This window comes from Indicator indicator, chromosome 7 (assembly GCF_027791375.1).
Source record: "Indicator indicator isolate 239-I01 chromosome 7, UM_Iind_1.1, whole genome shotgun sequence".
NCBI lineage: Eukaryota > Metazoa > Chordata > Aves > Piciformes > Indicatoridae > Indicator > Indicator indicator.
This window is the reverse complement of record NC_072016.1, coordinates 12,416,727-12,530,815: the sequence shown is the minus strand read 5'-3', so window position 1 is coordinate 12,530,815 and position 114,089 is coordinate 12,416,727. Positions and strand designations below refer to the sequence as shown.

The window sequence follows — 114,089 nt, the reverse complement described above, 5'->3', positions numbered from 1 at the left end:
ACTTGTCATATTTTTCCCTTTTATTCTTTTCCTGTATGTGTAGCATGAAGCTGCAAACTGAGCGGTAATTCTTGTGACTTGCAAAATACAGTCAAGGGCTGTGCATCCAGCCTGGTTCACAGTGGTGCTGTACCCTTCTCTGCTGAATGGTATCTATCCTTATGAAGTCTCATGTGCTTATCTGGGGGCACTGAGTGGTGTCTGTGTTGAGGCAGAGCATTGCTCTAGAAGGAGGTACAAAGAGATGGTGCCATCTGGGCAGAGAGCGACTAAAATGCTGGGCCTAGTAAAGAATGATCTGTACAGCTGCTACTTGCAAAACTCTTTAGATAAGGCATTTTAAATGTGGCCTGGATCAGTGCAAATGATTGAATTTGTTGTATGCTGACAGTTGTCCTTAAGATGCAATCCCCCAGCTCTTTATCCCCCTGGAAGTGACTGTTAAAGCCTGAAGTTTTACTCCAATGCTCCCTGTCACTCACAGGTAGTACTAGCAAACAGATCTCTTTCTTTGCAGGTCTGTCACCACACATAGCACAAAGTTTGCTTTTATTTTTTAATTTTTTTACAAAAAGTATGCTCCACTACTGTGCTTTCCCCCCTGTATTTTCTTTCATCTGAAGAGAAGCACAAGTTGGCTAGTAAAGCTTGCATACTGTGTGTGTGATCTTAGAGTGTGCTGACTTAAAGACTGGAAATGAAAGCTGGTTGTCTTAACCTCCTTACCAAATGTTACTAAACACGACAAAAGATGATTTGTGTGGCTCTGTTTGTGGTTCTCTCTAACCTCTGCCTGGCTTTTCATAGCTGAGAATGATGTTTGCATTGTGCCTGAGTGTTCAATTTCAAAAGGGAAACATCTGTCTGTTTAATGAATGCATTTAATGTTTGATTCAAGCAGTGCCTAAATGCTTTGCTAGGCACTTAGTGTCCATGTCAGCCATTTGATATGGCAGGAATGGAATGAGTGGAAAGGAAAAAGCCATGGGCCTGGAAAGCATGATGTGCTGGAGAAAGGCATAAAGGCATCTTGCTAAAATGGTTTGATAGAGTGTCACTGCAGAAGTGGACATCAAGACCTCACACTGTGAACAGGTGATGAGAGGAGACACTCACTGAACTGACATCTGTGCTCTACTGCTAATGGGAAAATGGTCACTGTAAACATGACTTAATGGCAAAAAGTCAAAGTAACTTGCTGAGGATCATGCAGAAGAAATGGCTGATTTCCGAGTTAAAGCCAAGTCTGAACACATGGCTACTTGTCTCTGAAGACAGCCTGGAGCAGGGATCAGTCTTATTCAAATATTCCCTTTTCCATAGCCCTCACTAAAAATCTTTGAGACCTAGCCTTGTGTTTAACCTTATACTCAGTTCAAGCCCTGTCAGGTATGCATCCAGACCCAAACTCAAGGCTGTGTTTCATTTATGGTATTTTTGTATACTTGCACATAACACCCTGTCCTGTGCTCGTTCCAGGCCTGGGATGGGCTTGGACAACAGGATCCTTGTTCTGCTACAGTTCAGTTTATTGTCTTTTTCTTTTTTTTTCTTTTTTCTTTTTTTTCTTTTTTTTTTGCATGAAGGGGAAGCATTGCTTGCCCACATAGTCCACAGCACCATCTGGCTCTCCTTGCAAGCCTGGTCATTGCCTTGTTGCTGTGCACACATTTACAAGCATATGAAAATGTCACAGGGTGTTGTTAATGTTCCTTTAAAAGTACGTGGGCACTCCATTCAGTCTGAAAGTGAAACACTGAGTGCTGGACACTGCTGGGAAATCAAATTCCTTGTCCTAAAGGTCAGCAGTCTTCAGTGTATGATTTACTAAATGGCATGAACAGATGGGCAGGAGACAGCGCAGAATGAAAATGTTGGCTAATATCTAATGGTTGCACTGAAGTCAAGTTCCTCTTGGAAATATGTCCCCCTCTGCACTAGGTTAGGCTGCTGCTCACAGCTGAGGCCTTGTATTTTCCACACACTTCAGAGTCAGCTCTTTCTGCGGGATCTCATTTTCCCTTGCTCTTTATCTGGAGGCAAGAAGAGGGATCAGAGGTCCTTTTCCTTGGCCTATACGCTGCTGAGTTCTGACATGGACCTGCTGTGCTGCTTTTTTTCCAGAGTTATACCAAACCTTCACTGTGATCTTGGGGACTGACGTGGGTTCCTGTGTTCCTAAGTCACAGAGGTCTTAGAGCCAGCATGAGTAGAGAAATGGGAGGAGCTATGACCCTGTGGTATGATAAATTTGGCTGACTTTTTGTTTCAGGACTTCACAGGTCTGGTGTGCTCCTGGCCTACCATCTCAGAAATGCCTTACGCTTACTGTGTCTGATGAGAGCACTGGGTGCTTTTCTTCAAGGTGCAACACCCTCACTCCCTGGCTCTTGGCCTTTCTCACCTCCACGCTAGGCAATTGCAATTAAGCTATCTAGAGTTTCCTCATAAATTTTTTTCAGAAACTGTAGATGGCAGGCAATGTGATAAGCTGGTTAAATAATTGCCTGCCAGATGCCTTATGAAAACTTTTAATGTGTTTGCTTTTGGCCTTTGAAACTAATAACTTGGAATATGGCCAAAGCATCCTTTCTTCTTGAGCGGTAATGTGGCAGCTCTGATTTTCTGAGGCAGGAAGCTCTCAAGGGAGCCAGCATTAGTTTCCCTTTCTGTTTTTCTGCAGCTCAGGCACAAGGTTGAAACATAGTTTTACAGTTTGGGAGTTCCTCCTGGGCATTCTCATAGCCCTACTTGCAAGCTGTCATATAGCAAGAGACAAGTGTGCTGTGGCTGTCTGCGCCTTGGAGAGCAGGAAGCCTTTTAGGGAGCATCCATCACCAGCTCTCCTCTCACGCACGTGGCACTTCGCATCCTCCTGAGTGGCCCCTAGAGCAGCACATAAACATATCACTGCTCCCTGGGCTCTGCAGAGAAACCAGGTGAATCCAGACAGAGATGACCTGCCAGATGGGACAAGAAGGGAGAGACAGTTTATGTTGCATGAAGTGACGGTATGGGTTATTGTTATATGAATTCTGATATCGCTGTACAATATTCCATCTTCTGACATCACAGCCTGCCTAAATTCCCTTCTAAAGCACCAGTTCCCTATTCTGCTCAGTTTGGTGAGTTAATTGGGCTGCTTTGTGCATCTCCATCTTTCCAGCACCACATGCTGTGCTGCTCTGTGACTGGCCCAGCCTGTTTATCTGTGTGCCTCCACAGCCCTGACCAGATGTCACCAGCTTATTTAAATGCTGGCATGCATCCAGGTGTACCTCATTGCAATTCCAGCTTGTGAGAGTTTACACATTTGGAACATGGGATGTGGCCTCTGACATACTTGGTGGAGTCTGCAGAGGATTGCTGTTGAGGTTTGATGTGCTCTGGTGCTTTGAATACACCACGATGACACAAAATAAAGACACAAGCATGTAGCTTACCCATTGCACCTTCAGAGCAAAGGAACGGCAGGAAATTACAAAAGTACAATGAACAAAAATCAAGAGCTGCAGCTTCCCCAGTACCTTCATTCTCTCTTATTTGCCACCGCCCAGCAGTACTGTTGTGAGCTGGCTGTTGGTCCTGAACCAGGTCTTGGTGACCATCTCCAGAAGGAGGTACATGCCTGTCTGGTCTGTTCTGGGTGCTGGGAAAAAGGGGTGCAGGATCTCCTCAGACTGTGACACTCCTACCCTGCTGCAAGTGTCCAGATGCAGCCATACAGTGCCCTGCAATGCTGCTGGGCTCCTGTGGCTGCCTGGTGCCACCGGCCTGTTGTCTCAGCCTCACCTACAGCTCCCGACCAGCACCTGGAGCTCAGTTTGTGCCTCTTCATCCCCACATCCCAGCTGTCTCTGCCTGATAGCTTTCAAAGCAGCTTCTTTGTGCTCAGTCCCATGTCGCCCCTCACACAGAAGCTGTATTTCTTCTGAATGTCTGCAGTGTGACCTGATTATTTTTCCTGTCCTTCCTTGCCCTCCTTTTTAATAGTGTCTGCAGAAAAGCTGGCAGAGTTCAGTTATATCAGTCATGCTGACTGATAGTGCTTTCTCTTCTCTTGGGATTCCTCCTCTTTTCTGTCCCCCCAGCATTCATTTCAGATTTAGCTATCAGCCCTCTAAAGACAGAGTATTGCCTTTGTTCTGTATGTGTACAGCACGGAGCACAGTGGAGTCCCCAGCTGTGACTGAGGTTCCCAATGCCACAGTGATAAAAGTGAATAGATCAGTAACGAGAAGAGACAGCTGCTGCCATCTAAAAAGATTCAGTTTTGGTGCAGGTTTCAGTGAAATCGGGATTGACTCTAAGGATCCTTTTCTACTGCTTGCTCCCAGTAGGGGATTATATTAAAATAAAGACACAAACTTTAGCCTGCATTGAAAGTCAGGACAATCAGAGCAGCATTGCAGTTTAGTGCCTCTGGACTCTGTTTTTCTGATGTTAGGACAGACATACAAGCTTGCTGATCTCTAATGTAAAACTAGTGCGTTTGTGGCAGTAGCTGTCTGGGTAGAGACTTGGGTAGGAGGCCAAGCCATCTCACAGCATGGGATCATCCTAAGCTGTGGTGCTGGTGCTGGGAAGGAGACCTGGGGAGGGAGCACCAGGGTGAACGTGCAGTTCCTCTCTAAGCCACCTCTTATTCTTTTTGTCCTCCTAGTGTCCTAGAAGGCATCTGGATACTCTGATGTTTTGGTGATAGCTCTAAAATATTCCAATGGCTATTACTGGAGATATTACAAAAGAATTCACTGAGGTCAAACTTTTCGTGCTGCAATGTAAATTTCTTGATGTTTCACATACATCTTGTGAATATATGTATTGCTGCTGCAGTTTTCTTTGACACTGGTAGTATATTGTATTTTCATTTTCTTTCAAAGCATATCCCCATATACATCTCTCCTGCTTTCCAACTGTTCTATCTTCCTAGATAGATTTGTTTCCATTTCACATCACAGATGTGTAGCTGAAGTCTGTTTTGAATCCTTTACTGAGAGAGAATTTGAATTCATAGGTTACAGCAGTGACTTGGATATCCAATTTGCCCAGTGTCCAAAAGATGGCCACGTATTACATTAGTTCCAGGTTGTCCAGCACAGGCTGCCATCACATAATAGCAGCTTTCTTTCCCAGATGCTTGCTGTTTAAATTGTGTGTTATTATCTGGTTCCCATAGGCAAAAGGCTGAATCACTCCATGTTAGCTGTTTAAATGTGAAGAAGAAAGCAAAGCAAAAATAAGCAGTGTTCTCTAGTACAGCTCACCTCCAAGTCTAGAGAGAGTGAGCAAGGATCGGTATGCACTGTGCTATGCACTGGGTACTCATCACAAAAGGACTCTGCACCTAAAGACCTTATGAGTATAAGCCCAGGCAAAAAATTGCTGCCTGTTTTTCTTGACGTTTTTCAGAGGCAAATCAGTCATCCTATGAAAAGTTGCTGCGCTAAGTCTGAGGCCTGCATGCGGTGATGTTTGTTACACTATCTAACAAGAATGTCCAATCCTCAAAGCAAACTTAACTGTGAAGTCATTTCTAGTATCTCTGCAGTCCATTCCCATTAGACTTATTTTATTTTTTTTTGCTTGTTGTGGTGGTGGTGTTTTTTTTTTTTTAATCTGGGAAATAAATTGTCTTCTTGTCCTTTTGTGCTTAAAATGATTCTACATAATTCCACTACAGTTCTTTCATCTCTTTGCAAAATCCAGGATGACTTCTATCTGGCTGTGGAAATACTGTCTTCAGACATCCTCATTAATTGATTCCTTACTCTGGCATAACATAGGGAATGATGCTACTCCTCTCTCCCTGGGGAAATATGAGCCTGTGCGCATCTGTCCCGTCTCCCTTTGTGCTTAGCCAGGCAAAGAATTGCTCATGTTTTCTGTTCTTTAGCACTGCCTGCTTATCACCCTGCTCTCAGTATTTGGTAGCAGGCTGACTCTTTCTCATAGTCTAAAGATTTTGTTATTATGGAGGGAGATTTTCTTCCATTATCTGCCTTAGTTTCAAAAGCCCTTTAATCCTTTTACTCCTGTATGGTAAAACCTGTGGTGTCTGAAGTGTTAGCTCCTCAGTGATAATGTACCAAGTCTGCAAAATGGCATTGGAGAAGGATTTTCCCACCAAATTAGGTACATCATGTACTTCTGAGATCTACAGCTTCCAGTTCTTCCACTTTCCTATCCAGACAAACATGGCTAATGCTTTGCCCCAAAGGTACCTCGTCCTTTTCTTCCTTGGCTTGTGTTATCCTTATCCTCTATTTCATGTTGCTTGAACCTGTTTCTGCCTTCACATGGTTAGCATTAGAACAATATAAAATCTGTAAAAGCTACTAAAACAGTTAGGTCTCACCTATCTGAATGCAAGCTTGCTGCCACGTGTGCTAATCTGCCTGCTTGCACAGCTCTTGCACCACAGGTTCAATATCCAGGTTTAGCCAGTTAAAGTCTCATTTTTGTCCTAGTTTCCAAGGCATTTCCCTGGCCTGGATCTAGTTACCTTAGGGATTAATTGATCCATCATGATTTTGACCTCCTGCACCATCCACTCCCCATGAAATGATGGGGCTGTCATGCCTGAAGCAAGAATGTTGTGTGTGACAGACAGCTTTCTTTGTGACTTGGCTGGGATCACAGGCTCCACTTCTAAAAGATACTAGAATGGCAAGAATCTCAGCACAATATAGGGCCCATTTTTTTAAGCTGCTCTCTTAATCACAACACTATTAGTAGAAGGTTTTATTATTCATTAGGATTTGATTTTATTCATGGGACAGGAAAGGAAGCTATTTATTCCTTTTTTTTTTTTGTCGTCTTTTGACGTGTTGTAAAAGCAGTCTGAGATCACAGCAGCATGTAGAAAATAGAACTCTGCAATTGCAAGCAAAGCAAAAACCAAAAACAATCCAACCCTGCAAATCAATAAACTCTCTGAATACATATTTGTCTCTCCTTTGCTGCTGTTATATCAACTGTGAGTGTAGGTAGAGTACATCCATCTTCCTTTTTTAACATGAAGGCAGCAGATGGGGCACATGGCTTTTTCTGAAGGTTATAGTGTGTACAGCAGTGAGAGTTTGGCAGGGTTATTGTGTGTAAAGCCAGTGGGGGCTTTATCTTTGCTCAGAAATAGGTTTGCTTCACATTTCCATTTTGATTAGCAATAACCATACAAAGGCAAATTTTCTGTGCGAGGAAGAGCTGCTAATAAAGTGACCTTTCAAAATTAAGTAGCTCATTGAAGTGCCACACCACAATAAGAGTATACAAGGCTGGTCTCAGCTGTGGCAGGCAGGGAAACTGGATGGGAATCCAGGAACTGGAACGGGAAGCCTGAAGTGGATGAATGGCACATGACGGCACAGGAATGGTAGCAAAGAGCAATGTCCAGGTGCTCCTTCCAGCTCTGGAGGGGATGATCTACATGCTTTGTCTTTTAAAGGATCTAAAAGTGTGAAAGGCCAGGGGCAGAGAGTGCTTCTAGCAAGGTTTAGCGGCAGAGGGTTGTGCCGTTAAGGGACTCTGCCATTGTCCTGCTAGTGCCATCAAGTGCCATAACATCAGTTGTGCCTGGCTGCTGTTGGGAATGTGTTAGCTTGGCTTTACTCATGGTAAGCACAGGGTAGATTTGGGGCTATTTTGTGAATTCCTCTTGGATACAGGTGGAGAGCACTTAAAACCACACTGGTCCTGATTCAAACCCTGGTTTCTATGTAGGAATTATTTGCTGTTAAACTCCAGCTACGCAGCCTTTGGCAAGAGACATGAATCAATTTGTCCAGCTTTTCTTTTCTGTTTTGTCTCTGTGTGAAGGCTGATGCCCAGTGTGTGCCAAGGGGGCCTTTCAGACCCAATAATGCGCCCTTGTGTCTCGTAGCATGCGTGGAATTTGCATAGGCTGTGCTGGGACAGGCAGGTTTCTTTTGTTGCTGGAAACAAGGAGCAAGTTCTTTTCCCTGTCTCTGCTTCCTAATGCCTCTCCAAAAGCTCTCAGCACTCATGTAAGAAATTTACTTTTTTTCTATTTCTTCTTGCATTAAATGTTGTTAAACTGTGTGTCTTGTAACACTGGCTGTGCAGAGAAGTCATGTCAGTCAGTTATAGTTGACAAAATTGTTTAATTTTCTTTCTCTGAATCTAGATATCTAATTGTCAGAAGGAACAGATAATCTGTGATGCTTGATGTAACTGCTGCAAAGTATTTGCATATCTTCTCTGTGGGGAAACAAAACTGCTAGTGAGTGAATAACAGTGCACGGATCATTGCAGGCAGGGTCACTGGGCCTATACACTTGCTATTAACCCTTCTCAGGATCTGTATTGCCACAGAAAGAGTTGTCATGGGTTTCAGGCAAAGGGCTTGCTCCACATTATGGGCAGAGCTGGCACTTGTTTGTGCATTGTAGCCCTGTGCAATGAAATGTGAATATGATCAGATCGATTGGCAGTTGCTTTCTGGCAGTTGATACTGGGTTATTGCAATGGTCTTGATTTATTGCAGATAACAAACTGCTGAAAAACAGGCTGGGAGGTGCTCAGAAAAATACAGCCCCCATTTGGAGTCGGCAGCATGCTTGTTAGGCCACTCTGAGCCATGCAGCTGGGAGCCTTTAACAGCTTTCTAAAATTTTAGATGACCTGGCAGATTGCCTTGCAGTCTGCCCTGCAGACCTGCCTCATCTCCATCCTCTTGACGAAGTCTTTGGCATCCGTGGAGAGCAGTGGCAAGGGGATTGCATTTCATACGGATTCTCACGATGCAGGTGCTGCTGAGAGTCTGGTTTCATCAGATTTCAGCAAGTATCTTTCTCCTTGTGGAGCCTGAGTCCCAGCTTTTATTCTTTTATTCTGATCATGCATACTAGAAATCATGCCAGGATGGTCTTTCAGGTCAAAGATGTATGGTAGTCACTCAAACAGCTGTTGGGTTCACAGATACTGTGTGTGGGCAGACGAGTTCAGATGACTTGCTGGTATGTGGTTTGATGTCCTCCCCTTTATTAGCCACTGTTAATTACATCAGGACTGTAAGTTGCTGAGATCTCTAAGAATCGAAGTGCTCTGTTGCTTGAACCAATGGATGTAAGGTCCGGTGGGTTGCAAACGCTTTTGGTGGCAGGCATGCCAAGCATAGATGCCCAGCCTGTCCAAACACAGTGAGCTGGCTTCTACGCCTTGGCAAAGAGGAGAGGAGGCTCAGGGTGCTCCAGTCTTCCGTGGGAATGTCTGCTTTGGAGGGAAAAGCCTTTGGTGGCTTCGGGGCTGATTGGTAGAGCACATGCTTGCTCTGGGTGCCACACCACACCTGAGAGATTGACCTGATCCCTGGAGCCACCAGCACAGCATTCCTATTACCTGTGTTGGAAAATGGTGTTAGGTGAGAGCTTACAGCTTGAGGCAGGATGTTGAAGCGGTGAAAAGGAAATAATATGAGAACCCAAGCATGATTAAAGGATTGGGGAATGTCATGCAGTGAAAGCAGGCAGTGTGTGCAAGCAGGGTGTGTAGGCAGCCTCCACCCAGAGCCCTGGAAGAACTGGCACCCCAACTCGCAGAGCCAGACCAGGACTTTATGGCAGTGTATGACATCATGGCAGTAGCAGCTTGTGACTGCAGATCAATGACACTAATTCTCACATTTCAGTAAGACAGGGACAGGAGCAGCAAGCTAGGTAACTAGTCTGTGGGCTTGACTTCAGAAGCATGCAAGTGTTTGAAACAGCAGTGGGAAGATGGTAATGGAAGACCTAGAGGTAGATGGGAATTGGGATGAGCTTTCAGTGTGAGCATTAAGAGTGCTGATTAACCCCAGATCTCTTTGACAACTCTTTAATTTGAATTTAGACACGGTAAATGTAGCTTACCTAACCCCTGGTAGGGCTAAGTATCTGTTATGGCTAACCCTTAGCAGAGCAGTGTCTAAGATGCATCCCTTTTCCTTTTCCCATGCCACGTGAGAAACTATGAAATTGAGAAAGCGGGCATCGATATTGAATAGGGAAGTAAGATAAAGGACATCCTGAAGAAGCAGCAAGAACTGGACGACCCAAAAAGATATGTTCTAGGAGAAAGATTACTCTAGGGGTTCCTCATGCTTATGCTAATACTGATGAGTTTGTGTTCACTCCAGACTCAGAGTACGTAGCTGGGCACTCATCGTAGCTGGCAAAGATCAGTAACCAGAGAGTTGTAGGTTGTACCCCAGGAACATTTGACCACATCCCTAGCAGAACTGTGAACCAGTGTTATGGCATGTTTGTGATCCTAAAAGAAAAATCTCAGGGCATGGGAGCTGTCTGTTTGTTGCTAGGAAGGTAGAGGTAATGGGACAGCAATGGGAACTGATGAGTATAAGCAGGCCATGAAAAAACTTAGATTGAGATTTAGACTTTCAAGCGACTGGGAGTGAATTTTTGGATAGAAAGAAAGAGAGAACCAAACTTAGGACTGAGAGTGGTAAGTTAATGTAAAATATTGGATGTCATCTCTGCCTGATCTAATAGGATATAGGTGAAGGGAAAGTTCTGGTTGGTATGTGTTGCATGGCTTACCATCACACTATGGAGCACTGGTCTTGGGCTATGTTGTGCAAACAGGCCAGAGATGTTTTAACTCCAAAGTGAAACGTGACTGCAGAACACTCACCAAAACCAGACAGTGCTGTTGGTGTAGACTCAGAGCTCCTGTGTCATCAGATGACTCCTTCAGGGCAGACCATTTGTGTGTGAAACAAACCAAAGCACTGAAGAATTACCATTTGCTTTTCTTTCTCCTTTTTTTCCAGTGATGCCATCTGCAATTTTGTCATTTGCAATGACTCCTCCCTCCGTAGCCAGCCAATCATCTTCAATCCTGACTTCTTTGTGGAAAAGCTGCGCCATGAAAAACCAGAGGTGTTCACAGAGCTGGTTGTCAGCAACATTACCAGGCTCATTGACTTGCCTGGGGCAGAGCTGGCCCAGCTGATGGGAGAGGAGGACCCAAAGCTGCCTGGGACAAACAACACAGCCTCTGGATTTTTTCGTTCTCTGATGTCTCTGAAGCGCAAGGGTGAGTATGGTGTGATGTCTGGTGCCCACCTTTAGGGTGGTGCCAACTTTCATCTTCTGTGACACATAGTTTACAAAACTTACGGTATGGGAATGTTATTGTTTTGAGCTTGTGTTGACTGCTTCATTCTATGGGTTTGTAATCCCTGGGGATGCCAGCTCTAGAAAAGAGCAAAACAGAAACCAGGAGGTTAATCCTGGAGATTCCCTGCCACTTCTAGAGAACCCCTCTTCAGGGGATTATTGCTGTGGTTTATGTCAAGTTGGCCTCAATGTGTCAGCTGCTTGCTGTACTCAGTGCAGCACACCAGAGAGAGATAGAGCTCTGGTCTCTCAGTGTTTCTGGTCTGACTGTGGATAGCACTGATTCCAAGAGGGCTACCTGAATAAGCTGCAGGTTCTTCCAATACACACCAAGGTGTCCTTATCCTCCTGCTTGTTTGTGTCCATGGTAGTCCATGCTTTGTTTTCCTTAGCCTGTTAGCTTTCTTCATGAGTGGTGGAATATCAGTAAAGGCTGAGAGCCTCAGGTTCATGAAGAACAATAATGCGTGGGTTTTCAAGGCCACTGACTTCCCTCAGGGCCTACTGTCTCCTTCAGTTGCTGTTCCAGCTCTCTGGAAGGTCTTGTCTGTGCAACTCGGAAATCTGTAAATATCTCTCATCTAAATGCCAGTGCCCTTCTGGTCCACACCCCAGTCCACTGAGTCATTGACAAAGCTCTACAGACTGACTCTGCTCAGGCCCAGATTCAAACCTGGGAGATGACAGATTCCTCTTTCTCTCTGAGACACTCATTCAGCAGGAGTTTTCTTCTGGTAAACTGACTATTCTTATATTCTCTTTCAAGTTCAGCTCTCTTGGTTATGAAACATTAGCCCCAGGCCCCTTCTCAGAAGTCTGAAATTTGCTTCTGAGTGCAGTTCTGTTCAGATCCTCTCATCTTCACTGGCTTCACCATTTACCACCCTGTTTTGTTGCAACTAAAAGGGTGTTCTAGGTGTGCATGTGTGCCTTCTCCTACCTTTGCCCACACTCAGGGGAAGTTTGGTTCTTCTGATAAATTTGATTAAGTGTTCTCTGGCATCTGGACAGAAACTGCTTCCATCTGGGCACCTCTTGCAGCCCTGTCAGCTCTGGTTTCCTAGCTAGACTTGTTGTCTGCTGGCAGAGAAGCTGTGGGTACCTGTCTTCAGATGTTTGCAGTCTGAGGTTGAATGCTTCTGCTATTACGAAGCAGCAAGGTAGCTTATGGCAATATTGAATAATTCTCACCTAAGGATGATAAAATAAACCATTTGCAGTGCTTGATTTTCCCCTGCAATGCTGTCTAGCCCAGAGTGAGTGTCTACCAGGGTTCCTATCTGGGTGAGCCAGGAGCAGGGGGCTGAAACCAGCTCCAGAAAATTCAGCCTGAGCAGTAGGGCCATAGAGGTTGTCCTTTTAAAACACAATGGAGGAATGGGATTAGTAGAATCAGAAACATTTAGAGAAACTATATAAAGGTTGAAGTCATAGTGATGGCTCCCTTATCAGAGTTACTCACAATAGCAGAATTCACAGATTCATAGATGGATTGGGTTGGAAGGGACCCTCAAAGGTCATCTTCCCCAACTTCCCTGCAGTGAGCAGGGACACCTCCAGCAAGATCAGGTTGCCCAGGGCCACAATGAGTCTGATCTTGAATGTCTCCAGGGATGGGGCCTCAACCACATCCCTGGGCAACCTGTTGCAGTATTTTACCACTCTCACTGTAAAGAACTTCATCCTCATGTCCAACCTAAATCTACCCTGCTCCAATTTAAAACCACTGCCTCTTCTCCTTTTGCTACAAGCCCTTTTAAACAGTCCTTCCCTGGCCTTCCTGTAGGTCCCCTTCAGATATTGAAATGTAACTATAAGGTCTTCCTAGAGCCTTCTCCTCTCCAGGCTGAACAGGCCCAGCTCTTCCAGCCTGTCTTTATAGCAGAGGTGCTCCAGCCCTCTGATCATCTTTGATTTTTCCTCTGGACCTGCTCGATCAGGTCCATGTCTCTCTTGTGTTGGGGACCTCAGAGCTGGACACACACAGAGGTCTCACCAGAGCAGAGCAGAGTGGCAGAATCACCTCTCTCAACCTGCTGGCCTTGCTTCTTTTGATGTAGCCCAGGATGCAATTTGTCTTTTGGGCTGCAAGTGCACATTGTTGGGTCATGTCCAGCTGCTCGTCCACCAGCACCCTCAAGTCCTTTTCTGCAGTTCTCAATTTCATTATCCCCCAACCTGAATTGATATTGAGGATTGCCCTGACCTAGGTGCAGGACCTTGCACTTTGCCTTATTGAACTTCATGAGATTCTCCTCAGCTCACCTCTCCAGCCTGCCCAGGTCCCTCTGGATGGCATCCTGTCCTTCAGTCTTGTCAACCACACCACTCACTTTGGTATCATCTGCAAATCTGCTGAGCATGCACTCAATCTCACTGTCTATATCATTGATGAAGCTGCTGAACAGCACTGGTCCCAGTACAGACACTTGGGGACACCACCTGTCATCAGTCTCCATCTGGACTTTGAGCTGTTGACCGCTACCCTTTGTGTGTGATCATCCAAACAATTCCTTATCCAAATTGTTCATAGGAAGACTGCTTAGGTCTTCATGCTGTCCCAGCCTGCAGTTAGACTGTGCTCTTCCCTGTTATTGCTCCTGCCTCTGTTCCTGCAAAGTAGCAGAACACTTAAATTCAGACACTTGACAGAGGAGTGAGTGAGTAACCAAGATGAAAGTGCTTTTTCTAGTGTATTCTTGTCAAAAGCTTCTAGCAGGGGCTTGTGAGCCTTCTCTGACTCATTTTGGTAAATTAAGTGTACTCTGCTGGGGCACTGCTCTTACCAGACCTGACATCTCCAGCTAGCTGTCTTCCCCAAGAGCTCCGCCTTCCCCCACTCAGACATCTCCATGGCCATGTGTCTCACTACAGCCACAGCTAGCAGATGTTTCCAAGTCTGCTGGCTGCACTCCCAGGCTGCAATGGCAGTGTCTCCCTGCATTGACAGGCACTGTCTGTGAACTTCTTGGCCAAACTCTGAGAAAAAGAAGTTTGTGCCTACAGAGAAAATCAGTTTCATGTATTGTGTGTTTCATCTTGGAGCCATAATTTGTTTTTCTTCATGTTATAGATCAGCTAAAACAAACAGGTTTTATTTCTTCAAAGCCAGAGGCCAAGGACTGTAGAGCTCAGAGCTGATCAAACTGCAAATACTTGAAACTTCTTTGAACATCAGGAAACTCAACCTCACGCTGCTTCTTAGTTTCAGAAGCAATCATACAATAACATCTAAGCCCTTGTAACTCAGCATCCATTCTCCAAACGTGTCTTTCAGGTTTCTTTGAGAATCGAATTCTCATTCAGATATCAACTCCTGACTTCAAAAGTAAATTGAATTTGTCAGGCCCTGCATGTCTCAAGAAGATGTATTTTCCTCATCTCTTCCTGGCCACTATTGATTCTATCTGTTGAATATCTAATGAGTTTAGTTTTCTTCAAGGACAAGAATGTTGTGCCAACTGTTCTCTGCCTTTGTACTCGAGACTTTCAGATCTTACATGTGGAGCGAGAGGTCACATCACCCTCATTTCTCCTGCAAGACTAAGTATGCACTTTATCAGAAGCAGGTCAGAAAGTTCTTGATTGAACAGGAGGCTGGAGTTCCTGATGGCTTACTGTGTATTTCAGAAGTCCTGGAAGAAAGCAGAACATTCTTCAGGTGGAATAAATCTAGCTGCATGGGAAGACTGCTGAAGTAGTGCATAGGGTTAACCAGGTCTTTCCCACATGCTGCGATCATCAACGACACAAAAAAGATCTGTAGTGCAACAGGCCAAGTGCTAGTAAAATCAAAATGTGCTACGAGAAGGAAGGAAAAAACAGGCAAGAGAAAGCTTGTGGAAGAGACAACTTTTATCAGACCAGCCAATGCACTGTTTGGACTGATGGGCTATCAGGAGGGAAATCTTCAGCCATATAAAGCTGGGGTGCAATTGCCCAGCTTGCCATCAGAAGTGGCCCATGCTCCTGGCAGTCTGGTTATGGAGAAGGGAGGAATACTCTTTTCTTCAATTTGCTGACTCTTTGAAATGTAAGTGCAAGGGCAGGAAAAACCAGTTCTGTACCTGGTTGCAGTTCTGAGTCCCAGTCAGCATGTTATAGTATGATCTACCATACTAGTCTCTAGCTAATCAAAGCAATCCTCATTATCAGTATGGGCTGGGGGATGGCGCCCAACAAGATGAAAGCATACTCCAGGAGCGCGAGGAGCTGTCAGTGGTTCATGTGGAGAAAGGCCCAGCTCATTGCTCTGCTGCTTTCCTTTTTTTTTATAGTTCTGCCTTGTTCAGCCTTCGTACTTTACTGTACTTGAGCCAAGGCAGCTGACTTGAAACAGATTCAGTGGAATCAGGGAATTCCAGGGATTACCTGTCCCTGAAAAGGAGCCCAGTGTGAGCCAGTCGGATCACGTCTGCTCTCTCCAGCTGTGTTTGTTCGTCTCTCCAATACTCTCGTAGCTGCACCTTTGCTTTTTGCTCCATTCCATGTCAAGCCACAGTGAGGATTATCTGGACTTTCCTTCCCAGATGTGGAGTATTCTAAGGTGGCAGGTACCTGGATGGTCCAGACTATCACATCATGCCCTTCCAACATGTTTCTATAAGTCCAGGCTTGCAGATGATGTGCCCTTTAAAACTGGAGCATCTGTTCTGGTGTTTTCACAAGCTTTAGCTGATAGAAACTAATTCAACTGAGTCAAGAAGCAGAGTGGTGAAGCCTTTGTAAGTACAGCATGGTGACTTATTTGGGAGTGCTTGTGTTACCTCCTAGTGACCTTCACCCTTGGTGTTTTGGGGCACTGATATTTCCATGATGACCTCCCTTTCTTTGTGGACCACTTGTCTCTGTGGCAGTTGGCTTCTGAGCTGCCTCAACATGTTACCTTCTGTTCTGCAGAGAAAGGGGTGGTGTTTGGCTCGCCACTGACAGAAGAAGGCATTGCACAGGTTTCCCAGCTAATCGAGTATCTGCACAAAAGTAAGTGATTCTGTCTCACTGTCCTAAGGGGTATCAGCCTAAACTACATCAGGGGTGCAGGCAGTGTGAGAAGCTCTGAACTCCCAAGCAGAAGGAGTTGGGGCTGCACTAGGTGACTAGTGTTCCACAGAACTGCCTAGCAGATACATTCATCTCTTTCCCTCTACACAAACTTTTTTTAGTGATAGGAGCCAGCTTGGAGTCACATCTCTGAGTGCAGTTCACTGAGGTTTGCTGTTAAGCTCTGGAAAGGGGAGGGAACTGCTTTAGTAAGAAGGTGGAACTCAGCCTTTGTTTAACCAGTGGCCTTTTTACTCCTCTCTGCCAAGCAGATCTAAGAGCAGAAGGCTTGTTTCGGGTGCCAGGCAACAGCATCAGGCAACAGATCCTAAAGGATGCTCTGAACAGTGGTACAGATATTGACCTGGATTCTGGGGATTTTCATTCTAATGATGTGGCCACCCTGCTGAAGATGTTCCTGGGTGAATTACCAGAACCGCTGCTGACACACAAGCATTTCCATGCCCACCTCAAAATTGCAGGTGAGTGAGCAGCAAGGGACAGCGATGAGCAGAGGGAACAGAACTAGCCTCCTAGAAAGCTGCTGATGCTGCAGAGCTGCACACTAGGCTGCAGAAGTGTAATCCTTAAAGGCAGAATAAGATGGAATTGTCCTGCCTAATGGTAGAAAGATGAGCTGAAAGTCCTAAGGAATCAAACCGAGTCTATCTAGCCAGTCTTCTCTCCAGCAATAAATGGATACCCGCAGGAGTAGAACCCAGAATGGTAACCTGGATCTCCAGCTGTTTTAAGTCTGGGGGCCTCCTGCGTGAAGTGTGGTTTCTGTGTTCTTAATAACCGTTACTGAACTACCTTATGTGAACTTCCTCCATCTCGCCTTCAACCCAGGATAACTCTTAGCAACTGTGTTGTCCTGTGGGAGGAGTACCATAGGCTAACACATGAGGTGGGGAGCTTGAGAGATGATGAGAGAGAGGGGGCCAAGAACTGTGTGTGCAGGAGATCTGCATGTGAAGCAGGAAAGGTAACTGATTGCAATGGGCCTGCTGTTATGAATAGTAATGTATGTCCTTGTTCTGCCTTGGCAGACTTGACACTCTTTGATGAGAAGGGGAATAAGACCAGCACTCCAGACAAAGAGCGCCAGATTGAAGCCCTCCAGCTGCTGTTTTTGATCCTTCCTGCACCCAACCGCAGTTTGCTCAAACTGCTGCTGGACTTGCTCTACCAGACCGCCAAAAAGCAGGACAAGAACAAGATGTCTGCCCACAATCTTGCCCTCATGTTTGCACCCCACATCCTGTGGCCCAGAAATGTGAGCGATGCCTCAGTATGTGCGGGTGGGATATTGCAAAGGCAGAAAGCAGAGGCTTGGCAATGCCTACAGGCAAAGAACAAAGATGGGAAGATTAGGTGAGGGTTGGAGACCGGGATGGTGGGGTGGAGCTCCTGGCAGGACTTAGTCCTAGCGTTCAGTCCAGACCTGCTGTAGGTCTCGTTTGCAACTGATGCTTCATCTTTGTCGGTAGAATTGGTAGCACAGCATGGTCCTGCTTCTTTTAAGAATCACAGCTCCAGACAAACCTTGCAGGTCTCTCTGCAAGGTTTCTTGTGCTGCCAGTAAGTGTTTGGCCCTGGAGCTGTCTAGTTCTCCTCTCAGAGCAATTTTGGCTCTGTGAGATGTTCTTGTTGGTGTGCTGTGAGCCCTGCCTGCCTTTTCCCTCAGAGTAGGTCTCCTGCTGAGGCACTGTTTGTGTCTTATGTCCTGAAGACAGCGAGGGCAGCAGAGACCCCTCCTGCTCCCCTTCTAACTGCTGTGCCTTTGGCTGTGCCCTCTTGCCAGGTGACAGCAAATGACCTTCAGGAGAATATCACAAAGCTTAACAATGGAGTGACTTTCATGATCAAACACTCTCAGAAACTCTTCAAGGTAAGTGCACTTTGGGATCTTGCTCTCCTTGGCCCTTCAGCAGAAGACTGAAAGCCTCTTGTCCAGACAGATCCCATGTGTCAAGTATATATTCCAAGTGTTGTCTTCTGCAGGAGGAGGAGGAGGATTTCTACAAGAAAGTGTTCCTTTAGTGGCATGGGAGGAGATCTTTGCTGGGCAGGCAGCCCAGGAGGAGGAGGACAGGCCCAGTTGGAGGTGGCTTTATGCCTGGGCAGGTCAGAAGCTCGGTGCAGTGTAACACCACCCTCTGCTGGACATCAGCACCCTTTGCCCGGCAGGGAAATCTGCTTCCTGGGAGCAGGTAGTGACCAGGCTTCTCTCAGCTTCTGGCAGGATAAGGAAATGGAAGGGGCTTCTCCTGGTTGAGTGGTGCTGAATCTAACATGGCAGGCCATTTTGTTGTGAATGTCTCTGCAAGGGGCAGTCAGACCACTGCTGTTCCAGGCACAGCCTGCAGTCCTGAGCAGGGTGCAGGGTAGGGCAGCCAGGAGCAGGGAGCTTTCTGCTGATTCCTCCAACGAGGTGTTTGTGCAACATAGAGTCTCTTGACTTCTCAGGACCTACCTGGTCACTGCAGGCATCTGCTTTCTTAAAAGTGTTCTTCCCCTTCTTCCTTCTTTGTCAGAACCTAGCTAAGAGCTGGGGGAATTGCTTGGAAAAAGTTTCTGTGGAACTCTGCTCTTACTCTGTTCCACTTGTGCTTGTTGCCTGCATCAAAAGGAAACTGAACAGATACTGCAGTGGGGATATGAAATCCTACTGCTTTGTTCTAAATGACTGAGTCTTGATGGAAGAGGCTTGTGTGGCACTTGCTGAAGCCACTCTTGACCCAGGGCCATACACATACATTTGGCCTTTTCTCTACTAATTGTTACAGGCCCCAGCATACATCCGAGAGTGTGCCAGGCTGCACTATCTGGGATCCAGAGCCCATGCATCAAAGGTAAGGCCAGCAAATGCAGCACCTGCCTTCCACGAAAGAGCAGAGGTTGTGATCCTGTGTAGGGATCCTTGTGAGTGAAAGAAGCTGAAAACAAACAAAATTGTGGAAAGGGATCTGTCAGAGAGCAGGAGTGAGGGAACCATATGGTGTGGTAGTAGGGGCAGCTGCATTAGGGAAATTGGGCAGAGTTGAAGCATCTGTTAATCAAAAGCACAGGGAAAGCTACCAGCCCCTGTTTAGCAGCAAATGTGCTCCCTGTGCCCAGAACATGCAGCACCTGCTCCTTCATGAGGTTGTGCCTTCCAAACAGACAGACGCTCCTGCTGTGTGGCCAGGCTGCTTGGAAGAGGGGCTAGGATAAAGGCTACTTGCTGCCACTGGGACAAGATTTGTTTGTTTGGCCAGCAAATGCTTCCCTGCCTCACAGAGCTGCAGAAGAGGGAAGAGGCATTGCAAGGAGGTGCACTGACCCTTGTCTAGCCTGGAAGGGCTTCTGCAGCTGGTATCCAGGAGGGAAGAAGCAATGGGGTCACCTTTGTAGTACTGTCACCTCTTCCTGGCACAGGGCCTGCTGGTGCAGTGCTGCTGCAGAGGGGTAGGGAATACACAGCCCTGTGCTTTCACTGGGGCTGAGGCAGCTCAGGAGATTCTTCCCAGGCTGGCTCAGATGGGTGGCTCGTTTGGATTAAAGCACAGCAGTCGACTGCTCTCTCCACTTTCCCAGGATGATCTGGATTTGCTGACGTCTCCTGGCTCCAAGGAACTGCAGCCCCTCAAGTCTCAGAAGCGAAGCCGTCTGGACTCTTGCCATCAGGAGGAGACCCAGCAGCGCACAGAGGAGGCACTGAAGGAGCTCTTCCGCCATGTCCACAATATGCCTGACTCTGCAAAGAAGAAGAAACTTCTCCGGCAGGTAGTGTGGGGATGAAAGATATCTTTGGGATATGCTTGTCAGCACATCCTGGGTGCAGGGCTGAAGGCAGGGCCTTCCTGAAAGCTGCTCCTAATCCTGGGGAGGATGGGCTTTGGGCTGTGTAAGTGGAAGAGGTGTAAGAAGGCATGGGAGGAGACCACCTATCCTAGTGCTCTAAGCCAGGGACTGCCAGTAGTTCCCCTGTCCTGATCATGGCCTTGTTGAGCTTTCTCCCTCAGAAAGGGAAGTCTTGTTCCCTCTTGCCTGTGTGGGACAAACTGGTCTCATCTCAGTCTGGTGAGCATTCCCAGAGAATCTGGTGCTCCAAAGAGACTGATTGATATGGTCAGCACCAGTCCTAGTTGCCAGCTTCCAGCAGCTGCCCCAACCCCCTTTCTATTCCAACACTTGCTGCTTTTGGCTAATCTGGTAAGCCATCACAAAGCAGCCTCACACCCAGGCTCCCTGTTCATTCTGCATGGGAGGTGTGGCCTTCCTGCGCTTGCCTCTTCCCGCAGCTCTGAGCTGCTCCTCTATTTTGGAGTGCAGAAGAGACAAGCTTAGAGCAGCAGGTAGAACAGCACCCAGGAGCAAGTGCCTGGTGTAACTGGCAATAACTGAGCTAACACTGCACTCCTGTTTCCTCCTAGTTTAATAAGCATTCCACAGCTCTCACTCCTGGCTCTGACGTACTCGCGTCCCCGGCACCACGGCGCGCCCGCTCCCGCTCCTTCAGCGGCCTCATTAAGGTAAAGGCAGCCTCTGACCCCTGCTCTCTGCTCTGAGTTTCTGGTGTTGCTTTCTGCTTCTGCCTTTCTCTGCCTTGAATGAGGCCCTCAAAGTGTAGGGATTGTTCAAAAGTATTGGTGGCCAAAGAGCACAGATGCACTGGGGACAGAAAAGGCAGCACAGTGGCAATAAGCCTTGTTAGTGTAAAGTGTAATTAGCTATGAAACACATGGCTGTAGGGCCTAGGCAGTCTTCTGAAGGATGGTTGCGTCCTGAGATGAGGTGAGGACTGACAGGGTGCTGTTTATGTAGTCTAGCCTCTTAGCACAGGTGTTAGCATGCTGTAGGCTGTTACACAGCAGCATGTACCTGCTTCTGACAGCCTGGGCTCCTGGCCAAGCCCCAGGTCAGCTCCCAGGCCCTTTACAGTCAGGCAGGCTCAGCCTTGTGGTATGGTATTTCAGCTGCTTCTGCTTTGCAATCTTTGTCCCAGCTTGGCTTCCTTTTTATTTTTCCCAGCATGCAACTGCTTACCAGCAATGTATCCTGCTCCTTCCCTTTCTTTTTCCACTTTGCACTCTAAGAACTAGCCAACAGCCCTTTCTTCTTACGGCAGCGGAAGGTTTTGGGAACCCCAGTTATCCTGGAGAGGAAGAGCAGGGATGCAACACCAGAGCCTGAGCGAGTCAGCAAAGAGAACATTCACCTGGTAAGAGCTGCTCCCAGCACTGCTGGAGCAGTGGGACATCTGTGAGGGGAGTTTGGGTGCAACTTTTGAGTACTCATTTTGGCAGTTTTTGGGGGGGCTGCTTAACTTTCTTTGCCAAAGAGAAAGTTCCAAGTTACTTGGGGGGTGGGGAGTTGGGGGTGCCTGAGGACTGGAAGAGTGCCAATGCCACTCCAGTCTTCCAAAAGGACAAGAACGAAGACCCAGGCAACTCCAGACCAGTCAGCCTCACCTCCATCCCTGGAAAGGTGATGGAGCAGCTCGTTCTGGAGGCCATATCTAACCACATGGCAAAAGAAAAGGGTTATCAAGAGTAGCCAACATGGATTGACTAAGGGGAAATCTTGCTTAACTAATCTGATAGCCTTGTATGAAGGCATGACCAAATGGAGAGATGAAGGGAGAGCAGTGGACATTGTCTATCTTGACTTCAGCAAGGCTTTTGATACTGTCTCCCATAACACCCTCATAGGTAAGCTCAGGAAGAGTGGGTTAGATGATTGGACCATGAGGTGCATTGGTAATTGGCTCAACAACAATTCAGAGAGTTGTGATCAGTGGTGCAGAGTCCAATTGGAAGCCTGTGGCCAGTGGTGGTCCCTAGGGATCAGTACGGGGTCCAGTTTTGTTCAATATTTTCATCAGTGACATAAATGAGGAGAGTGTACCCTCAGCAAGTTTGCTGATGATACAAAACTGGGGGGCAGTGGCTGACACCCCATCAGGCTGTGCTGCCATCCAGTGACATCTGGACAGGCTGCAGAGCTGGGTGAAGGTGAACCTCATGAAGTTCAGTAAGGACAAGTGCAGAGTCCTGCATGTGGAGAGGAACAACACCAGGCACCAGTACAGGCTAGAGGTCATCCCACTGGAAAGCAGCTCCATGGAGAAAGACCTTGGAGTCCTAGTGGACAGCAAGTTATCCATGGGACAGAAATGTGCCCTTATGGCCAAGAGAGCCAATGGCATCCGGGGCGCATGAAGAAAAGTGTGTCCAGCAGGTCTAGGGAGGTTCTCTTCCCTCTCTACTCTGCCCTGGTGAGACCATGTCTGGAATACTGTGTCCAGTTTTGGGCTTGCCAGTTGAAGAGAGACAGGGATCTGCTGGAGAGAGTTCAGTGGAGAGTTACAAGGATGATTGTGAGACTTGGACATCTCTTCTATGAAGAAATACTGAGAGACCTGGGGCTGTTTAGTCTGGAGAAGGCTGAAAAGGGGATCTCATCAACATCTATAAATATCTGAGGGGGGTGGGTGTGAAGATGAAGCTGATGATCTTTTCAGTGGTGCCCAGTGCTAGGACAAGGAACAATGGCTAGAAGCTAGAACACAGGAGGTTCCACCAACATGAGGAGACATCTTTACAGTGGGGCTGACAGAGCACTGGTTCAGGCTATCTAGAGGTGGTGGAGTCTATTTCTCCTGACCTTCAAAACCGGTCTGGATATATTCCTGTGTGGGTTGCCCTAGGTCATCCTGCTTTGTCAGGGCAGCTAGATTCAGTCTCTGGAGGTCCCTTCCAACTCCTGATTCCGTGATTCTTCTGTATTATCAAATTCGCCCTTGGGAAGCTGCTGTGAAGAGGGCAGAGCAGATGGTAAGAGCAGCACTGGGACTGAGGTGGCAGCACTGGGCCTCCATTCCAGTCTTGTCCCACTGTCTCTGTTTCTGCCCTGATGCATTGGCTTGTGCCCCCTTCACTCTCCCCCATCCTCCTCTACAAGTTGTACACTGCCTGCTGCCTGTGGGTAGTAGGCCTACCCCATGGCTCAGACAAAAGAAGAGCAGACTTGGGTGATAGCTGCTCTCTGGTGGCACAAGCAGCTCCTAGGGAAGGCTGTGGATGCCAGTTCATTCCCCATCTCTCCTACTCCCCTCTCTTGTCCAGTTACAGAAATGTGGATCTCCAGCTCATATGTCCCAAGCAAAGCTGAAATCTTTGGAGGGCCAGAAGGAGGTAAGACAGCCCCACCCCCACTCCATTCTCCTCCCTGTGGGGAACCTGACCTGCTGGGCCCTGAGATCTGCAGGGGTGATGGCATGTGCACAAGGCTCTGACTGCTACAGTCCCCTGACTTACAGCAGCCTGCTCCATACTGAGCTGCAGGCAGCTGGCATGCTGGAAGCTGGTCCTTGAAGGGTTTCACCTGAGCAGGTGTGTACTGCCCTTCTACCCACGAGCTGGCAGGCTGGCTGTCACAGAAAGCAGAGGGAAGCTGGCAGCACAGGGTGGTGCTAACAGCCAGTCAAGGAGGCAGTGGGAGGAGAGGCTGTTGCAGCCTACAACCAGCTGCTGTGTTTGTCCCTGTCTGCCTCTAATGCTCTTGTTTGGTAAAAGGTTTGGGAGGCAAACTCCAGGGAAGAGTCCTTGGCAGGGGGAGGACAGCACATCAACCTTTTCTTGCAAGGTATTCTGTGTCTCAAGCATTCAATTGCTCTGATTCTCTGCTCCAGGAACCCTGCAGACGCATCCGAGGCCACCTGCTTTCCAAGGATTCATCATCCCTCTGAGTCCACTCACACCAACTCCTGGGTGGGGATTGCCCAGCCTCACAAGCTGTGAATAATGTGCTGCATGGAGAGGGGAGAGCTGCAGGCTCACAGCCACCCTCACCGACACGGCAGCGCTCTTGAAACTGGACCTCTGCAAAGACTGCAGGGACTTGTTTCTTTCTGTATATAAATTATCTTTCACTCTACTATGGGGTAAACCACTATCTAACCAAAACTTGTGCAGCATGTCTGACCTTCTGGCTCTGGGAAGACCTGGAGTGCTTGCTTACAAGGAAAGCCCTGTGCATTGCAGGGCCCTATGTGCACTCCCAGCTTTCTCTGCAATGTTGCTAGGCTGGCTGTATTTTTTTACCTTTTTTTTTTTTTTTTTTTGCTTTTCTGCTCTGAGTTTTTAACATGTTGGCTTGGTTTTGCTCCCTCCCCTATATTAGCAGTGAGAATAATGGGCTTCAGCCTTCACCTGCATCCTACCAGCTAATCCTACCTCCAGGCCTCCTCTGGAGCCTTGCCCTCCGGCTTCCTCCGGGCTCTGTTTTGCCTTTCTGACCCTGAAGGGCTGGAGTGCACAAATGGTACAGAGCACAGGATGGGCCTGGAAGCAGAGGAGAGGCTCTGCATGCCATCATTTCAAATGGGGACAGGGGAAAAAGCTTCTTAACTCATCCCTCTGTTTCAACTTGAGCTGGAGGCAGTCTTTGCTCACTGCCTTTCTGTTTCCATGGCACATCACTGCTGCTGACCTCTGCCTGGTGAGCAAGGAGTGTCTCCGCTTTGTGCTCGCTCTAAGAAGCTAAGCAGAGCAGGGCAGGGGATTGGCAAAGACTGTCTGAGGCAGGACAGCTCAGCTTTTGGAAGTGTCTGGGATGGGCAGAGCCTGATGGATGTTTGCACATCATAGGAGCAGCATGAGAGGCGAGAAGGGACTCCAGCTGTTTGTGAGGTACTGCAAATGTTGCCAATGGCTTTGGCTTGCTATCTAGATGGCTGTTGAAGCCTGGCTGGTGATTAGTCATTAAACAGAAGGATAGGGCTGGAGCTGGCTTCAGCATTTTGGCCTGAGCTGCAGAAATGAGATGAAACCATCTAGATGTGGGATAAACACCCATCACAGCTGGCCAGCATCAGCTGTCTTGTTAAGCTAAAGTGCTGCACTAAGCTAATCTTGCCAAGTACCTGTCTGCAACTGCTCTGGGCTAGGAAACACACAGGGTGACTACTTTGAAATAAAGGTTTAATCAGCTGAGGAACCATCTAAACACTTCTCAGCCCTTCTTGGTGAAGCAAATAATCTCTGGAATCCAATTATAATTGTCTTCTAATCTTTAAGAACCAGCAGCCAGCAGGAGTTAGAGCTCTGACAGCTTTCTGAGACAACTGGTGGCAGGAGGTGTGAATACTGGGATGTGAGCAGGGAGTTCAGGCCGGCTGGCTAGAGCTGTCAAAACAGGGCATCAGAACCCTGTGCAGCTTAGCTGAAAGTCACTTCTTTTGTTTTACTGTTTGGTTTGGGTGGTGTGGTTTGTTTGTTTGTTGGGGTTTTCGGGGGTGGGTGTTGTTTGTTTGTTTGGGGGGGATTGTGCGTTTTTGTTTGGTCAGTTTGTTGTTTCTTTGTTTGTTTGTTTTTAACAAACCTATGTGCCTCATCCTGCTCTTTCCAAAGGGCTGTTCCTGGTAGTTTAGCAGTTGCTTGTCCCTCGTCTGACCCCAAATTGGAGGAGCTCCCTTGAAAATGTAACAGGTAGTGGGACTGTTGATGTGTGAATTGGGAGTTGGTGGTGTTAGGAGCCTCTGTCACAGCAAAGAAAGGGCTCTAGTTCTTCAGGGACTGGGCAGGCAAGAATGCTGTGAGGAAGGACAGAGGCTGTTTGCTGTGGCAGCAGTATGTGCTTTTTGGATGTGTCTGTAATCATTTCCTCTGGAGGCTGAAGCTGTTTCTGCTCTTCTCCAAAGGGTACTGTGTGTTTTGCTGACTGCACTTCTACCCTTCCCCTGCAGTCCACTTGTTAGCAGAGACCTGGGGATCTCAGCTTTGCCTCTAAATGGAGATGAGGCACAGCTGCAGGTTGAGGCACAGTGCAGAGACCTGGGTCTGTTCCTGCTGCTTGCATTGGGGGTGGTTGCTGGGTGAAGCATTTGTTCATCCCATCCCTGCTATCCTTATTGTCCCTTGCTTATTCGGGTGCATATCTCTGGGTGTCTCTTTGGCAAGGCAATCTTCTTCCTGGAACTAAACACACTGCTCCTGCAGAGATGAGAGGAATGTAACTCATCTCTCCACTGTCCCCCTTTTACTGATAGCTTTAGCTCAGGTACTGTCTGGCTTCTGGCACAACTGAGATTTGCTTAGCTCTAAGGACAAATATCTATGGGGCATCAGCCTGGCATTTTGCATGTCTCCAATGCCTTTCCTGCCAAGGGGCTGGCTGCAGTTTCTAGACAGGGCAATCCTGGGAGGAGCTTGATGCCCTGGGTTTTAGCCCATGGGGCTGTCCTCTGTATGCAGAGGATGGTGCTGGCTAACAGATTCAGCCTCTAGGACCCTTGGCTATTGCAGACCCAATGTGTTCACACTGTCTCACAGGCACCAGGGAGTTTTAGTCATGCTTGGATGTGTCTCATTTGTCTGCCTTGTGCAATGACTCATGAGGTTGCTTCCTCCCAGAGCAGCCACTAACTGTTCCCAGAGTCTATAGTTTCCAAAGTACTTTTAATCTTTTCCCTTATTTATATATGCTCTGTATGTACTGTTTCAGACTGTTGCCTTTCTGTGTGTTCATGTGTAAACCCCACATTAAATGCTTTTATTTTTAGTGGTTTTGTTCAGTGGTGTCAGCAGTTTCATTGGGACAACAAGGACTGGGTGGTGCATCCTCCTTCAAGAAGGAAATGTCTGCTCAGAACTCCAGAGCTCCTATTCTTCATTGCAGAGGTGTTTGGTGAGGAGCTGCCTGCCTGCAGGGATGGCACTAGCCTGTCATAGCACTAGGGCTTGTTCCCTCTCTGAGTTCCTAGCGTGATGCAGGGTGCCCAGACAGGCTGTCTTTCCCTTGCAGGGATGAAGTTGGACCTCTTCTTTTCCCATCTTCCCCCCCGCTGTCATCCAGGGTGATGGGAAATCAGGTTTACAAAGAACACTTTGTATAAATAATGGATCAAATGAATACATTTCTCTGTAGAACAATTCTTCTCTTGCAGCTCTTGCCTGCCAAGGGAGGATGGTTTCTTCTTGCATTTTCTTTTCCTCCTTCTTAATAATGGCATCTCAGATTTTATGCAGATTATTGCTCTGTGAAGTTCTTCCACGTTTGAAATGCCCTGGGCTTGCCTGCCGTGGTTCAGACACTCATTAACATCCTCACTGCACAACTGAAAAACAAGCAGGAGAAGCAAGCAGCACAATGCACTTAGAATTGGCACAATGCACTTACAACTGGCACTGCCTTCCTGCAGGGGGATCTTCAAGCAGGTCCCATTCTCCTTCAGGGCTGCATTTGGGTGCCATGGGACTGGTATGTCCCATCTCCAGGGAGCTTGGAGAGCAGGAGGGGATGGGCCTCTGTGCACTTGAAAGTAGGCTCGGGAGTCTGGAGAGACATTGCTGTTCTTGGAAACGTTGAACAAAGGAATATAAAAACTCACAATAGCTGTTTTGAGTGCTGCAAACCCAAATATCCCCTCCCTGATAAGCTGTGATTCAAAGAGACAGCTTTATATGGCTTACATAATTGAAAAAATGAATAGCTTTTAGTCCCTGAAGCCACAACCAAGCTCTTAGGCTTGACTGCAAGTGAAAAGGCAGCAGTTGTTGGGACCAAACACCAGGGGAAGATACATATTTAGGGGGGGTTGGCTGTGCTTTCAGTGTGTTTGCTTTGGCCTGTTGGGATTCCTGCACAGCAGTGGTGTCACAAAGCAAACAAGCAGCACTCATACTTCGTTTTATTAAACAGTTTTTCCATCTCAGATTGCACAGCACAGACTTGCAAATAAGTTCTGCAGAGTGTTACTGCTCTCTAAATCAATTTTTGTGAGTTGTCTTGATTGTTGGGGTTTTTTTTTGGTTTTGTTTTTTTTTTTTTTACTGTTCTACCCCGGTTTGGATTTGAAAGAAGGTATTTTTTTTTCTCTCTTCAGTTACCATGTGTGGCTGGGAGCTGTCGTGCTGCTGCATCTCACTGCCTTGGGCAACTGTGTAGACAAAAAAACCATGAGTACTGCTAGCAATAGATGTTGGCACCAGCAGACCAGTTATCAGGCTTTATAGTCTCATTGGCTTGGATGATCTAATACTTTTTCATGGAGTGAATAAATTACCATGTTTAGTTTTGTTTACTCATCCCCTCAATGAGGGGTTTGTGCTGAAGCTCATAATGGTGCAGGCACCTAGATGCCAAGATCTCTGTGCTGGGTCCCACACTGACCTTCCACTTGAGCAGTGGACCAGGGTGGGATTCTCTGCTGGCAATGGCTGTCCAAACACAACCTGCTCCAGCCCAGCTTTACTCCTAGAAAGTGCCCATGCATGAGAAGTGCAGTGGGGTTGTTTCTGGGCTTCTGCATCTGGAGGCAAGGAGAAGCTGTCCCTTGCTGTACATCACAGTTTGAAATACTTCTCAGCATCTGCCTTCAAGGTGCTGATTCAGTTTGGAGCAGGGGGACAGCACTTTCCCTGCTGAGTCTTAGCTGGAGTGGGCATTACTGTGCTCCCCTCTGCAGTCCCACCTCTCCTGTGTTACACCAGCATCCCCTGTCTTGCTTCTGAGAAGGTTTTACAAACCTACCACCCTGCTCTCCCATGGGGTGCCTTACATGATTTTAAACTTGTCTCCTTTTGCACCTGAGAAGAGAACTGGGTCACACTTCGTCCTGCTTCTAGCTGCAGCTTCTGTGTTGCTATGGCAGAGAACCGGGATGAATGGAGGTGCAAACCTGCCTTGGGTATCGTGGCTGTGGGCACCTGTCAGGTGAGGTTGTTACAGGGTTTCTTCCAGCCTGAGCCTTGCTTCCCTGGAGAACAGGCTCTCAGCAACCTCCTGCACAAAATCCTTGCTAAGGCCATTCTGCAGCAGCAGGGGAAGAAGGAGCTGGCAGCAAACCCTGTAAGGCAGGACCCCTTGCCCACTGGGTGCCCACTAGCACTGGGGTCCCAGGGACAGATGTGCAGGGGGGTGAGGTTTGGAGGTGCCTGGTTTGTCCTTCCTGGCTGCATCTAGGGGATGGAGGAGGTAGGAAGCTGGACCATAATTATGGTGGACAAGTACAGAAAAAGCTGAGAGAAGAGGCTTGTGGAAGGATACAGTCTTACAAAGGGCAAAAATCAGCTCTGCAGGTAGCCCCTAGCATGATCCTCCAGCTCCAGTGAGTCCATGCCTGTATCTGGGACTGAGCAGATCTCTCACAAGGCAAGGTAAACCCTTTCCCTCTTAAGTTATTTGTGGCTACTGTCATCCTCTTGCTGTCCTTCAGTCAGACCCTGGTAGCCAGTCACTTAGGCTTGTGCCTCTGAGATTGCTTCTCCTTCCTGCAGCACCTGCACCCAGAAAGTGTCTCCTCTACATTGTGGGAGAGGCGAAGTGACAGAGGCAAAGTGAGGCTAGCACCAGCTGCCCCATCCCATGTGTGCAGAATCTGACCTTCTTCCACCTTCTAGTAGTTTGTTACTCTCTAGGTGCTCTAGGGGAGGAGGAGCTGGAGTGCAGAGACACTCACAACTCAGGGACTAGCTAGAGAGGCCACCTGTGGCTGTGGAAGCACAATAAGCCCCTGCAGGCATGCAGCTTATTGATTACCCCCCAGCGTGGGACTGGCTGCCAGCAAGCCATTCATATGGAGCACAGGCAACCTCACCTGCACTCAGGCCATCTTTGTTAACAAGATCAGAACAGAGTTGCTGCCTCCCTCATCCATCAGGCTGAGGCACTCCTTATTTCTCAGGCTAGATTGTTTCCCAGCTCAGGGACGTCAGTGCAATGAGGATTGCAATAAGTAAAAGGGATTGGTGGGGACAAGCCCTCTTCCTCTCAAAACAAAGCCAAGTGTCTCCGCTCACCCCTGGGCCGAGGTCATAGCTAAATCCTGAAAACCCACCTGCTCCTACTGGGAGGCAGGGAGGAGCTGCAGTTTATGGCACTGTAGAGAAATATGCTGGATGCACTTGGCAACAGCAAATGGAAAGTTAGTCTATTAAACAGTAAATTATTCCTCCAATGCATCTTCATTCAGGAGGGTTAATGAGCGGCTCCAGGCAAAGTGAGCGGGAAGGGAGTGTGTTTATGCACAGTGCGGATGTGAACAATTCTACATCTGGGGACCCCTGAGCCCCCACTCCCACACTGCACCAACAATAGCATTGCCATGTGTGAGGCACTTCACAAACACTCCCTCCTCGCCTGTGATTTATTCAAACCAGCTTGTGCCATGCCACAGAGCTCCCAGGGGCTCGTGTGTCCAGCTGTGCCGAAAACAGCATCTCCCCGTCTGCATCTGGGCTTTTGGGTACAAATGTTTTCCCTGTGGGCTAGAGCTGGTTGAGGGAACCCTTGGTGCAAGACTTGGTCCTTCTGCTCAGTTGTGCCACAGAGCAGGGATGTGGACTGTCCCTGTCCTGCTGCTCTGTGGTTGTTTAAGGCAGTAGGACAGGTTAGGCTCCCCTACTTGGACAGTTCTTGTTGTGTGACACTGGGAGGAAGCCTACCTGCCTGGGAGCCTAAGCATCTCCCACACTATTCTGAAGCACCCAGTAGATGCAGTTTACTTCACTTGCTTCTAATGGTGAGGTCTCCAGGCAGCAGAGCTGCTCCCCTGTCCTGCGGTCAGTGGGGTCACATTCACAGTTTGCTGGCTGTTTGAAGGGTGACGCTGGCCACATTTGCAGAGCAATGATTTTGCTCTTTGCTAGTGAGGTAGGGCTTGTCCCTGGATGCCAGAAAGAGCTCATTCCAGCAGGGCTTGTCCCTGGATGCCAGAAAGAGCTCATTCCAGCACTGCTTGCTGCTCCTGTTAACTGGGTGAGATTTACTGTGATCCAGGCAGCCCACAGCACTCCATAATAGACCCATCAAGGGCATTGTTGTGCTGCACAAGCCCAACAGGTGCCCTAACGGGTCCGACATGCTGGCCTGCTCCCACATAATGCCTCACTCTCCATAGCCAAACATGTCTGGCAGGACAAAGGCAGCCTGGCCTCCCAGCATGAGCTGGCCAGGCGTGACAGATGTGGCCCTGGCCAATGGAGAGACAGCCTTCCAGCCTGCTCTATGTGAGGTCTCTGGGGGACACTAGGCAGACAGAGGTCATGGCCACTCTGCTCCTGGCATGTCTCTAGCTGAGTCTTGCAGCTCCTAAACCAGGTATGTCCCAAACTTCTGATGTGGCTGCTGGAGGAAGGGTTTGAAGCAGAAGGAGAGCTGGATCCTGCTGTCAGCAATGCTTCTTGGTAGGGGGGTTGGAGCAGACACCACATGTGCATGTGTTCTAAATGCTTTTGCTCTGTACCAGTGCCCAGTCCTATCTTGAGAAGGGCTAGGCACTACTGTGGACTAGTGACATCCCTGCCCTGGCTTCAAAGTGCAGCCTAAGTGTCATAGCCTAGCATGGGCTAGAATATGCTGCCTTCTCCTCTATTCACTAAGGTGTGGGGTGTAGCAGTGCAGCAGATGCCTTGAAGCCCAAGGGTGCTGGAAGTTGCTGTTGGCCACCAACAGCTCCGGTGAGAATCCAGTGCCAGCCCAGACTGCAGGAGAGCTAATGGGGGACAGGCTGCAGCCCATCCTGGGGTGGGTGGAAATGCCAGGATGCTGCCTTGGGGCACTTGGCTTAAAACCAGCAGCAATTTTTGTTTGAAGCTTTGTAGCTGCTTCACATCTCTTTGCACGATAGGTCTGGTGCATACCCTGGAATCCTTCCCCAGATCCTCCCATGAAAACTCACGTTAAAAAAAAAAAGCTTCAGCTTCATTTTAACCAAACCCAGAGCCCATCAGACAATCCAGATGGTCTCTCTCTTTATCAAATAGTTTGGCCCAAATCCCAGTGGCAGACGGCAGGACCAGGCCTCCCCCAGTAAGGAAAAGTTTGGGGGTTATTTTTCTCCCTGCTCCTCATCTGTATTGAGAGGCACCCTGGGCCTTTCCTGGACAGTCGGTGCTCTCCAAGACCTTGCATGGAGTGATGCAGGCATCTGGGCAATTTGGGATCATCCAAATGCAGCACAGCCTGAGTTTTGGAAAAGGGATCTTGTTGCACAGCCTGTCCTCTAGCCCTGCTGTCCTGCTTCTCCAGGCATGCTTGGCCCTTGCTGTTGGCAGCCCCTGGAAGGGGATTGCTTTTGCAACCAGAGTAGCTGGAGAGGGGTCAGCCATGGCCAGCAGCTCAGCTCAGTGGGATGCTCTGTGGTGCCAGGACACTGGGCACTTGCTGTGGCAAGAAGCTCCCAAAGGAGACCAGGAGTCAAGATATTCATGGAAGAAAATGGAATTCTCAGCCTCCCAGCCCTGTACTCCCCATTGGAAGCAGGGCAGGTGGTGGTAGCCTCCAGACAGACTCCTACTGGCTACTCTTTTTGCCAAGACCATGGCCCCGGGTGTAAAGTGTCCAGGTGTGCTGCAGCTGGACACACAGACGGAGGGAGCCTGTTTACTATTTACTCTGCAGATCATAAGGATGTGCCTGGGGCAAGTGCCTGCAAGTGGGAGGAAATAAGATCCCTTGTCCTTCTCCTGCCTTCCCACCAGCATCAGAGGTAAAGGGCAGGTTAAGAAGACCTGACTCTGCTTCACTGGGCCAAGGGTGAGTTTCATAAGGAGGGGGATCATAAGTATCACACTGATAGCAGTCAGCTTTGGGGGATGCCAAGCTGCTAGGAAACAACCTTCCCCTTCCAAAAAATGCAGCTGAGACACCCTTTGGGTGCCACTGTCACTGGGGTCCCCCTGGAAGCCACAGGGCAGGCTGTGGGGCCACCTCTGCTGACACTGTGCCAGCAAGGGGTCAGCTCCCAGAGTCCTGGGAAGCAGCTCATCTTCCTTGCTGTCAGGGCTGCTGGGTAGCAACGAGGAACAAACCCCTTTCATCCATCTCAGGCACAGCTTCCTCCCGGGACTGAGTCCAGAGGAAGGAGATGTCACGAAAATGCAGACAGATGATGGGAGCCTGCATTCGGGATGGGAAAGGGCTTCTGATCTGGGCCAAGCTAGTGGAGCCCTGTGTGTGTGTGTGTGTGAGGTGGCCCTTGCCATGCAGACACCTCCTTCTTGCCCTAATTAAGGAGCTTGTGGAGATCCATATGCAGAAGGCATTGATTTAAGAGGCACTCCTGTCCCTGGGACCTACCACCATCCCTGCAAATATCCTGCTGGCTGGGGAAATGAGTGTGCAATGGGGTGTCAAACACCTCTCCTGCCACTGCCAGAGCAATGCAACAGGCTCCCATCTCCCCTCCTTCCACGGTTTTCCTCTCCAAGAAGGGACATTTGTAGCAATTGCTGCCAGAAGCCAGCTCTCTTAAGGACTCAGATCTTGAAGCCACGGGATTACAGGTGTTTCAGATGTCATTACTAAAACAGGTGAGCTGACTTCTTGGTTACACCCTCCTGCTTTGCATTTGCTGACCTCAGGGAAGAAAATTGAAGGTAATAAAGTGAATGCAATGCTCACATTTCTGAGATGTCAGCTATCTGGGGGTCATGTTGAAATAGGTGTATTTTGCCTCTTCATGGTGGCTTGATGACAATGACATTGGGGTGACTTTATTTCTTGAGATGTTCCCCTAGAGCGAGAAGCCAATACCACAGCTGGTACTGTAAGACTTGCAGTCTGTGTGTGGGGCAAAGACCAACACAGAGGTGCATCCCCAAGTGCCCCCTGGGTGCTGCTGTGCCTGGCCGAAGGGTTCCATGAACAGACTGAGTACCAGTGCTAGCCTGCTGTGTGGGCTGCCGGGTTCCCACGCCTCGCCTGGGCTCTGGAGGATGGAGCTCTGGGCAGCCGGCTATCAGGTCTCTGCCAGCCCCTAGAGTTCCTCTGTCCACACGCTCTCCTTGGTACATACAACCTAACATCCGTCTCACTGCGAGGAGCAGCTGCTCCGCGGGCTAAACCCGCAGTTCCGATCTCTGTGACCGAGCCTGATGCCGCTTTGCCGCACAGGCGGAGCGGTGCAGAACCCCGACGGCTGCAGGTTGCCGGTGCTCTGCCCGGCCAGGACTGCTCCTGCCCTCGCCAGGGGCGCGGGGAGGGGCGACGGCGGGGGGCCTGTCGGGGTGGGCAGGGCGTGAGGGAGGAGCCAGCGTGGAGGTTGTGTCTGGGCTGCGGGATGGGGCGGCAGTGAGGCGGGTGGGTAGGTGGGTGCGCGCCGACGGGGCTGCTGCCCCGGAGCCGAGCCGTACTCAGCCGTGTCGAGCGCAGCCTAGCTCCGTTCCCCGGTGATGCGCAGTGGCCCCGCCGCCTAACCCCGCTGCCCGCTGCCATGGCGGCCCCAACTCCCGGGAGGGGTGCGGCGGCGGGGGTCCCGGCGGGGCTGCGGGCCGCTGCCTGGCTGCTAGCGTGCGCCGCGCTGTGCCGGGGCCGCGCCGCCGCCTGCCCGCCGCTCTGCGCCTGCACCGGCACCACGGTGGACTGCCACGGCACAGCCCTCCGTGCCGTGCCCAAGAACATCCCCCGCGGCACCGAGCGCCTGTGAGTACTGGCGGGCTTTGTCCGGCCCGGCGCGGAGAGGGGAGCGGCTGCGGCGGGGGTGTGCAAGAGCCCGGCGGGGTGCTGGGGCGAATGCTCCTTCTGGGGGGGCTACGCGGTCAAAAGTGCGGGCCAGGACCAGCGGAGCTGCGAGTGCAAGGTTCTAGCGCGGGCGGTACGCCAGGAGCATGTATGGGAGCCCGTCCGGTGACGCGTGTGTAAGAGCCTGCCTGGGGTGTGCGTGAGCAATAGCCTGGCTGAGGGGGTGTGCAAACGCCCATCCGAGGGTGCGGATGTCTGTTACGGGGTGCTTGTGCAAATGTTTCGGGGGTGTGCCCGTATGCCAGAGCCTGGCGGGGTGGGCGCCTCCTCCTCTGCAGTGGGTTTGTGTAAAAGTGCGGTCCAGGGATGAGTGTGCAAATAGCCTGTTGCGTGGGTATATGGGCATCGTACCCTCCATCAGGGGGTGCAATAGCCCCTCGATGTGGGGAGCAGTGTGTGTGCAACCCTTCATCTGTGGAAGGGGTGCAGCACGTGCAGGAGCCTGCGTGTGACAGTGTGTGTGTGACATGCAGAGCAGGACTGGGATCAGAGGTGTGCCTGAGGAGACAGGTTGTTCCTGCTGGACATCTGCACTGAGGTGGCCTGGAATAGGCTGTGTGCATGGAGCTGGGTGCCCCATGGCACCCACAGGTAGATGTGTGGCTTACCCTGCTGTAGCTAGTTATGGGATATTACGGGGTACTCACACAGCCGGAGAGGTTGGCTGAAGCTCCCTGCCACTTCAAAGCCCCTACCCGTGCTGGATGCCCCTTTGTCCCCAGGAATCCGTCCTGGGAGTTCTGCACACGGTGCTAAGATTAGGCTCCATTCCCCCACGCTCCCTTTGGGGACCGCGTGGTGTGACCAACTTCCAGCCGCACACAGCTTGCCCAGCCCTGCCGGTCCCCCATATCAGCACCTCACCGCTAGTGAAAGCCCCAGCCATATTCCCGGGGGTGCTGTCCCTGTGTCTCTCTCTCTCACAACCATAGTCCAGTCGGCAGTAGGGGTCCTGTGGTTCCTGCTGACCTCCTCTGAGTGGAGTGTCCCTATGCCACTGCACCCAGTTGGGCAGGTCTCCCAGCTAGGAAGTCGTGTGGCTGGAGCAGGTCCCCGCTCCGGGAAGAGGAACGGGAGCTGAATGGGTCCAACCCGCTGCTGACTGCAGGTTCCCAATGTGCAAGTCACCCCAGGCCAAACAGGAGAGAAAGATTGCCCCCAGCCTTTCCCCTCCACTCAGGCTGCCCCGTCCCGTGGGCTATGGTGACACAACAGCCCCTCCCCAGCCCCAGCCGTGGGGCCAAGCTGCCCCAACGTCCCCGTTGCAGTGCCAGGAAGCACTGAGCTACCACCTGCTTGGGCAGCAGAGCCGCAGGACGTGTCCTGGGACGGCCACAGGCAAACAGGCACAGGGCTGCTCCGGTGCCTGCCTGCGGTTACTGGAGTGTGGGTGTGCCCTTTGCCTGCGGCTGGGGAGAGACCCCGCAGGCAGCGACTGCAGGCAGCCTGGCAGCTGCCGGGGCTGCACCCAGCATGTAGTGCTGGGAGCTCTGTGGGACGCCGTTTTAGTGGAGTTTTCCCTTCTGCCGTACTAATGGTTATTACCCAGCACAGCAACCAGGCTGCTGTGAGCTGCAGTCCCACAGAGCTGGTCTGTGAGCTCTGAGACAGGATCCCCCTTTCCTCTGAACCCGTGGCAGGGGGGAGCCTGCACTAGCCCTTACTGCCCTTTGGGGAGCTCAGTAGGTTCTGCAGCATCTGCTCTCCACGCACCCAGGTGCAGGGTGCTGGGGGTGCATGGGCAGTGAGCCTCTGCCTGCTAGGCAGGTGCTCAGCACAGCTCAGAGAAGATGATGCTGGAACAGGCAGATGGAGGGTTCACTGGGATGGGTTTCTTGCTCCTGCCCAACAAGACATCTCACTCCCTCCAGCAGCAGGTCCTGCTTGCTGCCTCTTGTTCTGCCTCCACTGACCCAGTGCTCCATGCCCATGGCTGCTTGGCAACGTTGCGTTTTCTGTATACTCCTGCAGCTGCCGATGCCGGATCTGCTGGCTGGGCTGAGCCAGACATGCTGCTCTCTCGTGGGTGTTGTCTGCTGGATAACTGCTTCCCGCTGTGCTGCACACCCTTGCAGGTGCTTGAGGGTGTCTGTGCAGTGCAGGTCTGTCTCCCAGTAGTCAGTTCCTGTTGTAACAGCTTGTAAGCAAGTTTGAGTTCCCTGTAAAGAGGCTGCAACCTCTCAGTCTCCAACTCCTCACTGCTTGATGAAGCAGGGTCAGCTAGCAACCACGGGGGAGTCTGCAGCAGGGGCTGTGCTTGGGAGTTGCTGTCTCCAGGGGACAGCTTTCCTTGAGAAGCCAGTAACCTCTTACTGGTGCCCTCTGCTGTGTGCCTCTTTTCCCAAGCCCCAGGATCCACAGTGTGAGTGATGTAGACCTTGCCATGCATCCTACAGTGCTGGTGAGCAGTGGTGTGCCTCGTTGCCTGCCTGTTGAATGCCCGCAGCTTTGTTGGGCAGACAGTGTGGTGTTTGGAGGCTCCAGGCTTTTGGCTGAGCCTCACAAGTGGTATGGGTTGAATCCCTGGACAGGACAGTACTGCTGCTGCAGATGTGCATACCAGCACTGCCAGAGTCATCCTGGGAGCTTAGACAGCAGTGTCCTGTGGTGATGTATGAACTCCATCACTTTTGACATACACCCTTTTCCTGTAAAGAAGAGGGAATTATTTGCCTTGCAGAGTCACTGCAACTTTGGAGAATCATGAAATGGGGAGAAATTGTCTTCTCTTCTGCTTGAACGTTTGCCCTGTGATGTCTCCCTGGTGCTGTGCTGTTGGTGCAGAGTCAGGGCTAGAGATCTGTCTAGAATGGAGCACGGTTGGTGGCTTCACAGAGAGGCACAGGACCCCTCTTTCCTTGCACCAGGACACAGCACATCGCTCTCAAAGTGCCTTTTTCTATCCAACATAAATGCCAAGTGGTGCCTGCACCCAACAACTCTGCCTGCATCAGGCTCCAAGCAGACAGGCTTGTGCTGCAGCAAGATGGGAAGCAGCAAAATCTGTGTGCTTTGCACAGCTGCCTGTGCTTCTGCTATGCCTCTGGCAAGCATGATGGAGATGGTCTGAAGACACTGTAAGCAGGATGGGGCAATTATCCTCCAGCGCTAGAGTGTTATCTGCTCTTGGGAGTCCCTCAGGTCTCAGCTGCCAGAGGAGAGCTGTGGGAGAAGGGCATAATTCCATTCTCTGTTCACTTGTTTTTCTTTCTTTGAAAGCATCTTTGAAGAGGAGACTGCCCTCTCAGGAAGCTGGGTTGCTCTCCCCATGCCAGCAGGATAGGTGCAAATTTGCTACTGTCAAATGGCTGGTTCCAGACCAGCTCTTTGCTTGTGGGGGAGGTATTGAACCTGATGTCACTGCACTCACTCCTGCTTTTGAAGTTTTCAGCTGAGAATTGCCCCAACTCACCATTCAGCCTACCATAGAGGAAGCTGTCAGCTGTGCAGTGCCCCTCTCCCCTCATGTGGGGGGCAGCAGAGCTAGGTTTGGTGGTCTCCATCATTGCATCCTTTTTGGCTCCCTCTTCTCTCAGCATCCCTGACCTGAGCATTGCATGGAGCTCCTATTTGCCTTGTTCCTCCTACCAAAATGATTCAGATCACAGCCAGCTCTGCCATCTCCCCCATTTGCATTGTTGGAGGGAAGGGGTGCTGAGCTCCAGCCTTTGCGTAGAGGACAGCTGCACCTGACGAATGCTTGTGCTCTGCCTAACTGTCCCATGCTGAAATTGCAGCAGTGCGCTCTTGTTCAGAGCATGTTGTTTTCCTTCATGCACCCATGTCTGGAGAAGAGAAGGCTCTGAGGAGACCTTATTGTGGCCTTCCAGTATCTTAAGAGGCCCTACAAGAAAGCCGGTGAGGGTCTTTTTAGGATGTCAGGTAATGATAGGACTAGGGGAAATGGAACAAAAATAGAAATGGGTACATTCAGATTGGACATTAGGAAGAAATTCTTCACCATGAGGCTGGTGAGACACTGGAACAGGTTGCCCAGGGAGGTGGTAGAAGCTCCATCCCTGGAGGTTTTTAAGGCCAGGCTGGATGTGGCTCTGGGCAACCTGATCTAGTGTGAGGTGTCCCTGCCCGTGGCAGGGGGGTTGGAACTAGATGATCCTTGAGGTCCCTTCCAACCCTAGCAATTCTATGATTCCATGTGTCCCTCCAGCCTGTTCAACAAAATGTCTCTCAGCAGCAAGGCTGGCATGCCACAGCTGTGCTTGTGCATTCAACAGCGGTTGTTGGCCTGTGTCCCCTTGGGAGGCTTTGGGGAACATGAATTCTTAGGAAGCGCCTTGGAGGGGGTTAACCTCTCTGTTTCATGGTGTGCCTGGGCAAGTTTTTGGTGTAGCAGCTAAGCAGGCTGGTCGTGGAGGTTCTGCAGAGCTCTGGAGCAGGATGCAGGACTGATACCCAGCCAGGGCAGTGCTCACCTAGCCCGGCAGCCCTTGGCTCTCAGGAGAGCCAGTGTTGGGTGCTGGGAGGACGCAGGCTGGCTGGGGAAGGCAGCCTGCTCAGCCTACTACGGTGGCTTCCTTGGGAGCCTTCCCGGACAGAGGAAATTTGCAATTCTATTCCAATTTCTCCCTTCAGCTACGTCCAAGGCAGATGCTGTCTATATATCACCATGGTAACGCTGCGTTCTCGCTCTCCATGGAATTGCATGCTGGAAAAATATTAGTTTAAAAAACTATGTCGTGTTTGTATTGACTAAAGCCAAGGCTGATAGCGGAGGATCTATTGTCCCCCGGTTGGGAAAAGTCACCAGTAACAGGCAATAAAGCCAGGCGGATTGGCCTCTGGTGACCACTTCTCACCCCACACAGCAATTGCTTCCCTATAAACTCTTCTCTCGCTCTGTTTTATTACATCCTTTAAAATAGATATTTTTGCCTTAAACGTGCTGCCAGTTTGCTCCTCGAGGGTGATACATTGTGCTGCCAGCAATTCCTTGCTGCTGAGGTGGGAGCAAGAAAGAGGAATTGTTCCCAGCTTTAATTGTGGGTCTCTCACATGCACCTTCAAACCCCCTTGCTGCTGCTGCTGCTGTCCCCAGAGCCTGCATCTGTGGGGTGCAGAATAACACCCTGGGTACACACACCCACAGAAACCGTCTAACTGACTTGTTACAGGACATGCATTTGCTTTGAATTTCATGCTCCTCGACTTCATTGTTTCTCACCAAACCTCTGGCCAGCAGAAGAGTGAGGCAGCTATGAAATACAAACAATGCTCAAGAGACCACCACGAGGAAAGGAGCAGGGCATGCAGCCCAGAGGAACAGAGGTGGGGAAGGCAGGGAAAGGGTGTCCTCTCTGGGGAAAAGTGTGTGAGCACATGACCCCACATTGAGAGGGGCTTCTTCCATCCTTGCTTTGCTTTGCTCTCCTGGGAGCCGGCATGAGTGGGCGAGGTGAGCAGTAGAGCAAGATGTTCTTGTGTGCATGCACAGGAGGGCAAGGTGGGCATCCAGGGAGCCTGTCTTTGTCTCATATCCGAGTCCTTCATGGGTTCTCTGCCTGCTCCAGAGGTACTTAGTGCCACAGATGCATTCTCTTTATTGCTACTGAAATAACCCTTCATAAAGCCTGAAAAAGGGAAGGGGACGTTTCTGGGTGCGTTTTCCTGAAAGGCAATCAAAGGCACTTGTGCAGTAGCAAATGGCCCCATCCCAGGGGATGTCAGACCCAGATTGCTGCTCCCCCAGCAGGCTTCCAGCGCAAGTAGCTCCAACGCCAACTCCGACACCTGTCCACTGTCCCCACTCAAGGGACGGCCACAGCAGCAGAGTGGCAAGCAGAGGTTTTCCTGCTGTGTGATGCCAGGCTGCAGTTATTAGTGTGGGCAGTGAGAAGGGATGGCCATTAGAGTCATGGTTCTGCTGGAAGCAGAAAGGCAATGAGGTGGGTGCAGGGAAACTCTCCATGGTGTTGGTGCAGGGTTGGTCCCAGGCTGTCACCTCTGGGACTATCTCAGAGCCACATACGGGCTCTGAAGCTGTGCTGAGTATCTGCTTTCCTGGCATGCATTTTGGATGCACTTGCTGCTCAAAATAGCAGAGGCAAGTGTCCTGTGGGGGAGAAAGGCTGCTAGGAGGAGGAAGATCAGAAAAAAGGAAGATTAATTTTTCAAGTGATGCAGCTGAGGAGCAGCCCTGGGCACCAAGAGTGGGAGAGATGCAAGCTCCTGGCCCTGGATATTTCTCAGTAGGAGGAAACCTAAGCTCTAAAATGGGATACTCCAAGAGACCCATCTGGTTTGGAGGTGAGTGGGCACCTGAAACAAAGCAGTTTGGGTGCACTTGTCCTCCCATCCCTGCTGTGAGCTGATTCATGAGGGATGAACAAAGGGTGTTTGCTGAGGAAGATGCAGGGTGGATTGGACCTCGATCTGCAGAGTGGCAGATGAAGCCTGAGGGCTTGGCTGCCTCCACTGCCTTGGGAAGCAGAGGAGCCATGGGGGCAATTATACCCCTTGCCAGGCTACTCAGCCCAAAAAGCCAAGTTCTGAGGTTATCCAGGCAAAACTGTTCTCTAGGCTGAGCCTCAGTTTCGCCATTTGTGAAGCAAAAACAACCTGCTGTATTTTCTCTTTCAAACTAGGGTTGTGGGAGGTCATTTATTTTCAACCTGAAGGTGACACACCACTATGCTGTGCGAGTGTAAAGCATTCTCTGACTGTGAGCAGTTAATGGCTGTGGCATGAAAACCCCAGAGAAAAGTTAAGAAGAGCAGAAAGCCTTCCAGTTCCTCACCTACTTGCACTATCGATGCTGTTTGTAGCGCTTAAAAATTTATTGTGATGCTAACCTGCTTTAGTACCTCGTCAAAGCTTGCAGAGCCTCTTGTGCTCCGTGTTGGGGGCCAATACTGTCCTTAGGGCTGAGTTCCCCTTTGGCTAAAGGTAGTTATTGTGAGATGAGCCCAAAGAGCACCTAGGGGCTCTTGGAGCTATGTCCTCTTTGGGCACATCACCCAGCAGGCATCTGGTAAGTGGGGTGCTGGCAAGGTGTTCGAGGTGTATGGCACTCTTAAAGGAACTTTGATGAACTCTGTAGGCACTCTTGCTCTTTCTTTAGGGGGTCCGGTCAGGGCAGGGAGAAGGTCTGTAGCTTTTGTAGTTGTGTCAGAGGAGGGTGTGGGTGTCCCTCCTCCTGGAGCAGAAAGCAGCAGCACCCTGTACCCACCTTGCTCCTTGGAGGGGATGGGGTTAAGTACCCAGACATGGCTCCATGGGCTGCAGGGCGCTGGTGGATGTGAGCATCCGTCCATGCTGGTACTGGAGTGGACTAGTCCTCTGGAGAATGGAAAGGGCTCTGCCCTGTCTTTTGCTTGGGCAGCTCAGCAAGCTTGTGCTGAGACTTGATTACATTCAAGCAGCCGGGTGAAATCTTGAGAAGACTTTAAAAAATGCAATAAAAGTGTAGGATGAAAGGTTGCAGCTGCTCTGCCCCCCAGTGCTGAGCGCAGAGGTCAGTCAGGGGTCTGAGCCTCGTCCATGTTTCCATTAGCAGTCTGTGTGGTGGGACACAAGCTGCTTGTGACATCTGCAGATGTCACTAGGCTGGGAGAGATGCAGGAGGGCTGGAGGACAGGCTGAGATTTCCAAGTGGGCTTGGTGAACAGGGGGGGTGCGCTGACAAAAAAGGATGCTGTTGCCTGGGGACTTGAGGAAGATGTTTGTCAGGAGTGGATCACCAATTAGGACAGATGTGGGATGGGAGCATGAACTAAGCAGTTCTATCCCTGCAAGACAGAGAGACCCCCAGGGAGGGTTGTGACCCTGGCACTGGGGGCTAGGTGAGTGGAACAGGATTGTGAGAGGAGATGTCTGTGAGCAAGGGAGCAGTCTGGGCTCTGCTCTGTGGGGGCTGAGCAGGCAGGGATGGGGTTCATCTGTAGTGAAGGGGTTCAGGTCAGAGTTTTGGGAATGGTCCTTGAGGGAAAAGCAGTGACATGTTGGAATAGGGCATGGAGGAGTGTCAATCCCTGGCCCTGAAGGAACCATGTCAGGATTGATGGAGGGCTGCAAAGATACTGCTGTGAGGTGCATGACCTTGCAGCCTTCATTTCTCAGCTCAGCTGGTTATTATCTGGTACTGCTGGCTCCAGCTGTGGTCAGGGCTCTGGGATGAGGACTTTGGAGCTGCTAGGAGGGGAGCTGTGCCCCTGAGGGCCAGTGTTCTGAGCCAAGGACAGAAATGGCAGAGTGATGGTGACCATGGAGGAAGGGAAGCATCACAGGAATGACACAACTACTAGCCTTGGTGGGCACCAGCAGCCCTCGGAGCAGGGATCACTGGAGCATGGCTGGCTGCAGGTGTTGCTGGCATGGACTTCTTCTCTGGAAGTCCCTTCAGTCACTGCCCAGATGCAGTGGGTGCCCACCCTGTGCTGACACTGACAGGCCAGAATGTGTTTCTCTGCTTGTGGGTGCAAGTGCAGGGTTTTGTCCCTCAGACTTCCCCTCTGCTGCCCTAGAAGTGGGAAGTCAGGGAGCATAGCACTGGGATTTGTGCCTGGGTGTGAGCTGGGCTGAGCACAAGGACAGGAATCACATGTGTGCCCAATAGCTGAGGCTTTGCAATGCAGTACAGAGTGGGATTGCCCTGTCTGCTCCTTCCTGCACCTGATAAATCAGTGCCCAGGGAAATACCACTCATGTTGGCTGTATTTAATAAATTACCTCTCAGCATTTGCACTCTCTGAGGTTGTTACCGAGTTAGTGTAGCTCCAAACCCTGAAAGGGAAAAGACGCATCAGACCCCCTGGGAATGGAATAAGCCATCCAAAGCTAGAAACCAAATATAAACCCAGACTATGCAAATCCAGTCTAACGAACCCTGCTGCAGCACAGACATCCCATCTGGGAGTGGGATGATCCACAAGCAACGCAGCAAAGGGACTGCTTGTTTTAATGACTTTGTTCTTCCCAGGGAGAAATGGGAGGGGGTGTTCTGAAACTTCAAGGTTGCAAATGAAAATTCACTGTCTCTCCAGTGATGGTGTGAGGTTCAGGGTGCTGGGGGAAGGAGAGGGCAGCCTGGATGAATGTGAGGATGATTTCTGTTATTAAACCCTATGGTTTGATGGGGAAAGAGCACACTCTGCATCTCTGCTTTCAGATCACAGTCCAGAAATGCAACCATTCTGCCAGGCAACTCCCCAGGCACACCAGGAGTGGAAGCTCTGCTGTGTGGGGCAGGGCAGGGTGTTTCGCTTCACTAGGAAAGGGCATGGAGGCAGCGGGTGAGCAGCTGAGCAGCTGAGCAGCGGGGATCCGGCTTTCTGGGCACAGCAGGCTGTAATTTATCTCCATGAGGAACTGAAGGGGATTTAGAGGGGAAAAAATGGCTTGAAGTTAAATAGCAGTATTGCCTCGGCATCCTTACAAATAAGCTTTACCTGCTGTTCTTTCCCATCTTGATTGCAAAAGCCATCATTTACCCGAACAAAGGCAAGGGGGGGGATGCTGAGAGGAGTTGTCAGGGTCAGTCCCCAAGAGAGCAGGGCTGTGAAGGGGCCCTGGGACACTGTCGTGCTGGAGGATAGCCACCAGCCCCAGTGCTGGAGCACCCCAAAAATGCAGGGAGTGGAGGCAGGGATGGGCTGCACAGCTGCCCACCAGGGTGGCCTGTCTTTGGGCACTGCCCCAGGGCAGCACATCCTGTCTGTGCCTGCCTCTTTTTGCTGAAGTCTTTGGGTTCAGGCTGCTCTGTCCCAAAAGGTTCCTGGGGGAGAGGACCCGGTTTTAGCATGTGGAGGGGCTAGCCATGTTCAGTGCATGGCTCTTTGGTGTTTCTCCATGTCTCTACACTGCCTTGCCTTTGCTCTGCCTCTGGCTAAAGCTCTGGAGTGCTGGTGTGCTGAGGACCTCAGAGGTGTCCAAACCCACCTTGGGCTTTGCAGGCTGAGGTATATGTCTTGGCTTTCAGATTGAGCAGTTCTGAAATCGAACCTCTCTGCTCTGTCTGCAGTATCAGAGATTCCATAACTTCCACTTAGACGTTGCACCTAATGTTTAAAAGAAGGCGACATGGAAGCCCTGCAGGGGACCTTCCTTCACCAGGAGTTTGAACAGTCACTATTACCTCCAGTTTGGCCTCCAGCATGGTTCTGGGGAGCTTCCAGGCCATCTGCTTTGGCAAGGACCCTTTAGGACATGTGGAGAAAACCCCTGAAGCCAGAGTTTCTCTCTGCCCTTAGCTGACCCCAAGGCTGTGGTCCATCGGGAGGTGGACACACATCTGCACATACCGAGCCACCCCTCCTGCAGTGACAGATGTCCCTAAAACGTGTGACTCGCCCCAGTGCCTCGAGCCTGAGGCTTACAGCCTGGATGTGGGGTTTGCTGCCCGGGAGAAAGGCAGGACTGAGCCCCACAGGGTGCAGTCTTGTGAGTTGGGAGCCTCATCCCTAGGAGCCAGATGCGCAGGCTGTGGCTATATGGGGAGCTGGGTGAGCCGAGGGGCGGCAGAGCCCAAGAGTGGGTTTCAGTTTAATCGCTGGGGCTGGGGAACCTCTATTCATTCCCCACTTGCATTCATCTGTGTCCTAGTAACAGTGCTTTCCCCACCTCCTTCCCAGCACAGGCACACACGGCTGGATAATGGCAGGAGCCCGACAATCTCGGGCGCTGAATAGCGGTGTAATTAGGAGCCTATAATGGCGAGCTGGAACTCATTAGCCATTATCAGCCGTTTCAGCAGGACAATGGCACACCCCGGGGTGTGTGGCTGTGCTGGCTGGACCCGATGGCCGTACATGCTGCTCAGTGCCTCCGAGGCCAGCCCAGCGCTGACCTTGGCCCCTCGCACGGCTGCGGAGCCCGGTGGAGGGAGACTTTGTCTCTCAACGGCAATGACGGACCTTATATTCGGCCCCTCCTATGGCAGGGGCCATTCCTGCGCCCCAGTCTCGCTGCTAGCCCTGGATGCTGGGGTCCTGCCCAGGCACAGCAACCTGCCCCGGGGCGGTGCCCTCCTGTCTCGCTCACGCCGTGGCTCCAGAAGCATTCGAGCCAGGGAGGCTCAAGGGCCTCTTCCCAAGAGTCAGGGAGGTGTAGCCAGCAGTCTGGGACCACAGCCGTTGGCAATGTGTGGGTCCAGCACTCAGGCACGCCTTGCCCTGGTACTGAGCAGAACTGTGGGGTGGGTGTAGGCACCCCCGAGGCTGTCCTCTCCTAATTCCACCAGCAGGACAAGCAAGCTGGGACACTATCTTCCTTCTGGTTGCAGTACTTGTTCCTATGTGCACCTAGGGCTTTTGCATGAGAGAGTGATGTTAGGAGAAGCACCTTGTCCTGTGCAAGTGTCTCTTGGAAGGCGAAATATGAAATGTGGCTTATTCTGCAGGCAGAATGTGTCACTTGGCTGTGACACAGCCTGCAGCTGGGTGTTTGGAGGAATCTTTATTTTGAGGGGAACAGTTGTTTGCTTTCTTATTACTCCTGCCTGCTAAGCCTGTCTGTGTGTTTGGGATGACCTTACTAGGTGTTTGCTGCATTTTCAGAGCAAGGTGATGTGCATCCAGGTAGGTGGATGCTCGTGTTGCTGCTTATTTCATTGCTGAGGGCTGTGGGGTTCCTGTCCCAAGTCGGGCATCCAGTGTGGAGACAGAGAGATGGGGGAGGCAGGCAGCCCCTGCTTCTGGCTGCTTTATGGTTAGAAAGATGTCAGCTTACTCACTCCTGGGCAGCCAGACTTCTGTGTGACCAGTGCTGCTGGCCATTGAGGATGAGAGCCTTCTTTGGAGCCAGTCCCCAGCTTTTTTATTCTCAGCACACAAATGCAGCAACCACCTCTGTCCTTTGAGCCCTGTCTGCCCTCTTTGGGGAGTTACCGAGGAGCCCCAGTGCCTGGCCACTCTCTGAGTGCTTTGTTGCTGATCTCTGCCTCTTCTTTCTGCAGGGAGCTCAATGGCAACAACATCACACGGATCAACAAGAATGACTTCACTGGGCTGAAGCAGCTCCGTGTCCTGTGAGTTCCCAGACAGGGGCTGGCTGTCCTGACCTTGGCAGGCAACATGCTCGGCTTGTGGCCCCTTGTGGGGCTGGTAGAGATGAGCCCTTTGCTGGGCATGTGCCAGTGGGGCTGGAGGACATCTGTGTTGAGCTGAGCATGATGGGCTTCCAGCAATGAGGGACTGGGAAGAAAGAGGCCAGGCTGTGTTGAGGGGATGGTAGGAGTGAGGTGGCCCTGGATCCAGAGTATGACTGGGGACACTGTCAGTGAGACAAGGGCACTGGGGACTGCCTTTCCAGAAAGCTGACCCCTTCTGTCTACAGGCAGCTGATGGAGAACCAGATCAGCACAGTGGAGCGTGGGGCATTCGATGACATGAAGGAGCTGGAGCGGCTGTAAGTGCCTGGGAACTGAGGCGGGTTGGTGAGGGGCTGGGAGCATCCTCTTCTTTTTGCTTTAAACCATAATGCATCAGTGCTGCCTGGCTTCAAACAGCTGCTCTCCTGCATGGCAGCAGTCCTTTACAGCATGGGGTTCAAACCTCTTTCTGTTTCTGTAGATCTTAACGTCCTTTCTGATGCTTTTGAGGTGAGGGGTAGGTTAAATACAAATCACTCTCTCAGCTATCAGCTGTGTCCTGTGTGTTAATGAGGGAGCCGTGAGTTCCAGTCCAGTACTCAGTAAAACAGCTCAGCAGTTTAAAAATCCCGAGCTGCTGGAGCAAATGTGAGGAGCTGAGTGAGCAGCAGGTTAACAGTGCAGTTAAGCAGCAATCAGCAGTTAGCAGCCTGGAGTCCTATCTGTGTGTAATTACAATATTGTGAGTAAGTCTATTAATGCCCCATTGGTTGCCCCCACCCGGGAGTGCTGTGAGCAGGACAGGGATGTTCTCGGTGGGTGGGATGCTCTGCTCTAATGGCCCCTCTGAGTCAATCAAAGTACCCAAGCTGTTCCTGGAGCTGCTGTCTGGGTTGCAGGTGGGGGTGTTTGTTTTGCCCTCAACACCCTGACCCTTTCCTCCTTCCCTGCAGACGTCTGAACCGCAACCAGCTGCACACCCTTCCCGAGCTCCTCTTCCAGAACAACCAGGCGCTGTCACGGCTGTAAGTACTCTCCGTGCCAGTGAGGCTCCCTGCCCAGCTTCTGAGGCTGCTCAGGGCTGCCATGGGGTTTGGAGGGGCACGGATGGCCCAGGAGGGTTCTGCTTCTGGGGGTTTGTGTTAGTGGTTACTGGTGCACCCTGTTTCTGAGCGACCCAAGCATGCACCATGATGGGGAATCAGCTTTGTCTTGCAGAAGATGTGAGATCAGTGCTGTTGAAGACTGTGGTGAACATCCATGTAGTGCATGGGGATGTGGAAGGAGCTTCTGGCAGTTTGGGCTGGTGCTGGTATTGCCAAGCTGAGCTGTGACTGCACAGTGCCAGCTGCAGAGGTGCTGCAAGCACCATGGCCTCCTCTCTGGGTGCAGTTCACAGGCTCTGGAGTGGGATGCCCTTACACCCTAGACTGGCTTGTCTTGAAGGGAGGCTGAAAGAGGTTCTTGAAGGTGTTACATCCTGCCCAGGGACCTCTGCAGGGCACAGAGCCCCATGGCCCTTCTCAAGAGTTGCCTTTCTGCTGGTGTCCAGGGCAGCCTGGGGAAGGAGAGGGAAGCCTTGCCAGGGGCAGGTCCAGCCCCTTGTGCCTGCTGCTTCCTCCCTGCACAGCCCTGCCTGCCTCCATCCCTGCCTGTCTCTCTGTGCCTGCAGAAACACCTTCAGGAATCATCTCTTGGCATGCAATTCCGCAGGCTCCTCTGTTCCTCCTCCTGCTGTGCAGCAGTAGGCAGCCTAGGGAGGGCCACCGGGATTTTGACAAATATTCTTTTCAGTATTGACTTTCCCTTGCCTGGGGCTGCTTTACTCAGGCAGCAGTGCCATCGGCAGTGCCAGCATCATTCAAACTGCAAGAAATCCTCTTAACAAAGCATTTTACTGGCTCTAAGCACCACATATGTTGGGAGGGGGTTGTGAGGAGGAGAGGATGCATGCCAAACTGGGGCCGGGTGCTCAGAGAAGATGCTTACCCCATGTGGCTGAATAGTAGTGGGTAGGCAGGGTAGTTATGACCAGGACACAAGCTCTCTGCTTACTGCATCTTATATCTCTGTTTCTCAACTGCGAAACAAGGATGCCAGGTCCCTGCTGGGTCAGGGTACTAGTGGATGAAGTAACTGAATGGGCTGACACTGCTAGTACCAGGCATGGGCATGTCTGGGGCCAGGCAGCCCTGCCTGTGCAGGCAAGCTGTGGCTGAGCTGTTTTGCTCAGTGGCAATGCTGGTTTCTTCCAACAGTGCCAGGGAGGAGTCAGTGTCAGAGTCCAGCCGGAGGCGGTGTAATGAAGGGTTAAAACACTGTGTGGCTTGCCAGTGTGGGATGTGTGAAATGGTGGACCAGTGCCAAAGATGGGCCTAGGTAATAGCAGCTGATAGCACAGGCGTTCAATTAATGATCAAACAGCATTTGTTGAGCTCAGTTGTGCTGCATCCTGGCGCCAGCAAGGGCTCATCCTCCTCCAGCCGCCCATTGCATAACAAAACCGTGGTCAAGAGAACTATTTTACAAATAGGGATGTTTCCCTTTTAATCTTCTGTAAGTTTTAATGCCAGGCTCTTTCAAGAAGCAAACCCCAAACATTCATTGGGGAGGTGCAGAAGGGCAGCTGCCCAGGTGGGCTGCTTGCTGTGCCCAGCTGCAGAGCTGGGGCTGTGCCATGGAGTGTGTGTGGCTCTGCACACCCTCGCATGGGGTGCATGGGGCTCTGCATACTGCTGTGGGTGACAGGGGTGTGTGAGAGGCTCCTTGCAGCCACCTCACAGGCAGGTGTGTTTCAGCCTCTGCCTGTTGCTTCCTGCAATGTGGTGGTTGTTTCAAACCCATTTTCTCCTGCCTTGCCTTGAAGCTGCTTTCTGACCATGTCTGCTGTGAAAACCATCACCTAGACACCAGCACTCAGAGCCCTTCTTGTGCAAGGTTAGACTGTGTGAACAGACTCAGATTTTTGTAGCCCCCCCCCCAGCTGTAGGCAGTGCTCAGTCTTGGGGAGCTTCGATGCACTTTCGGAGTAGAGTTCCTGTGACAAGCTGTGGGACTGGGGGTGAGGGATGCACTGAGCTGCCTGCCATCCTTCTCTGCAGGATGTTGCTCCACATGCTGCCTGCATTAGTGAAGGCAGGAATCTACCTGGGGACCACATCAGGAGCCACTTCCCTGAAAGAGCCTTGGGTGTTGCATTTGGGCAGCAAAGTCCTGTGCACTGGAGGACCTGCTGCTCCCTCTCCTTGTGGTTGCCCATTGCTGAAGTGCCAAGGATGTTTTAAGGGGGCAGCAGGGCAAGGGGTGCCCAGGGCAGACCTTGTCTAGACACATTGTCACACTGGCTTAACAGGAGATGGGGTCTGGATCAATGCTAGTCCGACTGGTACAGAAGGTCATAAGGACATTCTTAAATTGCTGCAAACCTAGCTCAGGATATAGGGATATGAGTCATTGGGGAGCAGGTTTAAGTGAAATTGAAATCACCTCCCCTTGAACTGAAATCGGAGCCTCTCTGCCAGGCCTTGCACTTATTTAACTGCTGAAATGGATCTGGGGTGGCCCCGTGGCTCGGGGCCCCCTCCCCCAAAGGCAGGCTAGAACCTGTGCTGGTCGGGATGGGATAGGAAGAGAGGGCTCTTACTAGCATTGTGCTCTTTCAAATCTTAGTTTGCAGAACATTTTCAGCAAGTGGTGCTGTGCAAGCTTCTCTTTATCCTGCTGACTGCAGCCACCCATGGCATGCTCTTTAGAGCTCCTGGGCTGCCTGCTAGGTCCTCATGTCCTTGCACCTTGATACTAGGAGGTCTTGAATTAGCAGAAACTGGATGAACGAGTTGGGCTGAGACCTGTTTAAGTGGGAAATGAGGCTGCCCGGCCTGGCAGGTGGGTGGCAGCCGAAGCATAAAGCCAGGGTGGATGCAGGAACCAGTGGAGGACACTGGTGCTGGCCAGCATGCTCCAGCCTTTTCTAGCCATAATCTTAATGCCTATTTAGTAACACAGCAGCAGGTTAAGGCAGTTCTCTTGAATGCGGGGTGTGTGGTGCCCATAGAGCAGTTTTCCACTGTACCTTGAGTATCATGGAAATATAAAGCACAGAGAGGAGGATCTTGGGCTTGAGTTGGGATAGAGAGCTGTTTGCCTGCTTTCTGGGTCTGGATATCAAAATCTAATCCGTGTTGGTGGTGCTTTGTGGTCTCCCTGCCCAGCTCAAACTGCAATTAGTCACTCGAATCTCAGCTGTAGAGAGCATTTGTGCATGGGGATAAAGGAAGGGGTTGGAGTTAAACCTGATCTGTCAGGGCTTAAATAAACTGGGGAATGGCAGGAAAGGGCCAGCGGAAAGCAAACCTCAAACGAGGGCATGGGGGGAGGTGAAATGCCTGGAGAGGAATGCTTTCCCCTCAGTATTTCAGAATATTGAGCTAAAGCCTGCCTGGAGTCCCTCCTGGTTTGAGATGGTGGGGTGGAGGGGGTGGTGGCAGCACCTCAGCAGCAGGTCTGGGAGGCAGGAGGACTCTCCGTATGGCCTCGCATTTTATATCCACTGCAGTGAGCGGATAACTCATTAAGCAGTCCTGGTGGCTGGAAATGGTGCTGATCTGAGGTTTCACTGGAGAGTGCCTGACCCTGGTGACCCCATCTCAAACTGGGTTTAATTAAACTGTCAGCACTGGACAGAAGAACAAAGCCTTGTGGGCTTGGGGCAGGGTGGGGTGTCTGCCAGCAGCTCACTGGGGAAGAACACATCTCCTGTGAGGTGGAGAGCTGATAAAAAATGGATCATTCCTTCCATTGAGGATTACCCAGGCAAGAAGATGACCTCTGCTTTTGCGCTGCCCAATGCTAGTCCCCGGTGGCCTGGTGCAGCCCCACACCATGCCAAGAGCCAGGGGTCTGCTGACAGACATTGCTTCAGCATCTCTCCTGAAATGGCAGGAGTTGGGTTTTGTTTTGCTTTGTTTTTTTCTCCTTTGGCAGGGTGGATTCAAGCCCTTGCGTTTCTCTCTAAGCCTTTGGGAAGGGTGGTGAAGGGATGAGAAGAAGAGTTCTGTAGCCCTTTCTCCCCAGCTTCCCTTAAAACCTCTTCCTGAAGTTGTTTTTAAGCCCTTCTGAGGGTGCTGGGTGGGGGATGCGAGGAGGCTGCAGCAGCAGGGTGAGAACAGAAACAGTGCGGGCGCATCGTCAGGGAGGCAAAGACGTGGGCTGTCGAAATGTGCTAAAGACAGCGAGGAGGGCTATAAATAAATGGATTTCTCCAAGGGAAAGCCGAGCTGGTGCAAAGCAAGAGAGGAGCGGTGGGTGCTCAGCTACAGGCAGCTCTGGGGAGATGCTTTGGCAAGGGAGCAGCAACCCTGGCTGGATGTATCCCCCTGGGAGTGGCCACCCGGCGGTTTGGGTTTGTTTTTTTTTTTTTGCTGAAAGCTGCTCCACACTCAGCAGAGTGGGAGCTGAGAGAGGATGAGCAGAGAGTAGGATAAAAAGGTTCTGTCTCTAGAAGGAGGAAGATTTAGGACATGGGCCATGGTCCATTGGTTCCTGTTGGACCCATGCCAGCAAAAATGGTGGAGAAGACGGCACCCCATCTGAGCTGGCAGCCAAGTCCAGGGGGAAGGGCTGGCGGGACTGCTTTCCCGTCTACAAGGGCAGGGGCTCCCTGGAAACAGCATTAACATCTCAATCAGGACCAGTGGCTTTCTGAGACAGAGCAGGGACACAGTAGATGCTGCAGGAACTGGCAGAATTGTCAAGCTGCTACAAGACTCTCCTTCTGCAGCTGGAGACTGCAAAGCAGTAGTGATGCTCTACACCGATTTCTGTCTGGGAGCTGAGAGACCAGGGATTGATCCAGACCTCCTCTGGACCCAAGGATATTTGAAGATCTGATAATGAGGGAGTTTTGAGCTGAGCTGCAGAGAGCAGTGCAGCGAGGTATGCTGCCCAGGCTGGAGAGGTTGCATCGTGGTAAGCTCTGAGGCAGGTTCCTTGTATACCATCCCTGCTTCTGGCCAAACCCAGCCCTAATTGCCTTTAGAAGAGCAGGCAGAGAAAAATGGAGAGCTGCTAAATAACTTGAGAAAATGTAAATGACATCCTTCAAGGAGGAGAGGACCGCAACCACGCAGGAGGAAGCTGTGAGCTGAGTAGTAGCAAAACAGGGTGACAAGTGAAAAAGGAGCTGTCGGGGAAAGGAATAACAAACCAGGCCCTGCTCAGATGGGGCTGGCTGCGCGTAGGAAGTGTTGCTTGCGAGACTCTACCAGTGACCGTTCCTCTTGGTGCTGCACCAGGAAAACCTCCGGAGCAGGAAGGCAGAGATGGAAAAACGTCAGGACAAAAACACATGCTTGGTGGCCACGGAGCCATCCCGTGCCCCTGTGGCGGGTGGCTGTTCTGATGCCAGGTGGGAAGGGAGGATGCAGGGGGGGATGCTTGCAGCTCTGCTCCCCTCCCAAGCTGGGGGGGACTTGCCTGCCCAAGCTCTGGGTTTGATCTGGCGCGGGATTTTCAGTGCCTGCCTGGATGTTGGCTCCCTAGAAATCCTGCTATGGTGTGGGCTGGCTCTGGCTGCATGCCGGCTCTCCTGTGCCAGACACCCGCCCTGTCCTCCCACAGCCGCTCCTGTTGGGGCTTTGGCTGAGGTTTGCTACCTCCAGCAAGGTTTTGTGCTTGTTCTGTGGCTGGTGAGCTCGGTGTGTGCCAGGGAGCCTGCAGCCGCTGCGTGGGAAGGGGCCTGTGGGCACAACATTGTGTTTTGTCTGTGCTGGAGCACAGACGTGTCCCTGTCCTGCTGTGGTCTTTGCACAGATGTGTGGTGCTGGTGTCCCTGCACAGAGGTCTGCAGTCCAAGAGCAAAGTGCCAAGGTGGGAGCAGAGAGCAGCCGCCCCTGCAGCAATCCTCCTGGCATCCCCCTCCCCTTGCCGAGCAAGGGCCATGTGTCCTTGGTGTCACTGTGCTCACGTTTTGCCCTTGTCCCCATGACTCTGGGTGCCATACCCCTTCACGCTCTGTGACAAAGCCCCTTCTGTTGGGGACAGAGCAGGGCTGGTGGGGGCCGGGCTAAGATGTTTTCCCCCCGAATACCAATCAGGAGGGGGAGTGTGTTTACCCTAGTAGCTGGGTGGGGACTGCAGGGTCTATGTGCTGCAAGACCTCCCCACCAGCCAAGGGGACAGGGAGGGGGAAGTGAGGCCTCACTGAAGCCGCTGAGAACAAAGAGTCAGTGTGGCTGGTGACAGCTCTAAGGAAACAAATGTGCCACTAATAGGTGGGGAGGTTACCCAGGAAAAGATGCTGCCAGGCAGGCAGGCGGCCAGCCCCCTCCCTGACTGACAGGCAAGCAGTAAGGGGCTGGGGCTGGCACACCCATCTTCGGGGGGCTGTGCTGGGACCAAGATGAGGCAGGTCTGGAGGCCCTTGCACTGCTGTCGCCCTGGGACAGCATCCTTATGGACAGAATAAAGTCATCTGAGGTTTTGTGCTGAGTGTCCTTGCTGGGAAGCTTGTGCAGGGAGCTGCTGGCTGCCTGCTTGTTCTTCCCCCTTCTTCCCGTCGATAACATGCCACAGACCTCAGCTTATTACTAGGGCCCCAAAAAGACTCCCTGGGGGATCCTGAGTACAGGTGAGCCTCAGAGCTTCACGAATTAAACACTTGTTTAAGATCATTTTGTATTTAAGCGCTTCCATAAGCTCTTTGGGATCTGACCCTCAGGAGTGTCGGAGTGAGGGTTGCTGCCATACCCTGCCCTGCCACCAAGCAGCCTGCCCCTTCACTTCCCACCAGCCTGGACCTCTTCCCACCAGTGTGATGGTGCAGACCCTGCATGGGCATGCCACAGCTCTGTTCTGCACCATTATCCTGCCAGCAAGCCAGTGCTGCCAGGAGCAGGCATTGCCAGCCAGCTGCCTGGAGATAATCTGCCCCCTCCCGCCGTGCACCCTGTTGTGCTTCTGACCCGCAGCCGACTCCGACTTTCTGGGTGTTGAGCTGCTTTCAAGGTTTCCCTGGAAATGCATGGGATTGAGCCCTGCTCCTCAAGCTGCTGGGTGCACCCTTGGTCTTGCTTTGGGTGCAAGCTTGGATTTGGCTTTTATAGCATTATTAAAGCAAAAGGGGTCTGGGTCTGTAAGGAGGTGCAGCTTCCAGCCCTCTGGCCCTGTTGACATAGAGACCCCCTCCATATGGTATCATGCAGAGCATCCCTGCCCACCTCCCTGGCAATCCAGTACCAGAAGGGGGCCTACAGGAAAGCTAGGAAGGGACTTTTTACAAGGGCTTGTTGTGATAGGATGAGAGGGAATAGATTTAAGCATGAGGAGTGCAGATATAGACCAGCTATTAGAAAGAATTTTTTTACAGTAAGGATGGTGAGACATTGGAACAGGTTGCCCCTCCCCGGAGATGGTCAAGGCCAGGCTGGAGGAGGCCTTAAGCAGCCTGGTCTAGTGGAGGGTGTACCTGCCCATAGCAGGGGGTTTGGAACTAGGTAATCTTTGAGGTGCCTCACAACCCAAACCATTCTATGAATCCCTGCTGCACTGGCAAATGGGAATTTGCAAGCCGTGGTAAAAAGTGATGGAAAATGAAGTGTTCCTAATGCTGGGCAGCAGTGCTAATTACATAGCTATTAAAATACATGGGGAGTTATTTATTCCTTCCCTGCCTTGCAGTTCATTGCCTGCATTGTGCCGTGTTCACCCTTGGCCACCTTTGGTCCCTTGAAAGAGTTAAAAGAGCGCTTGGAGAAGCTGATTCCTTTGTCTATACATTTTGTGAGCAGAATAAAGGCATTTCCTTCCTCCTGTTTTCACAGCTCAGATAGTAGAAAGTTTCAAAGTAATCTTTAAGCAGAATCAGTCTGTGGCAATTTGACTTCCAAGATGTGGAAGAAAAAAATTCTTAAGCAGTGATTTTAGGGTAAGTTATAACTTGGCCAGCACACAGATGTGTTAGAGCCAAGTAAGTAACCTGCATTTGCTGGTTGATTCTCTCATGAGTAGGTGTTGGACCCTCATGTCTGTCCTGCTGGGAGTGCTACAAAAAGAAGCCATCAGGAGTTTCCAGCATGCTTCTGTGGTGCTGTGAGCTTCAGTGATGGACTATGCAGCCTGCAGCTGTGGCACCAGTAGCTCTGCTCAGTGGGCATCACCTTCTTGCCCAAACAGGCTGTCTGGGGCACTGAGATGCTTTACCCACTGCAGCAGGTGGGTAATTCTCTCTCTGCTGAAGCACTGACAAGATCAGAAGTGTGTGTGTGGCTGAAGAAGGTGCCTCCTCTCATGCCTGGGAGGTTTCCTGGTGCGACAGGACTTGTAGGCATTGCCAAGGGGAAGCTGCCCCAACCCCCAACCTCAGGGATGGGTTAGGGGCACTCTGGCTGTCTCTCCACGTGTGCTGATCAGCATCCACGTGCAAAGCAGCCCGACTGACAGTAGTTGACAGCCTGTTGGGGGGTGGGTTTGAGGAGGTGGGGATTCATTTCCCAGATTCTCATCTGTCTTAAATTAATTATCATCTCAAGCTTATCCTCACTTAACCAGTGAGACACAGACGTCTGTGGTTGGGACACCCACTGCCCTGCCAGACCCAAGCAGCATACAGATTAGGGGGTCTTATCAGCTGCCTTCCTCATTCCCTTTGTGGTTGTTTTCCCCTCTTTGCCCCCCAGGGACTTGGAGCTGTGTGTCTGTATTTCCCCTCAGGACAGGAAAAGATGGATTATTTTTTACTGCTCACAAGGGAGCTATTGGTAACCGAAGACATCTTGCTGTCTTTATTTTTTCCCTGTAAACTGGGAGGCAGGAAATGGCAGGGATGCTTTAAAATTGTTTCCTTCCAACCCCTTCTTCTCATCTGGTCCTCATTGTGCCTTGGATGGAGGATGGCATTTGGGGCAGAGATAAAGTTGCTCTGGCTTTTTCCAGGGGCTGGATGACAGAGGTTTCTGCAGGAAGTGCAAGTGGGAAGAGCTCAACCATCCTTTTGAGTGTCTGGGACATGATAATTTTGAGATCCTATGGAGGAAGAGTGAAGAGCATTTCCTCCATTGCACAGATGGAGAATTAAATGAGGAAAGTAGGGGAAAAGCTCCCAAAACATACATCTCACCCCGGAGCTGGGAAGTCCTCCATCACCAAACCCTTCCCTTGGCAAAACTGGGAAGAGAACTCAGGAGTCCTGGCACTGCACCCCTCCTGCCTTCCCAACCCCAGCAAGGCGCTCAAAGGGGCTTTTGTCTTGCTTCAAGCCCCACAGGTGGGTGGGCACTTCATCCCCCCTCCCTTACTCCTGGGCTGGGATGCTTTTTCCCAGGGGCTACTGTTGGCCCGTCGCTATGCGACGCGGGCCTGTGGGTCACCTCGGTAACGGGGGCCTGGGGATGCGGCTTGGGGGTCAAACCCATCGTGGGACCCTTTGGGGATGTTTGCCCAGGGGGCTGTTGATCCTGCTTGCCACAGACCGGGCACGTACCCAGCAAAACACTCAGCCACGTGTTTTGCTGGGTATGTGCCTGGTCCTCAGCAAGTGTGGTGGAAACAAAATCAGTGCATGCCGTGAGGGTGCACGCACGGCACAGGCTGTGGGGTCAGGGTGCAGGTGCCTGGCACTGGCGTTTCACCCCAGGGATGCACCATTGCAGCTCCTCTCTGTTGCACAGCCAGGCTATTAGTGCCCCAAAATTAGTGCCAGTGCTATTAATTACTGATCACAGGGCAGTGTAGCAGAGGAGAGGGGGATATGTGCTTGTGGGGTGAATGGGAGCAAGCAAGCCAGGAGCAATCAGGGTGGCTGGCTGCATTCCTGGGACTTGGCAGCAGTGTTTCCAGCTCCTGCTCTCCAACCAGAGGCATTTTCACCTCTCAGCGCTGCCGTCCTGCTCCAGCTCGCTCGTTCCCTTCCCCACGGGCGCAGCGTGTTGCTCATTCCTGCATCCTACGATTTCACAGCATCCCCACAGCTGGGTGTTAATGAGATTAGACCCAGGCTTTAAGATGTCTCTCTCTGTCCTTTGCCATCCAATTACACAGCCCACATGGTATCTGATTGCCTGCAAGAGGGGAGGACCGCGGCTGGCTGGGCTGGGAGGATGCAGCTGGTCTTTCTGGGTATCAGCCCTGCCGTGCCGAGTGGTTTTATTTCTTTCTTTTCTTTTCTTTCTTGCCTTTTTTCTGATTCCCACTCCCCCCCTTGGCTTTGAGCTGCTTCGTTTGGCTTTTTCATCGCTTCTCGACATGGCGGCTGGGCAGAATTTGTTTAAATTAACTGCTTGAATGGCAGCATTTGTGTGTGTTGGTGCGGGGGGAGCTCAGACAGCACCAGAATGGATGAAGGGGATTAAAGGTGCCTAATGGGTTCCAGATGGGCATCCTGGACTGGGAAACACCTCCACAACCCCAACCCCAGCTGGAGGCTGCTGACAAGGATCTTGAGGCTGGGAGCCAGGATATTACAGCAGGCAGCTGCCCAACCAGTGGCAGAGTGGCTGCTCTGAGCATGTGCTCATGGGACCAGGGGCCCAAGGCTCCTGGGTGATGGCTGCCTCTGCAGAATGCCTGAGGTGAGCAAGCAGATGGACCACAGAAAGCACCTTTCCTGGCTGGCCTGCACCATGGGGTGCAGGAGGCTTTGCTGTGCCTCAGTTCCAACTTTAGCTGACAGTGCAAATACAGCCCCACCATGGCAGCACCACTCGAGCAGGAGTTTCTGCTCAGCAGTCTTGGTTGCAATGTGAGGAATGATAATATGTAGTCTTTGATGCCCTCCCCATGGGCTCTAGGGTACCTCAGGATGCTCCCTCAGTTCAGTATCCCCACTGCTGCAGACATCAGTGTATTTTTTGCTAATTAACAAAAGGGAAACTAAGAACCAGAGACAGGAGCTAAACTGCCTATGTGGCCATGCCAGTTGCATTTCCTAGTCCTGTAGGGATTAGTGACATGGTGACAGCCCTCCCTGTTTCTCCAATGGCTGTGCCTCTCACCAATGGCCAGATTTCTCCTCCAGACCTGCTACATGGTGCCAGGGCTGCATGTTCACAGCCTGTTCCATGGCAGTGCCTAGCTTGGAAGCATGTCAGTCCCAAGTGAGGTAAAGCATGCAGGAGCAACAGGCTGCTGGGGAGTGATGTCACTGTTGGGCACTGCGTGGCTGCAAGCAGGGTCATTGCTTTTGAGTTTTATTAATGGCTAAGAGCAGGAGTGGGACATGAGATGCAAGCCAGCCAGCTGCTGGGAATATCACCCATTCTGTAAGATGGCTCATGGGTTTGCAGGGAATTTAAGCTTCTTAGGAGAGTAGGCTGTGGAAGAACCCATCAGGTTTAATGGGAGTAAGCAATGAGTGGTACCTTACCCTGCAGTGGCTTGTTATGAAGGCAGCAGTTTGCTCTGGAGTGTCCAGCTATATCCAAGCAGATGGCCAAGCCAGGGACTGAGGCAAGGCACAAGAGAGCACTCCTGTTCCAGGAAGGCTGTGGCAGAAGGTATGGGCTGAAGAGAGTCCGGGAAAGGTGGCAGTGGGGTGTGTGAGGTGGTTAGGAAGTGCTGATCAGCCTCCTTTACCTGCTGTCCCTTACAGGGGGCTCTGTCTGCCAGCACCCCCAAGCCCATCCTTGGCCTCATGTTCCCCTCCCAGCTCTCATTTCCTTCCACAAATATTGAGAGAATAAATAGCACAGTCTAAAGGGAATGCCCCTGCATCCCTCCACACCCAGCCACCTCCCTGGGGAGCCATGCAGGTGGTGACCTTGCATTCCTCAACCCAAGGGTTAACCAGAGAGAAAGCAAATACTAGCTTCCCTGGGGGCTGCCCCAGCCCATGCCTGTGGCCAGGGGCTGCCTCTTGCCTGAAGAAAAGGACTCATTGGGTGGTCAGGTCCCCATCCCTGACAGGGGTGGTTGCACAAATCTTACTCTTCACCTGGGTAGCATGAGGTCCTCACAAGGGTCTGATCCCACTCCTTGGTGCTGGAAGTGCCCTGGCACAACAGGGACAGGTGAAGCCACATGGTTAAGGAGCTGGAGGGTTAGTGTGTGCTGGGCAGCGGCTGCAGTGGGCTCTGGGCATAGCTGGTGTGCTGCCAGGGCTGCAGTTGCCCCTGGGGTGTGCCTCTGTGCCTCGGGGTATTAAAGGCACAAAGCTCTAAAGAACTCAGGGAATTGAAGGCACATAGTTGATAAGGACCTGGAAAGTGAAGGCACAAGGCTGGAAAGGATCTGGGGACACTGCAGGGAGCTTGTGTGTACAGTGCCAATGGCACAAGCCCAGCATCCCAGCTGCCACTGTCTGTCCCTCTCAGCTGGACTCCTCCTATTCTCCTTCAGCCATGTACATGGTTTTGTAGCCCAGGAGCTGCTCCATGAAAGGTGGGACCTGTGTGGATGCCAGGAGCTTTTGTAGCCTCCTGCTCCCTGGCACAAGATCTGGCTTCAGCAGAGTCTGGCAGAAGCATATCCTCCCTCTTCCCCATCCTTCTTCACTCCCTCCACCCTGGCCTTGTCTCTTAGCAACTGTCCCTGGCCAGGACCTGGGCTATGCAGGGAGGGATGTGACACTTTCTATGCATCAGTCACTTTGCCACCTCGAGTGACAGCCAGGTTGTTAACCCCTGTGGCACTGGCTGGGCTAAGGCTTGGTGAGTGATGATAGAGCATCCCTGTGACGCCTCCGCCTAGGTAGCAGCCGGCTGCTCTGCCTGCAGCTTGACACCGATCCTCACTACAATAACGACCCGGGAGGCAATCAGGGAGGAATTAAAGGATAATTAATGCCAATCCACATGGAAAATTGCTCTCGTCAAACAAACCTGATATCATTTTTTTGATGAGCTGACAAATTGGGTTGATAAGTAGCGACTGTGCTGACATGATATACTGAGACTACTGCAAGTCATTTTACTCTTGCCTGGAGGATATGGTGATGAAAACATTAATATTCTGCAAAAAATCAGTGTAGCCTTTCTGACAATGTGCTTTAACTGGGAGACTTCTTGGGGGGAATTGTAGCGGTCACTTCTTTTCTGGCAGGTGCAGCAGGGGTCTGATGATGATGAACCTGTACAGGTTCACCATCTCTGCATAGTTGTGGTGGTCTCAGGATCTTCAGCAGCAATGTTGTCTTTTGCCAACCTACCTCTCCCTGAGTCTCCTGGCCTCTCCTTCTGCCCTGTATCAGCTGAGGGTGTACACTGAGCTGGGTTGTGTATGCAGTGTATCTGGTGGCCTTCCAGTATCTTAAGGGGGCCTAAAAGGAAGCTGGTGAGGGACTTTTTAGGGTGTCAGGTAATGATAGGACTAGGGAAAATGGGACAAAAATAGAAATGGGTAGATTCAGATTGGATGTTAGGAAGAAATTCTTCACCATGAGGGTGGTGAGACACTGGAACAGGTTGCCCAGGGAGGTGGTAGAAGCTCCATCCCTGGAGGTTTTTAAGGCCAGGCTGGATGTGGCTCTGAGCAACCTGATCCAGTGTGAGGTGTCCCTGCCCGTGGCAGGGGGGTTGGAACTAGATGATCCTTGAGGTCCCTTCCAACCCTAACAATTCTATGATTCTATGATAAGAAGCCATCTCCACTGTCACAGAGTTTGGTTTGGAAGGAAACATGAAATGAATGGTGAAAGAAGCAGGGCTGGTGCTGCTAGTGGAATGCCTGTCCAGGGGAATGCTCTGCCTGAAACACCTGCACTGGAAAACATCCTCATGCAAGGTCATGCAGCAGAGGTGGAAAAAAATATAGGTCACAGCTACAAGATGGGGAGCAGTGTCTGGGGACATGGTTACATTGAAAAAGACTTAGCAGTCATTGTGGCAGTGTGCTTTGGGACGTAGGCTTCCAGCACTGCAGCTCAGGGAGAGATGGATGAGCAGAGCAGCTCTGGGTACAAAGGGCTGGGAGGGGGTGACTCTTTTGGGGGGGCAGTGTGGAGGGCTCCGCTGTGCGTTGTTCCTGCTTCAGGACTCGTGGTTTAGAGAGATGTTGTGAAATTAGAAAGTGCTCTGAGAGGAAGTGCAGGATAATTGGAGGTCTGGAAAACCTGCCTTCCAGTGAAAAGAATTAAAACACTACATCTACTTAGTGTATGCAAGAGGAGGTTAGGAGGGGATTTGATCCCCATCTCTGCCTACCTACGTGGGGATAAGCCTGATTGTAGGCTCTCATTAATTTGTAAAAAAAAAAAAAAAAAAAAAGGAATGAAAAAGAGAAAAAACATAAAATCATTCAGTTGCTGGAGGCTGAAACTGATACATTCAGGCCAGAAATAATTTTTGTTCACCACGGAGCAGTTAACCATTAAACACTCAGCTGGGAGGAGGTGGACTGAATGTCCTTTGAAGTTGTGAAGGAGATCCTACTTCTTCCCCCAGTGGGGAAAAAGGAAAGGGGCAGGGTTGGAGCAGGAATCCCGGAGACAATGCTGCATCTGAGCTGGGTGTGCAGATGCGTTCCAGTGATAGAGTGTCCCCTTCAGGGTGGTGGATGGCGCCCCATCTACTAACCCTGTCTGGGCATTGACAATATCAATTCAGCGCCTCCATCCCAGTCCAGGACCTTAATTCCTCACAAAGCCCCCAAGCAACTCCTTTTTGCAGGTCTGGCTGAGCAAAGCTGGCCTAGGGAGCTTCTTCTCCATCCCAGATGATGTGAGGCAGCCTCTGAGCAGGAACATCTTCTGGTGGGGATAGGTCTGCTGCAGCCAGGGGGACTGCTGGGGGGCCCTCCCTGGGTGCCCCTGCTGCTCTCCGCCAGGCTGGGGAGATCTGCTGGCGCTGGGCTTCCCACGCTCTCCCCTGGGGATACTCAGCTGCAGCCTTCCTGACCCCTGTGCTGCAATCCTGTCAGATCATCTTAGGCAGAGTTATGTTTTACTAGTATGGTAAAAGGGAAAGATGGCTTTGCTTTAATTTTATGAGCTACAAAGTGCATTGCCTGGTTAGGTGCTGGCTGCGCTTCGCAAGGGCTCTGGCTTGGAGTTCACAGGGCATTGGTGGAAGAAGGTGCTGTCTCTCTCCCACACTGCTCCCTTGCTGATCACAACTGCTCTTTATCCAGTGTCCCCATCTCCACAGAGATCTGTTCCTCTCCTGTTCCCATCCCTTTGCAGAGAGACTCCAGCAGTGACCATGATGGCAAGGTTAAAATGGAGCACTCCTGGATTGTCCAGCCATGGGGTTTTCCTGGATGCAGTCCCCTGAGATTGTTGCTGGGAAAGTAAGAAAGCTGGCTTTGGCTGGAGATGTGGCTCTGGGGAAGTCCCACCCTGGCTTCACATTTGGGCACAATGCATGCAGAGCTGGAGGGATGCTGTGGGGAGCTATTGGCATCCCGGTGAGCAGTGAGTGGGGCAGTGTCTGCAAATGCCCATGTGCCTGTGCCCTGATCCCCCAGTTGTAGGAATGTCTTTACATGCTCTGAGAATCTTTGTGCATTTGCAGCCTGCCACTGCCAGGCCTGGGTTTTGTGCTTCTGTTGCTTTTTTCCCCACTTTTTTTCCAGCCTCCTTCACAAAGACACCTATTCTCCCCCCGCGCCCTGGGGATTTACACAGAAAGCTCACCCTCGACATGGCAAAAGAAAAGCCCGGGCGGCCCGGGAGAGGAAGCTCACACAAAATGTGGTGTGTGGCTCTTTGTGTCTCCTTTGTAATTCCCTGCACAATGAACTGCCCTGGCCACCCACCAGCCCCGGGGTACCCCCAGGTGCTCCACACACCATGTTCTCCGTTGTGGAAGCAGGGAGATCCTGGGGATGCTCCTCGCCGGGTGGCCGAGAGCACAGCCTTTGTGCTTGGGAAAGGGGAAATTTGGGCAGCATGGAGGTCATCAGCAGCAAAAAGCTCCTTCCCATCCCCACTGGCCTCCGGGTAGAGCGCTGGGGGTCCCTTCAGCAGAGCCCTTCCATCAGCCCTGCTCTGATGGCTTTTAACATGCTAATGACCCTCTCAAGGGTAGGAGCAGCTCTGTGTAAAACCCATGTTCAGCCCTCGGTCATGGACATTTGCTTGGAGACACAGTGTTAAATATTTATCCTCCCCGCCTCCCCCTGGCTCCGCAGGCATTAACAATAGCGATCAGCGGCCCCTTCCCCCTCGCTGGAACATGTGGCTCCCGAACCATGACAGCGAACGTTATCGTTTGTACCTGTGAATTATTGATAAGGTAAAAGATAGTTCTTGGCGGTGAAAAAAATAATGAGGAGGAGAGGCTGTTTGCAGCCTGTCGGGGCGGGCACCGCTGCAAGCCCTCTTCTCCGGGGGCAAAATGGGCGGTGAGACCCCGTTCCTGCCCGGCCCCGTCAGCCAGCTGACCATGCCGGCCCTGAGCAGCGTGTGGCCGGCCGCGGGGCTGCCTTTGTAAGTGGCGGCTCTGCTCTCTGTGGGTCTGGCTGGCGCCTGTCCCCTCCTGGCTGTCCGCTGCCTTCCCCGGGGGATGTGGGCAGCTGCCTGACCTCCCCAGCCCCGTGCTGCCTACAGCCTCCTGCGAGCTAGGGGATGCTCGCTCAGGCAGCTGCCTGTGGGTCGCAGAGGTGAGTGGGGATGTCCCAGCACCGCAGGATGGCTGCCCACCCCATGGTGCTGTGACGGGGAAGGGGCAGGTATCACCCGGCCCCTCAGACACCGTGGCTCCAGTAAGCAGATGGGGTTGAGCCTGGGAGAGCCTTTCAGCTGGCAGGGCTTAGGGGCTCGGAAAGTCTTCTGGGGATAGAGAAGGGAGAGAGCAGTCCTTGGTCCTTGGCTTCATGGCCACCAATGTGCACTGTGATTGTGTCCTAATCTGTCCTTGGAAAAAGGGGAATAAAGCTGCTGAGGCCCTGGAAAGCAGATGGCAGCCCTGGAAGAGGGACTGTTCTTCAGCCTAAGGCTGTGCTTTAGCTGGGAGCTGAACTCAGTACATCCATCCCCTGAGCGACGGAGGTGAGAGCCTGTCCCAGTCCACCAGCTCTGGCAGGTCTGGGCTTTGACTTGCTCTGGGGTGCCATGCAGAAGGGTGCAGATGGCTCAGGGAGATCTTGTCATTGGTGGCATGGGCAGTCCGATTAAAATCAGGATGCCTCTTTAATCCAGTTCAACGCTCAGCTTAGACCCCCAATCCCACTGTGATTTATGGGAGAGCATTAGCAGGAGGGTCAGGGCATTATTGTGCAGCGCCTGGCCCAATCTGAATTTATACATCTACATCCCTACTCTGGGTGATAGGGCACCAAGGTGCTGCACCCACTTCCAGGACAAGTGAGGGTCTGAGGGGAGCACAGCTAGGATGAGGTATCCTCCTCCCTTGCACAGAACTTCCCCGTCCCACTCTGGCGGCACCACCTCTACCCAGGAAGGGGCTGCCTGAGCCTGCCCTGCGCCGAGATCAGGTGTTGCTTTCCCACAAGCATGTCTGGAACCAGTGCCCCAGACTCCAGGGATGCAGGATGTGCTGTTATTTCTGAAGATACAGGAGTGCCTAGAAGACAGAGTGGCCACTGCCCATCATCTGCCATAGTCTGGACCATGGCTGGGGTCCACCTTAGCAGCACTGCTCCCCACCTCCTGTTCTATTCATGGCTCCCAGTGGCAGCTATATGGTTGGGAAGATTCCCATAAGCTATCTGCCTCTATGACTCCCTCCCTCGGTCTCCTGAGGGAAGGTGGAGGCATGGGGCACTGGTGATCTCTGTAGGAGCCGGTGGATGTCTCATGCTGTTCCTGGGTGCCTCTTTCTGTTTGGCCTGAATGATCTGGATACTGATTTTAATTGTACACCACAGTAGCAGGATCACTCCCAGCCTCCAGTTTCCATCTTTCTCTTTGCATAACCTCCCTGGAGTGCTCCTTGGGTTGCGTATCTAAGGAAGATTTTCAGGCTGAGGACCATTGCGCTTCACTTTCCACCAGCCCCAAAAGATGGACTGAATTCCTGGAGGAGCCATATTCCCCTCTCTGCTGCTCCCCAGAGCACTGCTCTTCCAGGTGTGTTTGTGCAGGGGTGAGTGAAAAATGACACTGCTGGGGCAAAGGCTTGAAAGTGAGAATTAAGGAGTGATTAAGAGAGCACACACATGTGCATCATGTCTGCACACAGCTGGGTGTCTGAGAGTGATGTGTTGGGTGATGAGTTACAGTCCTTGTGCAGCCATGATAGATGGTCCCAGGCAATGTGCAGGAAGCCCCTGGTCCGAGGGCACTGCAACCCCTTGCTGCAAGCTGCAGCATGGGAACTGTAGTGAGGAAGGGGATGAGTATGGCTCCTCATTCCCACTGTGGCAGAGCATCCCTGAGTAGGCCTTTGATCCCAGCATTAAAGGCTGGGGGAGCATGAGCCCCAGACCCCTGCTCACCCTCCCGCTGCCTCACTTGCCTCCAGTCACACAGCAAATACAGGCCAGGCCACGACTTTGAAGTGTGAATTTCAAATGCTCCTTCTTGTCCTCACCCCCTCTCCGGTGTCTGATAGCAGGCACAGAGAACAGCAGGAGCACCAGGCACATGAAACAGTCCTTTGCAAAGCCCAGCGCTGCAGCTCCCACTCGCAAGCCGAGTTCAGTCTGTGGGCAATTACCTGGTGGTGTTCCCTGACTTTGCTCCTGGACTTTTCCCTTGCAAACTGCCTCTCTGCTCTGCTTTTAGGGGAAGAGCCTGGCTGTGGAGCAGCTGTGAGCTGTGTCAGGCTGGGCTTCTGCTTGCAGATCATGGTGAGGGATGCTGCAGCCCTTCTGTGCCCCATGCCATAGTCCCCATGGCTCCACCTGAGCACTGAATTCAGTTCTTATACTGAGGGTGGAGGCACAGATGCTTTCTGTGCAAGGACAAAGCAAGGTGCCGTGCTTTGGCCTTGTTCAGAAGCAACACTTGGGGCTGGGACCAAACCCAAGCCCCTTTTTTCTTGCAAGAGGGATGCAATAGGGATGGCTCATCCCACATTGGATCCTAGGTGGCTGTGGGACGCTCGTGTTCTTGGCCAGAGCTGGGGCTGTGTGAGTGCAGGAAGGATCCCGCCCCTTCCCCAAGTGAGACGGAGGCGAGACAGCCTGTGTGAACTCGACTTCACAAGACATCAAATGCGCTGCAGTCAGATGGAAATTGGCTCTCGGAGCTCCTTTCTTCTGGCTCCCCTCTCCTGCTCCCCCGCTCGGCGGCTGGATGCGCTGATAATACGAGGCAGCGCCTGCTGCCCTCCCAGCCGCGGTGCCTGGGCTCTCATCTCCAGGCTTACCAACAATTTGCATTCATGTTTGCTTAACGAACTGAGCCCTCTTGCATCCCAACTGCCTTTGCCACAGAGCTTGTGAGGACTCCTCAGGGTGGTGGGACTGGCAGAGGCGTTTCTGAGCTGCCTCCTTTGTGCTCTGGGAATCTCCAGCACTCAGGGAAAGAAAACCCTCTTTGCCAGGAGAATGGGCCCTTCTCCCGATTTACTTGAAAAGATGTCCCAGATTTCTGCCCAGCCAGGACCCCACATTGTTCCCAGGCAGGATTTTGGTGGGGGAACAAAAAAAAAAGCTCCACTATTTTACATATCTAATATGATGTCAGAAATGCTTTTAAATCCATATAATATTTAATTAGGAGGTAATTTTTGGCCTATTAGGTGGAAACAGAGCTAAGTAGTTATTGGTGATTTCATGCCCTTGTAGGTAATTAAGTTAGATGAAAGCTCGAGGCATGCTCCCATGCATGCATCCATCTATCTCTTTTTGGAGCTGCTCTGAGATGCAGCAGGGTCAGTGCCAGTTGTCTGGTCTTGGAGTGGCATGTACCCAATCCAGGCCTGCTGCTGGGCTTTCCCTGTCTGTGAGGCAAGGGGTTCCCTGCAGCAGGTACCATACCCAGCCAATGGTCCTAGCTGGAGCAGGACATTTCCCGTCATGGTTGGGTTTCTGGCCACCTCCAGCAGGACTGTGACTCCTTCTTGGACCTGTGATATGCTCATCTCCAAACCCTGGTATTTTTAAGCTCCAAATGGAGCTGGGCTCTGACAAAATATGAACCATCCAAGAATGTAAGATAGAGTCCATGGCAGACTGCGGTATATTTTTAGCCTGCATGTGTTGGAATTTAATTGTTTTCTAGAAAAAAAAAAAAAAAAGTGTTTTTCAGATCTAAGTGCCTAGCTCTGGCCACACTGGAAGCCCTGCTACCAGATCCACTTTGTGTTGGCCACCATGAAAATAAAGCTTTATGGCAATGGAGGCTGAGGGTCAGGCTGTGCTGCACAGCCCCTGCTCACCTCTTCCATCACAGATGACCTGCCCTGTGCTCACCAGTGGGAGCTCAGGAGTGCTGGCATGGGCACAAGTGTGTGACTGAGGGTTGGCTGCTCACTCTTCTGCTGGCTGTGGCTTGGGCTACCAACAACTGTAGCTGGTCACAACTGAGGCACTCCCAGGAGCAGAGGTGTATCTAGGGACATCAACACCCAAAGCTGCACCTGTAGCCCAGCCATGCTGCCATGTGCTTGCACACATGCCAGCGATGGAGGGCACATACCTCTGCCTAGGCTGCTCTAAGATGGTCCCTGCTGCATCCCATGGTGAGGTCTCAGCCTGTGATGACTCTGCTGTGAGATGGGGCTCCCTGGCCGCCCACATCTGTCTTATGATATCTGCCTGGCTGCACCAGTGTGGGCCTCTCCCCCTCTGTGGGGTTTGCAGCCAATACCTCACTGTTCACGGTATTTCATCCCCCCTTTAATCTCGACGGTTGGAAGCTGGGGAGCTGATAATGATGGAGGAGTGAAAATGTCAGCAGGAAACCAGCTTCAATCAGAACTGTTAAAAATAAACCTGCCAGGCCTGCTTTGGCAGGGGTAATCTGCCTTGGCAGCTTCTCTACCCAGGTCCTAGAGCACGAACCACAGCCACAGCGAGCAGCGCTGGGCCACCCGAGCAGCCGTGCTGAAGGCTGAATGCAACACTGGCAGATCCAGTCCCCAGCAGCAGCCTCCTTGGAGCAGGGAGAAGCAGTTCTAGACCCTGTCCCCAGACACATGCTGACTCTCCTTAGTGGGAAACCCTGCTGCAGCCCAGCTGGGCGTGAGCTAACTTCTAAGTGCAGCAAGAGGTAGCATGGGAGAGGGATGCAGAAGTAAGGTGCTTTTGCATCTGTGCTTTTGCTAGGAATCCCCATGAGCTGTTTGCTCTGGTGTGACATGGGTGAACATGGTGAGATGCTCAATCTTCATGAGAACACCCAGCCTCCCCTTCCTACCTGTGCAGGACATGTGGATGTCCAGGCAACACATCCCTGGCTACTCACACATGGCCACAGGGCAGGGTCAGCTGAGGGCTCTTGAGGTTGCAGAGCCCATGTTCCCACCTGAAGTGAGATGCACATGGAGAAGAGACCAGGTGTGCATGTTTAACCTCAAAGATAATTAACCTTCAGACAGCTTGCAAAAGGACATGGGGCTGCTGCATCACTTGAGCTTCAATATGGAGGCTGAAAGTCTGTATGAGACCCCTCCAGGGGTCTGTGGGCTTGGGGCTGGGGCTTCCCTGGTCAGTACCTTGCAGCCAGGTGCTGCTCTTGGGCTCACTGTACCTCCCAGGCTCCATGCATGCATGGATTGGAGAAGGGCAGGAGGAACACTCAGATGTGCCTCCAGCAACTCATTTCTCCCTCCCTAACACAAGGCAGTTGTCGATCCCGAGCACTGGCAGGGTCTGTGGGCAGCAGTGTTTTGTGTCTGGTGGTGTGGGGGGACTGCAGCCATACTGAATGCCTGCAGGCAGAGGCTTCCCCTGACTCATGGTATGGGGTTATGCCAGGGGCTCTTCAAGGAACTGTTCTGTGGAAGGAAGCCTCATGGCCTGGCTTGTAGCTTCCTGTCCCTGGTGGCAGGGCTGTGACTGAGTGCTACTCTCACAAACCATCTCAGGAGTGACATTACTGGGGCAAGGGCAGCCCCAGCTTGGGCCCAGCTTTGTGGCAGGGCTTTGATGCCCTGCCAGCAGTTTTTATCCTGGCTTTGATACATACCACATGGGATGGCATGTATCTTTATCTGCTTGTTGGGTTTTCCCTGCTGTATGCCCCTTTGCTCAGTTCCCATGCTCGGGTGCTCACAGCCTCCTACTTGTTCTGCCCAGTTTTCCACCCTGTTTTCCTGTTGGACTCTCCTCCTATCAGGGCTATTTCCTCCCAGCTCTGTGTAAAATTACATCTCTTTTTCCAGCTGCTGGGCTGTATTTGAGATATCCTGATGGCTCCATCCTGGCTGCCAGTAGGGTCCGATGCTTTTCACCCCACAATGCATCTCCCACCTTGCATCCTGCCACCAGCTCTGTGTTCATTCTCAGGTGCTTTCAGAAAGCCAGGCTGTGAGAAGCAGCCACTGATGGTGCAGGACCTTTGCCTGTCTTAGTGATAGAGTACTGAGCATGAGGAGCCTGAAGGACCCTTGGTCATGTCAGGGCATCTTGCTGGGTAACTCCAGGTGGGTCTTGCAAGATTCAGCATTGGTTACAGAGCATTGTCCAGGCCAGGGGGAGTTTGCTTTACTCCTTCCTAAAGCTGTGAGCAGGGTGTAGAGCTGCTGTCCCAACCGAGGAGCAGCATCACAGATCCATGGCATCGCTCCTTGGCTCACCAGCCTACGCCAGATCCGAGACAGCCGGGACACAATTCTCAGCTTGGCTCAGCCTCATTCACACCTCGGAGGAGTCCAGGAGGGCCGGCAGGGCTGGCTTCACACTTATTAGCAATTAAAAGCCTCAGAGCTTGGGAGTCAATTAGCTCTGAGCTCAGCAGTGCCACAAACCCAGGGGATGAGCCTGCTAACAAGAGCTGCAGCCAGCTCCCCACAGGCTCGCCAGAAGAGCTGTTTGCTTTTTCATTTACACTTTGGATGAGTGTTGCTGCATGGAGTTTGGGATGTCTTCTTGGGCATGAGCTGCCAGGCAGGGAGCACAGACTGCGTGCTGGAGGATGCAAGGCTTCCTGATGCACGTTGCTGGAGCCTGGCACCTCTTCTGGCATGACACAGAACTGTCACCCAGCAGGGCCCTCTGTGTGTGGGGTCATGGTGGGGTGAGGAGGGGACTGACCTTGTATTACTTGTGCTAACCATCACAGGGTTGTGTGGGAGCTCTGTCAAGCTGCTGTCAGCTGGAGGTAGAGCCAGGTGTGGTTCAGCAAATCCCCACCACTATCTATCCCTTGTCTCGCTCTACGCCAAGTTCTAGAACTGCTAGGCTCTCTGTACACTGATTTCCCAGGCACTTCAGGACATGCTGGGTGCATGAGCACTGGGCTGATACTCTGCCATGGGCATTGGTTTCCTTCTGCAACAGGAGAACAGTGGGGTGGTGAGCTGAAGTGGGTTCAGGGGGCGGCTGGTGGAGCCCTGCAGCTCTGGGGAAAGGGATGGCTCTGTGCCTTTGATTTGCAGAACATCAGGAACATGCTGCAAATGATCTGGGAGATGTAAATGTGAAGCAGGTAGGTGCACAAGCTGGAGGGTAGCGTGGGAGCTGAAAAGAAAACATGTTTTGGTGGAAGGTTTCACAGGGATTTCCCACTACTGAAGGGCTAGACAGAAGCAAAAACATGAAAGGAGGCAGAAGAACAAGCTTGCTGAACAGCACAGTGGAGTGGACTTGGAAGTGGTGAAAAGCAGGGACGGAGAGAAGCAGGAGGCCATGCAGTGGTGGGACCTCCAGCTGGGTGTGGCTAGGTGCCTTGGCTCCCAGGCGTGGTGGGACACAGAGGCTGTGAGCTGGGGAAGTGCAGTTTTAACATCTGGTGTCCATCCAGATACTTGCTGAAAGGGATAAGCCTTCAAGCAGTGGTCAACAAAAGCCAGGGGAGCTGTGTTCAGCCCCACAGCAGGTCCTTTTGCACACAGTGGCAGGTTGGCTGCTTCTGGCTGTGTGCTGCAGGGCACCCCCTGCCCACTCTGGCCTCTGCTGGACCACTGGGCACTAGACACAGAGGTGCAGTGGTTCTCTCGAGGCAGGATGCTGGGGAGCTGGTGGTGATGCTTTAGCCTTGTGTTGGCTCTCTCTCCTGCAAAGAAGGAGGTTGCAGGAACAAAGGGGCAGTGTGGGGAGGGGGCGGTGACAGGCACGCAGGGTTTGCAGCTTGTTATTTCACTTGTGTTTCCATTAAAGCTGCTGCTTTTAACTTGTTTCAGCCTCTGAAGAGGCTCCAGGGTGGGTGGCAGATGCTTTATTCCCCCTCCCTCCCATCCTCCTCTCTTTTCTTTGGCCAGCTCTCAGCGTTCCCATAGCATCTCTCTTCCCATGAAGGCCAAATCCCACAGCTCTGGCTCTGCACCACAGCCCACGCAGGAACTGCTCTGTGCTGGAGCTGGACTGGAGCACAGGCGCTGCCCTCAATACCTTCCTCAGGCAGATCATCCTGCTCACGTGGGTGTTGCATGTCCATGACTTCCCCTGTACCCAAAGACAGGGCTGCTGGTGTCAACACCAGCATGTGCCTTGGTATCCCCAGTGAACCTCGTTGGCATATGCAGGCACTGTGGTGGCACTGCCTAGGGGTGATACCAGCTGGTGCCAGTTGCTGGTGCTCTTGTAAGGACAGTGGCCCCAGTCATGGCACGTGTCAGCAGCATCCCTTTTGAAGCTGCTGAGATTTATGTCTGCCCTGAAGTGTTTTGCTAAATCAGCACCACCATGCTGGGGCTGGGACTCTTCCCACTCAGCTTTTGCCATGAGCATATGTTGCATTTTACACATGCTCTGCTGTCCAACTAACAAACCTCTCCAGCTTTAATGTTTTGGGAAGGGAAGGGGTTGGGGGCCAGGGCCAAGGGTCAGCACAGCATTTTGGGAAGCCTTTCCTGGCAGGGAAGTGGTGTGAGGTATTGCTTCCCTGTCTGGCAGCATTCACCTTGACTCTGCTATGTGTACATGGTGGACAGGCAGGATTTGCTCATGGAGTTCATGTCACTGAGATCTGTGGTTTGAAATGCTTAGTGTAACATCATGTTATCCAGCAGTGTTTTTGTTAGGATTGTTTTGTCTTTTTATACATGGGCCTGGCAAGGATGAGCTCTGATCCAACGCTTTGCTGAATCTGGCAAGAAGTATTACTGCAAAAAAACCTTCAGATGGGAATGAGGCCAGCTCTGCTAGGGGAAGGGATTATCTGTCATTGCATGGAGTTTGGTGGACATGATCTGGTGTGTCATCCTGCTCACCAAGAGGTGCTGAGGACTCTAGTTGCTTTGAGAGGACTGTCCCACAACCAGGAACCCCATCACTCAGCCACAGGTGGTGTGTGAGCTGGTAATGGACATCATGTGGATGTCCGTCACCATATGGATATAAACTGAAGCACAGGAGGTTCCACCTCAACATGAGTGGGAGCTTTTTCACTGTGAGGGTCACAGAGCACTGGAATAGGCTGCCCAGGGGGAGGTTGTGGAGTCTCCTCCTCTGGAGCCTTTCAAGATCCATCTGGACATGTTGCTGTGTGACCTGTGCTAGATTCTATGGTCGTGCTCTGGCAGGGGGGTTGGACTCGACCTTCGGAGGTCCCTTCCAACCCCTAATATCCTGTGATCCTGTGATGTCCCATCACCTTGCACAGGGGAGGGGACCCTTGGGGCTGGGCAAGCTGTGCAACTCAGAGCACAGGGACCCTGCAACTCCTAGCTGGGGACTTGAGCCCTGCTTTTCTGTGCTGAATACAGGTTGCTGTGTCACCACCCTTGTCCCTTCTGTCGGTACTATCCCAGCACCGTGCACCCTATGACTGTCTGGGACGGGAGGCAGCTTCTCTGTCTGCAGGTTGTGGCCTATCCCAGCAGGCTGCAGGCTGCAGCACCCGGAGCAAGGAGGATAATGAGATCTTAATAGTCCAATTATGTCCCATCGATTTACTCAGCACGTAATTGCTGGCGGCTGGCTCTGCCTGATGAAGCTAGCTCCTGCTGCCAACGGGGAGGGCTGGGCTGGGCCCCCAGCCTGGGATGCTCCTCACGGCTTCCAGCTGTGTCTCCTTGAACTGCTTCAAGAGCAGCCCCGACGACTCCCTGTGTCCCTCCCCAGGAGTATCAGGGCAGACAGTGATGGGTACAAGATGGAGTGGGGACCGTCGTACAGGGCTGACCCCAGGTTGACATCCTCCATGCTGCTCTGGGGAGTGAAAAGGTTGTACATCTCTGCCTCCCACTGAAATAGGCTGACTGGAGAAGTGACTCTGGCTGAGTGGTGTCTGAGCCACTGGCCATGCCTGGAAACCAGCACTGGGCAGCGTGGTAGCTACTAGGGGTATGCCCAACTGGTCTCCAGCAGAATCCATCTCCTGAGCTCCCACCTGCAGGGATTCTTCACTGCAGCATGACACTGCAGGTACATTTCTATGCTTCTATTCATTTCTCTTTTGAGCTGGTTGTAGCTGGGAGTCCATGCATGATTTGGAGGAGTCACTCTCAGCTGTGATTTTAAGCCTACCTTCATGATTGTGCCACTTATCCCTTGTTCTTGTGTAGTGAACAGCAGCGAATAATGTTCCCTTTGCCCTTCGTTGTGCTCTTTTGGACCTTGTCCCATGCTCTCCCATTTTCCTTCCTGCCAAGGTGATATGTCCAAAGACCCCATAATCTCCTTCCTGAGTGACAGAGGCTTATGCTGAGCCCACCATGCTGCACCCTGGCTTGTTTGCATCTGTGCATGAAGCTCTGCTGACCCACCTTCTCCTGCACAAACATCAGCAGCCCCAGGGACCAGGGTCACTGTGGGTTGCAGGCAGCAGCAGGCAGCATGCAGGCTCCTTGGGGATGGCAGAGTGAGGCAGAGGTGGAGGAGATGGGAGGTTTGTCTCAACCCCCTTAACCAAGATGGAGTCGTGCCAGCAGCTGGGCCAGCAGAGCCCATTAAAAATCAAACAGCCTGACGTAATGCTGGGGGCATACTACAGGAGCCTCAATGCGAGACAGGGCCGCAGGGACCCACTCATGCTGTCATTGGGGACCAGGGCAGGTGACACAGTGGATAAACCCCTGCTTCATTACCCCAGCACCCTGCTGATGCAGCAGTGGGCAGCTGCCTCCAACCTTTGGTAAAGCAGCTCCCCTGCAGGACATCTCTCCATGGGCATTGAGTCCTTGTAGCAGTGGGGACTCAGGCCCATCACCTTGAGTGGATTGTGCAGCTGGGAATAGGTAGGTGACACTTGTTTCCCCCAGCAGAAGGCTGCCAGTGCTGATGCTGGCACAAGCAGAGAAATGCAAAACCCCCGGGGGACACTGGACTGTTGGATGCTGATGTGAGCTCTGATTAGTCTGTCAGTCTCGAAGGGGAGTCTCTTTGTCCCTTAATGCTGGCCCTTGTCACCTGCCAGGTGCTGGAGGTGGTGGCATGAACAGCTGTGTTGGCAGGGCAGCCCTGGCTCTGCCTGCCCCTCTGCCCTGGGCAGGCTGTGCTGGGACAAACAACATGTGTGGGGTGTCCCAAGGGACGCAGAGTTGCCTAAGAGTTGCTGGTTAGCTCCTGGCAGGCCCTTTGGCTTGGTGAGATGCTGGCTGCACCCTGGCACAGCCTCCTTCAGCACAGCACTGGCAAGGTGAGGCTGGGATCTGGGGAGCAGCTGTTCCTGCCTGAAACACTGGTGCTCCCCAGGGCTGTGTGGCTTTGGTGGTGAGGGCAGCTGCCTTGTCTGCTGGAAGCTTGGTGGGTGGTTGCAGTGGCCAAGCTGATGCCTACAGTGGGGTGGTGGTGGAGCAGAGCTGCTGGGGGAAGCACCTGGCCCATGAGCATGCACACCTGTCGTGAATTTTCATCATGGGAGCAGTGGCCTGGAAGCAGCTGAAGAGCTGCTCCAGTAGTAGAAGAGGGTCTAGAGACCACTGTATGCTAACAAAATTCCAGCTTGAAAACTGGGAAGGAAACAAATTAAAGAGGCAAGCAACCGCCTGTGCTTTACCCACCTTGAACCACCATCCAGTTCCGGGCATGCAGGCATTGCCAGGTGGAAGGCAGACAGCCTGCTGCAGCTTGTCTCCGCAGTCCTCACCACCAGGGCAGGGACGTGGCACAGGCCACAGCTTTGGCCTGGATGGAAGTGCCCCGGTGGGTGCAGACACCGGGCGAGAGGGATCTCTGCACCAGCAGCACCAGCTGGGCTGCCTGGCAAGCGGAGCGTGGTGCCGGGGGGCTGCCAGGCCGCCCCAGCTCTCTTGGCAGGCAACGGGGGGCTCGGGGGACGCGGGGCCAGCGCCTCTGGGAAGCAATTACCTCCCCGCTGTGTCCGGTCCTAATCCCCTCACTCGGCTGCGAGGAGCCGGCTCGCCAAACAAGGCTCAATCAGGTTAAAGTGTGAAGTCAGGATTAGGGGAAAGAATGAGAGCGTGGTAATAGCCAGAGCCTCCCCAGCCCTGCCGCGGCCCCCTCCTTTCCCCTCCGCCCTCCAGCCCGCCGGGCTCTTGCCGGGGAGATTAAGGCTGCCGGGGTTTGTTTGCCTGAGTGGGCACCCCACTGGGAAGCCATGTCGAACAGTTTTGCTCGGGTGCCCAGCTAAGTGCCGGGCAGGGCGGCGCGCTAGGGGGTTGGCACCCGCTGCCGAGGCCCTGCCAGCCCTGTGGGAGGCGTGCCCAAGTGCCTGGCTGCTCGCCGAGGCTCCCCGGGGACCTGCAGCCGTGGGGGCAGGGGCTGCTGGCTGCCAGGAGAGCCGGCGCCAGGAACACCTTCTGACCCACCGCACATACTGCACCGACAACGGTCACGCATGTCAGGGGGGCGTAAGACCTGAGCAGAGAAGTCTCCCTGTGCGATCCCAATCCCTGTGTGATCCCAATCGCTGTCCTCCCTGCTGCCCAGCCAGGAGGCAATTGAGTGGACATAGCCTGGATATAAGGATTTTTGGAGGATGTGGAAGAAAGGTGGATGCCCTCTTTCTCCCCATTGCAAAGCCATAGGCTGGAGCTAGCTGCTGCTAATTCACTGGTATCTGCTCAGGCAGAAACCACTGTGGGAGGTGAGCCTGGGGACAGAAGGGGTCTGGAATGGGGCTGGGCTAGGAAGGGGTGGAAATGTAGTGGGTTCCTGGGCACTAAGCCAGGGTCCTGCTTTGCAGACAGGCTGCTGAAAGCTTTCCATTTGGGCATGCTTGAGTGCTACAGTCTCTACAGAGGGTCTGCCCAAGTATGGCCTATGCCCTCTCACAGGGCAGAGGCCATATGTCACCCATCACTCGCTCACCCCTTGTCATCCTTCTCCCTTTGCACTCTGAGGACTGCTGAAGCCCTCTGCATCCTGTGCCATGGGGGAGTGAAACTCAGCTGTGTGATCCCCTCAGTTAGAGACATGGGAGAACAACAGTGCTGTGGATGGGCCAGCAGCATAGGCATCCCCTAGATTCAATAACCAGGAATTCATAAACTTGGAGCTTTAGGAAAATATCTGAAAGTGAAACCAGAAAAGTCAGAAAGGGCAATGGGGTAGGGGCTGCTCTTTCTTTCTGTCTGTTGTCATCCACTCTCTGGTCCCTAGTGGGACTGTCAGACCTCTAAGTGCTGGTGGTCACTACTGAAAGCTGGCACTCCAGGTGCAACAGCAGTGACACGCTTGTATTTGGCAGGACGTGAGGTGGCACCAGTGCAGGCGCTGAGGGTGCCACAAGCCCCGTGGTGGAACAAGGAGAAGCCATGCCATCTGCTGTTTCTTTGGCACCAAAGTGTAAAGCAAACATAGCTGGGAGCTATGAAACACCAGGAGGGAAGGGGTCGTGCCTCATTCCAATGCTGGGGCCTGAGGATCCTGCAGGCAAAGCCTTTGTTTGTCCTGGTGTCATCAGCTGTGTAACCCTGCTGGCAATGCAAGCCCTGTGCCAAGGCCCTGCTGGCTTTGCATCCAGCGTCTGTCCCTCTTGGCTTCAGTACTCCTGACGGCAGCACTTCCTTGGTGACTGTCACAAAAAACTGTGAAGGGGAGAAGTCATGCAAAGTCACTTGCAACCTTCTAGCAGTGTTTCCCTTGTGAGCTGTAAGTGAGCAGCTTGGAGACAGACGCCTGGGTTTACTCCCTGGGTGTGCTGGGACTTCCATGTGCTGTGAGCAGAGAAACACGAGCAAGGTTTCCATGGGGGAACCACACAAGCTACAGTCAGGAGCTGCCTGGACAGGCAGTACTGCAGCTGAGAGAGGGGTGCAGAGCACTGAAGTGTGGTGGGTGCTCCTGTGCTTCTCTCTGCTGCAATTGGGGATGTTTAGCCTGGAGAAGAGGAGGCTCAGGAGAGACCTCATTGCAGTCTACAACTACCTGAAGGGAGGTTGCAGCCAGGTGGGAGTTGGTCTCTTCTCCCAGGCAACCAGTACCAGAACAAGAGGACACAGTCTCAAGTTGTGCAGGGGGAAGTTTAGGCTTGATCTTAGAAGGAAGTTCTTCACAGAAAGAGAGATTGCCCGTTGGAATGGGCTGCCCAGGGAGGTGGTGGGGTCAGCGTTCCGTGAGGTGTTTAAGAAAAGCCTGGATGAGGCACTTAGTGCCATGATCTAGTTGATTAGTTAGGGCTGGGTGATTGGTTGCACTCGATGATCTTGGAGGTCTCTTCCAACCTGTTTGATTCTGTGGTCTAACATTGGAGGACAGGCAGCTGCCTGTCAAGAGGGAGTGTGATTGCATTGCTAGGAAGGGTGGTGAATTGGGGGGATTTCTGGAGCGTTTTCAAGGGTATTCCTTCTTCTAGGAGTCAAAAGAGGAAAGGGGATATGGGGTGATGCTGCATTTTTCCAAAAGTTCTTGCAACTCCTGGGAGTCCCTAGGGATGTAGAGAATGAGGGCTGAGCATTTTGCGTCTGACAGGGTGCTGGGATTGCTGTAGGTATGTGCCCTTCCCCTTTGGAATGTGTGAGATGACTGATCCTTTCAGAGGGGACTCCTTCCTGAGCCCTGGAAAGGGCCAGGGCAGTCTGGGCAGAGCAGGCAGTACAGGCAGGGTGGGCAGTGCAGGCAGGGCAGCTTGGCAGTGCCGCCGCGTGGGTAGCAGTGAAACTGCGCCTGGCTTCTCCCACGGGAGCTGGGCTTTACCCTCCCCTACAGCCTGGGCCCTTCCAGGAGTGTCCTTTCCTCTGCCCCAGCAATGGTGGTTTGCCAGCCAGGTTTGGCTCTCCAGGAATGAGCCAGAGGAATGCACCAGCCCTTGCTCCCTGTACACGGTGCCAAGAGTGATCCACTAGCCCAAGCTGCCCATATGGCAGCTGCTTGCTGACTGGGCATCCCATCAGAGGGCTGGGCAAGCCCGTTGATTGTCCTTGAGGTTTTCCTTCTGCTTGTGCTTCTGTGCAAGAGATGCTGGATCATTTCCCTGATGTGGCAGTGAAACTTCCAGCTGGGATGGTCATGATTTGCAGACCCCTCAGTCTTTTGCAAGCAGCTTGTGAGTCATGCTGAGCTCATTTTCCTGAGGAAAGGAGGGCACAGGGAGGGGGTGTGAGTGCTGTGCCTCCATCCTGACCCAGGCCAACTGCCCTGGGGTATCAGTAGCAGAACATTGTTAAGTTGAAACAGAGCTAGTGAAGACTGAGTATGAAAAGCTGGCATCCAGGGACAATCCAAACCACCTCTCAGGGCAGGGGTGGGATGTCTTTGTAGCCTGTGTAATGCTGGAGGATGCATAATTGGTGTAGGATGTCGTAGTCCTGCTCCTCACTCACCAATGGACTTACTGCACAGGAAATACACCCTGTTGTAACTCAGTTGCCCTGTGCCAGGAGGGAGCTGGGGACTTGGCCTCCTGCCCCATGGGTGGCTGGAGCAGGACAGTGCTATCATGGGGCTGGGGATAAGCAAGGCAAGTGCTTGTCAAGTTTGGAGGAGCTCTTGGCCCTGGGGGTGGGACAGGGAAGAGCTGAGCATGAGCTATGGGGTACAAATAACCATAGACAGGTTCCCCCCAAGGATGGGATGCTTGCAGTGAGATTTTTTTGCCTTCATAGTTGTTAAAAGCCAGAACAGGCATGGTGGGGGATCCAACCCACTGCCAGCCCTGCCACACAGAGTCCAATCAGGCCTGACACTGTAGAGCAGCTGATTGTGCAGACAGTGCCATGCAGTGATGAGGTATTAATGACCCGATTATTTGTGCCCTCTGAAGTGTGGGGCAGGCTCCATGGGAATGCCTGCTGGAGCCACTGTGTGTATTTACCAGCTAATCAGCAGGGATCTGTAATTACCACAGCCAGAGGGTATTTAAGTACAGAGCTGTGCCCTGCTGCTCTGCTGATCAGAGCCAGGGACAGGAGTGCCTGGGAAGCCCCAGCCACTGGCAGCCACCGTGGATGGAACCAGACTTGTCTTGGGACTGCCCACATCACAGGGCAGTGATCCTGGGCAACCAGGAACCTGAAGCCAAATTACCATCTCCCAGAGGCCCCAGGGGATCAGTGGAGCACCAGGGCATGCTCCTGCCTGTGAACATCCTGGTCTATTGGGCATCCTGGTCTATGAAACATCATGCTTTGTAGGCACAGCATATTTTCCTTCCTGTCTCTGCTGCAGGGACTTGAGTGAGAACTTCATCCAGGCCATTCCCAGGAAAGCTTTCCGTGGGGCCACCGACCTCAGGAACCTGTGAGTCTCAACAGGGATGGACACAAGGGTGTTTGGGGTCCTGTCCAGTGGCAGAAGCCATCAGGAACCACTGGTCACTCTCTGCCTGGGCTGTCCCCACAAAACTCCCTCTGTATTTTTCCATCAGGCAACTGGATAAGAACCAGATCAGCTGCATCGAGGATGGGGCTTTCCGTGCCCTGCGGGGACTGGAGGTCCTGTAAGTGGCCAGGGGCTGGCTGGAGCCTCCAGTCCATAAGCCTCATGTGGGTTTTAGTGTGTCCTTGGGTGCTCCCTACTCACAGAGGTGCTGCAGGGACATCACCAGCATGCCATCTCTCCTTGGCCCCCAGGGAGGACCTGAGCAGGGGTCTGGTACCACTGCTACAAAGGTGTGCTCCAGGGCCTGATCCTGTCCCAGGGAGTCCACCTGACTGCAGCTGGCTGTAGAGGGGAGAAGTCTGGAAAGGGCAGCAAGCCCTACCTGAGGGTTTGGGCTGTCCCTGTCCTTCACCTCTCCATCCCTCTGTCCATCCCTCCTTTCATCCATCCACCCTGTGCTGGGGGGTGGGTGGGTGTTGTTGCTTCCAGGTGTTCGGTGCCACCTGGACCATCTCACTCCCACTGAACACCTGGCTGCCCTGACCTGCCCCCCTCTGACTTCCTACAGGACCCTGAATAACAACAATATCACCTCCATCCCCGTGTCCAGCTTCAACCACATGCCCAAGCTGCGGACTTTGTGAGTGCTGGGGCCCTGGGTATGGGAGGGACCCCTCGAGCTGCAGTGGGATGTCCCCAGCTCTGCTGCTGGTGCCAGCAGTGCTGAGGCAGCACCATGGGGAAGGCATGGACGGGATACCACTGCAGAGTATCCTTGCACTGGCAAGCAAATTGGCCTTGGCAACCAGCACAGATGCTCTCAGGCTCCTCTGTGTCTCCCTCTGAATTCCCCCAACCTTTGGGCTGAGCCAGGTTGGGCAGCTGGAAGGCAGTGGGGTGGGTAGGAGCTGTGCCATGGGTGCTGACTGCCCTGTCCACCCCCAGCCGCCTGCACTCCAACCACCTCTTCTGTGACTGCCACCTGGCCTGGCTCTCGCAGTGGCTGCGCCAGCGACCCTCCATCGGCCTCTTCACTCAGTGCGCTGCCCCAGCCCAGCTCCGTGGCCTCAACGTGGCAGAGGTCCAGAAGAATGAGTTCAGCTGCTCTGGTGAGGGGGGACAGGGGAGGTGGCAGGTGCCAGGGCAGGGACACAGGCTGAGGGGCAAAGCCTGTCCCATCAGTGCAGCACTCCTCTGTTCCCTGACGTGTGCCCCACCTCAGAGTCTGGATGTACACCATGGGGTCACCTCGGGTACACAGTGTCCCAGGTGTGGGGATGACATGTGGAGACCACCACCCTACCAGCATGGCAAAGTGTGCATCAGCCTGTGCCCTTGGAGCTGCATGCCTTTTGCACTGTCTTGGAAAGCATCAAAATCTTGTGCGCCAGCTCAAGGGTGCCACAAGCTGTCCCGGCACATCAAGCTGTCACCAGAGTCCCTTACTCAGAGTGCTGCCAGCCACCTGCCTGGCTCAGCTCTTGCAGTTCCCATGCCAACTGCTTCCTTGACAGGACAAACGGACTCAGCACGTGTCCAGCTCTGTAGCTTGTCCTCTGGCTCCTGCCCAGCCATGTGCACCTGCAGCAATGGCATCGTGGACTGTCGGGGCAAGGGATTGACAGCCATCCCTGCCAACCTGCCTGAGACCATGACAGAAATGTGAGTATGGACCCCACACTGTCACCACCAGGCTCTGGATGGCTTAAGGCAGTGGAAACACAGGGGCAAGCCCCAGGGCTCAGCCACTTCACGGCAGCCTTCCTTTCTCTTCTCCCATGCTGCCCAGATTTATCCCTGGATTTAGCTGTATTAAAAATGTAAATAGACAAATAATTGGATTTCCCTAAGGAGATTATGGTGCAAAGCCCCCGCTGGGATGGCATGCAAAGCACATGGGAAGCAGCAGCCCAGGGTGCTGTGGGGGAGGAGGTGCTCCCCCCACCCCAGCCAGCACGGTCCCCCATCCATGGCACCCCTCCTTGGTGGAGAAGGCCCTGATCACAGGCTGCAAGTTGTCCTTGGGCTGAATAATGCCACGCCAGTGGTCTTGTAGTCCCCCAGCACTGTCATTGGGGTACTAGGACTTGGTCAGCCCTACAGCTCTCATCTCCCCCCTTTCTCTTTGCAGACGCCTGGAGCTCAATGGCATCAAGTCCATCCCCCCAGGTGCCTTCTCCCCCTACAAGAAGCTGCGTAGGATGTAAGCATGCAGCCCCTACCAGCTCACCCTGAGCCCCAGCACCCTTCACCTCACTGGGCACGGCTCTGAACCTGCAGCCCCGTTTCTGACAGACATGGGGCATTTGCCATGACAGCCCCATGTGGCAGCTCTGGGGTGGGTTCTCGGGTACCCCCAGTTCTGTATATCAGGTGCTGGGGGTGGCTCTCTGGACCCAGTAGGAGAATGGGGAAATGAGAAAAGAAGGGACCAGGCCACTTTTTCCCTTTGGGTTTCAGAGACCTAAGCAACAACCAGATCTCGGAGATCGCCCCTGATGCCTTCCAGGGGCTGCGCTCGCTGAACTCCCTGTAAGTGACTGCACCATGGGTGGGGTGTGATGGGTACTGTGCCCTCTGAATTGTGCTCCACACTGTTCCCTCCATCCCTCTCACACCTGTCTTTTTCTCTCAGGGTACTGTATGGCAACAAGATCACAGACCTCCCCAAGGGTGTTTTTGGGGGACTTTTTGCCCTGCAGCTGCTGTAAGGCACTGGTGGTGGGTGGGATGCTCTGTGAGGATACTGAAAAGTGGGACTGAGGTCCCCAGCACCCATGGTGCAGTGAAGGAAGTTCCCAAACTGACCTCCCTCCCTCCCTGCCAGGCTCCTTAATGCCAACAAGATCAACTGTGTGCGTGCAGACACCTTCCAGGACCTGCAGAACCTCTCACTGCTTTCACTCTATGACAACAAGATCCAGAGCCTGGCCAAGGGCACCTTCACTTCTCTGCGAGCCATCCAGACGCTGTGAGTGCCTGTGCCAGCTCCAGTGCCCGAGCGGGTGGCTGTCTTGGGGGGGGAAGTATCTCGGCAGGTAGCCAGGGCTGGAGCTGGTGGTCACCCGCTGCCCCCCAGCAGTATGCCACCTGCTGTCACTTGTTTCAGGCACCTGGCCCAGAACCCGTTTGTCTGTGACTGCAACCTGAAGTGGCTGGCAGACTTCCTTCGTGCCAACCCCATTGAGACCAGCGGTGCCCGCTGTGCCAGCCCCCGGCGCCTGGCCAACAAACGCATCGGTCAGATCAAGAGCAAGAAGTTTCGCTGCTCGGGTGAGGGCCTCCCCCGTCCCATTGATGCCACCCTCTTCCCAGCCCTGCCCCAGACTGCTGTCCCTGTGCTCAGGGTGCTGATGAGCCTTTTTTTCCCTGCAGCCAAAGAGCAGTATTTCATTCCAGGTAAGAGGAGGAGGCACATGTGTGGCAGGGCAGGGGGGGGTGCAGGGGTGGGCACAAAGCCCTCTCAGCCAGGCTGCCTCTGGGGTGGTTGTATCAGAGCCCTGCAGTCTGGACCAGCAGGACTGCTCTGCGCTTCCCATCGCTTCTTGTTGCTGCATTCCCAGGTGCTGCAGTAACAGAAGTGCTGGGTACCAGGGCATGTTGTGGCATCTCCCATCTTGCTGTTACCAGAATGAGCCCAGAGGTGTCCCTGGGGTTCAGCTCTGGTTGCAGGAGGGTAGAGAGTGATGGGCCGTGCAGTGCACTCATGTACCCAGGACAAATATCCCTGCAGATAAGCTGCTTTGGGCACAGAGAGGAGTAATATGTGTGCAGTGGCTTGGATGAGGGGAGTTCACCATGAGCCAGCAATGTGCTCTTGTGGCCAAGAAGGCCAATGGTATCCTGGGATGTATTAGAAGGGGGGTATGGTCAGTACGTTGAGAGAGGTTCTCCTCCCTCTCTACTCTGCCCTGGTGAGGCCACATCTGGAATATTGTGTCCAGTTCTGGGCCCCTCAGTTCAAGAAGGACAGGGAGCTGCTTGAAAGAGGCCAGTGCAGAGCCACAAAAATGATTAAGGGAGTGGAACATCTTCCTTATGAGGAGAGACTGAGGGAGCTGGGGCTCTTCAGCTTGGAGAAGAGAAGACTGAGAGGTGACCTCATCAATGTTTATACATATGTAAAGGGTGAGTGCCAAGAGGATGGAGCCAGGCTCTGCTCAGTGATACCCAATGACAGGACAAGGGGCAATGGGTAGAAGTTGAGGCATAGGAAGTTCCATGGAAACAGGAGGAAGAATTGTTTTACTGTGAGGGTGACAGAACACTGGAAGAGGCTGCCCAGGGGGGTCGTGGAGTCTCCCTCTGTGGAGATACACACCTGGATGAGTTCCTGTGTGATCTGGTCTGAGTGATCCTGCTCTGGCAGGGGGGTTGGACTGGATGATCTCTCAAGGTCCCTTCCAGCCCCTAACATTCTGTGGGGAAGAGTTGGAGCCCAGCTAGGGATGTGGGAGGATGACAGGAGGGGCAGGCAGGTGCAGCCTCTATGGCTCTGCCCACTGGAGCCCACGTTGCCCTGGCTGGTGCGCAGGGACAGAGGATTACCAGCTGAACAGTGAGTGCAACAGTGACGTCGTCTGCCCCCCGAAGTGCCGCTGTGAAGCCAACGTGGTCGAGTGCTCCAATCTGAGGCTCACCAAGATCCCAGAGCGCATCCCACAGTCCACGGTTGAGCTGTGAGAGCTTCCTCCCTTCTGCCCTGCTTTCCCTCCCTCAGCTGGAGCATTGCTGATGCTGGGGTTTAGCCCAGGGTTTGGTGTGTGCCAGCCCCTTCTCAGCTGTCTCCTGAAATCTTTTCCCTCTCACCCACCCCAGGCGCCTGAACAACAATGAAATCTCTGTCCTGGAGGCCACTGGCATCTTCAAGAAACTCCCACATCTGAAGAAAATGTGAGTATCAAGCCAGCACAGCTCCACTGGGAGTGCTCAGGGGTGAGAAGTCACACGAGGGTCCTCATGGCAGGGCAGTTTGGAGCATGAAATGGGGAACACATCCTGTCATGAGGGTCCCCTGAGGTGAGACCTGGATGTTTCAGGATGAGGTCATGGCAGAGCTCCCCATCCCAGCCTGCTTTCCCCTCTCCACAGCAACCTCAGCAACAACAAGGTGTCGGAGATCGAGGATGGGGCATTTGAAGGAGCATCCTCAGTCACTGAGCTGCACCTCACCGTCAACCAGCTGGAGTCTGTCCGGAGCGGCATGTTCAGGGGCCTGGATGGGCTGAGGACCCTGTGAGTGCCCCTTCCACCATGAGCACAGGGGTAGCAGTGTCCCTGCTCCTTTCTCCCCTGCCCTGCCCTGGGCTGCTGCTCTCCACATCACTGTGGGGCCGGCTCAGGAGTGCCTTACCCATCTGCTGGCTGTATCCAGAGCTTGGGGGGCAGGTTTTTTACTTCTCAGGTACTGGCTCAGGCCCCCTGGCAGCGAGGTGGGCACAGCCCAGACACTGCTGAGGTGGGTTTCCCCCACGGCACCTAGGCAGGTCGTCAGGTGCCCTCATCCTTCCCTCCACAGGATGCTAAGGAACAACCGCATCAGCTGCATCCACAACGACAGCTTCACAGGGCTGCGCAGCGTCCGCCTGCTCTCCCTCTACGACAACCAGATCAGCACCATAGCGCCGGGCGCCTTCGACACGCTGCAGTCCCTCTCCACGCTGTACGTCTTGGGCCCCACCTCAGCGGGGGGCTGTGGAGGCTCTCCTTGCACGGTGGCTGCTCAGTGATGCCCTCATGCTCCTCCCTTCCTTCCATGTGCAGGAACCTCCTTGCCAACCCCTTCAACTGCAACTGCCAGCTGGCCTGGCTGGGGGACTGGCTGCGCAGAAGAAAGATTGTGACAGGGAACCCACGGTGCCAAAACCCTGACTTCCTGCGGCAGATCCCACTCCAGGACGTGGCTTTCCCCGACTTCAGGTGTGAGGAAGGTAACTCACGGGCCTCATGGTGCTGGGGGGTGAGGAGATACCAGGCTGCTGTTCCTCCCAGGCTGGAATTGTGCTCCCTGTCCCAGCACTGTACATGTTACTGGGATGTTTGGCAGTGCCCCATGGCAAGCTGGTAGCTGGGGAGGTTCCCTCAGCCCAGTACCTCCCTCCCATAATAATGCACGAGTTTCCTCTCTGGGTACCCATCCCTTGGGGCTGCTCTCAGATACCACAAGCTGCTCTGGGGCCAGCAGAAGAGTTTGCACCCACTGCACGGTGTGAGTTTGCACCCACTGTACGGTGTGACCATTGTGCATGGGCAGGTTCATCGCCATGCTCTGAGTGCTGGCTGGGGCAGGCGTGCAGACAAAACCCACCAGGATTGGATTCATCCTGCTCCTTCCCTCCTTCCCCTCTCAGCCCTGCAGACTCACTGGAGCTGGGCAGATGGAGCAGGCAGGGAGTGTGTGTGTTGAGAGAAAATCTTTTTTAAAAAATTTTGAATTTAGAACAGCTTTTGAGCCCTCTGGAAGATATTTGCAAACAAATCATCGTTTCTTCTGCTTTCCCTCCTCCACCACGTCAAAAACTGAAGGGTTGCATCTTGTGCCTCTGCTAGCAGTGCGAGATAGCATACGGCTGCCCTGTGCTGCAGGAGGGAAGGGGGAGTGGTGCCGGCCTCTCTGGTGGCTCAGGCAGGCTCTGCTCCCTCTAGCCTGCACCAGGTTGATGAAGGAGGTTATTTCAGGAGGATTTGAAGGGCTGAGTCCCTTCTTTCATGCTTTCCTCTCTGCTATCTCTGGGAATCCATTTTTGCTTAGAAATTGTGAAAATCAGAGTAGTCTTGAGCAGACTGGTTGCATCCATTCCAGTGGGGCAGGTGGTTTCTGGGCACAGAAGCGATTCCTGCACTGCCTGCAAGTGGGCTGCCTGCAGCACTCTGCTTTGGGGGTGAGAGGAGGTGGTCAGCATGGGAGGGAAGCAGTCCTAGGTGGGCATAGGGCATTGAGTCCAACCTCACCTGCTGCCTGAGAGCTGGGCCCTGGTGACTTTGTGGCTGTCTGTGCCTGGTGCAGGTCAGGAGGAGACCAGCTGCATCCCCCGGCCGCAGTGCCCGCAGGAGTGCACCTGTCTCGACACTGTCGTCCGCTGCAGCAACAAGCACCTCAAGGCCCTGCCCAAGGGCATCCCCAAGAACGTCACGGAGCTGTGAGTGGCAGATGAGTGCCCAGGCTCTCCCTCCTGATCACAAACAACTCTGCAGCTCAGGGTTGGGAGGGCGTTGCAGATGTCAAGGCAGAGATGGTCCCTCCCACACCCCCAGTCCAGTAGTGGGAGCAGGATCCCTACCCAGACAAAGGACCCTGACCCCAGCAAGGGGCTCATCAAGAGCCTCTCTTCCCACTCAGGGCTACCAAGGGTAGTGTGAGAGGGACGTTTTCATAGCAGCCGGGTCCCTGCTCTTGGGCCCTTGGGAGGGGGCAGCAGGAGGCAGCCACACGCTGCAGCTGTGCAGCCCAAGGCTCTGTGGGGATGGAGCCATCCTGCCTCTGCCAGCTCCCTGGCCCCCTCTCACCTTTCACCATGGCTGTGGGGATGCTGTTGGCAGCCCCACCTCTGAGCACACAATTAATGGGGATGTGATTTGCCTGGGATCAGCCACCCATCACCATGAGGGTCAGGGAGATACCCAAGCAGCCATACCAGGCCTGGATGTGCAGGCACCTTGCTGCACAAGGGTCTCTGCACCCATCTAGGGTGGGGAGCAGCAGCAAGTCCTCCGTGCAGGGGGCGTAGGCACTAGTTGTGCACATACATATGTACACCACCCCCTCACATTCCTGCACTGTCTTGCACACCCCTTCTCTCCCTGCATCCTCTGCTCTCTCTCACACATGCCTGGGGAACAGTTACAGCCGCCCACGCTCACAGAGGATGTGTAAATGCAGCATTTGGCTGGATGCACTCATGCACACAGGCTGCTGGGGGACTGTCCCCAGGGAACCGCATGCAGAGTCCCTGGGTGTGCTAATGCACTTGCATGCTGGCCCCCTGCCAGGCCAGGGGTCCCCAGTTGCCCCCATGGGCCCAGGGTGCCAGGAGCGAAGTGACGCTGGAGGTGCTTCTCACAGCCCAAAGTCAGTGGCAGTGTGCAGGAGAAGCAGGCGATCAAAGGGGAGCCATTCTGAGGTGCTTCTTTTCTCCTTTGCAGCTACCTGGATGGAAACCAGTTCACTCAGGTCCCAGGGCAACTCTCCAACTTCAAGTACCTGCAGCTTGTGTAAGTAGCCAGGGGCGAGAAGCTAGGCAGCTGGTCCCACTGCTGGGACGTGTGGGTGAGGACAGGGGCTGTTCCAATGATGTGGAATCCTGAGGAGGGGCCTGACAGTGTGCAGGAACCCCCTCTGTGTCCCCTCTGCACTGGGATGCAGATGGCTGGCACCAATGTTCACCCACTAGGTTCACACAGCCTCTGCTGGGGTTGGGCATGAAGCAGAGAGGGCACAGTGGCATCATCGCCATCACCCTGTGCAATAGCCCTGCTGCTGTCTTGGAGGCTGTGCTGCTGTTCCTACCCCACCACAGCTGAGCAGGCAGGGGAGCAGTGAGGGGGGACAGAGCCTCGCTGGCTCCAGCTGGGGTTTCTGTTTTCCAGCGATCTGAGCAACAACAAGATCAGCTCCCTGAGCAACTCCTCCTTCACCAACATGAGCCAGCTCACCACCTTGTAAGTACAGACCCAGCAGCATGCCACAGGTTCTCTGTTCCTAGGGGACCTCAAAGACTGAGAGGGTGCTGGGGACACCAGGGTATCCAACCTTCCCCCTTTTGGCTGGCTGAAGCTGTGGTTTGAGCTGACGTGGGTGTCAGGGGTGGCTGAGGGGAGCGATGCCCATGGCAATGCCCCTGGTGCTGTGTTGCCTTCTTCCCTTCCACAGGATCCTCAGCTACAATGCCCTGCAGTGCATCCCTCCGCTGGCCTTCGAGGGCCTCCGCTCCCTCCGGCTGCTGTAAGTACCTGCTCCTAGTCCTGCTCACAGCCCTGCTCAGCCCACTCTCTGCTGCTGCCTGTGTCCCCTGTGCCCACTTGGAGCTGTGTGCAGGCAGGTAGTTAGGGTCCAGGCTGCAGCAGGAGCAAGGGGAGATGCATCAGCCTCTCAGAGCAGATGGTGAATTTTAGACAGTGACAGTGTGTTGGAGTCCAGCTCTGCCACCCACACCTATGAGGTGGGGGCAGCCCAGCTGGTCACAGTTGTTGCTGCCTACCCTGAAGCAATGGGCATCAAAGGAACCTGTGTTCTCTGCAGGTCCCTCCATGGCAATGACATCTCCAGCCTCCCAGAGGGCATCTTCGCAGATGTTACCTCCCTGTCCCACCTGTGAGTATCTCCTGCTTCACAAGATGCAAAGCTGGACTCGGCTCTGGAGACCTTTACCAACCACGGGTCTGAGCCCAGCTTCTCTGTTGGCTGAGCTGCCTCCATTCCTCTTCTCTGGGCTAGTACCTGGGGAAGTGTTTGTCGGGCTGTGCCAGGCTGTGCTTGCTCTCCCTGTGCTCACTCCCCCAGCCTAGGTGTGCAACTGAGCTTCTTAGTGCTTCTGCAATGGTCTTATGGTTCTAGCTGGAGGTGGTGTGGGGTCTCTCCCTACTCCACTGTGTCACCAACATCCCCTAACATGCAGGTAGAGCCATGCAGGGTGCTGGCATGGCCATGGATTGTTGGGAGCTGCTTTGGCACTTCCTGCAGTAGCCTCTCCAAATCTGTCTGTCATCAAGCATCTTCCCTCCAGTGCTGACATTTCAGCCCCTCTTTCAGAGAGCTTGTACCCCAGGAGCACAGCCTTTGCTCGTGGTGACTGTTTGGTCCCTTCCCTGTCTCTCCTGAGCCATTCCCACAAACCTGGTTGCCAGTCTTGCTCCTGGCATCCTAGGGGTTTCAGGTTGTTTCTCTAGCCTGTGGAGAGCATCTTGTTTTCCAATCCTGGTCTCCCTGTGCTTTTTGGGAGCAGCACTGCTCAGTCTGGTCTTCCCTGGCTCTTCACTGATCTCTCTTACTGAGGCACAGTGCTGCTTGTTTCCACAGGGCTGAGCTGTGTCACCAGCTGCCACTGTTGGTGCTGTGGGGCCAGGTTTGTAAGCCCCAGCAGACCTGCTGTCCCTACCAGCTACCTTCTGGGCTGCTGGCTTCTTCCTTGCTTATAGGTGTGAGTTGTGCTGGCCCTCCATCACTGCTGACCTTTGCAGTGCAGGAGGATGCAAAGAGACATCCAGCCCTTCAGCCTCCCACATCATCTGCTGCTCCCTGCCCTGCTCTGCTGTGGGGCAGAGGAACCCTCCCTCCTTGTCCTCCTCTTGCTCCTCCTTCTCCCCTTCTTCCTCCTCTTCCTTCTCCTCCTCCTTGTCTCTCAGAGCAATTCCTTGCTCTTCCCCAGTGCTGTCCACAGAAGCCCTGGCTTTGACACTCTGTTTGTTTGTCCCCAGCAGCCTGCTCCTGTGTTCCTGACCCACATGGTTGTGTAGCAGAGCCCACATCTCCTGTGCCATGGTCCTGTGGTTTCTGCACAGCCTCAAGGGGCTTTGCCTGGTTCGTGCTGGGCCCAGGCAACTTTGCTCAAGTGTTAGAGAGGGAATGCCAAGGAATTCTGTGTGGGCAGCAGAGGAGAGCCCCAGCACAGAGCCATGGAGCAGTTCATGGGCTGTGGGGCTGGCAGCAGTGTTGTCTACCTGGGCAGCAGCCTGGGGCTGTGTGCTCCAGTCTTCCCACCATGGTCACCACCACTAGTGGGTCCAGGAATAGAGGAGGACTGGGTCCCACCATCACATGGCAGCCCAGCCAAGTAGCAGAGTGGTGTGCAGTCCTAAGGTCTATGACCCTGGTTCCTTCCAACAGGGCAGTGGGTGCAGTTTTGTTTTTCCTCCCCCTGCAGAGCCATTGGGGCCAACCCCCTGTACTGCAGCTGCAACCTGCGCTGGCTCTCCAGCTGGGTCAAGACAGGGTACAAGGAGCCAGGCATTGCCCGCTGCGCTGGGCCCCCTGACATGGAAGGCAAGCTGCTGCTCACCACCCCTGCCAAGAAGTTTGAGTGCCAAGGTGAGAGGTGCTGTCTGGCTGTCTACCTGTGCCTTCCTCAGGCAGGGCAGCAGCTGCAATGAGGAGCTAGGCTGCTTCCTGTCCTGTGGCTGGCAGGATAATGCTCCATGACTCTGGAAGACTCCAGCATTTCAGTCATTGAGCTGCCTTGTGGAGAAAGGGGGACTGGAATACTTCTGTCCCCTTACTTGGCTGGTGGCCACCCCTGGTGACCAATCAAGCACATGACCCCACCCCGTTGCTTGGTGCACAGCCTCTTGGCAGGGCAGGTTCTACTCCCAGCCACAGCTGGAGCTCCGACCCCGCCGTTGGTGCCCACAAATGTGTGCCTCTTCTCACTGCCTACATTGATGGTTATCTCTGCACCTCCCATCCTGCAGGCCCACCTGCCCTGAGTGTCCAAGCCAAGTGTAACCCCTGCCTGTCCAGCCCCTGCCAGAACCAGGGCACCTGCCACAATGACCCACTTGGCTCCTACCACTGTGCCTGCCCCAGTGGCTACAAGGTACCTTGGTCCTAGAGGACCCCAACTTGGCAGGGGGCATAACTGCAGGGGGGAAGGGAGCAGCATGGGGACTCTGCTGTGCCCCTGGGGCACATGGCAGTGCCCTGTGGAGTGGGACAAGACAGGGGGAGTGGGACACAGTGCTGTGGCACCCTTCTCTCTCCCATTTCTCCCGGTTTCCCCAGGGCAAGGACTGTGAGGTGGCACTCAGTGGCTGCTCCTCCAACCCCTGTGCCAATGGAGGGACCTGCCAGCCCCAGGAAGGGGAAGGAGCCAGGTTCAGGTGAGTGCTAGACGGGAACCCACAGAAGATGGGTGTTTGGGCAGCAGCGTGGATCCCTGGCATCCCGTGGAAATAGAGTCTGGTGCTTCCTCCCCATTGTGCATACTTCCTGTGCATGTAGCTGGGATATTGCATTCACCCAGCAGCTCCAACCCATGCTGCCTGCTCTGCACAGCCCTGCCTGCCCCTCTTCTAGCACAGCTCCAGCAAGAGCTGAGCACTGGCTCCATTTGCCCATGCCCCCCGGCCCTGCAGGCTCTTGGGCTGAGCATAGGAGGAAGAGGGGGTCCTGCCACACCAGAAGGTATGGAGAGGCAAAGGGCAGCAGGAGCTGGGGTTGGGATCTGGCTGCTGCAGCAGGGCTGACTGTGAGATGAGGCACTATGCAGCCCCGGGGTTGCTGCTGTGCCCACGCAGATGCCTCACTCCATCCTGAACACTTCAGCGCTTCCCAGGAACCGAGTCTCAACTAGTGGCTGAAAATAAATGGCAGGCTGGGGGTGAGAGGGGTGAGGAGGTGGTCTGTGCAGCCCCTGTCCCCACCTGCTGAGTGGTCTCTCAGCGTGTTGTGGCAACTCAGCATCCTCACGTGTGCCCCTGTGGGGCTGTGCATTGCCACTGTTCCCTGTGCCTGGTGTTTGGCAGCATGGCAGCCAACTGTGCTCCCCGGAGCCTCTTGGCACACGAGTCCTTCTTGCCAAGGTCCTGTGCTGGCATTTTTGGGGGAATCACCCTGAAACGCTCCATTTCCCAGCCTCTGACACTGTGCCCCATTCCAGGTGTCTGTGCCCAGTGGGCTTTGAGGGCCCTACCTGCCATGATGCCAGCAACCCCTGTAAGGAGCACAGCTGTGAGAATGGAGGATCCTGTGTGCTCAGTGCCACAAACTACACCTGCTTGTGCCCTGCCCACTACACAGGTACTCACCACAAGGGCTTAACCATCCTCAAACCTTGCTGGCCTGGCAGGGGCATGTGCCCAGTGCTCCTCCCTTCCCAGTGATGAGCACTAGTAGCTCCTCTGCTTGCTGCCCCCTGCCCCTTGTCCTGGCATCTGGGTTTCTCTGGGCCCAGCTGCCTCCAGCTTGGGTGCTCCCATACCCAAGGGATGCCACCAGTGCCTGGCTCAGGCAAGAGCAGAGCCTTGTGCCCGGAGCAGTGCAGACTGTGGGATTGGCAGTTCCCTACCTTGAGCCAAGCACCCTGTGGGCTCCCTTTGGTCTATTAGGACTCCTCTAGTCCCAGAGCTGCTCGGCACCCCTGCCACCCCCTCTTCTACCCTACAGGGGATTTCTGTGAGCAGCCTCTGGATTTCTGCTTGGCTGAGCTCAGTCCGTGCCAGCATGGCTCCACCTGCATCTCCACCAGCCAGGGGCCCAGGTGAGCCCCCTCCACAACCCCCTTTCTCCCAGCTGCCTGGCAGGAGAGATTTGCTTTGGCAGGTCTGCAGATCCTGGGCTGGTGAGGGGACACAGGGAGGGGGAGGCACCCAGTGGTACCTGGGGAAAGGGCAGCTGTCAGCCCCCGGCCTGCCCCAGGTGTGAGTGCGTGCCTGGCTATGTGGGGAGCAACTGCAGCGAGGACTTCGACGACTGCCAGGACCACCGGTGCCAGAACAATGCCCGCTGCCTGGACGAGGTGAATGGCTACTCCTGCCTCTGCTCCGAGGGCTACAGGTACCTCCACGAAGATGTGGGTCTGCTGGGGGATACCAGCAATGGTTACGTGTCCACTCCGTAGGAGGGACCAGACTTGGTTATCACATCCTCCCTCCCTCCCTCCTGTGTGAGAGCAAGAAGTGGGGCTAGGGGTGTGGGTCTACAGGGATGGAGGCTGGAAGGATCATTGTCCCTAGGGAGGGACTCCAGGGCAGGGATCAGCAGCCAGGCATCCTTCTGATGCCACTGGCTGGAGAACCTCCTTGGGGATCCCAAAGGCAGTGGGCAGGGGGTAGGGCACTTTTCCCAGTCCCATGCCAAGCATCACCCTTGGCCCCGCAGTGGTCAGCTCTGTGAGATGCCAGCCCGTGCTGCCAGCCAGCCCAGCCTCTGTGAGCGAGCTGAGTGCCAGAATGGGGCCCTGTGTGTGGAGCGGGGTGCCCGTGCCCTTTGCCAGTGCCTGCCTGGCTTTGGTGGCCCCAAGTGTGAGAAGCTGCTGAGCGTCAACTTCGTGGACCGTGACACATATCTGCAGTTCACAGACCTGCAGGACTGGCCCCGGGCCAACATAACTCTGCAGGTGAGGGCTGGAGGGGCATGGGGGCATCAGGGAAATGACATTGGGAGTACTGCCCCAGGGATATGGGCTCCCACCTCTCCCCCTGCCAGGTCTCCACAGCTGAAGGCAATGGCATCCTGCTGTACAATGGCGACAGTGACCACATGGCTGTGGAACTGTACCAGGGCCACGTCAGAGTCAGCTATGACCCTGGCACTCACCCTAGCTCGGCCATCTACAGGTACCTGCCACCCCTTCCTTCCCCACTCTTCTGGGACCACCCCCAGCATTGCATGGCTTTGGGGGTTCCCCAGTGACCTGGCCATTCCTGCCAGTGCGGAAACCATCAACGACGGGCAGTTCCACACTGTGGAGCTGGTGACCTTTGACCAGATGGTGAACCTCTCCATTGATGGCGGCAGCCCCATGACCATGGACAACTCGGGCAAGCATTACACGCTGAACAGTGAGGCCCCCCTCTACGTAGGAGGTAGGACAGGGGGCAGGGGGACAGCAGGGGTCATCTGGGCACGCTTACAGCCCTGTTCTCCCCAGGGATGCCTGTGGATGTCAACTCGGCTGCCTTCCGCCTCTGGCAGCTCCTCAATGGCACTAGCTTCCACGGGTGCATCCGCAACCTCTACATCAACAACGAGCTGCAGGACTTCACCAAGACGCGGATGACGCCAGGGGTGGTGCCAGGCTGTGAGCCCTGCCGCAAGCTCTACTGCCTGCACGGCATCTGCCAGCCCACCGGTGCCCAGGGCCCTGTCTGCCACTGTGAGCCCGGCTGGGACGGGCCCCACTGCGACCAGCCCCATGGCGGCCCCTGCCAGGGTCACAAGTGAGTGCCCCTGCCCCATTGGCTGCCCAGCAGCAATGGCTTTGTCCTATTGGCTGCCCTGCAGTGACCCCATCTGCCCCATTGGCTGTCCTGAAGCCATAGCCCTGCCCCATGTCTGTCCAACATCAATGGCCTTGACCACCACAGGTGTCTCACTTCATTAGCTCCTTAACTGCCCCTTCCCATTGGCTGCTCCTCACTGCCCACCCTTCTCATCCTTGCCCTCTCCATTGGCTGTCCCTCCTCACTGCTTGCTCTGCCCACTCCTCTTATTGGCTGTCTGCCACCCTCCTCTGGGACTGGGTCATGCTGATGGTGCCATGCCGTAGTGGTGCCATATTGCAGCAGTGTCATGCTGTGCCACGGGGCTGTTCTGTGCTGGTAGTGCCATGTCAAAGCCACGCCAGTGCTGTTGCAGTGCTGTGCCATGCCAGTGCCGTTCTGTGGCAGTGCCATGCCAGTTCCAGTGCAATACTGTGCTGGTGCCATGCCAGTGCTGAGTCAGGCCATGCTCAGAGCTGGCAGTTGTGCATGCTGATGCTGTGCAGTGCCATGCTGGCGGGGGCCTGATGGTGCCGGGTGCCCGCAGGTGCGTGCATGGGCTGTGCCTGCCCCTCGATGCCCTCTCCTATAGCTGCCAGTGCCATGAGGGCTACCAGGGTGCTCTCTGCAACCAGCCCACGGAGCCACCCGACCCCTGCCATCACCAGCCCTGTGTCCACGGCCACTGCCGCCTCACCCCGGGCGGCCAGCCCACTTGTGAGTGCCACAGTGGCTATGCTGGAGCCCTCTGTGACCAAGGTAGGTGCTGGGGAGATGGGTGCCTGGGACACAGCCCCACAGTGGGACGCTGGGCTGAGCATTGCTGTCCCACAGAGCCGGAGTGCCACGGGGAGCCAGTGCGGGACTACCACCAGGTGCAGCGGGGCTATGCCATCTGCCAGACGACGCGGCCGGTGGCCTGGGTGGAGTGCCGGGGGACCTGTGGCAGCCCCGGTGCCAGCTGCTGCACCGGGCTGCGGCTGCGGCGCAGGAAGTATGCCTTCGAGTGCAGCAACGGCGCCACCTTCGTGGAGGAGGTGGAGAAGCCCAGCAAGTGCGGCTGCAGCCAGTGCCTGTGAGCCGCCACGGCCCCAGACCGCGCAGGGGCCGGCAGGGAGCCCTCCTGGAGACAAGGACCTCGCTTTGCCCTGCAGCCACAGTGCTGCTCTCTGGGTGTTCCCGAACTGCAGCTGCACCAGAGAGCCCAGTGGAGGGCAGAGCTGTTGCATCTAAAGGGTTGGGGAAAAAAAAAAAAAAAACAACAACAGATGAAACAAGAAAAAAAACACAAACAAAACAAATGTGTAGATAGAGATTTTTTTAAGAACTGCAGCTACATGGATGTGTGGATATGAGGTGGGCTCTCTGCCCTGCTGTCCCCTGCCCACTCCCTGTGGTGCTCTGCCTTCCTCCTGGTGCAGCCAAGGAGGGCATTGTCGGTGTCCTACTGCATGTCCTCTCCCCATCCCTTGCATCCAGCCCAGCAAGTCATGAGTTTTTCCATCACCTGGGCCTCGAGCAAAGAGGTCTAATATGGCAGAGCCTCAAAGGCCTGGACAAGCCATAGCTGGCAGAGGGCTGCGTGTTGCAGCCAGCATCCTGTGGCCATGGCAGTCCTCAAGCCCAGCTCCCCATCCCCTCCTCTGGCATCCCTGGCTTCCTTGCTGAGGACCTGCCATCTCTCCAATGGTGTGGTGACTGGGGTGCTGGTGCTCTGGTGGCACCCCAGGGCTGTACTCCAGGCACTGGGGCACAGAGTGCACTGGGCACTGCTCCATCGTGTTGTGGGGGTGTCGGGGCCTTGCTGGTTGGATCAAGACCAGGATGGTCCCAGACATGCTGACTGGGTCACAGGCAAGGGTGTGCAGACAGCTGGGGGGATCCCAGCACCAGCCCTGCCCCACACTACGGGGTCCAGCAGTGCCCCATTCATGCAGAGGGGAGCCCGAATGCCACCAGGACAGCCCGGTGGCTCTGCTCAGAGGTCAGAGTTGCATGGGAAAGCACAGGAACCCCTTTCCTCTAGGCTTGGTGCTATTGTGGGTTCTGCAGCTGGGCAGAGGTACCTCATGTCCCAGTGGCCCAAAGAGCTGGGGCAGGAAGCTGCTGGGACAGCTGGGCTGTGGCTTTGTTGTGCTGATCACTGGTGCTTCAGCTTTGTGGGTGCCAGGCTCAGCTGAAGAGGCTAAAGATGCCCAAGCCTGGAGCTGACATTGCTGCCAGGGCTGGTCCCATCATCTTGTGGGTTTGGGTGCTGGTGCCCAGGCAGCACCTCTCCAAAGCCTGCAGTAAATGCAGTGGGCTGATGTGGAAGCAGGAGCAGCACTGCTATAACACAGGGAGCCTGTGCTAGGGTACCACTCACCCCTGATCATTGCAGCATCTCTTCTACACCCCATGGGGACCAAGGATGGTGGGGACCTGACCTGGAACACTGCACACAGCTTGACAGTGCATCAGCACGCCTCCTGGGCAGGCAAACTCTGGGTTGCAGCCCCAGGTATCTCCATCACACCACTCCAGTGCATCAGGTTCAGGTCCACGTCGCTGGCTGCAGCCAGGCTCTGGCCATCTCTGCCAGGTGCATCCAGTTCCACAGGTCACCATCCCTGCTCACCACTGGCATCCGGGATGTTCTCACCACCATGGGCTATGTTTCTGTCACAAAGGCTCTCTCCACGGGAGCCCCCCTCTGCCACAGAGTAGCTGGGACGTGTCTCATTTTGCCCGTGGCCCAGCTGGGGCTTGGTTGTGTTGTGTTTCTGTTCTTGCTGTAAGCTAACCGCTAAAGTATCTCTTTATACAGAATACTTACAGATTCTAATATATATTTGTATTTCATTTTGTTATAGTATTTTTATATGTTTGGGGGGGGGGTCAACAAATGATTTCTTTTTGTTTACAGATGCTACTGGGCAGGCAATTGACAGTGGCTTTGTTTGGCCTGTGGGGTTTGTGTGTGTCACTGTTGAAGACGCTGGTTTGTACTAGGCTGGTGAGGGAGGCGCTGAGCATCCTTCTGCTGGCAGAGGCTGTATTGTTTTAGGAGATGTTTAGCATTGTCTATGTTGTCTTCCATGTGAACATGACATTTATTCATTAGAGGCTTAGCCTCTTCTTTCCTGGAGGGAGAAGGGGGGCAGCTGGTGCTTGGGAGCTGCTTGGTCTACAAGGTGGCACAGGCTGGGGAGAGGTGGTCTTGCCCCAAGTGATGACCTTCTACTCCTGGGACAGCCCTGGCCACCTCTTCTGGCCAGAGCATCACCCACGTGGAATCAAGACATGGAGCCCCAGGGCTAAGGCCCTTTTCCTTGAGAAGAGTTGGGGTTGTTGGTACAATACCTTGCAAAGGAGCTGTCACTGCCTGGGTTGTGTGTGGGGCAGCATGAGAAGCTGAAAGGCCTGGTGCCTGCTGTGGGGATGGGCACAGGCTCTTCTCAGTTACACCCTGTGATAGGACAAGGGGTAACGGATATAAAGTACAGCACAGAAGGTTCCACCTCAACATGAGGAGGAAATTCTTCACTGAGCACTGTAACAGGCTCCCTAGAGAGGTTGTAGGTTCTCCTTCGCTGGAGACTTTCAAGACCCATCTGGATGCATTCCTGTGGTCCTGCTCTGGACTCGACCTTCAGAGGTCCCTTCCAATCCCTAATATCCTGTGATCCTGTAACGCTTTAGGGAAGGGAGAAGGGGCCTGGGCAGCAGTTCATAGGAACACTGAAGGGTTGCACTGTTTGTGCCACAGAAAGTGGCAGCTTCAGCTCAGACACCAGCATGGGAGCACACAAATCCCACCCAGGCATTAACAGGGGTATAGGGATCCCACCCAGAGGGTGCCAGCCTGCTGCCCCTCCTCGTGTACTCACTCACCTTCACCCTTCCCCAGTTACCAACCAACCAAACACTGATATCAAAGAAACGTTTAATAAGCTGCAATAAAATACGGACCTTTAGAAAGCTCATAGGGTGATACTGACAGTGGAGGAAGAAAAGAAAACAAGGAGTTGGGAATCCTTGAGGAGTTCAGATCTGAGTCAGGAACCTTTTACCTGGAACAAGAACACAACTTCTTCTGTAGGCTAGGATGAAATAAAATACAGGAGCACAGAGTTCACAAAATGTCAACATTTAGAGAGTTGATACATACTCGAAGTTCAAAGGACCCAGCTCTTATAGCTATACATATTGATTTAAAGCAACTTAATATAATTTTATTTTTTCTTTTTTTAATTTTTATATACACTTTCAAAGGTTCGTCAGGTGAGGTATGTAAACATTATCTAATGGAAACCCCTCTCCACATTTCCAACTGAGAATTCACAGCAGACAGTTCATTTTCCTAACTCAACCATGCAGTACTTCCCTTTCCCCAGAGCAGCCGGGACCGCTGGCCCCAGCCACGGCTCCCCCCAGGGGGCAGCCCTCGGCTCCCACTTCCCACCGCTGGTCTGTACAGTTCACATTGCTCAGGCTCAAACATACAGTACCGGACAGGAGGACTTTTCTGCTCAGTGTCTAAAAGTCATACAGAAACAAACAGAGAAACAAAAAAAACTCTCCCAGGGAAGCAGACACAGATGAAGGGAAAAATATTTGCCATCAGGATGGAGATAATAGCTGAACACTGAGCATCTTATAAAAGAAAAAATTACTGGGTTGTTGTTGCCTTTTTCTTTTCCCCCTTTCCTTTTATTTCCTTTTTTTTTTCTTTTTCTCCTTTTTTTTTTTTTTTCCTTTTTACACACCTGTTCCAAGGGTGAAGGAAGTATGGAGCTGGCAAGAAGTCCTGCAGGGATGAGACCCAACAGCACTCCCCACTCCCAAGTACGGGACCCATCATCATAAAGGCAGCAATGATCCTGCCGCTGATACCACCCCGCACAGATGGGTAGGCTTGGTGGGGCCACAGTCAGGAAGCATTTCCAGACAAAAATAAGCTCATTTAAAAAAAAAAAGAAAAAGAAAAAAAAAAGAAAGAAAAATCCAAACCCACTCAGGAAAAAAAAAGAAATTACCTCAAACCTTCTGGAAGGAGAAATAAAACTGCAGAATGGTAAGCAAATAAGCAAACGACCTTCTGGAGCCAGCACTGGGATTTTTAAAGGTGAGAACAATGACCCAAACCTGCAGGAAGTGCAGGAGCCCTCAAGGCAGCTGCTCACTGCAGTAATTCCCTAGCAGGAGTTTGCTCTTGGTAGCTACCTACCCTAACCTGGCTGTCTAGGGGGAATTTCTTAAGGGTGACAGCAACCCCGCCTTCTGCATCCCTGAGGATGCCTCTTTGGGCATCCCCAAGTCACGAGAGACATCCCTTCCATGCTGTGCTGGGCTGAGTCCCACCAGGAGCAGGGTCACTTGCACCCAGCCCTGAGCCCCGAGAGCCCCTGCCATTGAAGCAGACATTATTACTACAAATCTTATTGCTTGCAGTGCCCCCCGCCCTGGGGAACAACCATCCCGGCTGGCCACGGGAGCTTACTGGCCATCAACCAGGTCTGACATCATCATCATCAACACAAGATGAAGAGAAAGAGTTAATGCTTCAACTTGGATGTGACTTAAAAAAACAAACCAACCACCACCACCACCCACCCCATCCCATTCCCATCCCATCCCATCCCCTCATGCAATAGCCAGCCCTTTGGTTGCAGCATGCTGGGCAGTACAGCCCCACCAACCGCCACACCAGTCAGAACCAGAACCTGTGGAAAGCCCATGAAATAAATATCTTATAAAACTATTTACAATATTAGATCTGTGAGCGTGAAGTGAGAGAAGAACACTTTTTCCTGACACCCCCCCCACCTCCTCCCCCCCCCCCAAAAAAAAAAAAAAGTTTAAAAAGTAGATTAGCATCCTGCTGCCTAGCACAACACTTATCTTACATGGCACCTACACATAATATATATTCACATTTCATTTTAAAATTAGGAAACTCTTAACAAACAGACTTAGAAAACATTGGCTAAGCAACGCAGCCCAAAGGAACCCTCCAGCTGCAACCCAGCCCCTCCGGCTGCCCCCAAGCTGCCAAGGTGCCCTGAATCAAAACCGTCAGCTGCCCCCCACCACCGCCACCACCAGTGCCCTTTGGGAAGAGGGTGGAAGTGCTTGTGAAAGAGAGGGCTTGTCTGCGGGGAGAAGAGGAGGAAGGATGGGGACCACGATTTCAGCTAAGCCTAGGGGTGAGCTTAATACAAACAAGAACTCCTGAGAACATCTTAGAACAGATGGATTCATTTCACAACCACCGAGCTAAAGGATGGGCTGAACGGATGCTAAGACACACAGGGGCAGGGGACACGCACAGTGCAGGGACATCATAGCCTCCTGGTTTGCTCCAAACATCCATTGCTACACCAAACGCTGCGGTGGCCTTCCCTGGCAGGGGGGAGCCTACCCTGCCTCGCTCCTGAGCCATCCAGGCCTACAGCCCAAGGGTGTGGACCTGGATGTCTTGGCTGGGGCTCAGCCCTCTCCCCCTGGCACAACCACCAGCAGTGGAAAGGCAAGAGCCTGATCCAGACAGCAGCAAGCACCTCTGTGCTTCCCTGGGTACTGCCCATGCCTGTGGAAGGCTGGGAACTGCAGCTTTCCCGGTCACCTTCAACTGGGAATGCATTGTCAGGCTGAAAGAATGCAAGCTGGAGAGAGAAACTGTCCATCTGCAAGTCTTCAAAACAGGGCAGCTGAACATCTGTGTCCTTCTGAGACCGCATCTCTGTTTCCCAGGGTGCTACTGGGAGCTGGCAGGCAAAACATGGCTGGGGCTGCCCACCAGCCCATTCTGTCCTGCACTGAGAGGTTCTCCTGGCACAGGAGCAACAGGGATGCAGAGAGTAGAAGGGACAAGTTAATTCCACTCTCCTGGCTCATGAGGAGTGATCTAGCAACGTGTCACAAAGCTTGCTGAAAGTATCAGCTCTGGCTACACAGCTCTTTGGAGAAGGTTTGCTGCAGATGCACCTCTCATGTGCTGGCAGCTGAACACAGATACACCACTGCATGCAGCAAACACGAGCAAAAAGGACCTCATTAGTGATGAATCAGTGATGAATCTAAACACGTGCACACCTTGGATATACTGCACTCTCCTCATCAGCAGAGAAACTCATTCCAGGGCTAGCATTGATAAAGAACATAACAGGTACAGATAGAAGAAGCCATCCTGGCCTCAAGCTGCTCTTGCTGCAGCCCTCAGTCCCTGACAGATAATTGTTGACTCTGAGCTCGGCAAACCCAGCCCCTCCCAGAGATTAGGTAAAATGGATGGTTCCTGACCACGTCAAGTGTGAAGACCCCGAGCTGCCAATGACAAGGTGAGAGAGGAAGAGGCAACCATGCAAATGAGCGATGGGGGCTGGCAGCAAGGGGGCAGCAAGGACGTCGGTGGGGGTGCAGAGCTAAGAAGATGCAGCTCTTGCTACATGGACTGGGGAGCTGGGATGGAGATGGGCATCAAGAACAGGATGAGAAAGTGGCCAGCAAGGAAAGCCAAAGTAACAGAAAGGGGAGAAGACTGTTTGTGTGACGCAGCATTTGTGCTGAAATCCGGAACTGAATAAGCAGAGCAGGGAGCTGCGGGGTGGCCCAGAGGGGGAGGAAGAGGAGGAGCGCAATGAGGCTTCGGAGCTGAGGATGGCACTGTGGTAGTGCCCGTGGGCAGCTCTGCTAATGGAAACACGACTCAGTGCCCGTGTGGAATAAGGCAATAAATCATGTTGCTTATTTCCTTCCACTCGCTGAGATCATCTGCAGCTCGCTGTGCATCCCTTGCATTGCCTAGAAGCTGCATTTACTGGAAACAGGCTGCTTAAGGTGCCTCGCTGCAGAACACACAGAAACAAGCTGTGCCTGTCCCAAGCCATTAACAAAGAGCAACAGGTTGCATGTATGACACCTCTCCTGCTTATTTTTGTATCTCTTGTGCACTGTTCTGGCTGAACCACGGAGAGATGAAATTAGGAAGGAAATCGGGAAGAGAGAAATGCGACCTGAGGAGTGGTTGGGGGAAAAGAAAATGAGGAAAAACAATCAAACATCTGAGTACTTACAAAGAAAATGGTGCTCCCCAGGCAATGCCACCCTGCCAGGTAGTCACCTTACACATAGGCTCTTTAATTTTCTAACAAATTTAATTGAAATTTAATTTGCTACCAAATTACAGCATTCTTCCTTCCTGCCCCAAAATACAGCACTCAAAGAAGCAAGTGCAAAGTGGATCTCGTAGTCAGCAAGACCTAGCAGCTATTACTAGTGTCAAGTGGAGAATGCACACAGGAGGAACTGAGGGGCCAAAGATGCTATCCCCCAGGCTAGTAACATAAAGGAAAGGAGCCTAGCACAGAACTGGGGATTTCCTCAGAGCAGAAAGCCGTAATGCTTTTCTAAAGATGCTGACCACTACTGGCCCACCCTCACCTCTGGAGTAGACCAAAGGATTGCACAAATACGGAATTCAGAAAAATTATACCAAAGCTTCAAAATTCTCATCTTGAGGTGGACTACAGAGGTCATGCCCCAAGTGTTTGCTGCAATAACTCAGCTGTAGGTGATGGCTTTACCCTACTCATCCATGGCCAAAGCCTGCTCATCATAAAAACTGTCTGCATGAGCTAAACCCACCAGCCAGTGCAGCAGCTACAGGAGGAAACACTCCTGCCAGATCCTTACAAACACCATGATGTAGAGAAGAATCATTCTAATTTTACTCAGAAGTGTAATTTTTTTTTTCAAGGGGAGTTGCTGGGAGAAAAGGAGGAGGCAGAGAGCAGAGCAGCTCTAAGCAGCGTTGATAATGCCCAGCTAGGGAGAGTCCTGCAGAGGCTGCAGTACTAGGGACTGGGCCCGAGGACAGCAGAAAAGGGAGAAAGGAGTCCCTGTTGACAAGATCTCAGAGGATCTCACCCCTCAGGACATCCTGGATCAGCACTTCCTGTAAAACCACTGCTACTTGTCCTTGGAGACGCTCAAGATGCTGCTCATCACCTGCCCACTGGAGCGAGGTGCCCACAAGGGACATGCAGCACATGCCTGACCTAGGTTGGTCCCAGGCAGCAGTCTGGGAAAAATTTATTTTAAAATTGTATTTAAAAAAAAATCAGAATTACTTGCTCTCTCTTCATTTGCTTTCTGAACACAAGCAAGCAATCCACAGTCCAGCCTAGAGCCTTCTTTTCAGTCCTGTCCTGACAAACCCCAAACCCTTTACCTTTCCTCATTAAATGGTGCAGAAATTCAGATTTACACCTATGAGGCTGAGCCCAGCTCCTGTTATAAAGCTCTTTCCACAGTTTTTGTGAGTGTTACTTTTTGTGCAGGACATGCCAGATCTAATGTGGGAAACCCATGGCTTGCTGAATGCCTCTGGCATCCCCTGGGGAGAGACAGAGCTGTTGGCTGAAGGGACAAGCTTGGGACAAGCTACAGACACTTTGAGTCTCAGGCCGTGTTGCCTGCACACTGTCCAGCATTGTGGATGTCACCTAGTCCCTCCCAGACCTCTGTGACTCCTACAACATCTCCTGACAGGGATTCTTCCCATGGGGACCTGCCTACAGCACAGGAAATCTCCATTAAATCAAGCTGAAGTACAGCAGTGTGACAGAAAAACACAGGCTGAGACTGGAAAGCCAAAGGGACGGGAAGAACATGGTTGTCCTTTTAGTATCTCTGCTTTCTCCCTGTGACAGGTTCTGGCCATTCCTCTCTGGAGCTAATATCTGGCAGGGACACTGCTGGGAACCTCAGCCCACTGATCCCACTGCTGCGTAAACCAAGCAGCACACACCAAAATGGGACAGATGCTGCTCTGGTCCTGCACCAGTGCAATGCCTGCTGTCTCCCACCCTTGCCATGGTAAGGCAGCTGGTGCTGGTGGAGCTCCAGTAGGCAGGAATGCAGCTGGAAGGATGGAGAAGCAGCACCCATCCATAAAGCCTCTCTGAACTTCATGGGTTTTTATCCTATGAGGTTCCCATTCCAAGCACAAAAGATGAAGAGCAGAGCAGCCTGCATTTACCAGTGGCTAGAAAATTAGAGAGCCAGAGAAAGAGAGAGCAAGCTCTGAGGAGCGCTTGGTGCATGGTGCCTGGCATGGCTCTGCATGTGCAGCTCGGCACTGGCACTTCAGAAGCAATGGTGAAGGGTGGAGGAAGAGGGGTTGTGAAGGATGGGGAAAAGGGGCTTTGCTGCCATGGAGCAGCAGGACAAGTGGAGGTAAGAGGGGTGCTCCCTTCCATGCCCAGCCCATGGGAAGGAGGGGAAACCCTGGGCTCACACACCTGTGGAGAGGCTGCCCCAGGTGGAGGTTAGAAGAGGACCACAAGTGTGGATGGAGAAGCAAGAGTGAAAGACAACCTATAAGAGAGGTACAGATCAGTCACATAACTGCCACCAGTGCCTCCTGCCTCACACCTCTCCTGAAACGCTTTTAAATCTTTTCTGATGGAATGTTTGGCATATTTAATGCATGCAGTAAAAATTAAAGTAATAGATAACTTCGTGTTAATCTGTACAGGGACTGCAGGCTAGATTTAATCACTTCCTAGCTGTTCAGAAAGTTAACTTCTTCCAGCATGATTCAAAGGAAAGATAACGAATTTTTGTGTGGTTTGTTTGGGTTTTTTTTTCTTTTAAAACCAGCCATTTCACAGTAAGAGAAAAATGTGCTGCAGCCTCATGTGCGTCAGAGCTGGGGGAAGGGAATACCTGCAAGAGAGCCAGAGGTGCTCTGCAAAGGGTATGTGAACCTCAAATGCATTGTTTCATCCTCTACACTAAACAGGCACAATTAAAGATTTAAAGACAATTCTCTGCCTCCTACCTCCAGTCCACAGGCTTTGGGATCTGGAATACAATGCCAGCTGTGAAAATCAATTCCCCTTGCAGCTGAGCCCTCTCCATCCTCTTCCCCCAGGCACCTCTCGAATGCATTGACTGCCACCAAGCCTTGCTCTGAGCAGGGACAAGGAGCTGAGCAAGGACCAATAAGTGGCTGTTAAAGGTTGAGAGCCCCAGAGCCTGCCTGGCACCCTCTCAGGCATTGCTGCCTTCTGCTTGTAAGGAGACACCCATCAGGATTTACACAAACAGACTTTGTGCAGCAATGCTAAAGTGAAGCTGTGGAGATGCAATGGCCAAGCAAGGTCTTCTCCCTGAGTGCAGACCGCAGCAGCTCCTCCACTGCCACTGAACATCCCTGCCCAGCAGAGAAAGCACAGCCACATGCTCTATGCACTTCTAACACATTTCCCTCAGTGGCGCTAGGCACTGTGACCCTGTTCTGCCACTGCAGACCCCCAGCTGCCTTTCACATGTGCTGCAGAGGTTTGCAGAGGAGTTCAGCCACTTCCAGACTCCACAGCACCAGACGTAAGCAAGGACAAACCAACTGCACCTTGCTAGTAAAAGGGTGAAATGCAAATTATGGTAAAAATAAACTTAAATCAGTTCCTTATCTCAAGCCTATTCCAGCTGCAAATCCTGGCTTAGGAGGGTGCAAGGCAAGACACGCACAAGAACACAGGGTGAAGACCAGGGCTCTCCTTCTGCAGAGCACCATCAGAAGGAGCTAGAGCCCTTAAATAGGGAGAAATTCAACCTTCAGCAAAGCACTTCAGAAACTGCTCTGCTGTCAGAGGCCACAGAAATCAACAGGAACACAGCAAAATGGGAGAAGGAGGTCTGTCCAAAAGCAGGGCACGGTGGGACCAATTCATTCCTGAAGCCAGCAAGAAACAAAGACAGATAGGGCCCAGTGCAGACACCCAGCAGCAGTGGATGTGGCAGCCTGGTACCCTCAGCATCTCCTCCACCTCCTCTGCCTGAGTGGGATCTCCCCAACCCCACAGGCTGTGAAATGGGGGAGCAAGGCAGCCATCAGCAGTACACACACCAGTAGACAATGAATACTTGGATGCAGGTAACATGAGCAGCTGCTACAGACAAACTGACAAGGGACAGATTTGCCTTTCTCTCCCTTGGTGATGGGAAATGGTTTTGGTTTTGCTTTAAACGCCACTAAGACAGACAGAAGGAGGACGCTGAAGGAAAGGGAAACGTTTGAGTGCACCCAAAGGCTGCTGAAAGCTACTTCATGTGCACAAAGGTGGTTTTCTTTCTGCTACAGTACAAGTGCTTGTGCCTCAAGTATAAAACGCAAGCCTCCAAATCACACAGACCAGCTTCTCATTTTTATTTTTAAAGTGATAAATAAGGCACTGTACTTTTAACTAAAACTGCCTGGTTCCAAGTTTTTGTTTTGTTTTGTTTTTAAACAAACAAACCAACCAACCAACCCAAGGAACGTTCAAACTGCAGAAACTTCCTTCTGAACAGCAGAGCCAGACAGGCTGACCTCTTCTCTGTCCCAGACACATCTGCTGATGCCTAAACTCACACGGGTGGTGTCCTGCAACTGTGGATTTTGAAAGGCTTGCTACAGCTTATAAAAGCAGCTTTAGTTAATGCGTGGTAACAGGTCACTACTATACATCACTTCTGTACACGGCTGCCGCCTCTGTGCTATTTCGGGTCCAGTCGCGAGCGCTTGCTGTGCGAGCAGTCCACTTTTGCCCTCAGCTTCCTCTTGCCCTGCGACCCGCTGCTCTCCTGCATCTTCTTCATGGACCTTGTCAGGGCCTTCCCACTGCCGGGCTTCTTGTTGGCCATCTTCTGTGATCGCGTGGAGGACTCCCCCAGGGGTTTCTGCTTGGGGGTCTTGGCCAGCTCCTCGTGGCCGGGGGGCAGCAGGGCCCGTCTGCTCGTGTTCTCCTTGCCCTTCCGCGTGGGGAGCCGCACCTGCTTCAGCTGCCTTTTCGGAGCTCTCTTCTCTTTCAAAGACAGTTTTCTAGCCAGCTTATTGCTCCTCTCCACGGCAGCCTGCTTGCGGGTGGCAGGGACTTTCGCATTCACCTCCAAATGCTTTATTTTACTGGCCTTCTTGGCAGGCAGCTTATCCTTGGTGGAGGAGCTGGATCTCTCCTGGGCACTCCCGCTCTCCTTCAGCATCCTCTTCTTCTTGCTGAGCTGAAGGTCAGCTTTGGGTGAGGGGTCATCCTGGGACTTGTTCTTCCCCTTCCGCCCCTTGCCTGTCCCATCCACTGAAGGACATCTAGCGGGAAAGGCGTCTGCTTTGATCTGCAAGGCCAGCTTTGGAGACATCAGGGGGTTGATGCACAAGCTTTTTCGGCTCTGCTTGATCTCCAGGGGTGGGTGGTCCCCAGGGCCATCGTTCTTCTTCTCTGCCTTCATCATGCGGTGCTGGGCTCGTAGCTTTCCCCGCAGGTTGGAGTACTTGCGCAGAATCCTAGTGCTAGCCTGCGTGGGCAAGCTGGGGGCAGGCTGTACGGTTTTGTCTTCACTCGGGTCCTTGGTGCTGGCATCAGTGGGAGACATCTGGCTGGGAGTGGTGGCTTCCTCAGCCTCTGCTTTATCAGCATTCTCCCGAATTTTGGCCCAAAGCTTTTGGTTCTTCAAGTTATTCCGAGCTGGTGTAGTGGCAGCAAACTTCTTCAGGTGTTTTTTCAAACGTTCAGCTTGCAGTGAGCTGGGGTAGAGACTAGAGGAGGAATATTTCTGCATGGGGACTTTGATGGGAGGGACCTCCCCTGGGAGACGGGTGTTGAGTTTCTTCACAATCACTAGAGACCTGGTTTCAGTTGTCTCCAGAAACCACTGGCAGATGTCAGACAGCTTAAAGGCTTTCATAAACAGCATCTGGACAGGAGAAAGCTTCTGAACTTCTAATGAGCCTCTGCTCTTCCGTGTCCTTTTTTTGCTTTTCCAAATCTCTTTCAGTTTGTCGGCTTTGTTCTTTACCTTGGGGGTTGGCTGCACCTCCTTCTCCAGCTGAATCCAACCTTTCTGAACTTTCATGTACTGAGTGTTGAATTCGGCAATGAGTTCCTGGTTCTCCTCTTCAGCACACCACTCCATGAACTTTGGTTTGTTGTCAGACGTGTCTATGTCCTCCAAGGCTGGGGAGTCCTCATTCCCCGATCTGCTTTTGTCCCTTGGTTTGGAGGTGGCTTGCATAGGCTCCTTCCCTGCTGTGCTCTTTTTTGCACTGTCTGCAGGTGCAGGTGTGTGTCTTAAGTTATAAAACTGCAGAGCGACCTTTTTATGCTTTGCAGCCTTCACTGGAAGATGCTTGCTTCCATCTCTGCTGCTGGGACATGGAGGTGAATTGGCCACCAGCTCATAGTTCTCTAGTTTGTCTATGCCCATGGCACTGTCAGAGCTGTCCTCATCCTTTGTGCTGGCATCACCTGGTTTCACATCCACTTGCTGGGCATCATCTGCAGGCAGGCTGCTCTCTGGAGGGACAAGAATGCTTCTCTTCTCAGAATCAGCCTGGACACTGATTTCCAGCATCTCAGCCGGTTGACTTTGGCTACCATTAGCAGGGCAGCTGTCTTTAGAGGAATCTTCTCCCTCTACCACAGGCTCTTTTACTTGGAAGCTTTTAGAGGTTTGTCTGGTAGTGACACCATTCTCCTCACCTGGCTGCTGCTCAGCAGTGCTCTCTGGAGCCTGGTCAGTGCCCAGCTCCTCGCTGGTTTTGAGCAGCGCATTAGGGAAGCAGTCATCTGGGAAGTGCATGGATGCTGCCTCATCCAGTTGCACTTCTCTCCTGAACCGCTTAGCACCAGGGCTCTTGGAGAGTTTGCTCTCAGGGCAAGGAAGCTGCACAGAGCTGAAAGAGTCAGTGTCCTCAGCACTGCCCTCAGTGAGTGACTGGGTTTGCTGGCTTCGGAGACACCGGTCTGATGCCACAAGCACTCTCCTGCTTTTCTTGCGCTTCTTGTCTAGACTGTCTTTGGAAGAGACAGAGTCTTTCTCTGCAGTGTCCGAGCCATCAGGTTCAGGCAGCATTTCCCCTTCAGTGAGGTCTTTTTCACCTGCTGGGCTGGTAATCTGCACTGCCTCTTCTTCTGAGATTTCAGGGACAGATGTGCTGGCTGGCACAGACCCCTTTTGCTCAAGGGAGTCATCACCCACCATGTCAAATAATTCAGGTTCTGGTTCAGCATTGATGCTTTTGTTCATATCTATGCACTGCAAGGCGGCAGGGAACTCTGGGGGACTCTCCCTATCCATGATGGCAGGGGCCTCATAGGGAGCCTGTTGGTCTGGAGAGTGTGGGAAGGGCTCTGTTTGATGCAGCTCACAGGGCTCCACATCCCCTGTGGCTGGAAGCTGGGCAGGATCCCTGGCACCACCATGGGCCTGGGGTGCTGTATCTGCAGCAGCAGAGTGCTGCGAAGAGGGCTTTGGGTCCAGGCTAGCAGGGAGGTCAAGATCAGTCTGTACATCAGAGCCTGGACAACCTTCCTCCCCACCAGGTGCTTCTGAGACAGGAAGGGCAGAAAAATCAATAGCCTGCCCACTGCCATCCCCAGAGGAGCCCAGGCTGCTGCCAGCTTCGCAGGGGACAGCACCTCCTGCTCTCATCTCCCCTCCTTCAGCAGGAGGGGAGCCAAGCAGTGGTGAGCTAGCTGAGCTCTCCTCTTTCTGGGGACTGGGTGGAGCAGAGAGAGAGAAGAAGGGCATGGCCATGGTAGCTTCCCTTGACCGCAGCGCCCGGGTATCCCGGGGCTGCACGGGGCCTGTCTCAGCTCTCTCCCTCATTTCTCGGCTGGTCGCTGCCCCTTTAGCCAACAGCCTCAGGGAAACCCTTTTCTCACCTTCCCGGCCTGCCCCCGCAGTACCCCCCACCGAGAGCATCAGGGGCTGCTTGGTGCTTACAAGGGTCTCCGTTCGCAGCGCCGGGCCGCTCCCCCTCTCCTCTGCCCGGGAGCTCTTAACCAGTGTGCGGACAGTCGGCAGCTCACAGCACTCCCCATTGAAGTAATAGCCCCTTGTGCTCTTCCGCGCGGTCCTGCGGGACGACACCGACCGCTGGCTCTCAAAGTGGCACTCGGTGATGGGCTGGCTGATGTAGACCACGTCACACTGGTTGTCGTAGTCATTGATCCTCAGCCCCGATGCCTTCTTGCTCTTACGAGTGGATCTGAGGGAGGCCGCCTTGGCGTGGGGATGCCCGGAGGCGGTCCGGTGGCCGGCTGGTGCAGCACCGGCAGGCAGCCAGCCCTCTTTGGACTTGTCGAGTGGGTCCTTGTCAGCTGGGTGCAGGTGGCAGCCTGCCTTGCCCTTGGCCACGGCGTGCAGGTGGTTCTCTTGCTTTGGTCTCGCATCTTGTTCTTTCGCGTCTAAGTCCTGGTGCAAAGGTGCTCTTGAGCTGCACTGCAAAGTGTTCTCTTTGTCAGCTCTGCGAGGAGGGCTCACTGCAAAGCCAGGATCCCAGGCTTCTTCTGGCAGAGCTCTGAAAGAGCTCTTTTGGGACCCCAGACAGCTGTCTATGCTGTCCTCGCTGCCGTTGACATTTGCCACTTTGACCGAAATGTAACCTTCCACAAGAGTCTTACCTGCTAGCTGCTCTTTATTGTCCTCACACTTTCTGACACCAGCTTCTTGCTCGTGGTCAGTGGCTTGCTGCCCTTCCACGCTCTTTGTGGCGTGATGGAAATTCAAAGAGGAAGAGTTCAATGTGCTGAGGTATCCTTGAGTGGAGCTATCCTTTGGACTAGCAGAACGAAGCCTGGTGACAGGGAGCTCAGAGAATTCCCTTCTCAAAACAGGACTGGAGCTCTCTGCTCTGTCCAGAGACTTCAGCTCCACTGGCTGCTTCAGGCCTTGTCCTGTAACATGCAGGGGGCCATCACACCCTGACTGTCCTGGGTCCAAGGAAGAAGGGAGCTTCAATTCAGTAGAAGTAGCACCCTTATCCTGATTTTCAGTGCTTTGCTGGCTACAACCAGAGGCACAAGTAGAGGCCTCCATGCTCTCAGATTCAGGCAAATGCTGGACTTCAGAGTCTGGTTGTACTTCAGTGTATATGTCGTTTAACACACGGATGAATTGCTTCTGGTGATGTGTACACAGTCTGACCATAAACTTTTCCAGTGGAGACTTCGGTTGATTGTTAGAGTCTATTGCTATTGTCTCTGCTGCATCCTCACTAGAGAGACAAAGAGAGAAGCAATCAGTAACATGTCCCAAGGAATAAAAGTTTGTGCTGCAAAACTGGAATGACCCTTTCTCCTCCCACTCAGGCATATTGCTTGCCTGACCAAGCATCAGATCAAGTGTCCTGTTGTCAGGGGGCTGGCAGGTATCCCTTCAGTCCTCAGCATGCACACTTATGTCTGCACACTGTTGGTGGGACATGGACTGCACTTTTCTCTGTCTCCTACTGCCAGAGCACCCACACTTACACTTCTGCCTAGGACACCCTGGTGTGTAGGCACCATGTGACACATTCAAAACAAGCTATACTTCCAAGTGAGAATCACATTTAGTATCTGCACTGTGCCCAGTGTAGAAGGGTCAGCACTTCTGAGACCCATCAGGACAACTGCAGACTTCTGCCTGCTCCATCTGCATAGCCAGGCTAGCAAAGCAGCATCCCAGCTGGGCAGTCAGATGCCAGAAATCTTCAACTACTTAAGTCTTCAAATTCTGCTTATGCCTTGGTGTCAGAAGATGGATCAAGGGCAAACTGAGCAGATCTGAGTCTTCTCTGCAATCAGTGAAGAAATGTTGGCGAGCTCCCAGCCTGCAGGCAGCAATGCACCCTTGAGTGGTGCAGTGCCTTGTCATCTGCACTGACCTTTGATTTACTGCCATTTGATAAAGTGGCTCTGTAGCTGATAGTCACCCAAAGTGGTGTGCTTCTGCAGCACACGATCACTGCCACTAGCTAGCTCTCAAACCCAGGCAATTATCATTTACCTGCTTGACAGAGGCAATTAATTAGGACATATTGGTGGAGAGGTTAAAGGATAGATAATTGCCCAGTGTTTGCATGAACTCATCAGGAGTGCAATGCCAGGTGCTGTTATCAAGACTGTATCTGTTCCCAGCAGCAGCACAGGCGATTCCCACCCAGCTCTCCATGCTGAGGGTGCCTTGCCACCCACACTGCCTCGCACGAGATCTTCGCCATCAACACTGGGTTGCTTTGCAGTAACAGTTGAACTTTGCACGTCCTGGCCTTGTACTGGAGGAGCAAAAGTTGTTTTCCCCCCTCTACAACCTTGCTCTGCTCCCCAGACATCAGATGCCAACCTTGCTCACTCAGCTTTCTGGAGCGGGTTTTCCCTCCCCACGCTGCCAGGCACAGAGCTCCACAGCTGAATAAGGAGAAAGAGCCCCACCTCAGACAAGCCACTGGCAGAGAAAAGGAGGAGGGAAAGACAAGAACCAGAGCCAGCCATGCTTGGTGACAACCAGGGTGCCCAGGCAGCCCTCACCTGCAGCTCACTTACTGCTTGCTGCTTTTTTTGAACTGAGACAAGTGCTGGGGAAGCACCTCCGACAACCCACTTCTCCCCAGCTCATGGGCTCAGCTCCCAAACTCAGCAAAGGGCAGGGAAAGGCACCCAGGGTTCACTTTGGGCCTCAGCTGGCCAGGTGGAACCCAGCCTCCTCTTTGCCCAGAAACGCTAGGCTGCAGCCAAGCCTGCCCTGTGTATCTGCTAGCCGGCCCTCGGCTTTCCAGTTTAATTTTCAGGCATAAGGAGGCGTCATTTCTCAGTCATGGCTGCTCAGTTTCCTTGGGCAGAGTTTTCCCAAAACCACCCAGAAAGGTTGAGTGAGCTCGGCTCCCCAGACGTGTCCCAGTGCCCCCAGAACATATTCCCGGGGTTAGCGACAAGCAACCTACCTCAAGACTGCTTTACTACACCTGGGCGAAAAACACCCTCCAGTAACCGTCTCAACTGGTTCTACCTGGTGCTGCGATGACTTTCAATTTGGAATGCCTGGGATTAGTT

The 114,089-nt window shown here is 52.9% G+C and overlaps 2 protein-coding genes across 2 annotated transcripts; both read left to right on the top strand.

The window, feature by feature from the left end:
- The first annotated feature begins 7,977 nt into the window (after positions 1-7,977).
- On the top strand, positions 7,978-23,913 carry ARHGAP19 (Rho GTPase activating protein 19). The gene is made up of 12 exons (XM_054382502.1): positions 7,978-8,006; positions 10,790-11,055; positions 16,038-16,118; positions 16,451-16,660; positions 17,228-17,454; positions 17,983-18,069; positions 18,968-19,033; positions 19,758-19,946; positions 20,597-20,695; positions 21,292-21,384; positions 23,291-23,359; positions 23,857-23,913. Exons 1-12 carry the CDS (start codon positions 7,978-7,980, stop codon positions 23,911-23,913), a joined length of 1,473 nt encoding a protein of 490 aa, XP_054238477.1.
- A 10,467-nt stretch (positions 23,914-34,380) lies between these two features.
- On the top strand, positions 34,381-96,326 carry SLIT1 (slit guidance ligand 1). Its single transcript, XM_054382657.1, has 37 exons — positions 34,381-34,589; positions 46,597-46,668; positions 46,977-47,048; positions 47,685-47,756; positions 80,182-80,253; positions 80,381-80,452; positions 80,903-80,974; positions 81,280-81,443; positions 81,849-81,996; positions 82,466-82,537; positions 82,795-82,866; positions 82,970-83,041; positions 83,162-83,305; positions 83,444-83,607; positions 83,710-83,733; positions 84,869-85,013; positions 85,153-85,227; positions 85,426-85,569; positions 85,853-85,996; positions 86,098-86,264; positions 87,341-87,473; positions 88,477-88,545; positions 88,921-88,992; positions 89,204-89,275; positions 89,573-89,644; positions 91,194-91,357; positions 91,738-91,862; positions 92,048-92,145; positions 92,925-93,064; positions 93,431-93,524; positions 93,683-93,820; positions 94,145-94,382; positions 94,472-94,602; positions 94,697-94,851; positions 94,917-95,205; positions 95,795-96,006; positions 96,082-96,326. The coding sequence occupies exons 1-37, from the start codon at positions 34,381-34,383 to the stop codon at positions 96,324-96,326; spliced, it is 4,623 nt and encodes a 1,540-aa protein (XP_054238632.1).
- The last annotated feature ends 17,763 nt before the right edge of the window (positions 96,327-114,089 follow it).

Bases quoted from the DNA above. Each gene is read 5' to 3' on its own strand.
- ARHGAP19 (XM_054382502.1), top strand. From the start codon at position 7,978: ATGCCTCTCCAAAAGCTCTCAGCACTCAT. The intron at 21,385-23,290 runs GTAAGAGCTGCT...TCTCTTGTCCAG, and splicing joins GCAAAGAGAACATTCACCTG to TTACAGAAATGTGGATCTCC. The intron at 23,360-23,856 runs GTAAGACAGCCC...TCTCTGCTCCAG, and splicing joins CTTTGGAGGGCCAGAAGGAG to GAACCCTGCAGACGCATCCG.
- SLIT1 (XM_054382657.1), top strand. From the start codon at position 34,381: ATGGCGGCCCCAACTCCCGGGAGGGGTGCGGCGGCGGGGGTCCCGGCG. The intron at 81,444-81,848 runs GTGAGGGGGGAC...CTTCCTTGACAG, and splicing joins GAATGAGTTCAGCTGCTCTG to GACAAACGGACTCAGCACGT. The intron at 95,206-95,794 runs GTGAGTGCCCCT...GGGTGCCCGCAG, and splicing joins GGCCCCTGCCAGGGTCACAA to GTGCGTGCATGGGCTGTGCC.